This window comes from Trachypithecus francoisi, unplaced genomic scaffold, assembly GCF_009764315.1.
Source record: "Trachypithecus francoisi isolate TF-2019V2 unplaced genomic scaffold, Tfra_2.0 Lachesis_group20, whole genome shotgun sequence".
Classification (NCBI taxonomy): domain Eukaryota; kingdom Metazoa; phylum Chordata; class Mammalia; order Primates; family Cercopithecidae; genus Trachypithecus; species Trachypithecus francoisi.
Window position 1 is genome coordinate 38,595,427 of NW_022681466.1, and position 142,719 is coordinate 38,738,145.

At 42.8% G+C, this 142,719-nt stretch overlaps 2 protein-coding genes, 1 long non-coding RNA gene and 1 pseudogene across 8 annotated transcripts; 2 read left to right on the forward strand and 2 right to left on the reverse strand.

Annotated features, from left to right (window-relative positions):
- The first annotated feature begins 41,315 nt into the window (after positions 1-41,315).
- On the forward strand, positions 41,316-107,273 carry FAM20A (FAM20A golgi associated secretory pathway pseudokinase). Its single transcript, XM_033183851.1, has 11 exons — positions 41,316-41,882; positions 89,206-89,390; positions 90,113-90,163; positions 92,330-92,408; positions 100,330-100,422; positions 101,231-101,346; positions 101,877-102,057; positions 103,090-103,199; positions 104,060-104,141; positions 104,625-104,684; positions 106,281-107,273. Exons 1-11 carry the CDS (start codon positions 41,479-41,481, stop codon positions 106,543-106,545), a joined length of 1,626 nt encoding a protein of 541 aa, XP_033039742.1. The 5' UTR covers positions 41,316-41,478; the 3' UTR covers positions 106,546-107,273.
- Positions 77,965-79,756, forward strand: LOC117067371 (annotated as a pseudogene).
- On the reverse strand, positions 99,569-103,093 carry LOC117067372. The gene is made up of 2 exons (XR_004430717.1): positions 102,918-103,093; positions 99,569-100,592 (listed from the first exon to the last, which is right to left on the reverse strand). It is a non-coding gene; the product is annotated as an uncharacterized LOC117067372 (long non-coding RNA).
- A 4,028-nt stretch (positions 107,274-111,301) lies between the features above and the next one.
- On the reverse strand, positions 111,302-133,101 carry PRKAR1A (protein kinase cAMP-dependent type I regulatory subunit alpha). Of its 6 annotated transcripts, none has more exons than XM_033183876.1 (12): positions 132,159-132,313; positions 129,141-129,323; positions 123,316-123,363; positions 121,724-121,894; positions 120,836-120,927; positions 120,575-120,636; positions 119,360-119,406; positions 118,408-118,566; positions 116,112-116,172; positions 115,024-115,145; positions 114,047-114,128; positions 111,302-113,768 (listed from the first exon to the last, which is right to left on the reverse strand). In XM_033183876.1, the coding sequence occupies exons 2-12, from the start codon at positions 129,315-129,317 to the stop codon at positions 113,596-113,598; spliced, it is 1,194 nt and encodes a 397-aa protein (XP_033039767.1). In that variant the 5' UTR covers positions 129,318-129,323; positions 132,159-132,313; the 3' UTR covers positions 111,302-113,595. The 6 variants fall into 6 exon arrangements, with proteins under 6 accessions (XP_033039767.1, XP_033039770.1, XP_033039772.1 ...); XM_033183879.1 differs by lacking the exon at positions 132,159-132,313 and adding an exon at positions 131,736-131,851; XM_033183877.1 differs by lacking the exon at positions 132,159-132,313 and adding an exon at positions 132,561-132,701 and having other exon boundaries at positions 111,310-113,768.
- Positions 133,102-142,719: the final 9,618 nt, after the last annotated feature.

The window sequence follows — 142,719 nt, forward strand, 5'->3', positions numbered from 1 at the left end:
TACAACCCTTATATGTTATTTTTATTTAAGTCAATTTACAACAAATTTTGTTTTTTAAGAGACACATCCAAAACAATAAATATTATCTATGAAGTCAGTAGTTTAATGTGACTTTTTTCTAATTCACGTTAAAGTGAAACCATAAATACGAAAATTAAAATGTTCACACACACATAAAAACGTTACTTAGAAATCCAGGAAGTCTCTTCGTTTCTACATTAGCATTTTATTAGCTCTCAGCTGTAATTCCAAATGTTTTGACATCAAATCTCTCCACTCAAGTGATTTGAGCAAAACCTTTTGCTTCCAGCTCATGCAGCCCAGCTGAGGACCACAGCCACCAAGCAACTTGTCAAAGCAGCACAGCCAGTGCAGGGCAGAAAGATTAGACCACAGCTTTTCTGTAGTAGAGATGGCAAAGGCATCCTTATTCTTCCAACAGCACTGAGACAACAGCTGTGTCTGTGCCCCTATTCTTATTCTCTCTGCTTGGTGACTTTTGTCTTGTTCTTGTAATGATTGAAAGTGCCCTTCCTTTTGCATCTAATATGATCACCGGATTCATACAACAGAGCTAAAGAAATGATGTCTAAATGTCTTGCCTGTCCTTTTGCAGTCTTCCCACATTGGTGGGGGGGGGGGCAATTTATTTTGAGGTCATCAAATTTGTTCTCATATAACAAATGCATGCAGCAGCTTAGGTTTTCCTGCCACCGTACTTTTCACAGAGCATATGTCAAAGAATGAGCCTCATGGGCCAGACTCCCTGCTCCTCAATGATGCACAGTTTCTACAAAAGGAATGCATAAGCAAGCTCTCCCTAGTGACAGCCTCTGGCCCAATTATTTCTTCTCCATGGTTTTTCTCTGTGAATTATCAAGTGACCTTCTAGTGATTCTTGACAATGTTAATTAATGTAAAAGGAAGGAGAAGAAATTAACCCAGTCTATCTGCTCTGCTTTATGGCAGGTATGATAATGTTCTAAGACGTTGTGTTATCAACACTCAGTTCCATTTAGTAAATATTTTTGAAGGGCTCCAGACAAGCCACAATTACTAGACGCTGCACAGGTTGCAAGAGTTGGATCTTACAACCCTTACAACAGAGGAATGTGTCTATTCCCTAGACTCACCAAACAAAAAGTTTTCAACTTGTACTTATGCGAATCATTCTCAAAGGCGGCAATATTACAACCATACCCAACAAAATCTTATTCTTTAGTATTTAATTTCTTGTATCAGGGAGAAATTTAATGTAATTTAATTATTTAACTTAATTTACAATTAAATTAGCTTGGCATTTTACTTTAATAATTTCAATTTAATTTTTCCTGCGGGGAAGATAATAACAGAAAAAAAGGTTGAGAAACACTGCTCTAAATGCAACTATAATTCAAATATACTTCCCTTTGACCCAGCAATTCTGTTACAGGAAAGGGGTCCCGATCCAGACCCCAAGAGAGGGTTCTTGGATCTCCCCCAAGAAAGAATTCGGGGCAATCTGCAGTGCAAAATGAAAGCAAGTTTATTAAGAAAGTAAAAGAATAAAAGAATGGCTACTCTATAGACAGAGCAGCCCCAAGGGCTGCTGGTTGCCCATTTTTACAGTTATTTCTTGATGACATGCTAAACAAGGAGTGGATTATTCATGCCTTCCATTTTTAGACCATATAGGGTAACTTCCTGATGTTGTCATAGCATTTGTAAACTGTCATGGTACTGGTGGGCATGTAGCAGAGGACGACTAGAGGTCACTCTCGTCACCATTTTGGTTTTGGTGGGGTTTGGCCAGCTTCTTTACTGAAAACTGTTTTTCAGCAAGGTTTTTATGACCTGCGTTTTGTGCTGACCTCCTATCTCATGCTGTGACTTAGAATGCCTTAACTGTCTGGGAATGCAGCCCGGTAGGTTTCAGCCTCATTTTACCCAGCTCCTATTTAAGATGGAGTTGTTATGGTTCACACGCCTCTGACAATTCCACTTCCACTATTTGTCTTAGAGAAAAAGTCGAAAGAAACAAAGGAGCAACAAAGTTGCTGACTACATCATTATTTTTAATAGGGAAACAATCTAAATGTCCATCATTTGGAAACAGTTCAATAAACTATACTGCATCTATATTATGCATGCCTGTAATCCCAGCACTTTGGGAGGCTGAGGCGGGGGGATCACTTGAGGTCAGGAGTTCAAGACCAGCCTGGCCAGCATGATGAAACCTGGTCTCTACTGAAAATACAAAAATTAGCCAGGTGTGGTGGCACACACCTGTAATCCCAACTACTCGGGAGGCTGAGGCAGGAGAATCACTTGAACCCAAGAGGCAGAGGTTGCAGTGAGCCAAGATTGCGCCACTACACTCCAACCTGAGTGACAGAGCCAGACTCCATCTCAAAAATAAATAAATAAAAAGAATGAGGTAAGCCTAGGGAAACTGACATGGAGAGAGAGGCCTCCAACCCTGATATGGTTGGGCTGTGTCCCCACCCAAATCTCATCTCGAATTATAGCTCCCATAATTCCCACATGTTGTGGGAGGCACCCAGTGGGAGATAATTGAATTATGGGGACAGTTTCCCCCATACTGTTCTCATGATAGTAAATAAGTCTCACCAGATCTGTTGATTTTATAAGGGATTTCCCCTTTCACTTGGCTCTCTCATTATTTCTTGTCTGCCACCATGTAAGATGTGCCTTTCACCTTCCACCATTATTGTGAGGCCTCCTCAACCATGTGGAACTGTGAGTACATTAAACCTGTTTTTCTTTATAAATTACCCAGTCTCAGGTATGTCTTTATCAGCAGAGTGAAAATGGACTAATACAAAGTCATACCGTGGCCAGAACTGGTGGGCTCTTGGTCTCGCTGACTTCAAGAATGAAGCCGCAGACCCTCGTGGTGAGTGTTACAGTTCTTAAAGATGGTGTGTCTGGAGTCTGTTCCTTCAGATGTGTCCAGTTTCTTCCTTCTGGTGGGCTCATGGTCTCGCTGACTTCAGGAGCGAAGCTGCAGACCTTCGCGGTGAGCGTTAAAGCTCATAAAGGCGGCATCAACCCAAACAGTGAGCAGCAGCAAGATTTATTGTGTAGAGCGAAAGAACAAACATTCCACAGTTCAGCTGGGGACCCTAGCAGGTTGCCGCTGACTGGCTCTGGCAGCTGCTTTTATTCCCTTATCTGACCCCGCCCACAGCCTGCTGATTTGCCCATTTTACAGAGAGCTGATTGGTCCGTTTTGACCAAGTGCTGATTTATGCGTTTACAATCCCTGAGCTAGACACAGAGTGCTGATTGGTGCATTTACGATTCTTTAGTTAGACATAAAGGTTCTTCAAGTCCCCGCCAGATTAGCTAGATACAGAGTGCTGATTGGTGCATATACAATCCTCTGGCTAGACAAAAACTTCTCCAAGTCCCCACCGGACTCAGGAGCCCAGCTGGCTTGCCTAATGGATTCCACACCAGGACCTCGGAAGGAGCTGCCTGCCAGTCCCGCGCCATGGGCCTGCACTCCTCACCCCTTGAACGGTTGATGGGACCAGGCGCCACAGAGCAGGGGGTGGTGCCCATTGGAGGCTCGGGCAGCGCAGGAGCCCACTGCCAGGGGGCTCAGGCATGGCGGGCTGCAGGTCCCCAGCCCTGCCCTGCGGGGAGGCGTCTGAGGACTGTAGAGAATTCGAGGGCCACACGGGTGGGCCGGCAGTGCTGGGGGACCCAGCGAACTCTCCGCAGCTGCTAAGCCCCTCAACTGCCCTGGGCCAGGGGTGACAGCCGGCCACTCCGAATGCAGAGCCTGCCAAGCCTACGCCAGCCAGAATTCATGCTGGCCTGTGAGCTCCGCACTCAGCCCCGGTTCCCACCTGCACCTCTCCCTCCACACTTCCGGGCAAGCAGAAGGGAGCCCAGAGAGGGGCTCCCACAGTGCAGTGGCCGGGTGAAGGGCTCCTCAAGCACTGCCAGAGTGGACGCCGAGGCCAAGGAGGTGCCCAGAGCGAGGGGTGCTAGCACGTTGTCACTTCTTAATATTATGGGTAGGAAAAAGCACTCTGCAGAATATATGTGCATGATCACATTTAGATTAAAACATGCACACAACAGATCTATGTATTTCTGTTTGTGCATGCTCTCTGTGTAAATGCAAAAGAAAGTCAATGAAAGGCTACCCACAAAAGTGATAAACTCAGACTACCCTTGGGGATAAGGATGAATTTGACAACAGAAAGGTGGTTGAATTGGCAGATGCACTATTTTCTTTATCTTTTTCTGTGTGCTTTCTTTCACATTTTGCACAAGAATAGGTCCTGAATAACTCATAGAAATAAGAATAATAAACAAATATTTATAAAAATCAACCCTTCCTCATCTAAAGAAAGGAAGAAAAGATTTCTTCAGCCCTAAAGAAAAGATTTGTCACTTGATTTCTAATAAAATCAGGAAATCGAAAGCCTGTGTGCTTCACTTGGATTTTGGTTTCTGTCTTTTTAATCAAATTATAGAAAAATGACATAAAGGTATACTAGGTTTAAAAAAAAAAAAAAATCCTAAGGCTTGAAGTAATCGAATCAAATAGTTAAGAGAAATGGATTTTACTATCTAAAAATGAACCACTGGTGGGCAAGACCTCTAAAGGATGGTTGGCGACAGTTATCAACATGTAAATAAGCATACCTTTCAACAAGCAGTCACAATTCTAGGAATTATATAAGGATGTTCATTATTGCATGCTGTACAATAGAGAAAAACTAGAAATCACTTGAAAGTCCATTAATATGAGATTAATAAGCAAAATAAGGCAGATCTATATAGAAGAACACTTTGTATTCATTCCCAATGATGATCTATATTTATTGGAATAAAAAGAAATCTACAAGATATTAGTGTATTAAAGAGTGGGTCAGGCCAGGCATGGTGGCTCATGCCTGTAATCCCAGCACTTTGTGGAGCTGGGGCAGAAAGATCACATGAGCACAGGAGTTTATGACCAGCCTGAGCAATATAGCAAAACCCCCACCTCTACAAATGGTGGTGGTGGTCCCAGCTACTTGGGAGGCTGAGGCAGGAGGATCACTTAAGCCTCAGAAGTCCAGGCTGCAGTGAGCCAAGATTGCACCACTGCACTCCAGCCTGGGAGGCAAAACATTCTTTTACTTGAGGTTTAAATCCAGTTTTGGGGATACCAGCCCTATCTCCACTTGGCTTCAAGAACACTAGCAGCTAGACTTAGACCACAGTAAGGGTCTTACAGGATGCCTCTTTAAGGAAACTGATTAGTCTAGGAGAAAAATCCCACAGACACTGATATCTGAAAGTCTCCCAGTGAAATGCCAGGTTACTACTTGATCACTTGACAGTGAAGTTCTAAATTGACAGGGTTTTGTCAATTACCCACCAGTGTAGAGTTTGCATTTTAGTGTCTCTCTGGTCAGTATAAATGAACAGCCTAGGAGAGCTAGACATTGACGTCAGCTTTTACGTAGTTTTGCATTGCTTTGAAGTGGTATGTTACAAAGTTGGGTCCCAGCTCTCTTCCAAGCTTTGAATGTCAAAAATAAAAATTAAATTAAATTTTTTTAAAAAGTTGAGGGTCAGGGGGCAGGGTGGGAAACAAACTAAGAGAAAAAAATTCCATGGAAATAAAGACAATGCAGTTGGCAAAATGACTTTTTTAACTATAATAAATATCCTCAGAGAAATAGTGACATTATTATACAATGATGGTCTATAAAAAGAGATAAGAAGAGAATAAGAAACAGCTCTTAGAAATTAAAAGCATAATTATAGAAATTTTTAATTTGATAGAATGTTTGGAAGGAAATAGAGTTGAAAAAAAATCTACCAACAAGTAAAACTCAAAGATAAAATAAGGAAAATAAGAGAAAAAAGATAGAAAAACTAAAGGGTCCATCCAAGAAATTCTACATCCAAAAAAAGGGGAAAATAGAAAGGAAGGAAGAAAAGAAGAAATGTTGCAAGAAAAAGAGTACGTGGAAAACAGAAGGGAAGAAATTTGCAAAGAAATAATACAAGGAGTGAAGGCCATGATTTTCCAGACTGGAAGTTTTCATCAAGCGTTCAGCACAATAAATGGGCGGGGGGAAAGACTCACAAGGCACATAACGATGAAATTCAACAACCACCACCAAGTTCAGAATAAAGAGAAAAGAGCAGATCAAATGGAATGAACGAGGCTTCAGAATGCTATTGGAACTGGACAGTGAGCAGAATCTTCAAAATTCTGAGGAAAATAATGCCCAATGTAAAATTTGATATTCAGCCATGATGTTCTTTAGTAAAGACATTTGCAGACATGCAAGAATACAAAAATTTACTTCTCATGAATTCTTTCTTGGGAGGTGTATTTGTCTGTTTTCATACTGCTGTAAAGAACTGCTAGAAACTGGGTAATTTACAAAGGAAAGAGGTTTAACTGACTCACAGTTCAGCATGACTGGGGAGGCCTCAGGAAACTTACAACCATGGCAGAAGGCAAAGAGGAAGCAAGGCACCTTCTTCACAAGGTGACAGAAAGGAGACATGCCAAGCAAAGAGGGAAGAGCCCCTTATAAATCCATTAGATCTCATAAGACCTCACTCACTATCACGAGAACAGCATGGGGGAAACAGACACCACCCCCCACCTCCCCATCACCCCCTCCCCCTCCATGATTCCATTACTTCCACCTGGTCTCTCCCTTAACACGTGGGGATTATGGAGATTACAACCCAAGATGAGACTTAGGTGGGGACACAAAACCTAACCATATTAGGAGGTTCTTGGAGAATATTCTCCATCAAAATAAGAAAGTATACCCAGAAAGTGAGGGCGTGTGATTTGAGAAACAGAGATCCAACCCAGAACAGGAGTTACAGGATTTTTCAGGAATGGCAGTACAGAGACATCTTAAGACCTGTAGGTCTAGAAAGCAACCAGACCAGATAAGAAAAGCAGAACAAGGATCAGAGAGAGATGGTGTCAAGAAAAGATGATGAAATTGAGGGAGTACCTGAGCTGTCAAATGTATTCTCAGATTATCCATTCACTTAGAAAGTTAAGGATTGAATTAGTAATTGATGCAATGGAAACCTAAAGCAAAAAAATGGAGGAAGCAATTATTAAACCCAAGAATACAAAAAGTTGTGTGAGACATGCAGTTGCAGCTCAGTGGTGAATCATAGCTATATAATCATTGTAGTATAAATATACGATGTTAGTTTACCCAACAATGGGAGGTGGGAGAAATAAAAATGCGTGGATACAGCACGAGGGCAACCCAGGCATGTGAAGGCCACCCTTAACCAAGGAGGGACTGCAGCCAGTGCATCAGTATCTCCACCCTCCTGCCTTCTAGTGGGACAATTCTGAGGTGTACTCTATAGTGTCTCAAAGGGTCCACAGCATGACTGAGCTCAGATTGTCCACAGTGACAATCCACTCACTAAATATACCCTTCGTTGACTGTTCTCTGTTCATGCTTTCATTCTCCCTTCATTCTTGCTTGTGCTTCCTGGGAGTGCCTCTTGATTAAATTGTGTACTGCATTAGTCCATCTTCACACTGCTGATAAAGGCATATCCCAGACTGGGTAATCTATCAAGAAAAAGAGGTGTATAGGCACAGTGGCTCATGCCTGTAGTCCCAGCACTTTGGGAGGTCAAGACGGGCAGATCACCTGAGGTCAGGCGTTCAGACCAGCCTGGCCAACATGGTGAAACCCCGTCTTCACTAAAAATACAAAAATTCACTGGGTATGGTGGTGTGTGCCTGTAATCCCAGCTACTCGGGAAACTGGAGCAAGAGAATCACTTGAACCCAGGAGGCAGAGGTTGCAGTGAGCTGAGATCACACCATTGCACTCCAGCTTGGGTGACAAGAGTGAAACTCTGTCTCCAAAAAAAAAAAAAGGAAAAAAAGAAAAACAGTTCTTTTTCACAGTTCCACATGGCTATGGAGGCCTCATTATCGTGGTGGAAGGCAAAAGGCACTTCTTACATGGCAAAAGAGAATGAAGCCCAAGCGAAAGGAGTTTCTGCTTATAAAACCATCAGATCTCATGAGACTTACTCACTATCACGAGAACAGTATAGGGGAAACCACCCCATGATTCAATTATCTCTCACTGGGTCCCTCCCACAACACATGGGAATTATGGGAGCTATAATTCAAGACGAGATTTGGGTAGGGTCACAGCCACACCATATCATGTACTGTCTTTATCTCTGTGTCTGCTTCAGGCAAGTTTGCCAGATTTAGCAAATAAAAATACAAAACGCCCCACTAAATTTGAATTTCAGATAAATGACAAATCATGTTTTAGTGCAAGTTTGCCCATGCTATACTTGGGACATACTTGTACAAAAAATGATTTGTTGTTTAACTGAAATTCAAATTTAAATGAGCATCCTACATTTTATCTGGCAACTCGACTAGTGTGGGGAACAAAAACTAAGAGGTAGAGCCTCTTGTTTTCTAGTAAGATGTCAATAGTAATATATAAAACCAAAAATCGACAAAGAGTTCCTTAAGCATATCATTTTAAGATATGAAAGCAGGCCGGGCGTGGTGGCTCATGCCTGTAATCCCAGCACTTTGGGAGGCGGAGCGGGTGGATCACCTGAGGTCAGGAGTTCAAGATCAGCCCGGCCAATATGGTGAAACCCTGTCTCTACTAAAAATTCAAAGTTAGCTAGGCGTGGTGGCACGTGCCTGTAATCCCAGCTACTTGGGAGGCTGAGGCAGGAGAATCGCTGGAACCCAGGAGGTAGAAGTTACAGTGAGCCGAGATCGCTCCACTGCACTCCAGCCTGGGCAACAAGAGCAAAACACCTTCTCAAAAAAAAAAAAAAGAAAGAAAGAAAGAAAGCAAATAGCAGAAGTAATTGCTAAAAGAGTGGACAACAGTCGGCTCCAGGGAACAGGATGTAGTGTGAAAAGGGGTGGGGCAGGAGATTACTATCTTTTATATTATTCCTCATGGTACCATTGGACTTTTTAAAAAGCTCCACACATGTATAACTTTGATTACAAGTCTTTTGTAAAAGAAAAATTGAACCATGTATTTACATTCCCATCCACAGTCTCTCTCCTCACTTTGACACATCACCTTTCTTTTGTTTTTAACTAATCTGGTGGGTGAAAAAATGTTACAATTTATTGCTTCCAGATACTAATAATTTTGAACATTCACATCCCTATATTTCTTGAATATTCCTAATTATCCTTTTACAAATTACCTATAATGTCTTCAGCTAAATTTTCCATCGCGGTGCTATTTTTTAAAATTTCAGTGTTCACTTTTATTAGATTTTAATATGATATACATGATTGGCATGACTTTTAATTCCAAATGAAGTTTGTACTGCTGAGAGATGGTGATTTATTAGTTTGAGTCAGTGGAAAGACTCCATAATTGCCAAGTTTGAAAACACGCACACACACAATGAAACAGAACCACTGGGGTCCTACCCTTCACATGCAGAGGGACCTCCACAGCAGACTTTTGGGTATTCATCAGACCTCTTTATCTTGTTTTTCTTTCTTTCTTTTTTTTTTTTTTTGAGACGGAGTCTCACTCTGTCACCCAGGCTGGAGTGCAGTGAATCTCGGCTCACTGCAATCTCCACCTTCCGGGTTCAAGCGATTCTCCTGCCTCAGCCTCCTGAGTAGCTGGGACTTCAGGCTGCCTCAGCCTCTTGAGTAGCTGGGACTTCAGGCGCACGCCATTGCGCCTGGTTAATTTTTTTGTATTTTTAGTAGAGACAGGGTTTCACCATGTTGACCAGGCTGGTCTTGAACTCCTGATCTTGTGATCCGCCCACCTCGGCCTCCCAAAGTGCTGGGATTACAGGAGTGAGCCACAGCGCCCAGCCTATCTTGTTTTTCTTAACCTCTTTTTGCTTTAAAAAAAAAAAAAAACTCATTTGGTGAAGCATGCATTCATCCTGGAGAAGCGACCACAGTTTCATGTTAAAAATGCTTTTTTATTGATATACAATATTTTATGGATTTTTGGGGTACATGTGATATTTTGTTACATGCATAGAATGTGTGATGAGTGAGTCAGGGTTTGGTGACTCAACTAGAATGGCTTGGACTCAGTGTCTCTCACAGAATTACAACCAGGATGTCAGTGGGAGGGTGGGGAGGCAGGGGCTGGAATGCCCACTTCTGAGGTGGCTCACTCCCATGGCTGTCGGCAGGACCCCTCACATCCTCACTGGCTGTTGGCAAGAGGACTCAGTTCCCCACCATGTGTACCTCCTGCTTGGGACTGGTTGAGTGTCTTCATGACACAGTGGCCGGTTTTCCCAGAGTGAGGGATTTAAAGAGTAAGAGGGACCGGGCGCGGTGGCTCACGCCTGTAATCCCAGCAGTTTGGGAGGCTGAGGCAGGTGGATCAGCTGAGTTCGGGAGTTCAAAACCAGCCTGACTAACATAGAGAAACCTGCCTCTAATAAAAATACAAAATTAGCGGGCATGGTGGCGCGTGCATGCCTGTAATCCCAGCTACTCGGGAGGCTGAGGCAGGAGAACCACTTGAACCTGGGAGGCAGAGGTTGACATGACCCGAGATCATGCCACTGCACTCCAGCCTGGGCAACAAGAGTGAAACTCCATCTCAAAAAAAAAAAAAAAAAAAAAAAAAAAAGAGTAAAAGGGATGCAGGAATGTTTGGATGCCAGGCCTCAGAAGTCATGCTCTGTCTTCTCTGCAATATGAGACACAAATCATCCCTGTTCAGAGTGGAAGGGGATTACCCAAGGGTGTGAGAGCCAGGAGGCAGAGATCACAAGGGACCCTCTGAAGACTGGCTACTATAGGTATACATTTTTCTTAGTTTGTGTAAATCTTATTTCAGCAAAATGGGACAAAACCGGATGAAGGAGGTAACTACCGCACAGTGTGGTGTTGAAAACGTGTTACTATTTTTCATCAAAACTAACATTCTATCACCTGAAGGACAAACTGTTATTTTTTTGTACCCTTAAAAAGTAAATAAAACACTGTCAATTAAATTATAACACAGTTTATCAGTTTGAGGTTTTATTTTCTACTTATTGAGAAGACTATTTTATACTTACATTTAGTGACTGTCATAGGATTACTCGTGTCTTAATGAGAAAGAAAATATAAGAGAAAGAAAAATTCAGTCTGAATGTTCACGTTGCATGCCTATATCAAAATATCTCGTGCATCGCACAGATATATATGCCTACCATGTACCCGCAAAAATTAAAAAGAAATTAAAACAAATTTAGTTCTGCCTGGCTGACAGTAACTGCAAGATGCATTTCTAATTTCAGAGATGTTAAAATATGAAAAATAGGCATCTTTAAGGAATGATATATAGCATTTTTAAACTTCCCAACAGCCCTGTGAAACAATGATTGTTTTTACAGAAGAGGATGCCAACATTTAATTAGATAAAATTGCTTCCTTAAAGTCACACATCTAGTAAGACAGAACAGATTCTCGACTGCAGGTTCCTCCCACTCTACAACCAAAGCATATAACCCCTTCAAGCTCCTGCCTCTCAAGTCAGTATGGTCATCCTCATTGCCGGCATCACTGACACCCTTATCAACATTGTCATGGACACATTCATCACTGTTGTCACCACTATCATTCCTGTCACCACTGTAATTATCATGGTTTTCTTTATCATTGTCACTGCCACCATAATTATTGTTGTTGTCATTATCATCATCATCATCATAGCTAAGCTCTGTGCTAAGGGCCTTACATGGTGCCTCATAACTACCCTATAGGTAGGTTTATTATTACCTTGTTCTACAATTATTAATAGTGAGTCTCAATAAGATTAACTAACTGTTCTAAGTTATTCAGCTGAGATCTGAATAGCAGGGTTGAATTCAAATCCATTGACTATAGAATATAATCACACACAGTATCTGAGTATAGAAACTACTCCAAGCCATGCATGGTGGCTCATGCCTGTAATCCCAGCACTTTGGGAGGCCGAGGCAGGCGGATCATATGAGCTCAGGAGTTCGAAATCAGCCTGGGCAACATGACAAAACTCCAAAAATACAAAAAATACAAAAACTAACCAGGCATAGTGGCATGTGCCTGTGGTCTCAGCTACCCAGAGGGCTGACATAGGAGGATAGTTTAAGCCCAGGAGGTAGGGATTGTAGTGAGCAGAGATCACACCACTGCACTCTAGCCTGGGTGATAGAGCGAGACCCTGTCTCAAAAAACAAGAAAAGAAAAGGAACTACTGCTGTGTACAGTATTAAATACAGTACACAGCAAACCATAGGGGCTCAGTAAGTGATGCATATACTTGTGCCTAGCCCAGTGACTGGCATATAGGCAATAAACAATTACAAAACAACACCAATGATCGAAGCTAATGTTCATTGAGCAATTACTATGTGCCAGGCATGATGCTAAATGCTTCACACAGTTTATTACTCTTAGTCCTGATGTTACCCTTATGAGGTAGGTACAATTTTTATACTCAGTTTACAGGTTCCTCTGTCACACAGTCACATAGTTGAGGACACTGAAGGGTAGAGAAATTAAGAAAGTGCTCAAGGTTATACTATCAGTGCATGCCCCAGCCATAGATCAAACCCAAACAGTCTCATTTAAAAGCACATGTTTTTGATTACCTCACGACATTGTCTCCTACAAGAAATGTTATGAGCGAATTTGTTTTCATTGATTCACCCCACAAATATTGTCTGAGTACATACCATAGGTTAGGTGTTTGCCAAGTGCTATGGATATAATAAAGAATAAGAATAAGATAGGCCCTTCCTTCATGGAAATTACAGTGTGGAGAAAGTACCAATAAAAATGAAAGGTACGAAGACCATGTAGATACAGGGGTGTTCAATCTTTGGCTTCCCTGTGCCACACTGGAAGAAGAATTGTCTTGGACCACACATAAACTGCACTAACACTACCATTACTTGATGAACTACCAAAAAAAAAAAAAAAAAAATCCATGCACAAATCTCATAATGTTTTAAGAATGTTTATGAATTTTGTGTCGGGCTGCATATTCAAAGCCATCCTGGGCCACATGTGGCCTGTGGGCTGCAGGTTGGACAAATTGATGTAGAAAGATGGCGATATTAATAGAACACTCATATTTACATCCTACACTTCCCAAAATTCCACTAAGAAGACAATGAGATGGCAATAATGATGACTAATATTTACTGAATGTCCTCTGGGAGCCAGACATTAATCTGGGCACTTTACATGTGTTGTCACTTTTCAACCTTATAACAATCCATTTTACAATTGAAGAATCTAAGGCAAAGAGAGGTTAAATAACTTGTCCAAAGTCCCATAGTTAGTACGTGGCAAAGGAAGTGTAAGAATCTAAAGCTTGTGCTTTAATGCATCTCTTTCCACAGTAAAGGAGAAAAAAATATATAAATTCTCACAAACAGAGACATCAGGACAAGGGATGTTCTGAATGGGAAAGATCAACAGTTTTGAGAAATGAGAAGCAGGGCAGAGGGAGTAACTTATCTAGCAGGGCAGAGAAAGCTGTGAATAAAAGCAGAGGCCTGAGAATAGACCTGACTCTCCCCACCACAGGGCGTCAGAGAAACTCATAAACTGGAGACAGCTGATATCACAGAGTGTGGGAGGGGGATACAAGAGTAACCCTGAAGGCTAAGATGGAATTCAATATTTATAACAGTCAGCACCTTCACCTACTCCCACTCACAGAGTTCCAGAAACCAGGCACTGACCCTCCACCCCAAGGAGAGGTTGGCAGGGAGACTTACCAGCTTCCCATGTCTCCCTCCACATGGAGGCAGGATATGCTCTGGCTTTGCCCACCCTCCCACTAGCCTCTCCCACAGGGCAGCAAAGGTGAGTCTGGGAGAAAGAACCGGTCAGACTTAGTTCAGCCCCACCCTTTCCTCTTGGGAGTGAGTCTTTCCAAGACAGAGAATGTTTTCTTCTACCCCTCAGTAAGAACAGTCTTACTGTGGGAGGAGTCCTCTCCCAGTTCAGCATTGCCCGCAATTGGCTGCCTAAGTCTCCCAGTTCTGGGGTTGAGTTTGCAGGCCCACTGGACTCTTAGACTAAACTGCATCCTCTACCTGAGTCTTCAATTGTTTAATAACAGTGGTTTCTTGATCTCTCATCTGCCTTACCACATTATTTCTCAATATGCCAAAAGTTTGAGTTAATTTTTTTAAAAGAAGAGAGAAAAGGAGGAAGAAAGAGAAAGACAGAGACAGAAAGGAGAGGAGAGGAGAGGAAAGGGGAGGGGAGGAGAGGGGAGGGGAGGGGAGGGGGGAGGGGAGGGGAGGGGGGAGGGGAGGGGGGAGGGGAGGGGAGGGGGAGGGGAGGGGAAGGGACAGGAAGGAAGAAAGAAAGGGATTTGTGTTAAATGTCATCCTTGGAAAGATATGAGAAGATAATGTATCCATAAAACAACCTTAACATAACATCCTTGGAAAGATATGAGAAGATAATGTATCCATAAAACAATAATTTATTAATCAGTGAGGAAAGAAGAGCTCTTAAAAAATAAAACTAGAGCACGCAAAGTAAAAATATCCATGGAACTTTATCTTTCCATGAATATAAAGTTCATCCCAGTTTCCTTCCCACAAAGAGAGCAAATAGAGATCAGGAAATAAAAGTTATGGGCCAAAGCAAGACATGAGAGAAAGGATTAACCCAGAAAACCTAACAGTCAAATAATAGGAATAGAAGTTTCTGTTCCAGACAAACAGAAAACAGCAGGTAAAGAAAAATACAACACACACACAACACACACACACACACACACACACATTTATACACATACATACAGGAGTAAAAGCTAGCAGCCTGTAGATTGAAAGAATATACTAGGAAGCCAGCAGCAGAAGCAAAAATAGAGCTAAATCATCACAGAACTTTACAAATCATGAATAAATAAAAGATCTTAAAAAGATTTTAGAGGCCGAGTGCAGTGGCTCATGCCTGTAATCCCAGCACTTTGGGAGGCTAAGGTGGGTGGATCACGAGGTCAGGAATTTGAGACCAGCCTGACCAACATGGTGAAACCCCGTCTCTACTAAAAATACAAAAATTAGCTGGGTGTGGTGGCACGCGCCTGTAATCCCAGCTACTCAGGAGGTTGAGGCAGGAGAATTGCTTGAACCTGGGAGGCGGAGGTTGCAGTGAGCCGAGATTGCGCCGCGGCACTCCAGCCTGGGTGACAGAGCAAGACTCTGTCTCAAAAAAAAAAAAAAAAAAAGTTTAGAGGGAAAAAATGGTGGGGGAAATGCTGAAGTCAGACTTCTCAGCCTCAATATTGAAGAGGATCTTTACAAAGTATTATGAAACTATTACCAAGATACATTGTTAACTGAAAAGCACAAGGTGCAGAACAATGCACTTAATGTGCTACCAACTGTGTTAAAAGAGAAAAAACAAAGAGAAGAGAAAACAAGGGAAGAGGGATGCTTGAGTCCGCACAGACTATTCCTGGAAGTATACAAAAACTGGTAGAAATAATACATGGACAGGTACTATTTGAAATTTTTTGTCATATGTTTGTATTGCCTATTAAAAAAATGGATGGGATAAAGATGACATATAACCTTGGACTATGTCCATAATAAAACATCCAGAAGCCTGGCGTGGTGGCTCATGCCTGTTATCCTAGCACTTTGGAAGGCCAAGACGGGTGGATCGCTTCAGCTCAGGAGTTCAAAACTAACCTGGGCAACATGGTGAAACCCTGTCTCTGAAAAAATTAGGAAAATTAGCCAGGCGTGGTGGTGAGCACTTGTAGTCCCAGCTACTCAGAAGGCTGCAATAGGAGAATGGCTTGAGCCTGTGAGGCAGAGGTTGCACGGAACCATGATTAAGCCACTGAACACCAACCTGGTGTCTCAAAAAAAAATTGGGAAAAAATACATTATATAAAATTTACGTATGTGATGATTACAACTACCATAGTGACACTGATTCTAAGATGTACGTTTTTTTTCACACATCTCTGAAATTAGGCTATGTCTTACAATCAACAGTGTGCTATCCATCTTATGACAGATCATATTGGCAGGAGGGTTTCTTATTTAGGGAGCTTACAATAAAAGGTATCTTACCATTAATGGCATCTTACAGTTTGTGATGTGTGTGTATTCATTATCTATTGCTACATAACAAATTATCCCACGACTTAACGGATTAAAACACCATTAATTATTTTACAGTGTTTGTGGGTCAAGAATTCAGGCACAACTTAGACTCTGCCCTAGAATCACTTACACGCTGCTATGGAGGTGTTACCTGGGGCTGGGGTCATCCCAAGACTTCACTGGGGAAGAGTCTATTTCCCAGCTCGCTGGTTGTTGGCAGGATTCAGTTCTTTCTGGCTTGTTGGATTGACAGCTTCAGTTCCACACTGGCTGTTGGCCAGAAGTGGCCATCATTTCTTTGCTCCATGGCCTTCTGCGTAGGGCAGCTCACACACAGCAGGTGGCTTTATGGAAATGAGTAAGTGACGGAGCAAGAGAGGGCAAACGAGAAAAGTCACAGTTTTTTGTAACTTAATCTCTGAAGTGACACCCCATTACTTTTGCCATTATTCTCTTCATTAGATATAAGTCACTAGGTTCAGCTCACACTTTTATTACACAAGGGCATGAAAACCAGGAGGCAGAGGTCACTGAGAGCCCTTTTAGAAGCTGCTCACCATAATATGTAAAAATATATGTATATGGACAAAAAAAATAAAGAAAGCATTTGGAAGTAAGTTTTGTCAAGTTGTTGGTGCTTTAAACCAACACTGGCAAGTCAAGGAAAAGCTGATTTTTCATGCTGTTGCTTTCAGACAAATCTACTAGTGTGATCCTTTGAAGGATTGAGATAAATCCCAGGGACCTGGAAGTCTCTGTCCAGAGTGAGGCCACACTTCCCACACTGACATAAAGTCAGAAGGAGCAGTTACATCCTCGGATCTGTGGGTGACCTTGGTCAGCCATGGGGAAGACGGGCAACTGGCTGCAAGGAACCATAGTTAGACCCACAAAGGCCTCCCTGCCAATAACAGCTCCCCCAAGCCATCTTGTAAATCATGCTTGGAGGTGAAGGCAATGGGCATTCCAAATCTTCACAGCTTCAAACCTCTTGATTTTCTGCCACATCTATTTTGCCAATTCTTGACCCTGAATCAAGCCAACCATCCATTTTCTTTGTTTATGCTCCTGGATTGCCAAACATTGCTGGAGGGAATTCCAAAACCATGCTAATTCATTCTGCTACAAATCCGGGCTTCACAGCCTGGGCAAGACACCATGTGACTCATGCCCAGTGAACTCCCTTTCTTATCCCCTACAGCAGCAAGGAAATGATTGCATGTGTGTGTATTCATAGGTAGGGAGGGAGATTAGAGAGATAGATAGACAGATAGATAGAAAGATAGATAGATAACACAATGATAGGCGGATAGATTAATTTGTAATATAGACACATAGAATATATAGTACATGTTGTTTGTAATATTCATAAATGTATATATAGTACATATTGATATAGATTTCTAGATATACAGAAATATAAAATCAGATAGTGATAAGTGCTCTAGAAATACAGATACACTGCTCAAACTCACCACATTCCTTCATAAAGAAGACTTCTTCATAAATGCTATTGCCTTGTTAGGAAGGCTCTTACAGGCACTCTTTTGCCTGAACTATCTTTTCTCGTTGGTAACATCTTTATTCAAATATTCTTTCACTCCAAAGGCCTTCCTTGACCAGCCATCCCAACATATTAAGGTGCCCCAGGGCATTGTTTTAAACTCACATGGAGCATTCTGAGATATTTTAAATTTTCAAGGGAAACCCAACGATGGCTGGCATCTGTTGAACACTGGGAGAATTCCTAGTCAGAAGTACTTAACAGTTTCAACATTAAGTCACTACATTCCTTTTGATGGTGTCATATTTTGGCGAAGTTGGCTTTGGGGCGGTAGATATGATTTAAAAAGCAAGTGCCACATGAAAATCATCATGGAAAAAGAAATGGGGTGGCAATGTCCAATCTGCTTCCAAGGTTCTAGAAGCTGTACAGTGTCCAACAGGCACGCCCATGTTATTAAGAGGTAACCACAGTATTTAAGAATAAAATAAATATATGTTTTCATTCTACAGTATGCCCCGTGTATCTTTTTAAACAGCTGCTAAGTTGTTAGGACATGAAAATTTATTAAAATATCGGGACCTAACTCCTTAATAAATAGAATTCTTAGGTATTTCTTTTGCCATGGGGCACTGTAAAAGAATTGCTAAAACACTAAGGCCTCTGTGAACCCCAAAAGTTTAGGAATCTCTGCTCTAGATTCTTATCACCAATACAATGCCCTTGTAATTCTCTTTTTCTTCCCTCACTAAACAATCATTGTACTTCGTTGCAGTTGCTTAAGTAACAAAGGATTTGGAGCTGCTAATATAAATCACCTCTCTCTCTCTCTCTCTCTCTCTCTCTCTCTCTCTCTCTCTCACACACACACACACACACACCACACACACACACAGTTAGGGAATGGACCAAAAGAAGTGACGAAGGACACATGAATGGGAATGAAATAATGTTTGTGAACCGTCCACCTCACCAGGTCCCTTGGAGCTCCAGAATATGGAGTGAAGACTCTAGAGACAAGCCATGACAGCTGCTGTGAAACTCTGGACACAAGAAGGGAAACTTGATGAGTGCAGGAGACAAGGCATAACACAAAGTATAGACGAAGCCCTAACCTGAGGCACACCCTTGCATGCGACATTGATGGTCTCATGAGCACTGATTTTTCGGGCAATGGGAATAGAACAAAGGGAAGCTGGAGGCAAAGAGTATGGGTGGAACACATGCAGTACGGTGAATGCAGGAGATAGATTTGTTTCTGGGCCCATCCCCGTGGCGATTTTCCTAGGTATCTAGGACACAGCATGGATGAGAGTTGAGACCCTGTCACTCACAAATGAGAACAATTTGGATCACTTGTAAGCTGAATGAGGACCAGGATCAGGTTGGATATCTTTGCTGCTATCTCTATATCTTAGGACAGGGCTCACCCCATAGTAAATGCTCATGTATTTATTTTTGTCTATGTGGGTTTCTTTGTTTGCTTCTAACAGTCTGCAAAAAAAAAAAAAAAAAAAAAAAAAAAAAGCACAGATATTTCCAACCTACCAAACTCCATATATCCTAAAACAAACTCATTGTCTTCTCCTTTGTCTTGGAATGTCCTTTAACTCCCCCATGTCCTTTGATACCCCCTATCCAATCTTCCATGGTTTCCATCTCCAACATTTCTTTTGAATACTGTCTTATTCAGGTCTTCATTTCCTCAAGCCTTTCCTCCGTTCTCACCCATCCTACACACTGCTTTCTGATACTCAGTTTCTCACTCCCCTGCTCAGAAACCTCCCATGGTTTCCTATTGCCTGTCTAATAAAGACCAAATTCCCTGGTAAATCTTGCGAAGGTCTTCACGTTCCGGTCCCTTACAACTTCAGTTTCTTCAATTTCCCTCCCCCTTCACTGACTACCACCTGCCCTAATGTTTGCATGTCTATATCGCTATTCATGCCATTTCTTCTCTTTCATGCTAGCTTATAAGTTCCTTGGATCTTCAGGCATGTTCTTTTTTTTATTTGGCTGAGTCTCATGGGCCCAGGCTGGACGGCAGTAATGTGATCTCACTCACTGCAACCTCTGCCTCCAGGGTTCAAGCAATTCTTCTGCCTCAGCCTCCCGAGTAGCTGGGATTACAGGCGCCCTTCACCATGCCTGGCTAATTTTTGTATTTTTAGTAGAGAGAGGGTTTCAACATGTTGGCCAGGCTGGTCTCAAACTCCTGACCTCAGGTGATCCTCCTGCCTCGGCTTCCCAAAGTGCTAGGATTAGAGACATGAGCCACTGTGCCTGGCCATGTTCTTTATCTTTATATATCCTGTGTCCTTGTTCCTAATACAATTCCTTATTTGGGGGAAGAAACTTCATCTGCCTGCACGCCATGGGAAGGATGTCAGTTAGAACTAGACTGCAGGACTCTCTCTGCCTTCCTCAATGACTCTACCCAGAGAAGAAGAAGTGACTTATCTGATTCATGAGTTTCGTGAAAGGATCTGAGTTTGCTTAACTTAGCACCCCCCAATCTCTCTTTGAAAATCCAGCGACCTATAGGAAACCTGTTTTCTCAGTATATCCTCATTTGTTCTTGGCTATCCAGAAAGAACAAATGAGGATATACTGAGACGTCCCTAATTGGGACAGGATTATTCCTGCATGGAAGGCCTCCAGTTTGGGGGGTGGATATAAATTTGACTCAGGGTAGTGCATGCAAGCCTCTTGGCTAGATCTAAGCTATGCCCTATGATATAGAGCTTTATGAGTAACAAAAGGGATATTTTTATCTACCTCTGTTTGATTCTTATGTCTATTTTTCAACACGTTCCAATTGATGCAGGTTGGAAGGATGTTGTTTTTTAGGTCATCTCAAACCTAACATCTCATACATATTACGCATATGCTATAGGTGTCTCAATTTAACTGACTTGAATTCTATCCCAGAGGCATATTTTCCATTTTCTCATCCTGAGTAAGATTAAGCAAACAAAGCCTTACTTTATAAATAGTATAACAGTAACATGGCATCTTTCAACTCAGGAAATTGAAACATTCGAAGCTTGAGAAACATCATGTATTTCACAAACAGCATGAGGTTGGGAAAAGCCAAAAATGGATTTTCCATGTTAAATTTCTCTTCATCTGTAAACCTTTCCCTTCTCAAGGAAATTTATAGGTTTCTGGCTTCCTTTCTCTTTGGTCATTAAATTTAATTTCCCAGGACTTGTGTTTTTGTTTGGGATTTGTTTGCTTTTTTTAGTTCCTGTTCGAAACTTGGAGAATTTTTACCATTCTTGATTTTATAGATCTTCCCCTCTCGCTTTAATCTATCACTTCTAAACTATTATTTTCCTCTACCTCTCCTCTGCCTTTTACTTCTTAATAAATTCCATAGATGACCAGGCCTCCTGATTCTCTAAATGCTATTTTGAGCCTTTGTATTTCTTTTGTTATCCTTTCAAAATACATGCAAACCTACCTTTTTCCATCCTTCCCTCCAGCCTTGGATCATATGCCTGTCTTCCTCTCTTCTATCCCCCATAGTACCTAGTATATCCACTTTTCTCCGTTCCTCTTACGTCCTTTCTATCTCTTTTTCTACAATGATTCCTTCCCTCCTACCTTTAAATATAGCCAAATGTATTAGTCCATTATCATGCTGCTATAAGGACATACCTGAGATTGGGCATGTCCTTTATTTATAAAAGAAAAGGTTTAATTGGCTCACAATTCACTATGGCTGAGGAGCCCTCAGGAAACTTACAATCACGGTGGAAGGGGAAGCAAACACATCCTTTTTCACATGGCAGCAGCGAGGAGAAGTGCCAAGCAAAAGGTGGGAAAACCCCTTATAAAAACATCAGATCTTGTGATCAGCAAGAACAGCATGGAGGTAACTGCCCCCATGATTCAATTATCTCCACCTGGTCCTTCCCACAACGTGTGGGGATTATGGGAACTACAATTCAAGATGAAATTTGGGTAGGGACACAGCCTAATCATATCACCAGGTATCCCTGCTTTGAAAAAACCTCTCATTTCTCACTTTATTTGCAGTCCCCTCCCACCTCTAGCTATCTTACCCTTTCACTCACCCTCCCTTCACTATCAGAAAACTAAAAACATCACCTCACATGTTCTACCTGTATTTCCACACTGTTGGATTGCTCCATAGCTCCCTGACCTTCTGCTTTCAGCCTAATCACTCAACTGAAATAATTGCTGTTAGAGTTCAAGAACAATGTCTTTGTTGTCACTCCTCAGTCTTTCTTCAGTCCTCATTTGTCTTGACATCTTTGCTACATTTGACATTGTTCATCGCGTTCTGACCTTAGCCTCATGTTCTTTCTTTTAAAACTGTGGTTCAATCCTAAATCTTCGTGAACTCTATGCCAGGCACTTTCAGTTGCCATTCTCACCATCTATCAACAACTGATCAGCCCCAATCATGGCAAACTCTTCCCCTTTGGCAGTGATTGATGTAAGGGCAGGCACGTGGCCCATTTCTGATCAATGGTAAAAGGAAGACCTCCAAGAGGATCTTGGGAAATATTTGACTCCCTATAAAAGAGGCACATAATGAGAAGAAACATTTCTTCCTGCCCCTCCCTTTCTTCTTGGGACATTCCCACATTGAAAACATAAAGCATTGAGCTGTGTCATCCTGCCACCATGAGAAAAGGTCAAGAAGAATACAGAAGCCAGTGCTGTGTCCTGACATCTGGAACTGCCAAGTCAATGTTGCAACTACACACACATTAGAATGACAACAGGTATAGATACAAGCAGGGAACTATTGCTTATGTTTGTATTATTTGCAGCCAAATACATTGAGGCATTCCTCTGAAACCTTCTACCTCATCCATTTTCACAGAATATATTGTGAGGTCTATGCTGACCTTATGAAAATCTTAATTTCCAAACTTTCCCATCCCTAGACTCTCAGGGCACTAGATGTTTCCACCTGGATTTCATACCATCAGCTTAATGCAACATATGCAAATCCAACTCATCAGTTTTCGCCCAACATCAACAAACCTTGTGTCATTGTCATTAAGATGAAGAACTCCGTTGAGCTTTGTTAAAAGGACACGAGTTCCAAGAGCTCCAAAGGCAGGGGTATAGTACACATAGGTGAAACAGACAGAATTTCAGATTTGTCTTAACATGGCTTAGCTCTGCGTAGATGTTCTGGCCATTTCACAATGGCATGGATGGAGACACAGAGTACATGGTAAGACATGGTCAATGATAAAGCCAAAGTAGAAGCAGTTGTCAGACCATGAAAGATGCCTTCTGAAAGAGCTTGGTCTTCATAGTGTAGATGGTGTAAGACTCTTAGCTGTGGAACAGGATGATCAGATTTGCATTATGCAAAAATAGCTTCAGCAACAGTATGAAGGATGGATCAGAATGTTCAAGACTGAGATTAGTAAAACAAAACAAAAATCCTCTAGTCAAAAAATCCTCCTGAACAAAGACCCTGAAAGTGGCAATGGAGGGGGAAGGATATACTTGAAAAATATTTAGGAGAGAATTAATAAGACTATGAAACAAATTGAGTATGGAAATTGAGGGAAACAGAAAAGTATAAAATGAGAACTTAGGTTGACCAGGTAGTTAATGGCATACTTATATAAAAGGAAAGATTGTAATTATTGTGAGTCAGTATACTGGAGTTCAATTTCACAGATGTTCAAATTGAGTTGCCTGTGTAACATACAGGTGGAAATGTCTAGTAGCCAGGGAAATACATGTTTCCACAACTCAGAAGAAAGATTTGGAAACACAGGTTTGGGAGTGTGAAAGATACTGTGGATGTACATGCTCAGTACCCATCCCAAACCTCTTCTTGCATGTTTTCCTCTCCTGCAGAGGCTAGAATGCTTTAAAAAAAATCTACATTTCTCAGTTTCCCTAGTAACCAGATGTAGCCACGTGACTATATTCTGTTCGTTAATGTTAAGTAGGAATGCTGTGTGGGACTTTTAAGAAAACTACTTTAATTAGTGTAACTCAAATGGGAGGTAGACTCTTTGCCCTCTCACTCTTCCTTTTTTCTTCTGCTAAGGTCAAGAATGTGATAGCTGGAGCTCCAGCAGCCATTTTGGCCATGATGTGACCTTGAAAATGGAAACCATACAGCAGGAAAATAGAGCAGAAAGATAAGAGGACCCTTGGTTCTTAATTACTGTGGAGCCCCCGTGCCAGCACTGGACTGAGCACCTCCAGACTTGTTTTACATGTAAACGTTTATTTGGGTTTTATGTTTTATCCCCCAAAGTACAATCCTAAATGATACATTAAATCACTATCAGTTTATAGGTAATCCCCACAGAGAATAAGAGGTCATGTTAGAGCCATGGAAGTGGAAGAGATCTTCCAGAAAGAGTCTATACAATGGGCAGGAAAATAAGCATCGATTTCTGGAGAACCTCAATGCGAAAAGCAGAGGGAGAGAAGTCAGCCAATGAGATTTAGGAGGAAGAGACAGAAAGTGAAAAGGATGTGTCAGACCTAGAGATGGTCTGCTCAGATTCCTAGCTATAAGAAGTGTGAGTCGAGAAAGGACTCACTGCCTATTTGAAAGGAGTGGGATTCGTTGACAGCCTCCAGCTGTCATTGGTTGACAGCTCCATCATGGTCTACTTCCGTTTTAATGTCACACTCTTTTGGGGCTAGCTCCTGGCCAATCACTGAGTAACATGGTAAGCGAAGATCACTTCTCAGTGCAGTTCTGCCAGTGATTGAGCAATGCATGGTACAAAACTTCCACCCAAAACAGGACTTCTCTAACAGGCCCTCTTTATTCCAGAGCTCTCCATCAGACTGATAGAGACCATCAGACCTGCATCACAGTCAGATAGTTCCTTCTACCCAACTAATCTTTTGACGACCTAACTCTGTTTCAGCATCTCCTTGCCAGAAAATCCAGCTGGATATTAAGAGGCTGTACAAGTTAACATGTATTATTTGATTTAATTAAATATGTATAAAATCATTACTTTCAAAGTGAAGAGGTGGGTTAATGATTTCTGCAACTTACCAAAACTACCAAACACAGATGTTCTTACTCAAAGCAGTTCACTTTCCAATTCATGTGCTCAGTCCTCTCTGGTTTTTTATCTCTCTTAACCCAGAATAAAACCATATTTCATCAACAGTCCTTCCAAAATGTCCATTTCTGTTTTCTTACTTTCCATTTAAGTTTTATCTTGCAATCAAATATGTAGGAAAAATGAGTAAGAATAAATTAATAACATCACAAGTAAAGGAATGCATTCAAGGCCCTTTGTGTGCATCATTACCGAATACTGTCCAGATTCAGCTATATTATGGTATAAATCACAACCATTCAACACATAACTCCATATGGTAACAGCTCAATATAATAAGATTAATTTATAAGGCAGGTATTAAATATGTTCCCAGAACATAATGGCCAAGAGTATTGTCAATAGAATTCATTGAAAAGGTCCTTGTTTCTGATAATCCAACCATTTATTTCACAAAGACAAAGGTTCATTTTCTCTTCCTTCCTTTTATGTCCATCATCATTTAGCACAAATTAATCTCCCAAGCAAAGCACGAATACCTGCAAATATGTTGGCATTTCCTTCTTATAAGAAAAGCAACAAAGCAGATAAAAATCTGCTTTCCTCAATTTCAGAGAGCCACTATTGTTGATGTACTATTTAAAACCTCTAATGTTCTCTTTGGAGGTCGGCAAACTACCACCCGTAAGCTAAATCTGACTTCTCATCTGTTTTTTAAACAAAGTTTTATTGGCACACATTCCTGCCTGTTAGTTTAAATACTCTCTATGGCTGCTTTTGTAGTACAAGAGCAGAGCTGAGTCACTACAACAGAAACCATTTGGCCTACAAAACCTAGAATATTTACTATCTGCCCCTTAACAGAAAAGATTTGCCAACCCCTGTTCTAGTTTAAAAATTATCATATGCTTTTGTATTTCAGGTATTTATCCACTCATTTCACTGACATTTTAACAGGTTAACATCACGGTTAATAGGTGTTGATCTGAAATCAGGTAACTCTTTTTAAAGATCATAATGCATGCTCTTTTTCTTTGATTAATATGTGGTTACTATTTTTAATTAATCTATTTTTTAATCGTCTTCTACCCAGATGACATTTGTGTTTTTTCTCGGATGACATTAGAATCTTGACTCCAACACTTGATATTCGGCCATGTTTTAGGATAGAGGTTTAAACTTCAGGTTTTGGAATTAAAAAAAAAAAAAAAATCTAGTCCCCAAAAGAAACTGGAAATAAAATATCTACTGCTTTAAGAGAAATAAAAAGATGAGTATGCCCTAATTCGAATGTTTTTCTGTCTTTCCTTTGGAAAAGATTGCCTCTCTAAATAAAAGAAAGAAGATGACAGCCTTTTAAAATGCCTTTCATCCTCAGATCTTTTGACGTCACAGACCTTCCTATTTTAATGGAGCAGCACCTTCTAAGAATTCATCAATGAATCATAACACAAAAAGGAAGGGGAAGAGGAGGTCCAGAGTGTAGGAAGATTCCAAACTGCTGTCCTAAATGGCAAGTGTTATGCAGACCACAAGTTTGCTCAACTCAGAGATGCCCAGAAGGCTAAGCGTGGATTTCTGGTTATCAGCTTCCGTGTGTCAGCTTTCAGCTGGGAGGTCTGTAGCTTACCCACAGAACATAAATCAACTTAGGTCTCTGTGTGATGACTTTGCCCTCCTCCTGAAGCTCTTTATTTTCTCTTACTGTTTCCTTCTCTGTAGTGCACACAACTACTTGGGGTTTGTGAACCATGGGTTCAATCACAACTTCAAGACGATCAAATCAGCACTTTTGAATGTAGTCTCTCAGTTTTCATATGCCAAGTACATTTTTACTTTCCTTTTATTTCTAAAGTAGTGTAAATATCTTTGCATAAACATCATAAAAATACTAGTAAGTAAAAAAAGGAAAAAGAAAATTTGGATTATTCATAAATCCCACCACCCAAAGAAACCAATGCAAAATGTTGCTATATATTTATTTATGCATGCAGTGAGTTGAGTAGTACTCATCCCTCACCTCACCTTCCAAAAGATACGTCCACCCAAAACTTGTAAATGTGACCTTATTTGGGAAAAGGGTCTTTGCAAAGACAAATGTAATTATGTTAAGGATCTCAAAATGAGACAAGTCTGGATTATCTGATAGGCCCTATATCTAATGACAAGTGTTCTGATTTCAGACTCCTGGCATCGAGAATTATGGAAGAACACATATCTGTTGCTTGTAGCAATTTGTTACAGTAGCCTGAGGAAGCTAATACATTTGTTCAGTAAATATTTATTGAACAATTGTAACTCAGATATTATACCAAGGAGCTGGTGTATAAGATACCAAACAGGCCGGGCACGGTGGCTCACACCTGTAATCCCAGCACTTTGGGAGGCCAAGGTGGGCGGATCACAATGTCAGGAGATCAAGACCATCCTGGTTAACACAGTGAAATCCCATCTCTACTAAAAATTAAAAAAAAAAATTAGCCGGGCGTGGTGGCAGGTGCCACTCGGGAGGCTGAGGCAGAGGAATGGCGTGAACCCAGGAGGCGAAGCTTGCAGTGAGCCAAGATTGCGCCACTGCCCTCCAGCCTGGGTGATAGAGCAAGACTCCATCTCAAAAAAAAAAAAAAAAGACACCAAACTTTTCAAAGTTTTAATCTGTGCATACATAGAAATATATATATAAATATGTTTTTAATGGGTAATGATACGATTGTTATTAACACACTTTTCCATCTAGTGATATAAACATCTTTTTATGAAAATAAATATAGCTTCGTCTTACAGATGAACTATTATTTTGCTCAGTTTTCAATTTTCAAACATTACACTTATTTCCATTTGGTAATACTGTAATAACCATTTTTTCATCTAAATATTTACATACAACTTTAATGATTTCCTCAAATTTTTATAAATGGGATTCAGAAGTCAAAGTCTGTACCAGTTACGAATTTATTGCCTCTCAGTTCCAAATCTACCTTTCTCTGTTGTGCTTTATGAAACTGGAGCTGGACCCTCTGGACATTTCTCATTTACCAGTTGCCACAATAATAGGTTTTGTCAATAGAGGGCGCTGGAGGAACTCTGCAAGGCAGTAGTGATAAGAAGACACTTCTCGGCCGGGCGCGGTGGCTCAAGCCTGTAATCCCAGCACTTTGGGAGGCCGAGTCGGGTGGATCACGAGGTCAGGAGATCGAGACCATCCTGGCTAACACGGTGAAACCCCGTCTCTACTAAAAAATACAAAAAACTAGCCGGGCGAGGTGGTGGGCGCCTGTAGTCCCAGCTGCTCGGGAGGCTGAGGCAGGAGAATGGCGTGAACCCGGGAGGCGGAGCTTGCAGTGAGCCGAGATCCGGCCACAGCACTCCAGCCTGGGCGACAGAGCGAGACTCCGTCTCAAAAAAAAAAAAAAAAAAAAAAAAAGAAGACACTTCTCCTCTGGGTCCCAGTCCTCAATTTTTATTTCAGCATGGGAGCCCTGCAGCCTTCACCAACTAACTCCAACCACACTATCAAGTTGCACTCCCCACCACCATCACCACTCTGTGGTTGTTTCCACAGTAGCTCTGACCATGGCCCCAGGCATCGGTAGCCCCTCCCATGGGCTCTTAGACAGATCAACATGGTCTGCTATCCAGAAAGTTTCTTCACCAACAGTGGCTGGGTTTTCCAGTGGTAAACATACTCTCTACAGTGAGGTCTAAACTTCAGCCTTGGCTTAAGATCCTCCTAGTCCTTAGATCCACTTTTCCTCAGCTTAGATGTAGCAGCTTCTTTTTTGTAAAAGATCCCTTTTTTGTAAAAGATCCCTTTTACAGGTAGGTGTCTTATCACTTTTACTAGCTAATAATTCTTTTTATTAAATTTTTCCTTTTCAAATAATTGGTATGCTTTTCATCTCCTAACTGGATCCTGACTGATATAAAGTCTGTATGCATTTACATTACCAAATTAACTTCCAGAATGGTTTCTTCAATTTACAATTCCTTCCCCAAGTCCTAGTCAATTCTGGGTATTTTGTTCATATTTTTTTTTTTGCAATGAAAATGTGATAAGAAACAAATGATCTATTGTCAATTGTTTTAATTTGCATTTATCTGATTACTATTAAGGTAGAAGCAAAGCTACTTGAGTAGGTGTAGCATTGGAAGGAGTCACATCAAACCAACAACTGTTACCTGTGGGGAAGAAAATCAGATAGGGAAGAAGAAAAAGGAAGGGAGACTTTCACTTATTACTCTAAAATTTTGTCTGTTGTCCAACTATTTTACAGAGAGAATATTCATGCATTATTTGTAGAATTAAAAATAAATGCATCATGAAGATATGGTGCTACTGAGTCCTCTGTCTGCCTAGAGTCTACTGCTGCTAGTCAGAGTTGTTGCTTTCCTTAGCAAAACTGAGCACTCAGCTCTGAAACTGGTTTATCCGGACCTGATACCATGGGCTCCAGTCATGACCACTGACTTCTCCCTCTAAGGCTGCATCTAGAACATCAAAGGGAAGTGAGGGCTTAGCATATGTGCCCAATTATGGCAACAATGGTTCCTGACTCTTCTGGGATAGATAAGTCATGATTTTTAATACCCTGTTTCATGAGTTTGACCCTAAGTCCAAATTTCCAGTTCATAAAATATGGCCAGCATACATCTGTGGAAGAACAGAGGGAGAGTGTAGAAGCCATGGGGTCCATTTGCCTTTTCCTAGTTATCAAGTGAACGCAGTGGAAGGTTGTGAAATGTGGGACTTAGTGTAACCCAGAGAAAGAAGACAGCATGACTAGTTCACCACAGACTTAGGCTGTAGTCATGCATCTATTTCTAAAATGATCAATCATCTTTTACACCTTTCATCCTTGCTTCCAAATTTAAAAAACAAAAGCGGCATGAAGAGAGTTAAGATGATGTCATTGTGTCTGTCCCTACTGTGATTTATAATTTTGTGATTCTTCATTTGTCAGAACTAAAATATCATAAAAACATAAATATTTGAAATTCTCCTTCCAAGACAGAAGAGTTCTTTAATTACTCAGCCAGCTAATAGACCTCTGTCAGGCTGAACTGCATTGAGAATGGAGAGGGAGACGGAAGCCATTAAGAATGGAGCCCAGTGCCCTACGTTTGAAAGGACTGAAGTGGGATGAAATAAAGAGAAAAGAACAGGCATGGTGGGGAGGAGTTTGTGGGAACTGGGGTGAGAGGGAAAAAAGGAAAAGGATATTACAAAGCCTGAACTTTGTGAAGAGAGAGACATGTATTAAGGATATTTAGAAAGGAATACTAATAATTGTATACCTCCATAATGTAATTCTCACTTTTCCATTCCCTCAAAAATTACTGAGTGAAGACCTATGTTAATTTTCAAAGCTTTTTGGAGTCATTTCTATTTATTTTAGCTGTATTGACGTTCTGACACTGAACTTTGAGCCAGACCAAGATATTTATTTGTGTTACATTTGTTTACTGTTTGTCTCACCCACTAGCCTTGAATTCATATGATGGATTAGGAGTTGCTAGAAAACACTTATGATGCTTTAAGACATGACATTCTAAAGACCCAAGAAGTTCCAACTTCCTACCTTCTAAGAATAGCTATACTGTCAAGGTAGTAAAAACTGAAACAGGGAAAACACATCTGTTGTTGTTCAGTCTGGCATGTAAAGCTCACATAATATATGCAAGGGTTCTGTTCAGATGAATTGCACAGTCTGAAAGCAGCCACACATAAAATCTGTGAATTTCTTCCCCTTTTAAAATATAAATTCAGTTAATTTCAGTTGAAATTGCTCTTACACATAGTCCTTGCCCTCTACCATGTATCTCCTTTAAAATAAAATAGAACAAATTTCTTTGACTGCTGCTCCTTATTAACCTGCTTCACCTTAATATCAAAGCCCAATGCTTTCTTTCAATTGTCTCTTTAAAAACCTAGAATAGCCCAGGATATGAGGTCACAAAATGAATCAAGTCAGATTTTAATAATATTGTAAATATACAGAAAAGTAAACAGAATGAGTCATAGTATGATAGAGAATAATGTGATCAACATTCGTACAGCACTATCCAAGTTTGTCAAAATTTAACATGTATGCTTCAGATCTTTTTCTAAGAAATCATTTCAGATATTGCTGAAGCCCCATGTATAATCTTCAACAAGCACCTTTTTCTCACTTTAATTCCATATGTAATCACTATGCTGAATTTGGTGTTTGCTAAGAACTGAATATCTGCGTTCTCCTCAAATTCATACGTTAAATCTCCAATGTGATGGTATTAAGCGATGGGGTTTTTGGGAGGTGTCTCAGTATTTTAGTGTTGCTATAAAGAAATACTTGATGCTGGGTAGTTATATAGAAAAGAATTTATTTAGCTCATAGTTCTGCAGACTATACAAGAAGTATGGCACCAACATCTGCTTCTGGTGAGGGCTTCAGGTTGCTTCCATTCATGGCAGAAGGTGAAAAGGAGCCAATGTGTGCAGAGACTACATGGCTAGAGAGAGGAAGCAAAAGAGAGAGAGAGGGAGGTGCCAGGCTCTTTTTTAACAACCGTCTGTCACGGAAACTAATAGAATGAAAACAGTGTTCCTTACCCTCCAAGACATTAATATATTCATGAAGGATATGCTCCCATTATATGAACACCTCCCATTAGGCCTCACCTCCAACAATGGGGATGAAATTTCAACATGAGATTTGGAGGGGTCAAACATCCAAATCATACCAAGGGGTAATTAGGATGGGGCCCTCATGAATGGGATTAGTGCACTTATTAGGAGATGAAAGGACCAATGCTCACTCTTTCTTCAACATGTGAGGATACAATGAAAAAAGGGCTATCTGCAAACCAGGGAGAGTGTCCCCATCAGACACTGGATCTGCCAGCACCTTGATGTTGGAATTTTTAGTCTCCAGAACTGTGAAAAATAAATTTCTTTTATTTAGGCCACCCAATCTATGGTATATTTGTTATAGCAGCAGACTGACTAAGACAGTATTCATTATTCTCATGCATGTTTTTATAATTTTGCCAATTTTGTGTTTGTTTGTTTGTTTTTCAGAGACAGGGTCTCCAGACACTGGAGGGCAGCCGCATGATCATAACTCACTGTACCTTCAAACTCCTGTGCTCAAGAGATCCTCCTGCCTCAATCTCCCATGTAGCTCAGACTATAGGTGAACACCATAACACCCGACAAATTTTTAAAATTTTTTGTAGAGAGGGGTCCTATTATGTTGCCCAGGCTGGTCTCAAACATCTGGCCTCAAGTGATCCTCTCTCCTTGGCCTCCCATAGTGCTGGAGTAATAGGTATGAGCCACTGTGTCTGGCCTAGTTTGCCAGTTTTGAAGCTTATCTAAATAGTATCATACTGCTACACACATACACATGCACACACACCATATTCATATTCTTTTACAACTTGAAGATGTATCTTTGCTGAGAAAATATAGCTATGCTTCCTTCATTTTAACTGCTCATTATATGAACATACCACAATTTATTAACGTATTTTCCTATAGATGTACATTTACTTTCTTGTGCAATTATTAATCATAAGCCAGATTGCAGTTAAAACTCTTCTGGATGGAGGTATGTGACTTTTGTTTTTTATTTTATTTTGTTTTAACATAATTGATTAATAGGACCAATGAAGTTGCCCTTTTTTTTTTTTTTTTTTTTTTTTGAGACAGAGTCTCGCTCTGCCGCCCAGGCTGGAGTGCAGTGGCCGGATCTCAGCTCACTGCAAGCTCTGCCTCCCGGGTTCACGCCATTCTCCTGCCTCAGCCTCCCGAGTAGCTAGGACTACAGGCGCCCGCCACCTCGCCCGGCTAGTTTTTTGTATTTTTTAGTAGAGACGGGGTTTCACCGTGTTAGCCAGGATGGTCTCGATCTCCTGACCTCGTGATCCGCCCGTCTCGGCCTCCCAAAGTGCTGGGATTACAGGCTTGAACCACCGCGCCTGGCCGAAGTTGCCCTTTTTTTAATGTACAGTTCTGTTAGTTTTAACACATGGAGGTATTCCTATGACCACCATCACGATAAGGATACAGAGCAGTTCCATCACCCAAAACAACTTCCTAATGCTATACCTTTGTAGTCATACCTTCACCATGGTCCCTAATGCCTGGCAGCCAATGATCTATTCTCTGTCACCATAGCTTTTCCATTTCTAGGCTAACATATAAATGTAATCATACAATACGTAACCTTTTGAGACTGGATTCTATCACTCAGAATAAGGCCTTTGAGATGCATCAATGCTGTCATGTATACCCATATTTTGTTCTTTGTTGTTTCTAAGTAGTATTCCATTGTATGATGTACAACAGTTTATCTATTTGCCCATTGAAGGACATATGTATTATTTAATGTTGGCAATTATTAATAAAACTGCTATAAAACTTTCATAAACAGGTTTTTATGCACACATAAGTTTTCAATTCATTTGGATAAATACCTAGCAATAGATTACTGGGTCATATGGTAAGTACATGTTTATGTTTTCAGATATTTGGAGATTTACCACATATCTCTGTCATTTATTTCTAGTCTATTTCTATTATAAGCAGAGAGCATAGTTTGTATGATTTGATTCTTTTAAATTTAAATGCTGTTTCATAACGCAGGATATAGTCCATCTTGGTAAATGTCATGTACACTTAAAAATAATGTGTATTAGGCTGCTTTTGAGTGAAGTGTCCTATGAATGTTAAATTAGATTTAGTTGGCCAATAGTATTTTTCAGTTATTCTATATCCTTGCTGATATTCTGTCTACTTGCTCTATGAGTGGCAGAAAAAGAAACACTAAAGTCTCTAGCTATAATCGTTGAATTTTCCCATTTATCCTTTCAGTTTTATAGTTTTACTTATGTACTTTGAAGCTCTATTATTATGACTTCTTGGTGAATTGTCTTTTTGATTGCTACTTTGAGTAATACTAATATAATTATGCCAGATTCCTTTTAATTAGTGTTTGTCTGGTATGTCATTTTCTTTTTTTTTTTTTTTTTTTTTTGAGACAGAGTCTTGCTCTGTCGCCCAGGCTGGAGTGCAGTGGCACGATCTCCGCTCACTGCAAGCTCCGCCTCCCAGGCTCATGCCATTCTCCTGCCTTAGTATTCTGAGTAGCTGGGATTACAGGTGCCCACCACCACACCTGGCTAATTTTTTTGTATTTTTAGTAGAGATGGGGGTTCCGCATGTTAGCCAGGATGGTCTCAATCTCCTGACCTTGTAATCTGCCCACCACAGCCTCCCAAAGTGCTGGGATTACAGGCGTGAGCCACCACACCCAGTTGTCTGGTATATCATTTTCTATCCCTTTACTTTTAAGTTACCAGTGGTCATATACACACCTGGTTTCTTGTAGGCAGCATAACACTGAGTTGTTTTTAATTCATTCTGAAAATTTCTGTCTTTTAATTGGTGTGTCTAGGCCATTTTATATTATATAGTTATAAATTTATATTATATAATTATATTAAATATATGGTATTTAATATAATTATTGGTATGTTTGCATTTAGGGCTACCATTTTATAATTTTGTTTTCTGTTTATTTCCTATATTTTTGTTCTTCTTTCCCCTTTTTCTGCTTTCTTTTTATGATTTGGGTATTTTTAGTGTTTCATTTTAATATATTTATTATTTTTATTATGTCTCTCAGTATAGTTTTTAGTTTTATTATATCTCTTAGTACAGCATAGTATTATAATCTAGGAATTATAACATATATGCTTAACATTTCTCAGCTATTTGGAATTAATATTTTACCACTTCAAGTGGAATGCAGAATTCTTACCAACATATATGTCCCTTTACCCTCTTCCCTTCATGTTGTAGTGGTCATATGTAGTATGTCTCTGTGTGCTGAATCTCTATCAGACAATGCTATAATTTTTGTCTTCAATTATTATGTGTATTTTGTAAACTTAAGATGAGAAAAAAATGATCTGTTATATCTACCTGTATGTTCACCATTTCTGTTGCCCTTCCTTCATTCCTGATGTTCCAGGTTTCCCTCTGGTGGCATTTACCTTTCATCTGAAAACTTTCTTTAGCATTTTTCTTAGAGCAGGTCTGCTGGTGATTATTTCTTTTAGTTTTCTTTCATCTAATAATGTCTTTACCTCATCTTCACTCCTGAAGGAACTAAATGCTGGAAGGGAACTTTGAAATTGTGTACCACAAAATTCTTATTTACATGTGAGGCAAAAGAATCCCAGAGACATTAAATAATTTGTCCCCTGTCACCAAGCTAGTTAATGATTGAGCCAAGATTACACTGTAAGCTCCCTAACTCCCAATCCAGTGCTCTTACTCTTCCTACAAAATGCTTTGGTTTGCTTTCTCAATTATTTGGTTTATACTGGAAATAAAGTTGTGCGAAAAGATCTAGATTAGTATATACTTAGTAGAAGAAACATGTAAAATTCTCATTTTTTAGAGCTGAAAAAGACATTAAAGATCATTCACTTCAGTGTTTGATGTTTCAGATGAGGCAACTGAGACCAAGAGAAGGTAGTTCAGTTTTCCAGGGGAAATTTACTAACAAGTAGAGCCATGACTTTTTATAGCAAGATCACACTACATACCCATCATTTGTAAAGAACAGGCACTTATTTGTTTATTTGTGCTCCCCAGTAGATGGGGAAACACGTACTCTCTGTCTCTCTCTTTAGCCCCTTAGAACCTTATGACACAAGTTGGATGACCAATGTTAGACAATGGATCCTACCTAGCCTATTTGGAATCAAATCTGTGACTTTGTTCTCATTAGCACTGTCCTTTCAACCAGTGATTCCCAAACTTCAATGTGTGTCAGAATCTTATAAGCTGAGAAGAATCAGTTTATTGAAAATGTACATTCCTGGCCCCACCTCCAAAAATATACTAGATCTATGGTGTGGCCCTGGAATTTGCATTTTTATAAACACATCACGTAATTCTGATCCACAGGCTGCACTTTGAGAAATCTCTGGCTTATGTTGAGGCATTGTGTGTTGGTCATGAATAGAAAATTTTGGACTTTCTACCTCAGAATAAGGTGTTGAGTGCAATACTAAATCAGTATCAGTTCCTTAAGTTCACTCCATTCCAGGTCTTCCATTTATAGTAATTTCAATTGCATCTCTTGCTGATTACTGAGCAGCTAGCAGGTAAAGGTAACATTCCTCACATGCATCTATACTGTAATAAAAACTGTGAGGGACATAGATGTCTACATTTAGTTATTTCTTTATGTATCTCTTACCTATTGGTTTTTCAATAGGACCACTGAAATTTCCATTAATGTTCTAAGTGAACATCTACTGGAGCTGGGCACAGTGGCTCATGCCTGTAATCCCAACACTTTGGAAGGCTGAAATAGGCAGATAGCTTGAGCTCAGGAGTTGGAAACCAGCCTGAGCAACATGGTGAAATCCCATCGCTACAAAAAAAAAAATTAGCCAGGCCTGGTGGCAGGAGCCTGTAGTTCCAGCTTCTTAGGAGGCTGAGAGGTGGGAGGATCACTTGAGGCCAGGAGTTCAAGGCTGCCATGAGCCAGATCACACTCTGCCACCTGCATACCAGCCTGGGTGACAGAGAAAGACACTGTATATTTAAAAAAAAAAAAATAATGGATGTTAACTTAACACTTAGGTAGATGTTCTAACTTAACACTTATCTTGAGCTAGATTCTACACACTTATGTTTTTATTTTATTTTATTTTTCAAACCACTTCCCACCTCCATATATGAACACACATAAACCCATAAACACCATTTATTCTACAGGAATTTGTTAACTCTCATTTGTATGCCTTGCTGTGTCTAAGATCCTATGAAGGCAGGAAATTAAAAAAGAAAACATGTTACCCTTGAACTCATGGAGTTTTAGTCTACTATAGAAAACCAACCACACAAACAAAAAACAACTAGTCATGTTCTGAGAAACACGGGAACGTGGGCAAGACAAAAATAGAGTCTAACCTTCGCAGATTGAGGAACTCGGTGTTCAAATGTTGACTCTGTTGTTTTCATGATTTAACTCCTGCAAGTAGAGAGCTTGATATTTAGCTAGACTGAAAGGAAACACAACTGCCCTTTGCATTAGCTCCTCTTAATGCACGCAATGGCACAGATTGCTAATCTACTCTGTGTACTGCCTCATACTTTTTTTCCATTGGCTTGTGAGTACAGATACAGCTTAACTCTTTGATGATCACAAAAGACTCTTGAAGGCAGGAAGGAACGGTGTCATATATTTCTTTGTGTCTCCTACAGGGTCCAAAGCTATGTCATCTTATTGTAAAAAATAATTTAGCCCCTACTGTATACTAGGCCCTATGTGAGATTCTACAGTTGTAGAGATAGCCGATATCCCTGACTTGACTCAGAAAACATTTCTTGAGCATTCCCCAAATGATAGGCCCCATCCTTAGAGTTCTGTGTACATATATAAGTAGCATTCTCCCTCTACACTCAGGAGTAGTGCTCCAGTGAAGAGGGCAGACATGTGTACTGTATGAATTTGCAATGGCTGCTATAACAAAGTACCACAAACTTGGTGGCTTAAACAACAGAAATTTATTTATTGTCCCACAGTTCTAGAATTATAAATCCAAGTTCAAGGTGTCAGTACAGTTGGTCTCTTCTGAGGGCTGTGAGGGACAAATTTGTTCCATGCCTCTTACCTAGCTTCTTGTGTTTGCTGGCAGTCTTTGGTGTCCCTTGGCTCATAGAAGAATTGCCCAATCTGTCATTATCTTCATATGGCATTCTCCCTGTATGCATGTCTCTGTGTCCCGATTTCTCCTTTCTATAAGGACACCAGTCACATTGCATCAACGGTCCACTCTACGCTAGTATGATATCATCTTAACTAAGTATTTCTACAACAACCCTATTTCCAAATAAGGCAACACTCCGAAGTATTGGAGGTTAGGATTTCAACATGTGAATTTGAGAGGGGGACCCATAACACATACTAAAAAGGAAACCCAACATGGCCAATGCTGTAATATGGGAATACATGAGGAGCTATGGTGGCACATGAGAGCACATGGCACTGAGTTTAGTGGGTATGAGGACAAGCATCAGAGAAAAATTGGACAAATGGCCAAAGTTTGTATGGATCAGTGGGTGTTTTCCAGGTGGGGAACGGAGAAAGAGCTTTTGATTAAAGACACATCTGTGAGAGGTTGGAGCACCTGGGAATTGCAGAAAGTCTTGTGGGGTGAAGAAACCAAAGAGGGGGCATATAAAGAAGAAGAGAGGTAGAAGCCAGACCACCAAGAGCTATGTCACAATGAGTGACCTAATCCGGAAACAAAGAGAAGCTCAGGGGGTTTTCAGGAGGACAATATCCTGGTTGCATCAGGATACTAGAAGTCTCACTCTGGCAACAGTGTGGGTGGGCACTGAAATAGGGTACCATGGAAGCAGAGAGACCAGTTAGAAGCCTGTTTGCAAGTCTGAGCAAGAGATTATGAGGCTCTAGATACATCAAGATCAGTAGAAATGGAAAAGGAGGGAGGGGCTTCCAACGAAAGATATTAAACAGAACGATGGGTCCCAGCAAACAGAAATTTAGGATAACTTCAGCATGAATGGAGAGGATGTATGTGAGGCTGACGAGCGCGCCAGGGCCCAAGACATGGAAGATCAGAGGAGCAGGAGAAGGCTCATTTCTAGGAGGGGGAAAGATAGATTGGAGGTAAACCTGAGGATGCCAACATCCTATTGGCCAATCCTACTGGTAGGATTTCCACTCTCCTATCCCAGCTTCATTCACACTTAATATCTAACTCACACACGCAGTTCTGCACTTGCCCTTGACCTTCAAAGGGCATGGAAAATATGTTTACATAATTTCCAAGCGAGTAACACTATCATTCCCTAAATTGGGGCCAGAAAAAAAAGTCTACTGAGGGAGTATGACCCCATGGGTTGAGGAGAATTGAAGTCACAAGACCTGCAATGTCATCACATCCACGTCCTTTGCCAGCCCAGAAAAATGCTCACTAGTTTGCCACACAGTTATTGCAGATACAGCACTACCGTTCAGTGCCTGACTTCTTCATTCGCTGGCCATGACATCTAATTAAACACATTAGAAGTTGCAACTTCTCTCAGAAATTGGAAACCGGTTAAAATTTAATTCCAGATAAAAAGGAGGAGGTTCTAGAACCCCTCAAAATGCCCACCATCATACCCAGAGGAGTGGAGTAGCTGGGAATAGTATCATCTTGGGCTTCTTCACTTGGACTGGGCACTCAGGTCACAATGTTGTGCCCCTGAAAGTAGGTTCCTTCCTGCTATCTTCCTTTTCCATCCTTTTCTATTTTTGTCCTAGCGATGAGCAGTCTCTAACCTAGCCTAGTATACTACAGAAACTAGTAAGTAATCATAGTGATAGCAAACACATATTTCACATTTATTTAGGATGAGTTCGGGGCTCTTCTAAGTGCCACATAACATTTTAGTCAATGCAACGATGGTCCCATAAGATTACAATACTGTATTTTTACTGTATGTTTCCTATGTTTAGATACACAAGTACTCACCACTGTGCTCCAACTCCCTACGGCATTCAGTAGTCATATGCTGTCCAGGTTTGTACCTAGGATCAATAGGCTATGCCATACAGCCTCCGTGTGTAGCAGGCTGAACCAACTAGGTTTGTGTAACTACACCCTGATGTTCACGCGCACAGGAAAATTGCCTAAGGATGCATTTCTCAGACGTGACACATAATTGTACTTCAATTCACTTAAGTCTCATAACAACTTTAGGAGGTAGGTTCCATCATTATCTTCATTTACAGATGAGGAGACTACAAAGTCCCGAAGAAACCTTCCACTGAACCACGGAGAAAAGACTCTGGTCTGAACCCACAAGTCAAAGTATGTCTGAAGGTTCTTAATTCCAGCAAAGGAAGGGAGGGAGTTAAAGAGTAGAATTAACTTACATGGGAAGCTTTGCTGCCTAGGCAAGCAGCTTCTGGTGGATTTCCTGAACATTCAGCAGGGTGGGGCCGCCTCTCCAATCAGACTTACACTTTACTGTACTATGGGATCGTTAAATAGAGGAGCCAGGAGTTCAGGACTCCCTCCCTCTTCCTCAAAAGGAAAATTGGGCGTGGGGAGGGTACATTACCTCACAGGATATCGGAGAAAGCCTAAATGTGTCCTCCAGTGATTCATTTGGGTGGACTACTTTCACACCAAGCTAAACTCAAAAGTTCGGAGTGGGGTCATCAGGGCCCCTCCCTCCCTGAGTGCAAGAAACATTTCCTCTTTTTAAAGTACAGGCAGAGTTGGAATCAAACTCCTTCCAAACAGGAAATCAGCAAGATTCTAGGTAAAACTGATGCCTTACTTTAAAGGTCAAGCTCTTTCCTTCACCAAGAGGTGTTTCCTGAGCACCTACTATGTGCCAGGCATGTGGTATGTAGTTGTAATGAATCTTGATGTGTTCTGTGCTCTGCAGGGGAACGGAGATGGAAGGGAACACAAAGAAAGAACAGATACCCCAGCACTTTGGGAGGCCGAGACGGGCGGATCACGAGGTCAGGAGATCGAGACCATCCTGGCTAACACGGCGAAACCCCGTATCTACTAAAAAATACAAAAAACTAGCCGGGCGAGGTGGCGGCCGCCTGTAGTCCCAGCTACTCGGGAGGCTGAGGCAGGAGAATGCGTAAACCCGGGAGGCGGAGCTTGCAGTGAGCTGAGATCCGGCCACTGCACTCCAGCCTGGGCGGCAGAGCGAGACTCCGTCTCAAAAAAAAAAAAAGAACAGATACCAACACAGACACCCCCGCCTCCCCCAGCCCCCCCACACACTCATTTGGCAAAGCTTACAGGGGAAAACATGGTTTTAGGGGGCTTGTGGTTTTTTTCTAAAAAAAAATAGAAATGGTAAAAAGAGGCTTCGGACCCCTCGCGTCCCTTAAAGTGACTGGACGGAGACCTGGGCAGGGAAAGTGGGAGGCCCGAGCGAGGGGGAGGGCGCAGGCAGTGGGTGGGTGACAAGGTGCAAGGGCAGCGCCGGCCTCGGGAGTTGGCCGTCAGCTGCGCCAGAGGCAGGTGCCAGCGGAGAGTGGGCGGGGGTGCCGGCGCCAGGCCAGGCTCAGGGAGGCCCCACGCTACCTCTGCCTCTAGGAGTCCAGGCGCGCAGACAAGCTCCCGGAGCCGCTCCTGCTTCGCCAACTCCCCACTTGCGCCACCCGTGCCAGCCAGGGGCACTGGCGTCTCCGCCGCCCGCAGAAGGAGTCGCGGGAGCACTAGCAGCCGCCGCCGAGCGACAGCATCCTCAGGAGAGACGCCCGGGGCTCTGCAGGCAGCTGCCTCCAACCGCCCTCCGCGCTGCTCATCGTGGTCGCTCCCCCCCCCCCGCCCCTGCTCCGCCGCCCGTCCGCCCGCGGCGGCAGCCGGCGCCCGCGCCCCGGGGCCCTTCACCTGCTGCGGGCGCCCGGGCGGGCGGGCGCAGGGGAGAAAAGGCGCAAGAAGCGAGCACCCCGGGAACCCCATTCCCTCGGCTCTCTCGACGCGGAGAAGCGACGCCCGCTGACATCGAGAGCCCCGGTGCTCCGTGCACCTGGTCCCCAAGTTCAGGAGCGACACCCCTCCACTGGGAACTAGCCCGCGCAGGGATCATTCCAGTCCCATTGACCCCGGCCTGCCTGCGGGACTCCAGGCGCCTCTTCTGCCCGCACGCCGCGACCCCTCCTGGGTCCCCGGAGACAGCTTGCCTGCCCCCGGCATCCCCCTCGGCCGGCACGCCCCGCCGCTCTGCGCCCCAGCTGGGCCATGCCCGGGCTGCGCCGGGACCGCCTGCTGACTCTGCTGCTGCTGGGCGCGCTGCTCTCCGCGGACCTCTACTTTCACCTCTGGCCCCAAGTGCAGCGCCAGCTGCGGCCCCGGGAGCGCCTGCGGGGGTGCCCGTGCACCGGCCGCGCCTCCTCGCCGGCGCGGGACTCGGCCGCAGCCGCCTCGGACCCCGGAACTATTGTGCACAACTTTTCCCGAGCCGAGCCCGGGACTGAACCAGCCGGCAGCAGCCGCAGCGGCTCGAGCTCCAAGCTGCAGGCCCTCTTCGCCCACCCGCTGTACAACGTCCCGGAGGAGCCACCTCTCGTGGGAGCCGAGGACTCGCTCCTGGCCAGCCAGGAGGCGCTGCGGTATTACCGGAGGAAGGTGGCCCGCTGGAACAGGTGAGGACCCCGCCCGGGACACGGGAGAGCGGGCGCTCTGGCCGGGGCCTCCCCGCGCCCGCGTCTCCAGTGCCCTGCAGCCCCCGGCCCAGGGCTGCAGCGGCTCCACCCACGGCTCCCGCCTTGGCTCTGGGCTTCGGGTGTGTTCCCCACCCGAACCCCACCAGCTGTTCCAGGCCTCACAGTCCAGTCCCGGAGTCAGATAGTGCGAGGAAAAGTTTCTATGCAGTCGCGCAGCGAAGAAACGCTCTCAGCCCCTCCCCTTGAGCGCCTGGGTCGTCGTTGAGCCCCACTCCTGCTCCCTGGTCCATTCCCAATCCCCTCTCTCTGTCCTGATGTGGAGGAGAACCGCCGCTGGACTTTGGGTTTCCAGAATGAGGCCCCAAACAGGGCGTCTCCAGAGCTAGTTGGAATTCAGCATTTAACTGTGCTCTTTGGGTAAACCTGGGTGCCTTCCAGAAAGCGTGCTTCTCCCCCAAACCCAGTTATTTCCCTTTCCTTATTCCTCTGCCCAGTTTCAGAGATCACAAAGGGGTCACCTGGGGCAGGAAGTAAATGGTCAGTTCTCTGCAGCAGCCACCCCATTGTTCACATTTAAAATGCGGCTTTGGCCCCTCCAGCAAGTATTACAACTTGAAGGCAGTTTTATCTTGTACGATCCGGGTGATTTGGACTGACTTGGATCTGCGGCTTGATGCTTCCACAGAGGAGATAAAAATCTTCCAGGGAATTTTTAAAACCAAAGCAAAATACAAAGGAAAAAAATATCAAATATATTTAGGATAAAATTAAGAAGAATCTTTTTGGAAAAGGATGGAGGTGTTGGAGAAGGCAGCATGCTCATTACTGAGATCCCTTGCTAATGGCAGGAAGCCTTCGTATGAGTTAAGGACTCTGTTTTGAAGTACAGAACTTGTCTAAATACCACTCACATTCAGAGTTCACTATCGCACCACACCCATCTCTTTACTTAATACAAGAGATTTCAAAGTAAGATGTCATCGGTGGTTTTACAGTCCTTCCAGAGGATGAGCAGACCATAAATCTCTCTTGAAACTCAGAGCTGGGCCGATTTAACTGTTTGCTCATTATTCTGCAATGCTGAGATTGGAGGGAGGAAAAAAAAAAAAAACCCTCAGAAAAATTTTGCAAAGGAAGAAGTTGAGTTATTGGCTGAATCACTGTGGTGAATTTCAGTAGTAAGTCTATGGCTCATGATTTTATGTTAGAAAGAAAGTGATTCTCAATTCCACTGTTAACTGCGTGCAGTAATAAAAGGCAGTTTGAGATTGCTTCTCAGACACTGTCATTTTCAATATTATCTTTATTTCATCCATAACATGGAAGTTTGGATTAGTGAACCAGGAAACGTTGCCCTTAGAAAAAGTATCTACATGTCTACTATGGATCTGAGAATGAGAGACTGGACAAAGTCACTTGCTTTTGTAAATGTGATCAGCATTCATTTAGTAACATTTCTGTGGTCTTAAACTTCCCGGTGTTACTTTGGACCCGAAGCAAAGTCCAGGGGAATATTATGGCAGAAAAGCAAAAATCTTTCTCACGAAGCTGTTTTACAATCAGTTTTAAGCTTGATTTCTACATCATTATGTGTCAAAACAGACCAAAAAGAAAAAAAAAACTTACAAAAACACACATACTTTCTGACCAGAAATCATCTTGGTCATTTAACAGAAGATCAAGTGGGGGCTGGTGACCTTGCTATATTCAGAGTTCACAGAGTAGTTTTGTGTGGTTGGTCAAATGTGACATTTTCACAAGTAAGGTTTGTGGGCCATAACAGGAGGACCCGCTGCACTTATAAATGTTAAAACTGGACCTCAGAGGCAGAGAACACTCTCCCTTCACCCAAACTGGATAGTAAACGTTAACATGAAGATATTAATAAGCAGATGTGTTGTTACTTATATCAGGGTTAAAAAGGAAACACAAGGCTGGGCATGGTGGCTCACACCTGTAACCCCAACATTTTAGGAGGCAGAGTCAGAGGGAGGATCACTTGAGCCCAGGAGTTCAAGATGAGCTTGGGCAACATAGCAAGATGTCATCTCAAAAAAAAAAAAATAGCCAGTGGTGGCACATACCTGTAGTCCTAGTCACTTGAGGGTCTGAGACAGAAGGATTGCTTGAGCCCAGAAGGTTGAGGCTGCAGTGAGCCATGATTGTGCCACTACACTCCAGCTTAGGTGACAGAGTAAGACCTTGTCTCTGAAAAAAAAAAAAAAGAAGATTCATTAGCCAGGGTGAATTTGAGCCACACTCAGAGTTCTGTTGTGAGAGGGAGTCACTCATTACCTTAAATGAGAGTGCTCCCTGCGGAATATGAGGATGTAGCAGTGCTGATGAAGACAGGGGGCCTGCTATAATGTGCAGGGTCAAGGACACCCCCAGATCCCAGCAGCAGACAAATAAATAGAATGGACAGCAGAGGAAGAAACAACGAAGGACCTTGCTAATTGTTTTTCTCTCGCACAGACAAACTCTCCTTGTTTGTAGCCCTGCCAATATTTAAAATTTAGTGATTTATAAACATATGTGGGCCAGGCACAGTGGCTCTCACCGGTAATCCCAGCACTTTGGGAGGCTGAGATGGGCAGATCACCTGAGGTCAGGCGTTCAAGACCAGCCTGGTCAACATGGTGAAATCCCATCTCTATTAAAAATACAAAAATTAGTTGGGCATGGTGGTGGGCACCTGTAATCCCAGTTACTCAGGAGGCTGAGGCAGAAGAATCGCTTGAACCCAGGAGGTGGACATTGCAGTGAGCAGAGATCACGCCACTGTACTCCAGCCTGGGCAACAGAGCGAGACTCCATCTCAAAAAAAAAAAAAAAAAATGTGGATGCCTCCATGCCAATACCTAACATGAAGTGCTATCCAAAATAATTGTAACGGCCGGGTGCGGTGGCTCAAGCCTGTAATCCCAGCACTTTGGGAGGCCGAGACGGGTGGATCACGAGGTCAGGAGATCGAGACCATCCTGGCTTACACGGTGAAACCCCGTCTCTACTAAAAAATACAAAAAAACTAGCCAGGCGAGGTGGCGGGCGCCTGTAGTCCCAGCTACTCGGGAGGCTGAGGCAGGAGAATGGCGTAAACCCGGGAGGCGGAGCTTGCAGTGAGCCAAGATCGCGCCACTGCACTCCAGCCCGGGCGACAGAGCCAGACTCCGTCTCAAAACCAAAAAAATAATAATTGTACCAGCAAACTGTCCACCACACCAGGAGAGGTACAGAGAATAATATAAGCCAAATCAGTGTTCTTCGCCACTTGCCCAGAAGAGACCATTAGTCTGAGTGATTTTTTTTTTTGTAATTTTGACCATCATACTAATATAAGAAATGGTATGAAGTCAGAAAGTGTCCTTCCACAATTCAAGCTCATTACCAAGAAGAGGTAGGCTATGGTGTGTCTCCCCACCTCCCTACTCACCTACGCATTCCTTTTTAATTTCACACAATGGAAGATGACATTGTTACAGTTTTGAATATCTTGGGTTTTTAATTAATATCTGTTCACTGGATGTCAACATTTAGACAGTTAAGTTACAAATGGGAAGACGTGTTGATTTTTCAGGTGGGCTGTCTGTGTGCTATCTGGCCCTGAAGCTTTCTGCAAACCTCCTTCACTCACTGTTCTTCCCTCCCTTCCTTTCTTTTTCCCCCAAAAATGTAACTAAGTGTGGCACAATCCAAGTTAAAAATGTAATTAGGGAAAGTGTTTCTGTCAGGTGGTCAGCTACTGATCACGGCCAGCCAGCCAACGCCAGGCTCCATCAAGCATGATGACACATTTGGCACCTGTCTTGAATAGTGACGAGGAAAGTTCACGGGGAAGAAGGGAAACGAAGTCTTCACTATTTCAGGCCATACACTAACAAGCCAGAATTGTACTGCTATTAGTCCTTTGCTTGAATAAGTGATGACGCAGGGTGGGCAGGCTTACCTGGAGCACAGGTGATGGTTCACATTGTTGGCTCTCCTTTGCATTCTCAGACGCTGAGCTTTGGATTTCTTCCCTGACCCACAAGTTGCCCAAGTCAGACAACATCTGTCTTTTGACGTGTCAAACTGGTCAGCTTGGCCAGTTTTGCCCACATTATCACTAGCCTTTTGGCCACATATCTTTGGTCAGTTTCTCTGTAACCCTCTGGTTTTGACAGGCAAGGTCAAACAGGGTCAGATGTCCCTAGTGTAGAAACTCCAGCAGCTACAACCCAAATATGAGTTTTTGCTTTTCTTTCTTGACATCTTCCTCAGATGTCAGGAAGGTTATATTGTCTTGCAATTACAGATTCAGCATTTCTTAGGAGGTGTGTGTGTGTGTGTGTGTGTGTGTGGTTTCCCACATCAGAAACTCCTGTCTTCTTCCCCCCTCCTCCTACCTATTGCTGTCACTGAAAGAAAACCTAGTCCTGGGTCTCTCTTTGAAAATCACCGCAAAGAGACTGGGCAGCTTTTCAAAAATGACAGTTGGTCAAAGGGAGTAAGTTGGCTGAAGTTTTTCTGGGGGATGCTTTGAGAAGATCCAGAAGCCAAGGCAGATAGAGAAGGGTGGAGAAGAAGTCAGGAGAGATGAAAAGGAATTCAGCTAGAAATAAGAATTGCCTCGTCTAGGAGATTGGGGAAGATAAGTTCCTCCCTGCCCCAGCTCCACGCCCCAGCCCATGGCATCTGTGGAAGGAAAAATACAATCTCTTCATTCTTACCACCATCTTTTTATCTCTGTCCTGCCTATTTTGTGCCTGCCCTAGAACGCTCTGAACCTAGATAGATTTCTTGTGAGCAGGCAGTTCAACCCGCAGGCTGGATGAAAGTCCAGGTTCTTACTCATGGATGGTGGCCATCTGCTTCTCTCCCAGAGTCAACAGGGCCTTGGCCCCTTGTTGGATTCTCCCGCCAAGGATGCTAGGCTAAGACAGGAAGTGGCCTCCTGTGATTTAGAAATGGACCTCAACCACGGCCCGTGTGTGGTTAGCAGAGGGAATGGGGAGCCTGACTTCCATTTCCCATTTCTCCCAATTAGAGCCTTGCTGGACTAGTTTTGGAAAAGATATTATTTTAGTGGTTTCCGAATCCCTGAACTTGTAGCTAGAGGAAACCTCTCCACTCCTCTCAGAATCGAAGGCTCCAAGCAGATGGTTTCTGAGAGGGTCGGTCCAGAAGGCCATTGTCAGGTCTTTTTCTCCCTCATTCCAAAGCCTGTCCTCACTGCTGCTGCCACAGCAAAAACCTAAATCATTCATCCAAGAAAGACAGGCACTTCCTGCTTCCAAATAAATCAAAATGAAGCCCTTCAGCTAGAACCAGAGACTGTTCCACTGTTCCCAGCAACGATCTTCTTTCACCACAACCAAGTTCTCATCAATCCTGAGAACCCCAGTGGCGAACTTTTTACATGCAAATGCTCCTACCTACAACATGCTTGTTATGTGCTAGGCACATTACATACACTTATTTTAAGCCTCCTCTGTAGAAATAGGTGCATGTGGTAGATGGAATTCCAAGACAGCCTTCCAAGATTCCCAGCCCTGGCATACACACCTCACCTAGTTGTTCAGCCCACTGCTAATATGGGTACTGCTAACAAGGGATTTTACAGATGTAATTAAGGCCCCATACCAGTTACCCTTGGGATATGGAGATTATCTGGTTAGCGTGACCTAATCCATGAACCATTTAAAGCAGAGTTTTCTTGGGCTGATCAAAGGAGAGGAAGTGAGAGATTCAAAGCAGAATAAGGATTTGATGAGCCATTGCTGATTGAAGATGGAGGGACCATGTGGCAAGGGTCCTTTAGCAGCGACCTTTAGGCTAAGATTGGCCCCAGCTGACAGCCAGCAAGGAAACAGAGACTGTAGTCCTACAGCCACAAGGAAATGAATTCTGCCACCACCAAGAATGAGCTTGGAAGCACATTTTTTTCCCCAGAACTTCCAGATGAGAAATCAACCTAGACACCACCTTAAATTCAGCTAAGTCCCTGTGCAAAGGGTACAGCCACACCAAGCTGGAGATCTGACCTACAAAACTGTGAGCTAATTAATGAGTGTTGTTTTAAGTTACTAGGTTTGTGGTACTCTGTTATATAGCAGTAGAAGACAAATACAGTACTGCTATTTACTTCATTTTATAGAGGAAACTGGAAACCAGAAGGTTATATAACCTGCCCAAAGTCAGGCAGCTAGAAAACCACAGGCAGGGTTTATACCCAAAGGGTCTTAACTACCAGTTCCACCACCCTATGTCCTTTGATGCCCAGACGTCCCAGCTTTTCCTCCTTTGGGAAGGCTTTTCTGAATACCTCTCCCCACTGTGGTCCCTCCCTGACTACATACATCCTCTCCATATATACCATATTATTTTTTGATTGTCCACTATGTCCAGCTGTGACTTCATGGAAGCTGTCTGGAGCTTCATGTGAGAAGGAATGGTCACTTGCCCTTGGCATGAAAAGCCCCCAGCTTGCCCTGGTCACTCTAATATAGCTGTTTCAGAGCCAGAGTAAATATCTGTGGAACAAATCATTGGAAACAGATGACACCAGGATTTGGGGGCTGTTAGTCAATGGCCTATTATCTTCTTTGAAAACAGCCTTGAACAAAAACAATTCCAACTGTAAAATCATCCCACTTGTCTACTCCTCCCTGTAGAAGTCGAGAGCAAAACCACCCTGCCGAGACATTCTGAAATTTGGATGTGAAGTGTTCTTCTTATTGCAGTAGCCTAAATAAAATCAATGTCAAAAAAAAAGCCATGAAGGAACGTTGAGAAAGCATCATTCGCCAAGAAAAGAGGGAATTTCTTCAGCTTCCTGTGCTTTCTGAGGAAGAGCAGCCAAGAAATCTTGCATTAAAGAAAAATGGGAAACACAGAGACCTTGACTTAGCCAAAGCTATCCCTGCTCTGCCCCTTGGCAGGTGCTGACCTGTATTTTTTGTAATTATTCATTAAGCTAGAGGCTGATGAGAGCCTGCGGATTCTGCTGAAGTAGGCTTGCATATGGCCAAAAGCCAAGTAGGGATAACATTCTAAACAGCTGCAGCTGTAGCAGAACAGAAGTTACTAGGCATAAGTTCTTACCTGTTATTATAGGCAGGCACACACATATGCACTTAATGAAAACCACAGTACAGAAAAGAGGCTTAGCTCTTTTTGTGCCCTGTCACTTGGCAGAACATCCTATAGTTGAAATGTGAAACCAGGACAGAACTGAGTTTGAAGTGCTATGGAGATGGCAGCATCCCTGACTTTCAATTCCTGCAGCCTGGCTTTGGAGACCAAGCACTGGGGGCAGCCAGTAGACTCAGGCTTCAGCAAGAGGCAAAGTCAAGTCCCGGGGAAAAGCCTGTTTTATTGAATTCACTAGCAATAAGCCAGATAATAAATTTAAGAGGCCCCAGGGAACACAGCATAGTAGAGGAGTACTGTTCCTAAGAAGCCAAGAGCCTGTCATAAAATTCAGCAAAATATGGAAAGTAAAAGAAATTTAAGAAGTGTTGGCACAGGGTACATGGACTGAGAAGTTGGATCATGAAAAACAAGGTGGCGTGGAAAGAGATGAGATTTTTAAAAGCTTGGGAGAGGTTGATGGGATAGGAAAGATGTCCACTGAAAAAAAACAGGGCTGTTCAGCCCTGGCAAGTGAAATGCAGCTCTCAGAATTGCAAATGTGCCTTCAATTGTCAACACCTGGGTTGAGCTCCATAGGTTGTAGGTAAATATTTTTGATGATACCAACCAAAATGGAATATATATGGAGGGACAGATTGTCTCTCCTGGCCAATCCAAGTGTCCTTACAGGGCCTCAGTTTCACCAGTTGAAATGGAATTTTTTATAATTCTGATTGATTTTCTTCAGTGGCTGAATAGTCATAAATCCCACAGGGAAAGTATGTCTTTCTGCCTCCACAGCTAGCTCATGCACTTTTTTTTAACCCCATTCATAGTTAATTCATAGCTCAGAATTATGCACAACCAGTAGCTGCTTATTTTCACATTCCATGGAGATCTGAGCACTCAGAGATAGGAGAAAAGTTAGACTGACCAACCTCAATTCCATAATCAAATCCAGCCCCTTGTTAACCAGTTTCATTGCATACGTTTTGTAATTGGGGTCATTGGATCCCACTGAGTCCAGGTGGTGAGGTCCAGTTTTCCCTTAAGCTTCATGCAAAATCTGCATCCTGTGCGTATGTTCATTTTCCTAGTGTTACACAACTTTCTCCTTAGTTCAGCTAAAACCGGGCTCTTCTCACACGACCAGGAAAGATTAGGCTCATGGACACATAGAAGAGTGAGGAAAACGGAATTTACTGGGCAAAAAGGAAAAAGGACAGATACCTCTTAGCAGAGCGAGAGTCCTGCTAGCAAGCTTCCCGCTTCACAAATTGAATCCTAGGTCACCACACAGGAACAGGAGACACCAGACTCCTCCCCACTGCAAAGGAGGTGAACTTCCCGAGGCTCCACCCCCTATCCTCCCAGTGCGCAAGCGCAGGCCAGCGTGATTCAGAAAAAATCAGCTGGGAAGGGGAGGGCTTCCTCGCTTGGAGGTGGGGTTTCGCCTGGGATTCTTTGCTGTCTCCTGTCTCTATCACTAGCAAATAAGTCATTATATTTTTTAAGTATTCCCCATATTCATAGGCATTCTGCAGTTTCATGTGACAGAAACTCAATTCAAACTCACTGTAGGAAGAAAAGGAAGTGTAGAGACTCAATCTCCAAACCTTAGTAAGGGCAGGAGGAACTGCCCTCACAGCATTAAAAAGAGTCCTCCTGAGAGGGGAAGCCCACTGGGCTTCTGCGTCAGGTGGGGACTTGGCGAACTTTCTGTCTAAAGGATTGTAAATGCACCAATCATCGCTCTGTGTCTAGCTAATCCAGTAGGGGACTTGGAGAACTTTTCTGTCTGGCTAAAGGATTGTAAATGCACCAATCAGCACTCTGTGTCTAGCTAAAGGTTTGTAAACACACCAATCAGCACTCTGTCAAAATTGACCAATCAGCACTCTGTAAAATGGACCAATCAGCTCTCTGTAAAATGGACCAATCAGCAGGATGTGGGTGGGGCCAAATAAGTGACTAAAAGCTGGGCACCGCAGCCAGTGGGGGCAACCCACTGGGGTCCCATTCTGCATTGTGAGGTTTTGTTGTTTGGCTCTTTGCAGTAAATCTTGCTTCTGGTCACTCTTTGGGTCTGTACCGCCTTTATGGGCTGTAACAATGAGATGTAACATTCACTGTGAAGGTCTGCAGCTTCACTCTTGACGTCAGTGAGACCACGAACCCACTGGGAGGAAGGAACAACTCCAACCCACCACCTTTATGAACTGTAACACTCACCAGGAAGGTCTGCAGCTTCATTCCTGAAGTCAGCAAGACCACGAACCCATCAGAAGGAACAAACTCCGGACCCACCATCTTTAAGAACTGTAACATTCATCGCAAGGGTCTGTGGCTTCATTCTTGAATTCGGGGGAACCAAGAACCCACAAATTCCAGACACGCTTGGGGCTGGGTGCAGTGGCTCACGCCTGTAATCCTAACACTTTGGGAGGCCAAGGCAGGCGGATCACGAGGTCAGGAGATCAAGACCATCCTGGCTAACACAGTGAAACCCCGTCTCTACGAAAATGGAAAAAAACTAGCCAGGTGTAGTAGTGGGCACCTGTAGTCCCAGCTACTCAGGAGGCTGAGGCAGGAGAATGGTGTGAACCCGGGAGGCAGAGTTTGCAGTGATCCAAGATTGCGCCATTACACTCCAGGCTGGGCGACAGAGCAAGACTCCGTCTCAAAAAAAAGTCCTTGGACTCTGTGTGTTTGTCGCTACTCTCTCTTTCCATAGTTTATCTGCTTATCTTCATCCTTTCCTGTGGCGCAAGTCCCCAAAGAACTAGAGAGAGAAGGTTTCTCCAATTTCCAGAAAGAAAGATCCTGGGCGAAGATGCTCTTTGGCCAGGTCTGGGAATACAGCCAGGCTTCAGAGGGCTACAGTTGGCCCAGATGGAGGCTGATGCCCACCCTCCAAGCAATCACTGATGCCAGGGAGGCAGAGTCATGGGAAACAAGTGGCTCAGAGTAGGGAAGAGCGGTTCCCCCAAACCAAGCTGGAAATGCAGACTGACAGTGGTGGAGGGACTGTAGTGACTAACATGATACCAGAAAGTTTCACAACTTGTGTCTGTTACAGTCACTGACTCCTATGGCTGCTGCTCTAAGGTTTTAATAGGACTTTTAAAAAGCAAATTCAATCATAAATTCACATGTGCAGACTTTTTATACCAACTATTAAAATCTTCCCAAGGAAATAGGAATCTTTTATTTGGGCACTCTTTTAAAGCAACTTTAGTCTTTTTGTGAGAGCGTAAAAAAGAAATTGATGGGGATCCAGCTCCTTCACGGGTTCATGTCTCTTTCTCCTGAAAAAAGATCTCAACTGGGAGTGAAAATACCTGTGTGTAAGTCATAAGAAAAGCGTTTTCTTCCCCAGGCCTCAGTTCCTGCTTTTGAAAGGAAGAGGGGGAGTCTGTGGCCCCTGAGACCCCCTTGCAACTCTGTTTTCCAAGCTTTGCACATCTTCCGAATTTCCTCTTCAAAGTCTACCCTAATGAAATATCAGACAATTTTCCAAGTGTGCTTCATGAACTTCTGGGAGGTGCTTCACAGTTTCTGCAGATAATTGATTAAATTTTCACTTTGAAAAAAATACACTTTAAGGTAATTTTTATATAATTTAAGAAAACGTACATCCAATTGTGTTATGCATCATTATGATCCTGCCTCCAGTAACTGTGCTGACAGATGGCTTCTCCTCTCATCTCTGTTTAATTGAGGAGTATCCTGAGATTGCAAAGTGAGCTGTTAAAAGCTGTTTCCTGCTGCAACTACTTACAGATGTTTATCAGGATTTTCAATACTCTGCTACCAAAATAATATATAGAAATAGATTAGGTGCTAAAATAAGATCATTCCTGTCTCCATGGCGTGAACCCGGGAGGCGGAGCTTGCAGTGAGCCAAGATCGCGCCACTGCACTCCGGCCTGGGTGACAGAGCAAGACTCTGTCTCAAAAAAATAAATAAATAAAATATAAAAAGATTATTCCTGTCTCCCCTTACATCTAATTTTGAATGCTTGCATTAGTAATCCTATTATCCTTCTTGTTCTCATTGATTAATTTTTAAAATAATTTTATATATTTGACCACATAAGTTAGATTTATATCACACATTGTGTCTATTTTATACTTTGGGGGTTCTGTATAATATTTCTTTTGAAAAGAAGCTGCCACTTCTAGAAATGTTTTTTAAACCACTGATTTGCAGTATTTGAAAACAGAGTACACTTTCTTCCTGTCTTCAAAATTGATGTGCCCAAACCCAAGCCTCCTGCTCCCATTGCCCCTAACTCCAAACTGTTATCACTAGTAAGAACATGGTATTGGTCTTTCATAGCTCCTTTCCATGACTTTGACAATGCTTCTACCACTTGAACCTAAGAGAGTATCTTTTAGGCACTGTGTACTGTTAGCTTTTGCTGTATAACAAACCATCACAATACTTAGTGACTTAAAACAAGAACCACTTATTTAACCCCTGATTCTGCAGGTCAGCATTTCGACTGGGTTAAGCTGAATGGTTCTTCTGGTCTCTGCTGGACTTACTCAGGCATCTGTAGTCAGCTACTGCATTGGTTCTGCTGCTCCTAGCTGTACTGCCTCCCATGTCTGGGGTTCTGGGCTAGAATGGTGATCTTGGCTCCATGTGGCCTCTGCTTCTCATTCTCCAGGAGGCTAATGCAGACTTGTTCATATAGTGGCAACAGGGTTCCAAAAGAGGGTAGAAGCCTCCACAGCCTCTTGAAGTGTAGGCCAGAACCTGTTAAATGTCATTTGTGCCATACTCTGTTGGCCAACATAAATCAAAGTCTATCTGGGGAGATTCAGGAATCCTGGCCATTGAAGAGAAGGTGGTCTACACAACGTAGTTGTCTTCTACTGAGCAAAAGTTCAAGGGAAATCCCTTCTGCTGGTGAGTTGTCCAGCAGTGGGCAGACAGCTGACAGTGTTAAGACCCCTTCCCATATGTTAAAGTGAAAGAAATGGAATGCAACCCTTCAAAAACCTAATGAGGCTGATATAGACTGAATTGTGTCCCTCCAAATTCATATCTTGAAGTTCTAAACTCCAGTACACCTCAGAATGTGACTGTGTTTGATGACAGGGCCTTTTAAGAGATTATTAGGGTTAAATGGGGTCCTGTGGATGGGTCTTGATCCAATATGATTGGTGTCCTCATAAGAAGAGAGAGAGATACCAGGAATGCATGCACATAGAAGGCCATGTGAGGACACACAGAGAAGGCAGCCATCTGCTAGCCAAGGAGAGAGACGTCAGAATGAAATCAACCCTGCTGACACCATGAACTTGGAGTTCCAGCCTCCAGAACTGTGGGAAAATGCATTTCTGTTGTTTAAGTCACCTAGTCTGTGATATTTTGTTATGGCATCCCTAGAAAACTAAAACAGAGGCTAACTCACCTGGAATGGCCAAGGACAATTGGCTGGCTTAGGCCTGTCTCCATCTCAGCTCCCTGGGGCGGGGACAAAGCCATATCAGAAATACTTTTTCCTCCCATATGGTTCTTACAGCCTCAAGAGGCCTCTTGGCCTTCCCTTCCTTAAAGAAGTGACCTCAGCCTCTCTGCCTCCCAGATGAGACACCCTGGATCCTCTCCTTAAAGCGAAGTGTCTAGTTCATCATTTATTATCTTTTTAATGTATTTGTTTATGGATGGGCTTTGAGCTCCCCTTCTGGAGCCGTTTTTTTTGTTTGTTTGTTTTTTGTTTTTGTTTTTGTTTTTGGGGTTTTTTTTTTTTTAGGTCAAAAGCTGAAAACTGGCTCTTTGTCTCTTGGCATTCTTCCTATAATTGTTCTAATCCTCCCAAGGCTCCCAAGGCTGTGGTTGGATGAATCAAGCACACAGTATCATCTCACAAAAGTTGTAAAGCTTGCTTTATAAACTCATAAGCACTTCCTTTCATATTAACCAGCATAATATTTAGAAACAAAAATGAAGGTTTGTTTTTCTTTATCAGTTCTGTTGACTGCCTATATTTTATAAGTGTATTTCCAAGACCATTATCTGTTCATTTATCTGTAAGGCACTTGTGATAATAATTGTTAAGATTATTAACGCCATGAACACGTAGAGTCCTTTCTACTTCTTGAAGCTCTTTTAAATTGTGTGTCATTAGTTCGCCGCAGCAAAATATTGGTCTTTACAATTCATAAGACTCTGGCATGAAAATCTCCACGGAAAGGCATCCAGCCAATTCATGTTTCATTATGAAGCAGCTTGCCCATTGCCCCAGACTAACTGGGCTTTAGTTGTCCACAGTGGATTCCATGTAGGGCCCCTGGTGAAAACATTCGGCAGGAAACACAGGTGCTTCTCTTGCACTGAGACCTTCTAGAGGCTGAACCTCTTTGAGAGCTCTCCATTGAAATGGATAAAAATGCCCTCAGTGCAACTTGATGGTATCAAAGCAACACAGGTAAAAATTTTGTGCTCCATATTTATTATAATGATAATCATTATGTTACTAAAACGTATGGTGAGAAACTGAGACTGGATCTTCTGATATAATTTGCTGTCAGAAAATTAAAATGTATCAAGGGTGGATTTTCTGCTACACACTTTGCTGCACTAGCCTAGACCCTGTGGCAGAGAACTCTCTGGGAGCTGTATAGCCACAGGTGAATGCCCGAAGTGTAACACTCACAAAACATTGGAGGTCGGCCGGGCACAGTGGCTCATGCCTATAATCCCAGCACTTTGGGAGGCCAAGTCAGGTGTATCGCCTGAGGTGTCAAGAGTTTGAGACCATCCTGGCCAACATGGAGAAACCCCATCACTACTAAAAAAAAAAAAAAAAATTAGCTGGGCATGGTGGTGGGCACCTGTAGTCCCAGCTACTTGGGAGACTGAAGCAGGAGAATTGCTTGAACCTGGGAGGCAGAGGTTCCAGTGAATGAGATCACACCACTGCATTCCAGCCTGGATGACGGAATAAGATTCTTTCTCAAAAGGAAAAAAAGAAAGTTGGAAGTCAAGTTTTGAACCATCAGATCTCTTAGCATTGCCTGAGCAAGGTCTGAAAGGGAATTTGGTGATTATATTTGTTCCCTAGGGCTGCTGTAACAAATTGTCACTGTTTAAGCCACTGTGGGTGGCCTAAAACAACAGAAATGTATTATTTACAGTTCTAGAGGATAGAAATCTGAAATGAAGGTGCCAGAAGAGCAGCACACCATCCAGAGACTTGAGAGGAGAATCTGTTCTTTGCCTCTTCCAACCTCCAGTGGCTGCCAGCTTTCATTGGCTTCTGGCTGCATCACTCCCATCTCTGCCTCCATGATCACATTGCCTCCTCCTCTTCTGTCTTTGTCTGTCTGTGTCTTCTCCTCTTCTATGTGGGTCTTTTTCCTATAAGGACACTTGCCACTGGCTATCAGGTCCACCTAAATGATCCAAGATGATCTCAGCTCCAGATCCTTAATTTAGTTAAATCTGCAGACTCTTTTTCCAAATAAAGTCACATTCACAGGTTCCAGGGATTATCTTTTGGGGGACCATTCAGCCCACTTGAATCATATTCCATGACAAATACAAAGGCTATGCAATTACCATTTTATTTTCACTCTTGTAAAAAAAATTGATCTTTTAGATAAAAGATTACCTAGTAGATTATCTATACCTATATCTATATCCAAGAGTTAACCTTTTAGATAAATCACAAAATAATTCTGATATATCACAATATAAAATAGTTAGGAAAGGGTGTCCAAGGAAAAAGAAGGATACACAAGACCAGTGGGGCCAAGAGTGAGGAACTTCTCAGAACACTTGCCATGAGAACCTTCCCACCACAGCATCAGCTCTGCTTGGTAGTGAGGAGCCACCAACCATGTCTATAAGGTAAAAAGCAGCCAGTGACCCAAGAAGGGCACAGTAATTCCTGGTAGTGACTAGGCAGAGAAATACCTTCCTTGTCCTTCTCACCTCACCTCCTCCAAGAGAGGACACTGTGTGGTGTCAGGGCTAGCATTTTCCATCACATCCATAGTGGAATTACCCAGTGATGGCTCTTAGTAAGTCCTTCCGCTAGCACCGTGCCCCACCGCAAATTCCAAAATCATGTCCCAGGCACCACCCCACCCATTCGCGGTCATGGTGATCAAGCCTGCTTTCTTGTCTCATCTCAAAAGAGAATTTAAATTGCAGAGGCTCCAGAAGAAAGGGCAGCAGGCATGTTCTATCGGCAGCCCTCCATGAACCTGGATTTTTTTCAGCAGGGCTTTTCATTGACATTGAGTGGCAGTGCATTTAGGATAAAACTTTCAGAAACACCTGGAGTGCAGTTTTTCAGGGTTGTCATTCAGTACAGAGAAATAGACTTGCCAATTAACTGAACTTGGAGGTGGGAACAAAAGACTCTTTCTGAGATCGTGGAGTCAAACAGGATAGGCAAGTGAACTCAAAGCCACTGACCTCTGTCTACAGGAAAGCCACAGGTCTAAGGGTCAGCCTAGATTCCCCTCACACATACCTTTGAATCTGCTGTGACAGGCAAGCCAGCGGGTAATCAATACCTCAAAGCCACATGGCATGGAATGTGGCTGCAAAATGTTTGGCTGGAAAATATTCCAAGAGACTGTAACCAAACGCCTACCTTAGGTATTAAAAAACATCAATAAAGCAATCATTGTATGCTTAATTTAATCAGCATAACTTACCAGTGGCCTCTCTGGGTTTAACTCATTGCAAAATGTACACCCCAGATAACTGAATGAGATGACATCCTGTTCTGTTATTAGCTATAAAATCATTAAAAGGCAAGGGAAGTCAGCCAAATATGATGAGCTAGGATTTATAGCAGTTGGTCTGCAGCAGCTCTTTCTGGCAGTTGTGAAGACAGTGGTCTGTTAAGGTTGCTTGCAGTTTATGATATTAAAGCCATTTTATTTGCATATAAGAAAATGCTTCTTCCTCACTCTCCTGGCAGGAGATGCTATGCCCAACTCATCCAAAGGTATGATTTACTCATTAAGGTATAAATTAACAAGCTGATGAACCAGAATGGTCAGGCCCTACTGAAGATATGAAGATGATCAGCGGGCTTCTTCTTGTCCTTTGGGTCTACTTTCAAAACTGCCCACTCAGAGAGAAATTTCCTGTCCTGCTGACCCACAGGGATCCCAGATGTTGTCCTTACCAAGCCCTGTTTTATTTTCAGCTGGGCTCTTAACGCTACTTAATGCCTTTTTGTGTATTGATTTGCTTAGTGTATAGCCTCATTAGATCTTAAGCTTTTTGTTTTTTGGTTTTTTGTTTTTTTGAGATGGAGTCTCACTCTGCCTCCCAGGCTGGAGTGCAGTGGCACGATCTCAGCTCACTGCAACCTCCACCTCCTGGGTTCAAGCGATTCTCCTGCCTCAGCCTCCCAAGTAGCTGGGATTACAGGCATGTGCCACCACACCTGGCTAATTTTTCTATTTTTAGTAGAGGCAGGGTTTCACCATGTTGGTCACGCTAGTCTCAAACTCCCGGCTTAAAGTGATCCACCCGCCTTGGCCTCCCAAAGTGCTGGGAATACAGGCGTGAGCCACTGCGCCCGGCCAGATCTTAAACTCTTCAAGGGTTGGATTGGTTTGAGTGGTGGCTCTATTTTACATTCCTTAGGATGGCCCTTGAGGTAGGCCAAATAATGGCTCCCCAAATGATATTCATGTTCTAATCCCCAGAACCTGTAACTATCATCTTTTTTTTTTTTTAAGATGGGGTCTCACTCTGTTGCCCAGGCTGGTGTGCAGTGGCGCAATCTCCACCTCCCGGTTCACACCATTCTCCTGCCTCAGCCTCCCGAGTAGCTGGGACTACAGGCACTCACCACCATGCCTGGCTAATTTTTTGTATTTTTTAGTAGAGATGGGGTTTCACCATGTTAGCCAGGATGCTCTCGATCTCCTGACCTCATGATCCACCTGCTTTGGCCTCCCAAAGTGCTGGAATTACAGGTGTGAGCCACCGCACCCAGCCGACTATCATCTTATATGGTGAAAAAACAGGTCTTTACAGATATAATTAAGACTCTTGAGATGAGGAGATCATTCTGACTTACCCAGTGACTCCTAAGTTCTGTGTCAAGTGTCCTTATACAAGAAAGGCAGAAGGAGATTAGACACAGACAGAAGAGGAGGAGGCAATGTGACCACGAAGGCCAAAAGTTGAGTGAGGTGGTCACAGGCTGAGGAACACCAATAGCCACCAGAAGGCAGAAGCAGCAAAGAAGGGGCTTTCCCCTAGAGTCCCCAGAAGGAGCACAGTCCTATTGATACCTTGGTTCCAAACTCTCAGACTCCAGAACTGAGATAATAAATTTTTTGTTATTTAAGCCACTAAGTTTGTGGTAATTTGTTAGGGCCCCAACAGAAAACTAATAGAAAGATGGAGGCTTCTTTGTGTGTTCATCCTTGTAACCCAGGTATCTAAAATGCTGTTTGTATATGGTAGGCACTCAATAAATGTTTGGTAAATGAATGGCTAAAAGAAATTTGGCAGTCAGGCAACTCTGGGTTTAAATCCTGGCTCTAATCCCAGCACTTTGGGAGGCTGAGGTGGGCAGATCACGAGGTCAGGAGTTCAAGACCAGCCTGGCCAACATGGTGAAACTCTGTCTCTACTAAAAATTTTAAAAAATCAGCTGGGCCTGGTGGTGTGTGCCTGTAATCCCAGCTAGTCAGGAGGCTGAGGTAGGAGAATTGCTTGAACCGGGACCCAGGAGATGGAGGTTGCAGTGAGCCTAGATCATGCCACTACACTCCATCCAGCCTGGGCTACAGAGCGAGACTCTGTCTCCAAAAAAAAAAAAAAACAAACAAAGAAAAAAAGAAAAAAAATCCTGGCTTTTCCACATAAGTGCTATGTAGGGCCAAGGCTCATTTCCTCCAAGCCTCAGTTTCCTGGTCTATAAAGTGGGATGTAATGTGGACCCCAAGAGGTGGCTGGGAAGGTGGAGTCAGATCATGTACAGAATGCACTGAGCAGGGTGCCTGGTTCCCTACAGCACTGATCATCAAGCAGATAAAGGACCACTGCTAGTTGATTATGCTTTAATATTCCTCCTTATAGCTTATCTGATACTCATCAATACGCAGCCTTATCCATTTATGTTTGATGTTTGGGTTGATGAGGAGGAAGGAATGGCTTTTGTGGCTTCCCGTTGCCAGGGAAAGGCACCAGTGCTTCCAGCCCAGCCATCGCCCTCACTTGACTTAGCTGTCTCTCATGCTTCTAGAGAGAAAACACACATATTGATCTCTCCTCTGTCACTTCGACTTCAATTCCCTAATGCTTGCAAATGGGAAGAAAACATAGAACACAATCAATCTACTTATTTTGGAAACTCTGCCCCACTTCCCCTCCTACACACACACCCTTCTCAGTGCAAACTGCTGAGCCCATGTTTCTCAATGACTTTCCTTGAAATGACAGGAATTCGGCTGATTCTAGGAACAACCCTCTTTCTTTCACTAAAGCATTTACTAAACTAGTTAAACAGACTAATCTCTGCTCCCTGGAGACTTTCCCTTCAAACCGTGCCTCCGGTGACTCGGTGAGACTTCAATGGCAGGTGACACTTGTGCGGCACTTATTCTATGTTAAGCATGGTGCTGACCACTTCACACACCACACATTTAGTCCCTGCAACAACCCCGTAAGCAGGTACAGTCCTTATCCTCCTTTTCAGATGAAGAAAGTGGCTCAGACAGGGTAGGTTACACAAGAAATTGGGCTTTGGCTGGGCAAGGTGGCTCACGCCTGTAATCCCAGCACTTTGGGAGGCCAAGGCAGGCAGATCGCGAGGTCAGGAGATCGAGACTATCCTGGCAAGCATGGTGAAACCCAGTCTCTACTTAAAATACAAAAATTAGCCAGGCGTGGTGGTGCGTGCCTGTAGTCCCAGCTACTCAGGAGGCTGAGGCAGGAGAATCACTGTGGGGGGCGGAGGCTGCTGTGAGCCAAGATCATGCCACTGAACTCCAGCCTGGGCAACAGAGGAGATTCTGTCTCAAAAAGAGAAAGAAAGGAAGAAACTGCATTTTAGAGATACCTTTTCAACTCCAGAGCTGAAACTCAACACTGAGTTTAACTTTATTTCATGTCTGAGCCCGGGTCCCGGAAACAAATTTGAGATGAGATTTGTGTCCAGGAGGCTTAGTGGGCAGTGTTGTCACAGTACGCCCCTCTGCAACAGGGCCCAGCGATTATGGAGGCTGAATTACTCCCAGTACCCTGCTCTGGGAGCGTAGGTTGCTTTGCCTTTCTGGAGGACAAGTTGGCAATAAACATCAGACGTTTTAAAAATTATCCTACTCATCCATCCTTACGCACCATTTTTAAAAATTTTTATACCAAAGTTGTTTGGTCTTCCTAATCAGGGGGATAAAATAATTATTGGTGGAGTATCTTACTCATATTCAGATGTCATACTTGGGTCCCATTGCAACGCTGCCTCGTACTAGCAGTGCCACCTTGGAGGTGTCATTTGTGCTGCCTATATCTGGTTCCCATAAGTTTACAATGGCGGTGATAATAATCATACTGACCTTATAAGGAGTTTCTGTGGGGGTTAAATGAGTTAAAAGGGCAAAGTGCTTAAAACTGCCTGACCCCGTGTGAGTGCCACATAAGAGGTAGTTAGCTATTTTCCTCATTCACACTGCAGGCCCATTTTGGGACACTGGTTCCTCTCGAGTCTGATTTTTGCTCACCAGGGCAGAAGTCCACGTGGTTTCCACCCTGGGACAATCCATGATATGCCCCTTCTCATTCAAGTCACCTCCAGTTCAGGGCAACTCCAGCTCAGAAGCCCCAAGCCCCTTTCTGGGCAGGTTTTACTCAAGTGCTGAGCCAGGGCTGTGGTTCTATGAGGTCAGGATGAGGTTAAGGACCCAGTTAGCTGGAGTGGAAACAAGGGGTCCATTGCAACATAGCATAAAACCAGCTCCCAGAAGAGGAAGCAATTGTATTTTAACGAGAAGGGAATGAGTTTGTGTCGGGAAACCAGCCCATTTCGCAAAAATCTCAGCAAAATCTTGGTACAGTCATTGCTTTCTCAACAGCAAACAGTTAATTAGGTTCTGTGTCTCTCCCCACCCACCACCAGCATGATCTTTAAGAAGGCTCCAAGGAAATTCAAATTAAATTCTTGACAAAGCATTCGTTTCTCTGCAGCCACTATGGAAGAGCAGAAAAAGCTCAGGTCACAACCCTGGCTTTTAGTCCTCCTTTCCACTTATTATGTTGTTACTTCCACTTTGTGGACCTTAATTTCTTTAAGAGCTTGAGGAGAGGAGAATAAGATAATAAATGGAAAGAACCTAAAATGCCTTTATAATGAGATTTATGCAAATGCAGATTATTAATAGTATTAAATCAAACGGCACATCCTATATTCAATAAGTACCAAGAGGCTGCGGCAGAGGCATTTACTGCTCACCGAAGTCCACTTGGTCTCCCGTGTGTTCCAGCCCCCAGCAGTTAGATGGGGTCATGCTACTAGTCCTGGCTAATGGGTTATCAGTTGATGTGACCTGCGTCGCTTCCTGCCAAAGCATTGGAGAGCTGGCACTTCATCTTCCCATTCCTCTCTTTTCTTGCCCTGATGACTGTGAAGACCATTTGTTGGGATCTTGGTGTGTTCATCAAGCTGGGTCCTTGAGTCAGTGTGTGGAGCAGAATCCCTACTGACCTTCACGAGACAAGTAGCATGAGTGAGAGATAAGCTCTTGTTTTGATAAGCCACTCAGATTTCAGGATTAAGGTGTTACTCTAACAGAACCTACCCTACTCTCACTCAAGAGGTAAATGAATTCAGATGGATTTTGCTCTACAAACTCAAAAGTGAAAATAACGTAGCACTGTTTTATTTTTCAAAGTCCAGTCACCTTAGACTCTAGGCCCTCTTTTCTGTTTGGTTGGCTAGAAATTTAGTCTGCGTCATCACAGGAGCTCCTTACCCCAAGCCCCTCATGTTGGGTCAATGTCCTTAGGGCCTCTCGGAGCACAACATTTGAGGGGGACTCGTAGTCCATGTTCCTTCACCTGGTCTCGTGCAGGTGGGTGGCACTGTTGGTTCTGCATCAAGTTCAGGCACAGGATTACTGGCTGAGGCTGGGTTTCTGGTGTCTAAAATGACTCTTTCCCTGCACACATCTAACCGTTCCCCAGCACATTGGGTCACCTCCAAGAAACAGGCCAGACACAGGACCCCAGCCAACTTTCCTTTCCCAACCTTGGAGTCTCCTCATGCTCCCCCAAAATTCTGTGCTGCTTTAGGCACTTTCACATTCTCTGTTAAATCCCCCTGCCTAGCAGATGCCTTCACAGAGCCTAGATTTTTTTTTTTTTTTTTTAAACAGAGTCTCACTCTGTCGCCAGGCTGGAGTGCAGTGGTGCGATCTCGGCTCATTGCAACCTCCACCTCCTGGGTTCAAGCAATTCTGCTGCCTCAGCCTCCTGAGTAGCTGGGACTACAGGCGCCTGCCACTACGCCCAGCTAATTTTTTTTTTTTTTTTTTGTATTTTTAGTAGACGGGGTTTCACCATGTTCACCAGGATAGTCTCAATGTCTTGACCTCATGATCTGCCTGCCTCAGCCTCCCAAAGTGCTGGGATTACAGGCGTTAGCCGCCGCGCCCAGCCGAGCCTAGACTTTTTTTAAAAAAAAACCCAGGGAAGGAGTGAGAGAAGCCTGGCTACCTGTCTGAACTTCTGCTTGGTCCTGGATCCTAAACACCCTCTGAGGCAAGGAACACAAAAGCCCAGCTATCTTCTGAGAACAGGGGTGGGTAAAATTCTGAAAGAACAAAAAACACGTTAATATCTCAATAAATTATCCTCCCACATGGGTGGCTGATCGTGCTGAGGAGGCCAATATTTGCAATCATGCTCTCAGTTTCCAAATCAGGTGGAAAAATAATACCACACAAATTAGCACCAGCTCACAGGCCAAGGACTTGAAGGAATTTAATCTGAGTGAGCCACAAGGAAATTTGCTTATGAACCATGAAAATATGTGCCCCAGCCTAACCCCCTATTGTACCCACCTACATGCAGATTCCTCAACATTCAAATCCAGCTCCCTTTCAAATGCCCCTGCCTGTATGATAGGCAGTAAGGCAGAATTCAGACACTTTTGAAAATAAATATATTCTGGTAAACCTTTGATTATCAGAGGACCCAGGGTGGATTTTTAAAGCTCCTGTTTGTCTTGGTATTGCTCAGAGTATTGACTTTACGCCACATTTCTTCTTTTTGCGTTCAGGAAAGTGGTAGAGGAAAGAGAGGACACCTGTCTATCCAGTGTCACTTGCTAATAGTGCGTGTGTTTGTGTGTTTGTGTGTGTGTGTGGTATGTGAAACATATATTTATTTATTTTAGGATTACACAGTTGGAAGATTGAAAAGAACCACAATTATGACATTTAAATGAATCAATATTGCGTCTTTTGCAACTAACACATGTGTTAGTGTTTTATCAATATGCTTGTTAGGTTGGTAGAAGTCTGACAAATAAATGCTTGCTGACTCAAATTGGTTTTCTTTATTTAAACAATTAAATAACATTTTCAATGTTTTGCTGTGCAGAAGCTACAGAAGGAATGGAGAGGCTCTGAGGAACGCTTTTATGCTGTCTATGGAAAATATTAAATTACACAGAGTCCAAAATCCATCATAGCAATTTTCAGGCCATCATCAGAGGATTAAGTGCTTTATTTGCTCATTATTCTATGGCTCTAGCCCAGGATTTCTAACTCAGCATTACTGACATTTGGGGCCAGATAATTTTACCTTGTGCAGAGCTGTCCCTTGCATTGGAGAATGTTTAGAACAGCCCTCAGCACTCTCCCCACCAACTATGACAACGAAATATGTCTCCAAACATTGCCAAATGTCCCCTGAGGGGTAAAATCTCCCCCAGTGGTGAACCACTGGTCTACAGCAGGGAGGAAACAGTTCTGCATAAAGGGAGATTCTGCAGCTGCAAGGCCGCTGTGCTGTGTGAATCATCACATCACAATTAGGTTGAGGAGCTCCAGAGTCCAGCGTTAATATTTCATGTTTCCCAAAATGTGTCGTGTGCCATACAGAATAGAGAGGAACTGGTGTGTGCTATGTAAGGAAATGGTTTAAGAGATGCCCTCTGAGCAGGAGACTTCATGGCAGGACTTCTGCAAGCCTTGACTTTCTGCACATGGCCACTCCCGCAGAGTGGTTACAGTTTGCAGTTCTTTCTAAGTTTATTTGTGTGGAGCTAGATGTTTTGGATCTTAGCTCTACAGCCAAAACAAGAATCTGGGAAACTTGGCCCGGATAGAAGACATCTGCTAGTTCCCTGACTCGACTCTGGGGGCTCTTAGATGAGGGATCATTCTTTCATTCTTCTCCAGGGAGTCTGAAAGTTGTTGTGAGGGTAGAGAAGCAGATTTTTCACTATAGCCAGAGTCCCAGCTCCTGGAATGTCCCTCCTGGCCTGCCGTAGGCAGCTAGCTCAGTCTGGGGTCATTTTGACTCAGATCTGTTAGGCTATCCAAAAGGAACAGGGCTGAGCAAAGTCAACAGGGCAAGTCTAGCCACTTTGATAAAACCATTTGAAACAATCATATTTTGATTCCTAATTTTTTCTCAGATTTCCTCATCAGTTAAGCAGGTCACTTTGTCCCTAGGTCCCCGACTACATGTAACTAAGATTTTCTGTGATACCCCCTACCAAGTATCTGAAAGATGTCTACAGCGAAGATCTCCCTGCCCAGACTGAGCACCCTCACAGCATTTATGGACTTACAGTTCTCTCTTCCTGGGGAGGAGGCTGGGACAGTCAAAAGGGAGCCTTGGGCTCAGGGCAGCATGAGGAGCCAGGAGGTGCCAAATGGACCATGATGCGGTCAGCATCTAGGGTCATGATGAAGAGCTTGGCCTAGGAAGCCATTTGGCCAGGTCCAAATCACTGCACTGTGCCTGCCACTCACCAGGCAAGTGACCTTGAGCTAGCTAGCTCAAGTCAGTTTCCTGACTTATGTCAGTTTCCTCATCTGTAAAATGGGCTAAGAATGGACCTGTCTTACGGGGCTGCTGTGAAGAGTCATGAGCCAGCGCATGCGAAGTCCTCATAAAAGGTGCTGGCACAGAGCCAGGGCTCCAGAAATGGTGACAATTATTCGTGTGAGGGTGTGGGGGATCAAAGCAAAGAGTGCTTGAGGCAGGTATGGGGGCAGGGTCTAGAGAGCCAGAAAGGACCATGGCACCACGAATTTGGAGCTGGCTGAGCACTGGGCTTTTGTGCTCTTATGGGAGCTTGTCCCATTGGCTGGCCAGACCTATTTAAAGGGCTCAGCATGCAGCCAAGTTTCAGAATTCGGGATGAGATGAAGAAGCAAGAACCTCTCTCCAGCCTAACACCATCCACTTCCCCGGGGTTAGCTCCTGGGCAAGGGAAAGGCCATTCTTAGGGGGCGCCCTTTGGACCTGGTTCTCAGAAACAGCAGCAATGCCTAAACACCACGCCCTGCCTGGTGGTTTCCATTGATTCCATCAGCTGTAACTGCCAATGGCTGATTGTGTGTGTGTGTATATATAGACACACATAGTATAATATATATATTATATATATATGTATATATATACTATATATATAGTGTGTGTGTGTATGTGTGTATATATATGTAAAGTGAAGACAGGGTCTCTCTGTTGGCCAGGTTGGTCTTGAACTCTTGGCCTCAAGCCATCCTCCTACCTTGGCCTCTCAAAGTGCTAGGATTACAGGCATGAGCCACTGTGCCTGGCCTGCTTGTGTATATGTAAAAGCCACCAAAACACACAAACTGAGTGGCCTAAAACAACATAAATTTATTCTCTTACATTTCTGGAGGCCAGAAGTCCAAGCTCAAGATGTATGCAAGACTGTGTTCCCTCCTGAGGCTCTAGGGCAGAATCCATTTCTTATCTCTTTCAGCTTCTGATGACTCCAGAAATTTCTTTTTTAAAAACATATTGATACATAATAGTTGTACCTGTTGACTAGTGGCCACCTCATGCCAGTCTCTGCCTCTGTGGTCATATCACCTCATCCTCTTTTCTCTGTCTTCTTCTCTATATACCTGTTTTATAAGGGTTCTTGTAATTACATGTAAGGCCCAGCCAAATAAGCCAGGATCATCTCAAGATTCTTACTTTATTCATATCTGCCAGCCCATCTGGACACATAGGGTATGTACAAGTCCCAGAGATTAAGACACAGATCTCTTGGGGGCATCATTATTCAGCCTACCCCAGGGAGCATCCTAGGGAATGCCAAATAGAGCTCTTGACTTCACGTTGGTAAGCAGAATTCAGATAACTGGGAAATTAAGCAGGAGTTGGAAATAATTCTTCACAGTGCTCCTTCCCCTTTGCGAAGGATCAAGTTACCAGTACAGAGTCCCAGAAGTCATAGTAACAATAACTCACATGATGCTATGGTTTGAATGCTTGTCTTCTCCAAAATTCATGTTAAAACTTAACCTCCAATGTGGCAATATTGAGAAGTGGGGTCCTTAAGAGGTGATTGAGTTATGAGGGCTCTACTGTCACAAATGGATTAACTCATTTATAGATCCATGGATTAATAGATTAACAGGTTATTATGGGAGCGGGTCTCGTGATACTATAAGAAAAGGAAAGGAAACCAGAGCTAGTACCCTCAGCCCCCTTGCCATGTGCCATGTGATGCCCGGTACCCCTTCAGAACTCTGCAGAGGATCGCTTAAGCCTAGGAGTTTGAGAACAGCCTGGACAACATAGGGAGACTCTGTCTCTACAAAAATAAAAAAAATTAGCCGGGCATGGTGGCACACGCCTGTGGTCCCCGTTACTTGGGAGGCTGAGGTGGGAGGATCACTTGGGCCTGGAAGGTTGAGGCTGCAATGAGCCATGGTAACACCACAGCACTCCAGCCTAAGTGACAGAGTGAGACCCTGTCCCCACAAAAAAAAGAACTCTAGAGAGAGTTCCCACCAACAAGAAGGCTCTCATCAGATGTGCCCCTCAACCTTAGACTTCCCAGCCTCTAAAACTGTAAGAAATAAATGTGGCCAGGTGTGGTGGCTCATGCCTGTAATCCTAGCACTTTGGGAGGCCAATGCAGGTGGATCACCTGAGGTCAGAAGTTCAACCTTCTGGTCACCCAGCCTGGTCAACATGGTGAAACTCTGTATCTACTAAAAATACCAAAAAAATTAGCTGGGCTGGGCATGGCAGCTGGCACCTGTACTCCCAGCTACTTGGGAGGCTGAGGCAGGAGAATCACTTCAACCCGGGAAGCAGAGGTTGCAGTGAGCCAAGATCACACCATTGCACTCCAGCTTGGGTGACAAGAGCCAAACTCCCCTGAAAGGAAGAAGAGAAGAAGGGAAGAAGGGAAAAAGGGAAGGAAGGAAGGAAGAAAGGAAGGAAAGAAGGAAGGAAGGAAGGAAGGAAGGAAGGAAGGAAGGAAGGGAGGGAGGGAGGGAGGGAGGGAGAGAGGGAGGGAAGAAAGAAAGAAAAGAAAGAAAAGAAAAGAAAAGAAAGAAAGAAGGAAGGAAGGAAGGAAGGAAGGAAAGAAGGAAGGAAGGAAGGAGGGAAAGGAGAGAGAAGTGTTATTTCTTATAAATTGCCCAGTTTCAGTTTCAGGTATTTTGTTATAAGCAACAAAAAACCGACTAAGAAACATAAACTTTAACTCATTTAATTCTCACTAAAATTCTATAAGGTGGGTACATTTATTATCCTGACTTTTCACATGAGGTGAGGCACAGAGAGGTTAGATAATTTGCCCTAGGTCACACAGCTGTGAGTGGCAGAGCCAGGACTCAAGATGAGGGATCTGTCTCTCCCACCTTTTCCCCTTTCTAGATTCACAAACCCATCACTAATGGTGACTCTGATTTACAGATACAGCAGCATGGCCACCTATCACCTGCTCCTTAAAATCAAGCTCTGATTCATGAGCTAGCTGAAGCAGATATTCTTTCAGGGCTGGAAGGACAGCCTCCAAAGGGTGGGTGCAGTTCTCTTTGGGGAGGAGAAATAAGAAGCAATTGGGAGCTCACTCCGGGGTCTAGCAGATCACTGCAGCTCCAGCCCGCTCACATTGCCTCAGAGCTTTGGTTGGACTTCCCTTGGCCTCAAGGACACAGAGATAAATGAGCGAGGAGGCAGATTAACAGAAAGGGAAGCAATGAGAAATATGTTTTTTGAGCCCATGAGATGGAGCAGTGGGAAGAAGTCAGTCAACAATTCTTAAAACAAAAAATAAAATAAATTTAAAAAAGAAAAAAGAAACAATTCTTCAGCCTGCTTATGACAACCCTAGAATAGATTTCTGATAGAATTCTGATGATGAGTCAGCTCGTTCTGCTGAAGATGCATTTTGGGGAGAGTTGATGGTTCTGCATAATCCTATCATGAACACAGGCAGCCAGCACAAACGCAGTGCTGAGGTTTCAGAAATGAAGCCCATTCCAACAGTGAACACCAAAAAGCCATTTCCGAAAGCCCATGCCCTTCTTGGTCCAATCACTCCTACTCAGTGTTACTGCTCTGATGTTCTCATACTCAGAAACTGGTTAGAAGAATCAAGAAAGTCCACTGGATAAGGACCCAGACTTAATGTCTCTGAAAGTGCTCAACAAATACGTCTGGATTGTGAATTGCACAATTGCCTGTCAGAGGCAGATTTACCATGAAGCTGATGAAGCCTCAGCCCACTTCCCCTCACTTCCCCTGTGGATGCTGAGCACTGTAGAGTTGAGAAGGGAGCCAGGTTACAATCCAGAAATATTTCTACAGACAGCTGGGCACCGTGGCTCACACCTGTAATCCCAGTACTTTGGGAGGCCAAGACAAGCGAATGGCTTGAGCCCAGGAGTTCAAGACCAGCCTGGGGAACATGGAGAAACCCTGTCTCTATAAAAAGAAAAAAAAATACAAAAAATAGCCAGTTGTGGTGGAATGCACCTATAGTCCCAGCTGCATTATATATATGTATATACACACACACATACATACATACACACACACACACATATATATATATATTTCCACACAAGTTTGATAACTCAGAAAAAAGCCTTTGAGGCACCAGTAATTTGTTGATTCATTTTCATTCGAATTAACAGTTACTCTCATACCTGGTTTTGTATTCATAATTTTGTACTCTTTTTCTTAAAGATGGCCCTCCAGATCATATTAACTTCAGGTCTCACAAAACCTGAATCCTTCCATGTCACAGGAGAAATAGAACAGTATGAAGGAGGATTCTTCCAAACTCATCACAGCCATGGGGGAAAAAAAAAAACAATCTTGAGAAAATATTCTTTCTAGGACCCACGTCAAGGATAAGAACACTGAAAGAGACATATGGATCAAACAGATGCAAGTTTTAATTTAAAAGCCAAGTGCTATAGAAGTTCACTATAATGCTTTTCTAATTGTCTATGTGACAGAGTGCTCTCGAAAATGTTTTAAATGAGTGAGACCAACTTTACGAACTCCATGGATAGGATTCAAGTGCAATTCCTGTGTTCAAGGGATTTTCTTCCCCAAGTTTTGATACTAGTCTTTTGGAGTATGATGGAGCTTTGGCAGCAGGAAACGTGTTCGAGCATCTAATAATCAGTTATTTATAGAATATTTACTGTGTGCATAGCACTTCCGAGTGCTCCTTCAAATACTGAGGAGGATGCAAATGAAATCCAGGACAGATCCTTGCCCTCAGGAAACTTAGAGCTTAACTGAGAAGAAAATATGTGGCTCCAGCCCTTTTGCTGTTGTTCCATTTCTCTTTTGATGGTATAGCACAATGAGCAGTAATTCAGTTTCCAACAAAGAGATTTTTCCTGAGTGCCTGACAGCCCCATTCTCATTTTCCTCTCACTGTTTGGGATCCTAGGCCCCGATGACCAGGGCTTCATAAACCTCTGCAGGTCAACCATCCTAACCCAGGTGATGGGACTGGGGGGACCCCATCATACCTCTCCGTCTGACATGGGAATGTTGCTCAGGAATGAACAGCTCCAGGAAATGTGCAGGGGTTCAAATAATTAGAAAATACTTAATGGATTATCACCAAATTCCTCCCCAGGAGACCTCAGTATGAGCTCTCAAAACAGAAAGAGTGCCATTTCTCATAAAAGCTTAGTAACCAGTGAATTTAGCAAAATATAAATTCTGTGGCATGCAATTTAAATAGCTATACTTGAGAAGACTTGGCATCACTGCTTCTGGAGGAGAATTTGTGGCCAGATGCCAAAGGGAGACTAGTTATTTCAGCAGAAAGGACAGCAGTTATTTCTCATTATCATTTCAGTTCATCCTAACTCAGGAAAGCCCCAGGAAATTTAAGAGATGACAGAGTTGGAAAGAAGGAAGAATGGGAGGTAGGATTTCTGGAAATTTTAACATTATAGCAAACATATCATATCCAGAGAGCATGCAGATCAACTTCTCTTATACTGAGCTTGAGTAAGCTTGTGGTTCCCATTAGCTGTCTTTCCAGAAAAATACAGAAGGTAGTTCTCCTAAAACTATCATCCACTAGGTGTGAGATAAGGAGCACATTAATTCATCCAACGAATATTTATTGAGCATCTGTTGACCAGGTGTGGTGGCTGATGCCTGTAATCCCAACACTTTGGGAGGCTGAGGCGGGCAGATTACTTGAGGTCAGGAGTTCAAGACCAGCCTGACAAACGTGGTGAAACCCTGTCTCTACTAAAAATACAAAAATTAGCCAGGTGTGGTGGCAGACGCCTGTAATCCCAGCTACCTGGGAGACTGAGGCAGGAGAATCGCTTGAACCTGGGAGGTGGGGGTTGCAGTGAGCTGAAACCACGCCACTACACTCCAGCCTGGGTGACAAAGCAAGACTCAGTCTCAATATGTATATATATATATTTATTGAGCATCCGTTATGTGCTCAGGATGCTAAGGATTGAAGGGTTAAGCAGAAACAGAAATAGACTCTACCTTTGTGGTGTCTGGGGTGGATGAACACAAGCAAATGTGAAACTGTAAGGGCAGCATGAATAAAGGAGAAAGATACTGTGCAATGAAACACAGAAACAGAGACGTGGGACCTGTCTGGAGGCCAATGCAGACTTCCAAGGAATGAAGGCATGAGCTCGTAGACAAATGAGAAGGGTGTAAGGAGGCAAAGAGGAGGAAAATGTGCCCCACGCCAAGGAAATAGCTATTCCACGCACCCATGTTGGATAGATCATTGCCTTTGTAGCTGGGGTAGAAGAACATGAACCTAGACCACTGAGCCCAATAGAACTTTTCAAAATGATGAAAATGTTTTATCATCTGTGCTGTGCAAAAGGGTAGCCACTAGTTATATGTGGCTACTTAGCAATTAAAATGTGGTGGGTGTGGCTAGTGCAACTTTAATTTTTATTAGTTTAAATGTAATTAGTCATATGTGGCTCGTAGCTGTTGCATATTGGCCAGTGCAGGCCTAAGGAAGCTTGTTTTTATTTAACATCAATAAAGAGACATTGAGTGCTTGTGAGCAGGAGGCTAAAAGATTAGATTTGCATTTTGAAAAAGCAATCATTCTGGTTACAGTTAAGAGTGCTGATCAAAGAGAGTCCCAGTGGAACTTGCAGTTAGAAGACTTATTGGAAAAGTCCAGGTGACAGGCTAGAGTGATGGTGGTAGAGATGAGGGGTAGAGAGATTCAAGAGCTATTAAAGGAGATAACACTGATAAACTGTTTCTACACAGTTTGGTGATGCAGGGGACATTTTGGGAAGGGAGAGAGAAATTTCAAGGATAACTCCTGGAATTCTGACTCAGCTGCAGGTAGCTTCTGTATGCTTTGTGGCTAGTGGCTAAGACACTGAACTCACCCTTAGAAAGATCTAGAAGTGCCTGGGAGTTTTATTCTGTTAGAAACTCCTCACCCCTGCTCCCACCCCTACCCAAAAGATTTCCATGTCAAATCCCTGGAACCTTTGAATGTTACCTTATATGGAAAAAGGGCCTTTGCACATATGATTCAGTTAAGAATCTTGAGATGAAGAGATAATCCTGGATTATCTGGTTAGGTCCTTAATGCTTGCACAAGAATCCTTATAGGAGAGGAAAGAATAAACAGAAGAGGAAGAAACAAGGTCACCACAGAGGCAGAGATTAGCATGACGCAGCCACAAGCCAAGGGATGTCTGGAACCACCACAAGCTAAGAGAAACAAGGAATGGATTCTCCCCTAGAGAGTGAAACTCCCCTAGAGTCTTCAGAAAGCATAAAGTCCTGAAAATACCTTGATTGTGGACTTCTGGCCTCCAGAAGTATAACACAGTAAGTTTCTTTTATTTTATTTATTTATTTATTTATTTATTTTTAGAGATGGAGTCTCACTCTGTCACCCAGGCTGGAGTGCAGTGGCACAATCTCCGCTCACTGCAAGCTCCACCTCCCGGGTTCATGTCATTCTCCTGCCTCAGCCTTCTGAGCAGCTGGGACTACAGACACCAGTCACCACGCCCAGCTGATTTTTGTATTTTTAGTAAAGACAGGGTTTCACCGTGTTAGCCAGGATGGTCTCGATCTCCCGACATTGTGATCCACCCACCTCGGCCTCCCAAAGTGCTGGGATTACAGGCATAAGCCACCACGTCTGGCCATTTCTTTTATTTTAAATGACTGAGTTTGTGGTCATGTGTTATGGCAGCCTCCGTAAACTCAGACACTCCCCCTGTTCTCTCTTTCCCCAAGAGCAGTCACAGCCAACGACTGATTGACCAGAGTAAGAGTATGTATTAGTCCATTTTTGCACTGCTATAAAGAAATACCCAAGACTGAGTAATGTGTAAGAAAAGAGGTTTAACTGACTCACAGTTCCGCATGCCTGGGGAGCCTCAGGAAACTTACAATCATGGCAGGAGGTGAAGGAGAAGCAGGTACCTTCTTCGCAAGGTGGCAGGAGGGAGTGAGCGCAAGAACAAGGCAGTGCCACACTAAAACCATCAGCTCTCTTGAGAACTCACTCACTATCATGAGAACAACATGGGAGAAGCCACCCCCGTGATCCAGTCACCTTGACCTGGTCCCTTCGTTGACACGTGGGGATTGCAATTCGAGATGAGACTTGGGTGGGGATGCAGAGCCAAACCATATCAGAGTACAAAGGCTCAGCTCCTTTGCTTCAATGCAGGACAAACTTTCAGGTATAACAAGCCTAATAGCTCCCCAAAGGATCAGACCAAGACCAGGACTTCTTTGTCTGGCTTCTTCCTCCCCCATCCTCACTTTCTTACTAGTTTCTCCAGGGAGCACCTTCATAATAAATCACCTGCTCCTAAACCAAAAGCCCATGGCCAGCTTCAGGGAGAACCTGACCTATGACAGGTGGCCTTCACTGGGCAGAACAGAAGCCACACCTGAGGCCCAGGCTTAGAGAGATAATCAAGAGTTTAGTTTTAAACATGTTGAATGTGGATGCTTTTAAGGCAGGGGTTGGCAAACTGTGGCCTGTAGACGAAATCTGGCCCATGACCACTTGATTTTGTAAAAACAAACAAAAAAAGCAGCATTAGAACATAGCTTTGCCTGTTCATTTACAGATTGCCTAAGGCTCCTTTCATGCAATAACAGCAAGGTTTGGACAGTTGAGACAGAGACCATATGGTCCACGAAGGCTAAAATATTTGCTATCTTGTCCTTTACAGATATGAGCAGCGGAATTTATGAGTCTACAGCTGAAAGAGCTGGAAGAAAACATATATGAGTCCTTTGCACACAAGTGATCATTGAAGCTGGGGGGTGGATGCGATCACATCCAAAGCAAAGCTAGAGGGAGAAAGAAAAAGAGCCAGAACAGAAGCTTTCAGAATTGTAGTATTTAATGATGGACCAAGGTAGACTGAAAAGGAGACACAGACTAAGTGGCCAAAGATGCAGAAGTAAATCCAAGGAAGTTCCTTAAAATTTGAAACATCAGAAAAACATCTTTCATGTTGACCATTTATTATGTCTGAAGACAATGAAAGCTTTTATTTTCTCCTGGAAAGTCAGAATTTAAAACTACCCATCAAAAGAAATGTATTTTCTCCAGGGCAATCAAAATGATTTTGAATAAAATTTTTATGGAGTTAGTTTGTTCCAATGCAACTAAAAACATAGAGAGATATATTGTATACCTATGCAAACCCTTAGCTCTGAACTATCCAGTGATGTTCAAACTCATAGAGAAGTGTCTAATCCTGACTAACCCTTTTGCTATTTTCCTTCTTTGACCCTGCTGTACCATTGCCTCACTCCTGGGGAATTCCTTTATTTAGAAAGTTTTCTTTGTACACAACTTGGAGCGAAATACTCTGAAAAAGACCATACTTGTCTTGGATTATAAACCATCAAACCCCTAAAATATTTCATAACCCACTAATACCAAAAATATACTCAGGCCATAGTAGCTGCGTATGTCAGTACTAGTGGAGAGCTTCCAACTTCTTTCCATAATAAACTTTAAGTACCTTCTGTGCACAAGGTGCTGTGCTAAGTTTTGGAAGGGGCACAAAGTTGAGTAAGACATTGCCTCTGCCCGCCCTCAGTTAGAAGAAATGAGAAATGTGCCCAAATCACTATTACTCAAAATATGGTAAGAACAATAAAAGAAATTGGAGTTTTATGAAAATTTGGGGGAGTGAGAAAGAAAGCTCACATCTAGTTGGTTGTAGGACTGGAAAAGGTTCAAGGAGGAAGTTCCATGGGAGTTTGGCTGGGAGGAATTTCTGGAGATGAAAATGTAGAAGAAGGCATTCCAAGGTGATGGAACAGCATGAGGTGGGAGGAAAGTACAGGAAAACTAAACATAGAACTTAGGTAGGAGGGCAACGGGTGGGGAGGAAGATTTAAAAAACTAAAACATTTGGGGAAATGCTAAAGTAGGAATTTGGATGAGAGTTCATGGACAGCGAGGACCTATTGAAGGATTACGTAGGAGGGAAATAAGTGCTTGGAACTGGCCCTGGACAGTGAATTTGGCAGTGAAGGAGGCCTGGAGCGGAGAAGGGAAGAAGACTGAGGTCGTGAATATCAGTAAAGAGACTATTCCAGGATCCAGATAAGAGGGTTAAGGCACAGGCAACAGAAAAAAAAGGGGGGGGGGGGGGATTCAGAGGTAATGGATGGCCAGGATGGTGGCTCATGCCTGTAATCCCAGCACTTTGGGAGGCAGATCAGTTGAGGTCCGGAGTTCAAAACCAGACTGGCCAACAAGGTGAAACGCCATCTCTACTAAAAATAACAAAAGTTAGCAGTGCGTGCTGGCACGCACCTGTAATCCTAGCTACTTGGGAGGCTAATGCAGGAGAATTGCTTGAACCCAGGAAGCAGAGGTTGCAGTGAACCAAGACCGGGCCACTGCACTCCAGCCTGGGCGACAGAGCAAGACTCCATCTCAAAAAAAAAAGGGGTAACGGAGGTTAAACTCCAGGATTTAGAAATGATTGAGAAAAGGCAGGAACCAAAGATGTCTGTGCTCTGTAGCTGGGAGAACTTAGAACTTAGCTCTATAGTTTTGGAGGGGAACAAACGGGGCTCTCGACTTCCCCTTCTGCTACTGCCCCACTTCTCCACTGTAACACCCATTGGAGAGGATTGCTGTGTCTATATTTGCATGGTGAGGTATCAAAATTAGTCCGAAGGGGTTTGACGTCAACCCACAAAGAACTGTTAAATAAAACAGCCATAAATCTGTGCTCTAAAACTAAGTTGGAGGTGGGAGTCCAATCCTATTCCTTCTATTTCCTCAATACAAGGAAATTGATGCACTGGGGAAGATTTTCAAACCTGAAGCCCTGTGGTTAGTGATGAGGAGCATGCGGAGCCGCCCAGTCTTCTGAGAACCTTCCAAATCCTCCCTGAGCCCTCTGAGTCACAGCCGTCTCCCCTCCCTGCCTGGAGCACTCGCAGCACCCCAGTGACTCTGCCTTCAAGGTCCCAGAAGAAAACAGGGTACAGATTGGCAACCTCCTCATGCCTTCAGCTCCCATATCCCAGGAAGCAAATGTAACTCCAGGCTCCCACTTAAGCCACCTAAGCTCCATTTCCAGGCTTCCTGCCTTCCCCCATGCCTGCAGACACCCACCTCCTAAGGCCCAAGCCCTGACCTGCCTTGGTTTTCCCTCTAATGCCTTGATAACCTGCCTATTGCTTACTCTGCACACCAAGAGACCACAGAAAAGCTACAGCAGGATTCCAAGGTCCCTCGGATGATCTGCAGTCTCACACACATGCCAAGGCATGCAAATGGTGGTGGTGTCTAATGCAAGTATGACATAGATGCCATTCCCTTGCTTATGGGATGTTCCAAGGGATTTTGCGGTGGCTTGCAAAGCTGGTTGTTTCTGGTTACCCAGTAGAACAGTGTTTCTGAAAAAAATCATCATCCACCTGGTCTCTCATCTTTATAAGTGGTAAAAATCATAATTAAAAATAGCCACCATTCTTGGATGCCTACTCTGTGGTTGAATATTACTGCACTTAATTCCGATGGTATACAAGGAGGTAGTATCAGCATTCCCCATTTCCTACAATGGGTAAACTGAAACTCAGAGGGCTTAAACTACTTTTTAAGCCTGTACCTTATCTTCAGTCTTCTCATTTGCAAATTGTGAATAAGAATATGTATTTCACTGGGGGCTGCAGGATCACATGAGACATTGTGTTCATAGCAATGACACTAGCATTGATTTTTGATGCTCCACTGGTGAGGGGCAGAACCAGGTCCTTGTGACACAGACTCTGCATCCATTTCTGTTATTGCACTACTGATTAGTTCTTGTTCGAATCGCTGTGCATTTGGTGACCCTCTCACCTCATTACAATAGGGGTCGAACTGTGTCATTGTCATCATTGTCACCAACCAGTGACACCAAAACAGAGCCCTCTGTTTGGCCTTTGTGTTGTTTATCCTTTATTTGGGAGAGTCAAAGAAAGGTTAATGCTAGAGATGGAGACATTTGAGATGCTCCTTGAAGGACTTCTGTAGGTGAAGATTGATACTGAAATGGACTGAAATCTTGGAAGCATCCTAAGAAAAAGAGTTAGGGAGATTTAGAGAGGTTAAAAAAACAACAACGGTAACTCTAAGTTAGTCTGGTGATGAAACAAGGGTACTGCGTGATAATGAAGGTTATTGAGAAAGATGCCTATCATGTTGACTCACCTATAAGATCATCTTAGGAAAATGGTTTTGTTTGTTTAAGAAAAAAAAAAAGTCAGAGGTAAGTGCTCTCGACGCTCTGCTCCTGGAACTCCCGCAGGACTGCCTGGGGACAGGGACTGCTGTGGCGCTCGGTCCTCCACTGCGGACCTCTCCTGAGTGGGTGCGCTGAGTCATGGAGGGCACAGAGCTGGCCGGGAAGATACTCTCCGCCTGGCTGACGCTGGTTCTCGGCTTCATCCTTCTGCGTTCGGTCTGCGGAGTGTCTCTGGGCATCTCCGAGATCTACATGAAGATCCTGGTGAAAACTTTAGAGTGGGCCACAATACGAATTGAAAAAGAAACCCCAAAGGAGTCAATTCTTAAAAACTCTGCTTCTGTTGGTATTATCCAAAGAGGTAAGTCACCCATGGAAAAAGGGCTCTCTGGTCTACGAGGAAGGGACTTTGAGCTGTCTGACGTGTTTTATTTCTCCAAGAAGGGATTGGAAGCCATTGTGGAAGATGAAGTGACCCAGAGGTTTTCCTCAGAGGAGCTAGTGTCATGGAATCTCCTCACAAGAACCAATGCAAATTTCCAGTACATCAGTCTGCGGCTCACTATGGTGTGGGTGCTGGGCGTCATAGTGCGCTATTGTGTCCTACTGCCTCTGAGGGTTACCTTGGGTTTCATTGGGATCAGTTTGCTGGTTATAGGAACTACACTGGTTGGGCAGCTACCAGACAGCAGCTTCAAAAACTGACTGAGTGAACTGGTCCATCTAACTTGCTGCCGGATCTATCCGCGATCCCCCTCTGGTACCATTCATTATCATAACAAGCAGTACAGACCCCAGAAGGGAGGCATTTGTGTTGCCAACCATACTTCCCTAATTGATATTTTAATCTTGACAACAGATGGATGTTATGCTATGGTTGGCCAGGTTCTTGGTGGCTTGATGAGAATTATTCAGAGAGTTATGGTCAAGGCTTGTTCTCATGTCTGGTTTGAATGCTCAGAAATGAAGGATTGACACCTGGTTACTAAGAGACTAAAAGAACATATTGCTGATAAGAAGAAATGACCCATATTAATTTTTCCTGAAGGAACGTGTATCAACAATACTTTGGTCATGATGTTTAAAAAGGGGAGCTTTGAAATTGGAGGAACCATACATCCAGTTGCAATTAAGTATAACCCTCAGTTTGGTGATGCATTTTGGAACAGCAGTAAGTACAACATGGTGAGCTACCTGCTTTGAATGATGACCAGCTGGGCCATCGTCGGTGACATGTGGTACATGCCCCCCATAACCAGAAAGGAAGGAGAAGATACAGTCCAGTTTGCTAACAGGGTTAAGTCTGCTATTGCTATACAAGGAGGCCTGACTGAACTTCCCTGGGATGGAGGACTAAAGAGAGCAAAGGTGAAGGACACCTTCAAGGAGGGGCAGCAGAAAAATTACAGCAAGATGATTGTGGGCAATGGATCTCCCAGCTAAGAAGACACATGACAGCCTTTAGATCTAGAACTGGCCCTTAGAAATGGAATGGCTTTATTTTTTGTTTTGTTTTATTGTTTTATTTTTATCATTGTTAATTTTTTCTACAGAATGATTGTCTCTACCTCTTTATGCCAGAGGCAGAACCTACAGGTGCCCTTTTTGGCTTTTGTTGTTGTAGTAACATTAGCCCCGTGGACTGTAAGGTGGTTTACTGAGTTAAAACAGATCCTGCTTTTGTAAAATGATGGCGTCACTGTTGACTGAATGAAATATTTGTGCAGAAAAAAGTGCTTGTAAAGTGTGTTTGGAACTCATTGATAGGGTAACTCTCCAAAAATGCCCAAACTCTCTTTCTATAATTAGCCTTGCCACTTTCTTCAGTCACATAAATGGTGAGATTACACATCAGTACAAGATGACCGTCATGGTTATGGTCTACTGCAAGGTTGAAAGGAAAAATGGAGGATTGTATTTAGGAAAAGGGACAACTTTGTGGCCACCTGCTGTGAAAGTCGAAAGGAAATGTAAATTAGTGTTATTAGTGTGTTGGAAGAGAAATACTATTCAGTAAGCTTCGCCAAAGAAAAGTGAGTCAAAGTTAATGTGTGCGTGTGCATTTATATGTAGGCAGCTCATAGACCACATTTTAGCCAGCAATTGATAACAAAGAGCTTAGTTTTCCTTGTTTGAATGCTATAGATCTATACCTAGTACCCCTCCCATCTACTGATTTGTTTGTTTTTATAACCAAATACATTTTCAGATAGAAGGAGCCTTAAAATAAATCACATTGAGTAACTTCAGTATGAATGAATGAGAGTGTGTAGAGCTACCCCTCACCCTCCACCCATTTGTGGTTTATTCCCGAATTTTCTCAGTCTCTTAAACAGAAAAAATGACTGATACAATTACCTTTTGGAAACTGAGCCTTAATTTTTTTTAGAGGAGGAAATAAGTTTTCCCCAACTCACACATCATAAGCAATGTTTGACAGCAATATGATGCCGTTGTAAACTCCTGAGAGTATTGTATCTGTTCTGGTAACCATGTACAGAATGTGAAACTGTCTTATGAATTCTATATTCATACAACTGTCTTATAAATATAACTATCTTATAAATATAATTCTATATTCATATAACTGTCTTATAAATTCTATATTTCTAAAAAAAAGAAAAGTCCCTAATAACTGTGGACGTAGGGAACACATTTCAGAGTCTTGCGTGGACATCATGGGGCAGATGAGCTTCTGTCCTTCCAGGGTATGGGCTGTGAGAAGTGGAAGCTGACACCATCTCCCAGAGCCAGTGCAAGTATGTGGCACATCAGGAGGGGGTTTGCATCTTTCTTTTCTTTTTTTTTTGGAAACGGAGTCTCATTCTTGTCACCTCGGCTGGAGTGCAGTGTCACAATCTCAGCTCACTACAACCTCCGCCTTCCGAGTTCAAGCAATTCTCCTGCCTCAGCCTCCCAAGTAGCTGGGATTACAGGCACTCGCCACCACAGCCGGCTAATTTTTTATTTTTAGTAGAGACGGGATTTCACCATGTTGGCTAGGCTGGTCTTGAACTCCTGACCTCAGGTGATCTTCCCACCTCAGCCTCCCAAAGTGCTGGGATTCCAGGCATGAGCCACCATACCCCACAGTTTGCATCTTTCAAAGGGCAGCTTAAAAACTTGATCCTAACCAGCTGGAGGAAAGGGATCCATTCCGTTCAGATAACTAAGTCCAAGTATGATGGCTGCATCCAGGTACCCAGATGAGACTTTTGAGTGACCTCTTGCCCTCTGTTGCTTACTTCACTGTTCAGTTTTCCTCAGTGGTGGCAATACCAGGCAGGCTTTCTGGTCACTGGCAGCTCTTCATGTACGGTCTTCTCATAGCTGAGAATCCCAGAAAAGGAGAACAGCTCTTCTCTGCTATCCTTTGAAAAATCTTTAAGAATCCTCAGATTGATAAAGCTTGGGTCATTTGCACATGCTCGAATTAACCACAGGGACTCAAGGAGATGGGGCATTGTGATCTGAAATTGTGGGTCACAGATCACGCAAGTACAAGAGGAAATTTTTTTTTCATTTTCTTTTTTTTTTTGCCAGATCTTGGAAATGCAATTCAAATGAGAAGATGTAATGCTTTAAAAAAAAAAAAAAAAAAAGGTGGGGGGATGGAAAAGGGTGCTAGATGGGGAGACACATGAGGAGTGAGAAAGAGGTATGCAAAAACAATTTTCAGTGTCATTTGTTTAATTGCACAATTACAGAAATATATGAAGTAAAAATGAAGCTACTGATGCATACCCCCAAGGGGCACCATCATTGAGTTTGGTAGGTGTTCTTTTCATGCACACTAAATGTGTTTATGTCTATATAAGCACCTGTATATGATATTTTTAGCAAAAAGAAAAAGACCCACTCTGCAACTGTTCTGAAATTAGACATCTTTCTACGTCACTACATATAGAGATATCTCTTAAATACCCCCGTCCTAGATATTTCTCTTTTCTTCAGATTTTACATTTACAAACAATGGTGAACATCTTTGAATATATTTTCTTGCAGAGTTGTGCAAATCATTCTACAGGATAAGTTGCAGAAGTGAAATTGCTAAGTCAAAGGGTATACTCATTACACGTTTTGAAATGTACTGGGGGCCGGGTGCAGTGGCTCACGCCTGTAATCCCAACACTTTGAGAGGCCAGTGGATCATGTGAGGTCAGAGGTTCAAGACCATCCTGGCCAACATGGTGAAACCCTGTCTCTACTAAAAAAACAAAAATTAGCCAGGCATGGTGGCACGCACCTGTAATCCCAGCTACTCAGGAGGCTGAGGCAGGAGAATTGCTTGAATCCGGGAGGCAGAGGTTGCACTGAGCCAAGATCATGCCACTGAACTCCAGCCTGGGCAACAGAGGGAGACTCCATAAAAATAAAAAGAAAAAGAAAAAAGAAAAAAAGAAATGTACTGGGAAATTACCCTCTAGAATGACATGCCAACTACACTCTCGTCAATAATTCAAGAAGGCATTATAATAACGCTACTTGCTAAGCCTGTTTAAAACTTTTTAAGGTTCCCATTTTGAAAGAGTTTTTATAATTGTGAAATTCATGTGGATAAGTATACAAGTTGGATTATATAGGAAAACTCTTTAAAAAAAAAAAAAAAAAAAAAGAGCAATCAAAAAGACTAGCCCCACCAGCTGTTAAAGTGTTTTATCAAGTTAAAAAAGTTCAACAGCATTGCCTTGGAATATGGCCAGACAGAACATGAAACAGAATGGAGCTTCCAGAAATAGACCCAAATACGAATGGAAATGCTTTGTCTGATAAAAATGACGTTTCAAATCAGTGAAATTAAAAAATAAATTTGTTTAGTAAATGATTGTTAGAGAACTAGCTAGTCACCTGGGAGGGCGGAAAAAGGTGAACCCATACCTAACACGTTTTATCTAAATAAATTCTAGACCTCTCGGATATTTAAATGGAAAAAAATGATTATGTTTTTAAAATAAAAGTAAATGTTAGTAAAGTAAGGGAAAGCCGGCTGGAGACATACAGACCTGGTCAACAATTTGCCCCTGCCCTTGATTTTCATCAAATGCTAGATCTAAAGCAGCTTTGACATTTGTCACTTTGGATAATTATACCAACAGTACAGATTGCTCCTTTGTCTTGGAGGGGGCGGAATGGACTGATGGCGGCTGGACTCCTGAGCCTGCTGCTGACCTTTAGGGGAGGAATAAGTTTCAGTCCCCTTCCCCCACCCCAAGCTGGAAGGCTGGCTGAGGGCTTGCTGTCTTGGGAGAGAAGTCCCAGCCATCTTTCTACTGCTCTTGGAGACCAAAGCCTTAAAATAATAAGGTATTCTAGCTGGGTGCAGCGGCTCATGCCTACAATCCCAGCACTCTGGGGGGCCAAAACAGGAGCATCACTTGAGCCTAGGAGATCAAGATCAGCCTGGGCAACATATGGAGACCTGTCTCTACAAAAAATAAAAAAAATTAGCCAGGCATAATGGCACATACCTGTAGTCCCAGCTACTCGGGAGACTGAGGTGGGAGGATTGCTTAAGCCCAGGAAGTTAAGGCTACAGTGAACTGTGGCAGTGCCACTATACTCCAGCCTGGGCAACAGAGCAAGACCTTGTCTCAAATAATAATAATAACAATAATAATAATAACAATAATGTGTTCCTTTGCTTTGCCTTGTCTCCTCCATTCATATACATCCCCAGAGTAATATGTGTGCAGGGGGATTTAATATTGCCTCACATTGACCAGCTCACTTCTTCATTTGCATTAACAGCACAGGGCAGAGAACACAAACTGGATGTCAATTGTTGTTGTCGTTGTTGTTGTTGTTGTTGTTGTTGTTTGGCCCACACAGGAAATTTTTTAATTTGAGTCAACCCTTTTTTTTTTTTTTTGGACTTGTATTTTAGAATCAGGGGTTCACGTGCAGGCCTGCTGCAAAGGTATGCCATGGGATGCCAAGGTGTACGAATGAATCTGTCACCAAGGTAGCGAGCTTAGCACCCGATAGGCAGTTTTTTTCAATCCAACCCCCTTTCCCTTCCCCCTCTAATAATCCCCAGTGTCTGATGCTCCCGTTTATGTCCATGTGTACCCAGTAGTTAGCTCCCACTTGTGAGAACATGCAACATTTGGTTTTCTGTTTCTGCATTAGTTCACTTAGGAGAATGGTTTCCAGCTGCATCCGTGTTGCTGCAAAGGACATGGTTTCATGCTTTTTTTATGGTTGCATAAAATGGTGTATATGTCCCACATTTTCTTTATCCAATCCATCATGGATGGGCACCTAGGTTGATTCCACGCCTTTGCTATTGTGAATAGCGCTGTGATGAAAATACAGGTGCGTGTGTCTTTTTGGTAGAACGGTTTATTTTCCGTCGGGTATATGCCAGTAGTGGGATTGCTGGCTCAAATGGTAGCTCAACTCTTCATTCTTGAGTCAACACTTGGAAGGAGAATCCAAATCCTGATCAAAGTCTGGATTCTAGCTTCTCTTGAACACTAGAATAAATGATTTCCCTGGAAATTATAAGTTTCATATGAACAGAAACATTGTAGATGTGTACACAGCCCTAGCTCCAATATATAAATCAGTATCTAGTATCTCAACAAATAGTTGATGAATGAGTGAATGGATGAATAAACAATGTCAGAACAACTCTACAATCAGCTGAAACTTAGTAGCGGCTGTTCCCCTTTACATGGAGAGTGTGCTCTCTAGTTTGCCACACTCCCTACCCCTCCTGCCTGCATTCTTCACTCATGCTGTCTGCCTGTTTCTGCAGGTATTCTATAGGTATTTAAGTCTGTGGACCCTCTTGCCATGATAGTTCTGCAGCCTGTACCTGTTTTGTTAAGTGACCCTGGGGAACTCAGAAATATAAGTCCCATCTGAAAGCTGATTAACCACTTTAATGACAAAATAAAAATCTAAAACTTACATGAGGGGCAGTGGCTCACATGTATAATCTCAAGAATTTAGGAGACTGATGTGGGAGAACTGCTTGAGGCCAGGGATTCAAGACCAGCCTGGGCAACAAAACAAGACTCTATCTCTGGGAAAAAAAAAAAAAAAAAGTAATTAGCTGGGATTTGTAGGGCATGCCTGTAGTCCTAACTGCTTGGGAGGCTGAGGCAGGAGGATTGTTCAAGGCCGGGAATTCGAGATTGCAGTGAGATGTGACTGTGCCACTGCACTTCAGCCTGGATGACAGAGCAAGACCCTCATCTCTAAAAACAAACAAACAAACAAGAACACTTATATGAATAGTTTCCTAGAGCTAATAAAAAATATTACTTAGGGTTATTTTTAAAAGAAATAAAAGCATATGCTTAAAATAAGAGCATTTAGCTTTTGAGCCTCTCTGTGAACAAAATATGCATTTGTTTTTTAGTTCTGAGTACAAATTATCACAAACTTAGACACTTAGAGCAACACCCCATTTGCCCTATAGGTCAGAAGTCTGGGATAATGTTTCAGGCCATTTTTGTGTTGCTATAAAGAAATATCTGGCCAGGCATGGTGGCTCACGCCTGTAATCCCAGCACTTTGGGTGGCCAAGGCAGGCAGATCACCTGAGGTCAGGAGTTTGAGACAACCCTGGTCAAGATGGTAAAACCCCATCTCTACCAAAAATAAAAAATTAGCCAGGCATGGTGGCATGCACCTGTAATCCCAGCTACTCAGGAGGCTGAGGCAGGAGAATCGCTTGAACCCGGGAGGTGGAGGTAGCAGTGAGCCAGTGAGCCAGGATCGTGTCATTGCACTCCAGCCTCGGCAACAAGAGCAAAACTTCGAAGAAAGATGAAAGAAGGAAGGAAGGAGGAAGGAAGGAAGGAAGAAGGAAGGAAGGAAGGAAGGAAGGGGAAGAAAGAGAGAAAGAAAGAGAGAGAGAGAGAGAAAGAAAGAAAGAAAGAGAAAGAGAAGGAAAGAAAGAAAGAGAAAGAAAGAAAGAAAAAGAGAGAGAGAGAAAGAAAGAAAGAAAGAAAGAAAAAGAAAGAAAGAAGAAAAAGAAAGAAAGAAAGAGAAAGAGAGAGAGAGAGACCTGAAACTGGGTAATTTATTTTAAAAAAAAAGAGATTTAATTAGATCATGGTTCTACAGGCTGTACAGGAAGCATGCTGCTTCTGGTGAGGTCCTCAGAAAACTTACTCATGGCAGAAGGTGATACAGAACATGCACACCACATGACAAGAGCAGGAGCACAAGAGAGTGAGCGGGGAGGCGCTATATGCCTTTAAACACCCAGATCTCACATGAACTCTGGGCAAGACTTCACTCATCACCAAGGAGATGGTGCTAAGCCATTCATGAGGGACCCACTTCTATGTTACAGTTAGCTCCCACCAGGCTCTGCCTTCAACACTGGTGACTACATTTCAACATGAGATTTGGAGGGGACAAACATCCACAACATATCAGATGGTATGACTCATTTTCTGCTAGGATCTCACAAGACTAAAATCAAGGCATTGGTTGGCTACATTCTCATCAGCAGCTCAGGGGTCCTCCTTCAAGCTCATTCTCGTTGTTGGTAGAATTCAGTTCCTTGCCCCCATCTCCTTGCTGGTTTCAGTCGGGAAGCATTCTCAGCTCTTCATGGCAGCTCTCTGGTCCTTCCACTTGACCTTCTCCATCTTCAAAGCCAACAATAGTGTGTCAAATCTTTCTGATGCTCTGGATCTTTTGGACTTCTGATAACAGCCAGAAAAAAAATTTTACTTTCAAGGGCTCATGCGATTCAATCAGGCCCACCTTGACAACCTCCCTAAATTCAACTCTGCTGTGAACACGGCATAATCATGGAGTGAGAGCTCTTCATAGTCACAGGTTCTGGAAATGAGGGCATGGAATCTTAGAAGCCAATTTTAGAATCCTGCTTACCATAAAATCATATTTTCTTAGAGATATGTGACATGATTTCCCAAAGATTTTCAGTGTTGGGTTACATTGATACAAGGAAAACGCCATGAATGGGGGTGGTAATTACCATATTCTCCTCTGCACTGGGCAGTCATGTCTGGGTTATATTACACTTCATTCTGGGTGTCAGAAATAGGAGAGAAATGGTGAAGCAAAACCGCCTTAGTTTGTTTGGGGTGTCATAACCAATACTATAAACTAGGTGACTTGTAAACAACAGAAATGTGTTTCTCACAGTTCTGGAGGCTGAGAAGTCCAACACCAGGGTGCTGGCAGATTCCATTTCTTCTAGTGAGGCCTCTCTTGCTGGTACACAGATACGGTCTTCTTGCTATAACCTGACATGGCAGAAGGGGTGAGGGATTTCTCTGGGGTCTCTCTTATGAGGACATTAATCCCATTCATGAGGGTTACCCCCTCCCCAGAGGCCCCACCTCCAATACTATCACCTTGGAGGTTAAAATTTCAACATATGAATCTGAAGGAAACATAAACATTCAGTCCATTACAATCACTAAGATCACAAATGGATTCAAATCCCTATGGTATATTTTATTTCCTTCCCCATAATACATCTATTTTTATTTTGATAGAAAAGTAACTTTTTCTATTTTTAAGTCAGAGTCTCGCTCTGTCATCCAGGCTGGAGTGCAGTGGCGCGATCACAGCTCGCTGCAACCTCTGCCTCCCGGGTTCAAGTGATTCTCCTGCCTCAGCCTCTCAAGTAGCTGGGATTACAGGTACGCACCACCACGCCTGGCTAATTTTTGTATTTTTAGTAGAGACGGGGCTTTATCATTGTTGTCCAGGCTGGTCTCAAACTCCTGGCCTCAGGTGATCTGCCTCAGCCTCCCAATGTGGTAATTTTTACAACTCTCCACCAATGAGAAAATTGAACACTCCCAGATCTGCCATGTTTGTTTTGTTTTTCACCCCACCCCAGACCTGAGTGGTATACTATCACAGTTTGAGAAACAGGGATATATAGGAACTGCAAAACCCTGCCCCTATAATCCCACCTACCTCTCCCAGTCAGCTTTTCCCAGCCAGATGACCTCGTACTGATTTGCCTTCCCTTCCAATCCGGAGGCCTCCATCTTCTCATTCAACAGTGCATTTATTCAACCTGCCTCTCTCATCCCCAGATACACCTGTTTCTTGCCTACCTCTCATAGTGCTCATGTTGTCCTTAATGCAGGAGTACCCTCCCTGTCCCCTTCAAGCCAAACACCCCCTGGACTTTAGGATCCAGCTGAAGTCTGCCTTCTTCACTGTGGTTGTCCTCAGGCTACTTCATCATAGATTCATCTTTTCCCTTCTCCAAAATGTTAAGGCGTTTCCATCTGAGCCACGTTTAGCAGTTGACTTATAACAGCCTTGTATTTTGCTCTGATTATTTCATAGACTTACAACTTGTCTCCCAAATTACAGTCTACATCTCTAAATGGTAGCACCATCATTTTTTATTTTTCTCTTTTTTTCCTGGCAGAAAAGGCTACCCAAGCAGAACAAACAGTAAATGGCTCATTAATGCTTCTTTTCTTTTATAATCTAACTCAGCTTCCAGCCCCACTAAAAGATCTGCACCCTCTCTTCTTGTTATTCTCACCAATTGCCTTCTCTCCTCTATCTTCTGATTCCCTGGAACACAAAATACTGGGAAATGTAAGATAGAGAGTTTTAATGGGAAAGTGCACAAAGAGACCCACAGTCTCACCCTGAGATCCCGGATTATATGAGGCCCCTAGTTTTATTCTTAGCAGTCTGCCTTTTTTCCTTCCCAGGATTTGTCCTGGTTTGTAATTAAGTATTTGTGTATGATACTGTATAACTGTGTGTTTTACTCACTAGAGTGTAAGCTCTCTGAGGGTAAGAAAGGACCCCACAGGTGTTTTGCTTCCCATGATATCCTAAGCACAGCTTAAAGCCTAGCCCTCATTAGATGCTTAATACACTTGTGGAATAAACGAAAGGATGCATGAAAACTGCAGACAAGGTATCTTGGTGTGTCTTTGCATTCTTGTTCCTCTAATGAACAACTATCTGGCTCTTTCAGGCGACACAAGATGTACAGAGAGCAGATGAACCTCACCTCCCTGGACCCCCCACTGCAGCTCCGACTCGAGGCCAGTTGGGTCCAGTTCCACCTGGGTATTAACCGCCATGGGCTCTACTCCCGGTCCAGTCCTGTTGTCAGCAAACTTCTGCAAGATATGAGGCACTTTCCCACCATCAGTGCTGGTAAGGTTCATGGGATCAGGCAAGGGGGACTGACTTTCTCCCAGAGAGTCTGGGTAAACGCATCCCAGGCCAGGCTCCAGAGTGGAACATTAAAGGCTTGACATTGACACCTGAGAGACAGAAAAGGAACATACACATCGATCTTTTTCCCTCTGAAAGAGAATTTCGTCCTGATCCCATGAGGAGGTATGTTGTTGTTTGGTACACCTAAAGGAAGGTGATCACTACCATTTATTGAGTGCTGCTTTTGAAGCAGGCGACGCATTCTCTTTCACCCAAAGACCTTGTGGCATGGATATTACCACTGCCATTTTACAGATAGGGAAACTGAGACTCAGAAAGGTTGAGTAACTTGGCCAAGGACCTAGGGGGTGGAGCTGGGATTCAAACACAGGTCTGCTGATACCAAGTCTGTGCTGCAAGCACTGAGACAATCAAAATGACACAGCGAATTATTAGCAAATTAAAAGCAGACTCAGTCTCCCAGCCAGGTATTGCTGGAGTGTCCACTGAAGGGCTAGAAAGCAGGGGTCTGGGACAGAGCAGGGAAGGAGGCTGCAGCCTCCTGGGCTCCAAGAGATCTCCCACAGAGTGGTCAAGGGCCACAGGCTACATCACAGTCTCCCCTCTGGTGCTCTGAACCAGAGTCAAGGGACCCCCATATTGTAGGCTCTCCCAGGAATAAGACTGGAAGTTCTCATCGCCCTTCTCCTCCTTTGCAGATTACAGTCAGGATGAGAAAGCCTTGCTGGGGGCGTGTGACTGCACCCAGAGTAAGTGACCTGGCCCCGCCCCCACCCAGCCTCTTCACCTTCACATCTGTGCAAACCCCAAAATCCACTCCAGTGGCAACCTTGGGCAAGAGTGGAAGGAGTATGGCTCTCTGTGTAACCTCTGAGAACTCAACATTTCTCCCCATCCACCCACAACAAGAAAAGGCACTTAAGAGGAAGGGTTGTGTAGGCCCCGCTGGGCAATGCGTGGCCCAGGAAAAGCATCATCAGCATCACTGAGGAGCTCATCAGAAATGCAGGGTCTCACTCTCTTTCCGAATCCGAATCTGAGTTTTCACAAAATCCTCAAGTGATCGGAGTTGCTTTCAAATTCAAGAAGCAATGGTTCCCACTACTGACAAAATATTAGAATCAGCTGGGCGCAGTGGTGCACGCCTGTAATCCCAGCACTTTGGGAGTCCGAGGCAGGTGGATCCCTTGATGTCAGGAGTTTGAGACCAGCCTGGCCAACACAGTGAAAACCCATCTCTACCAAAAATATAAAAAGTTAGACAGGCATGGTGGTGCCCACCTGTAATCCCAGCTACTCGGGAGGCTGAGTCAAGAGAATCGCTTGAACCGAGGAGGTGGAGGTTGCAGTGAACTGAGATCATGCCACTGCACTCCAGCCTAGGCAACAGAGTGAGACTCCAGCTAAAATATATAGAGATAGATAGATATAGATATATATGTACACACACACACACACGTATGTATTAGAATCACTGGGAGAGCTTTAAAAAGTGCTCATGCCCGGCCTCCACCCCCAGGGGTTTTGATTCGAGTTCAGACGATGAGGCCCAGGTGATTCTAATATAGCCAGAGTTGAAACTCACAAGATAAGTGATTAATGGAATCAAAAAGCTAGGACTGAGAGTGGCAGAGCTCCCCTCCAGGAGTGCTGTGACCTGGTTATAGGTGGGTCTGGACCCTAAAACCCTCAGGCCAGTCATCACCAGCCGTGAGTGGCCCTGTCCCTTTACTTCCGTGTGTGGAACACACATCAGAAATGTCTACATGTGACTACATCTGATGAGGCATGACGAAATGTATTAGTTCATTTGTACACTGCTGTTAAGAAATGCCTGAGACTGGGTAATTTATAAAGGAAGAGGTGTAATTGACTCACAGTTCTGCAGGCTTAACAGGAAGCATGGCTAGGAGGTCTCTGGAAATTGACAATCATGGCAGAAGGGGAAGGGGAAGCAAGGCACATCTCACATGGTGGCAGGAGAGAGAAGATGCAAACGGGGAAGAGCCCCTTATAAAACCGTGAGAGCTCATGAGAACTCACTCTCATAAGAACGGCAGAGGGGAAACTGCCCCATGATCCGGTCACCTCTCACCACATCCCTCCCTCAACAATTTGAGATGAGATTTGAGACAAGGGGATTACAATTTGAGATGAGATTTGGGTAGGGACACAAAGCCTAACCATATCACTAAGGTTTGAAAATCAAGGTGTACAGGGCCCCAGGCTTCCTTTTTCTTCAGTTAAGCACCTGCCATTGATCATTTTATAGAACACAGGGTGAGTGAGATATTGTCCTGACCCTCCAGGACCAGGGAGAGGGTAAGGCAAGTGAGGTGCCCAGGATGCAACATTTAAGGAAGTAGCACTCCCTGCACCTAAGAAGCACTCACTTGCCAAGCTCTGGTCCCAGCCCAGGTGTACAGTCTTAAGTAGAAAGGCATAAACCAAGTAGTCTAATATAACAGTAGGCATAAGTCAAATCTACGAAGATGTAGTTCAAACACAAAGAGGAAAGGGTTCATTCTTAGGAAAACATTCTTTGGGGTTTTCAGTAAATGTCTTCACTGTATTGGTTGCTCTTTTCCCATGGTCAGCAGAAAATGTACCTTTTTTTTTTTTTTCAAAATAGGGGTCTCGCTATGTTGCCCAGGCTGGTCTCAAACTCCTGGGCTCAAGCCATCCTCCTGCCTTCACCTCCCAAAGTAAAAAGTACTGTCTTGAGCCCCTGGACACCGTCACTATGGCCTGACACCATGGCGTTTACCCTGCAGGTTATGGAGAGCACATCCTAGTCTTTAGGGTCTCATTACATAAGAGGAAAGAGAAGTCAGCTGGGCTTATTGAAGGAACAGAGTCACAAGCCTGGGCTGAGGCCCGGAAGCATGGTTAACTCACTCTTCTGCCTTTCACAGTTGTGAAACCCAGTGGGGTCCACCTCAAGCTGGTGCTGAGGTTCTCAGATTTTGGGAAGGCCATGTTCAAACCCATGAGGTAAGTGACTGCCTTCCTCCTTTCCACACCCGGTTGGGGTGGCCCTGGGAAGATCTGGACCAAAAACTAATAAAAGTGACCTCAAGTCTTTCTGCCAGTTATTCAGAGATTCTCTAATCTGCACAAGCACAGAACTGTTTGGGGTGATCATAATAATAATAATTGAAAATACTAAGAGCTTCTCTTTATCAGGCCCTTACTAGCATCTATGCCACACAATGACCTAAGTTGTGTCCTTGGATCATGGGCAAGTTTATGAGCCAGATACTCTTATAGTGTCCACTTTACAGATAAAGATACTGAGGCTGAAAGAGACCATCTCATCCCAATCTTGCAGCTGCAAACAGTGGACCCGGGATTCAAACCCAGGCATCTGGATTGCTAAGTTCACACTCCACCACTTTAATTGATCCCCACTTTTTTGCAGGGATAGCACTCTCTTTTTGACATCAAAAAGTTTACAGACCTGTATACAACAACACTCGTTTCGACTGAAAACCTAGACAATCAAGAAAGACTACTAGGAAGTCAATTCCATATTTACATTAATTTATATTTTATTCATAACAACAGTAACTACATGCCTTGAAAATTTTGTAAAACATATAGATGGGTGACATAATATGTATTTTAGTCCTTAAACAGAGCTTGGTGTGAGTTTGGATTTCTGGCCCCCAAAGGATCTGCAACCCCCAGGTTGGGGTCTCCTAGAGTTGGGCCCCAGTGCCTTAGCCCAGGGGAATGTTCCTTCTTGAAATGATGAGATGACCTGCAGAAAAGAAAATCACCCCAAGAGGGACCCCGTTACCCAAGTCATCCTCTCCTCCAGAATGTGCTTCTTCCAGTGGAATGCAATCAGACTGGCAGATTCCAAACCCTCAGCCATTCAAGGGGAGGCCCATTGAATGCCCCAGTAGATGGTTCTTAGGGCAGGGCCTACTTGAATAAGCACTGAATAAAGAGTTTTAGTCCCAACTGCTTTGGCAAAAGCACCTCCTTAAAGAAGGGGTTGGAGTGGATCAGCTGCATGTTAGATTCATGCAGGAGCCTTTAAAAATCTTTATCCCTCATTCCCATCCTCAGGGAGTCCAGTGGACACCCCTGCCCAAGGCCCAGGCAATCTTGAGAACCACCGCTGTATAAAGAGTTCCTCTGCTGGGCACGATGGCTCACACCTGTAATCCCAGCACTTTGGGAGGCCAAGGCAAGTGGATCACCTGAGGTCAGGAGTTTGAGACCAGCCTGGCCAACATGGCGAAACCCCATCTCTACCAAAAATACAAAAATTATCCAGGCGCGGTGGTGCATGCATGTAGTCCCAGCTACTCGAGAGGCTGAGGCAGAAGAATGTCTTAGCCCAGGAGGAGGAGGTTGAGGTGAGCTAAGATCGCACCACTGTACTCCAGCCTGGGCAACAGAGGGAGACTCTATCTCAAAAACAAACAAAAAAAAAACAAGAAAGAGTTCCCCCATTTTTCCTATGTGAAAGATCCAAAATCCTAGTTGTTAGATCAACTTAAAACTTTCCAGAAATGTACATGAAACCATTGAATGTCTGCTTATATTTATATTCATTTAAAAATCCCGTCATATAAAACAGTATATAGATTTAGAAATATCGCTTTTTTTCTCCCACTATAGATTTTACTTGTCAAAAATTCTGGGCATTGGTTTCATCATCACTTAGAGTCAAGTTTGGGGTGAATGTTAAATCAATATTAAATTATTTCCCCGCTCCCCTCCCCCATCACTACCAACAACCTGTTGTAACCAGTTGCACCAGGCAGTAAAACCAGCACAAAGTCAAGCCATTCCAGGTTAATGTATCTGTCCCAAACAAAATTAAGTGATTAACTATGACAGGATTTGAATATAGAGACTCCTTTCCAAAGGACAGTTTCAGGAGAGACCTCAGCTTGTATTCAGGCATATAGAGTACTAAAATACGTAAATAAATACATTGCGTTCCTTTGAAATGAGAGCTATAAACGCAAATACACATGGCAATTAGCAGAGGTTCCACAAGTAGACATGTGATTCTTTGGCACAATGCTCAGCTGAACACAAGAGCCACCAGTGAGGTTCTGGTTGTTACAGAGTTTAAATTATTGTTACAGTTAGTCAAGCACATATAATATATACTCAAAAGACAGCGCCAGTTAGAGAGAGGCAACCTAAGGAACACTGATAAACAGGAGGTGTTAATGAGAAGCATAAAAGTAATGATAAATCTTCAAATGCACCACAAATCACCAGGGACATAGATTCTGTTCTCCGAGCAAAATTTTTATGTGGCACAATAGGATGTCCCTAATTTCTTCTTTTTTCCTTTTTTTGTTCTGAGATGGAGTTTCACTCTTGTCGCCCAGCCTGGAGTGCAGTGGTGCCATCTCAGCTCACTGCAACCTCGGCCTCCTGGGTTCAAGCAATTCTCCTGCCTCAGCCTCCGGAGTAGCTGGGATTATAGGTGTGTACCACCACACCCGGCTAATTTTGTACTTTTAGTAGAGGTGGGGTTTCACCATGTTGGCCAGACTGGTCTTGAACTGTAGTGTTTCTTTTGCAGGAAAATAAAGTAACATAACTCACAGCCTAAAACTTCTTCTCTGCCTGGTCAGTTAAAACAAATACAGGCATATGCAGTCAGGAGTTCGAGACCAGCCTGGCTAACATGGTGAAACCCTGTTTCTACTAAAAATACAAAATAATTAGCCAGGCATGGTGACAGGTGCCTGTAATCCCAGCTACTCGAGAGGCTGAGGCAGAAAAATGGCTTGAACCTGGGAGGCGGAGGTTGCAGTGAGCCAAGATCGCACCACTACCCTCCAACCTGGGCAACAAGAGCGAAACTCCATCTCAAAAAACAACAACAACAACAGAATACAAGCATAGCTCGCTGTATCTGCATTTTACTTTATTGCACTTTGCAGATATTGTTTTTTACAAATTGAAGGCTTGCGGCAACCCTGCATCAAGCAAGTCTATCAGTGCCATTTTCCCAACAGCATGTGCCCACGTCGTGTCTCTGTGTCACATTTGGTAATTCTCACAATATTTCAAACTGTTTTTTTTTTTTTTTTTTGAGACAGAGTCTCACTCTGTTGCCCAGGTTGGAGTGCAACGGTTCAATCTCAGCTCACTGCAACCTCTGTCTCCTGAGTTCAAGCGATTCTCTTGCCTCAGTCTTCCAAATAACTGGGACTATGGGCGCCGGCCACCACACCTGGCTAATTTTTGCATTTTTAGTAGAGATGGGGTTTCACCATGTTGGCCAGGCTGGTCTTGAACTCCTGACCTCAGGTGATCTGCCCGCCTCAGCCTCCCAAAGTGCTGGGATTATAGGCATGTGCCACCTAGCTAATTTTTTCTATTTTTGGTAGAGATGGGGTTTCACTGTGTTGGCCAGGCTGTTCTCAAACTCCTGGCCTCAAGTAATTGCCTACCTTGGCCTTCCAAAGTGCTAGAATTACAGGTGTGAGCCACTGCGCCTGGCCTAAATGGGTGTTCTGACTGCTCCAACAACTGGCTATCCTCCCAATCTCTCTCCCTGTCCTCGGGCCTCCCTATTCCCTAAGACACACAATATTGAAATTAGGCCAGTTAGTAACCCAACATGGGCCTCTAAGTGTTCACATGAAAGGAGTGTCACATCTCTCACTTTAAATGGAAAGCAAGAAATGATTCAGGAGGCTAGTGAGGAAGCCAATAAGCTGAAAGCTAAGCTTTTTGTGCCAGTTAGGCAAGTTGTGAATGCAAAGGAAACGTTATCGAAGGAAACTGAAAGCGCTGCTCCACTGAACACACGAATGATAAGAAAGCAGAACAACCTCATTGCTGATATGGAGCAAGTTTAAGTTATCTGGGTAGAAGATTAAACCAGCCACAGCATTCCCTTAAACCAAAGCTTAATCCAGTGCAGGGTTCTAACTCTCTTCAATGAAGGCTGAGACAGGTGAGAAAGCTGCAAAAGAAAAGTTGGAAGATAGCAGAGGTTGGTTCATGAGGCTTAAGGAAAAAAAGGCCATCTCCATAACATAAAAGTGCTAGGTGAAGCAGTAAGTGGTGATGGAGAAGCTGCAGCAAGTTATCCAGAAGATCTATCTAAGATCATTGATGAACGTAGCTACACTAACAATAGATTTTCAGTGTAGATGAAACAGCCTTCTATTGCAGGAAAATACCATCTAGGACTTTCCCCATAGCTAGAGAAGAAATGTCAATGCCTGGCTTCAAAGATTCAAAGGACAGGCTGACTCTCTTGTTAGGTGATAATGTTGCTGGGGACTTATGTTGAAGCCAATACTCAATTACCATTCAAAAAATCCTCAGACCCTCAAGAATGATGCTAAATTTACTCTGCCTGTGCTCTATAAATGGAGCAAGAAAGCCTGGATGACCACACATCTGTTCACAGTATGGTTTACTGAATATTTTAAGCCCACTGTTGAGACCTTACTGCTCAAGGAGGAAAAAAAAGATTCCTTTCAAAATATTACTGCTCAATGGTAATGCACCTAGTCACTCAAGAGCTCTGCTGGACATGTCCAAGGAGATTAATGTTGTTTTCATGCCTGCTAACACAACATCCATTCTGCAGCCCCCAAATCAAGCAGTCATTCTAACTTTCAAGTCTTACAATTTAAGAAATATATTTCATAAGGCTATAGCTGCCACAGTTAGTGATTCCTCTGATGAACCTGGACAAGGTCATTCGAAAACCTTCTGGAAAGGATTCACCATTCTAGATGCCATTAAGAAAATTCATGATGATACGTGGAAAGAGGTAGAAATATCAACATTAACAGGAGTTTAAAAGAAGATTGATCTCAATCCTCATGGATGACTTTGAGGGGTTCAAGACTTCAGTGGAGAAGGTAACTGCAGATGTGGAAATAAAAGAGAACTAGAATTAGAAGTGGAGCCTGAAAATGGGACTGAATTGTTGCAATTGCATGATCAAACTTGAACAGATAAGAAGTTGCTTCTTGTTTTGGTTTTGTTTTGTTTTTGAGACAGAGTCTCACTCTGTTTCTCAGGCTGTAATGCAGTGGCATGATCTTGGCTCACTGCAACCTCTGCCTCCTGGGTTCAAACCATTTTCCTGCCTCAACCTCCCGAGTACAGGCATTCGCCACCATGCCTAATTTTTTTGTATTTTTAGTAGAGACGGGATTTCACATTAGCCAGGATGGTCTTGATCTCCTGACCTTGTGATCCGTCCACCTCAGCCTCCCAAAGTGCTTGGATTACAAGCGTTTAAGCCACTATGCCCTACCGATAAGGAGTGGCTTCTTATGGATAAGCAAAGAAAGTGGTTTCTTGAGATAGAATCTACTTCGGGTGAAGACGCTGTGAACATTGTTGAAATGGCCACGGCTGCAACCACCTCGGTTGGGGAGACCCTAACCCAGTGGTGCTAGAGGAATTAAAGACACACACACACAGAAATACAGAGGTGTGAAGTGGGAAATCAGGGGTCTCACAGCCTTTCAGAGCTGAAAGCCCCAAACAGAGATTTACCCACATATTTATTAACAGCAAGCCAGTCATTAGCATTGTTTCTATAGATATTAGATTACCTAAAAGTATCCCTTATGGGAAACGAAGGAATGGGCTGAAATAAAGGGATGGGTTGGGCTGGTTATCTGCAGTAGGAGCATGTCCTTAAGGCACAGATTGCTCATGCTATTGTTTGTGGTTTAAGAATGCCTTTAAGCGGTTTTCCGCACTGGGTGGGCCAGGTGTTCCTTGCCCTACTTCCAGTAAACCCACAACCTTCCAGTGTGGGTGTTACGGCCACAGTGCTGCAGAGATTTTGTTTATGGCCACTTTTGGGGCCAGTTTATGGCCAGATTTTGGGGGGCCTGTTCCCAACAGGCCGCAGAGGATTTAAAATATTAGGCAAACTTAGTTGATAAAGGAGCCGCAGGGTTTGAGAGGATTGACTTCAATTTTGACGGAAGTTCTACTGTGGGTAAAATGCTATCAAACAGCATTGCGTGCTACAGATAAATCTTTCGTGAATCGATGCAGCAAACTTCATTGTTGTCTTATTTTTAAAAGTCGTCACAGCCTCACCAACCTTCAGCAACCACCACCCCAGTCAGCAAAAAGATTTTGACTTGCTGAAGGCTCAGATAAGCCTTAACATTTTTTAGCAATAAAGTGTTTTTCCATTAAGATGTATACATTTTTCAGACATAATGCTATTGCATATTTAAGACTCCAGTATAATAAAAACATAACTTTTATATGCATTGGGTGGGAAATCAAAAAATGTGCGTGAATGACTTTATTACCATAGTTGCCTCACTGCGGTGGTCTAGAAGCAAACCTGCAATAACTCTGAGGTGTGTCTATACAAAAATTGTTCAAATTAACCAGCTTTTTTCCCAAATGTAACGCAAAACCCCCCAACATTCAGTGATAGGACCAACTTTACCTATTTTTATACCACAACTGCTCGTAATCTACATTTTTATAAAATTCAGTCCAAAATCTAAAATAATATCATTTTAAAATGTATTTCTTGAAAAATTATGTGGTTTTTATTTTTCTGTAAGTAATTTAAGGTGAACACCATGTTTTTCCTGATTAAAGAGAGAGTGTAGAACGTTATCTTTGGAAAATACACATTAGGAACATAAAGATTTATATTTTTAAAATGCAACGTATACAATATAATGTGCAATGAGACGTGCATTTGTGCTTCTCAAAGTAGGAGAAGCATTGATATAAAGTAAAAACCACCTTCAAATGTAAAATCACTTCTATCTCATGTCATACGAAAATGAGAAAATGTTTTAGAAGACCCTAAAGGGTGTCTAAGAGATGATACGTTCCTATAGGTGGGACTCAGAAATTAAAACAAGACTGGGAAGACGGATTGTCCTTGCTAGCCTGGACATCCAGTGACAATGATGAGAAGCTGATCAGGCCTGAGCACGGAGGGCTGTGCTGAACTGTGGCTGCACCTTTTAAGATAGAGTCTGTACTTTAGGCAGCACCTCACTGTGGTTTCCAGGACTCACTTGTGTTTTTTGGCAAAATGCACATCACGGTTTGAATTGCCAGTGTTTCTTATTTATAGCTTTCTGCAACGTTACGTTTATTTACATTTGAATTGCTTTGCAGTCATTTTAACAGCCCCACACAGTGGATTATAAAATTATTCGAAGATCATCATTCTTCCATGTTTATTAGCATCAAGGCAAAGTCAGCCTACAGGCCAGAACTCACACCACGACGCCCTTAATGATTAGAAAGCACTTTCCTGAATGTACACACCCAGCAGGCCCCACCACTCTCAGGCAGCCTGGCGCTTTTCAGGAATTCATTAGAGATTTAATGTATATAAATCAATATCCTCTGCACCAGCCGCCCTCAGCCCTCATGATCCAGCCGTGTTTCTCTGAGGGGATGATGGCCCACGTATTTCCCCCACATCCCCCTAAGACCCAGAACGTTTCTGTTCTTCAACCCCAGCATACTAAATTGCATTTCTGGGCCACTTTTCCATTACCAATTCCTGGCTCATACCCCACCTTTCTTCATCCTTGGACATCTGGGTCTATACCACCTCTGGTTCTGCTAACCATTCCTCTCTCTTCTGCTTATACCTGCAGAAGAATGTCTATTTCTTCCCTCTCAACTGCTGGGTTTTGGAAATAATCAGCCACTGTCACCAAAGCTTCTTAAGTAGGAAACTTGGTATTGCTGGTGCCTGCAAGACAACGTCTTGCAAGAAGCCCGTCTCCTCCCACTTTGCATGTCTTCTCCTGGCCAAGCCGTGCCATCGTCTGTGTGTACATGAAAAGCATAAAAGCCTGTTTTCCTTTCTCACTGGTCATGCTCATCAGCTCTCTTCTCAGGCTCCAAGCTGAAGTCTGAGTCCAGGGCGTGATTCCTTCCTTCCTTCCAGACAGCAGCGAGATGAGGAGACGCCCGTGGACTTCTTCTACTTCATTGACTTTCAGAGACACAATGCTGAGATCGCAGCTTTCCATCTGGACAGGTAGGGTCTGGCCCCATGGAGATGGTATTGCCTATGAGGACCAATCCTCTGGGAGGGGTGACTAGACAGACCCTCAGGTGAGAACTCCCTGGCATTTCTTCCTTCTGGCCTTTTATCTTCTTCGTGCCTCATCGTGGTGTCTTTGAACCCAAAATGTCCCATGTAACCCCCTAGATTGAAAAACACAAGGCCGTTTAATGAATGTAATGAACATTCATTAAAGAATGATTTACAATGAAAAGAACAATTTATAAAGAACACGTTTCCCGCCATGCTGCTTGGGCCAGTTGCTCTAGTTTCCTGATCTGAGAGCGAGGAGAATGCACCCACCCCTATTTATCCAAAGAGTCTCACTGTTATATTAGGTGAAAGCACATTCCTAAACATTCCAGTTCCTCTATTTGCTCAGTCATTGCTACCCAAAGTGTGGTCTGTAGCGTCATGGGCACTTCCAAGAAGCTTTGTAGAAATAAGGAACGTCAGCCCCACCGTAGAGCCACTCAGTCAGAGCCTGTATTTGAACAAGATTGCCAGGTGACTCACAGGAACACTGAAATATGAGAAGCACTGACCAAGAACACAGATGGGATGGTGGGAAGATTTTCCCAGGAGGCTTGATAGACTAAGGATTCATTTTCTACTCCATCTCCACTCCTTTAGACCTAGGTTTAAAGGCCAGAGACCCACCTCACTGGCCACCCTCTTAGGTACACCAACCAATTCCTAATGTGCACTGGCCGGGGAACAAAACCCCTCCTCCTCACTCCCTGATCATCGCTCAGATGGAACACAGCTTCCTCTCTTGCAGGATTCTGGACTTCCGACGGGTGCCGCCAACAGTGGGGAGGCTAGTGAATGTCACCAAGGAAATCCTAGAGGTCACCAAGAATGAAATCCTGCAGAGTGTTTTCTTTGTCTCTCCAGGTAGAGTACTGGCCCGAGTGATATTCCGGGTCTGAGTACATGGTAAGCCAGAGTGTCTACCCCTCCATTCATCAGTGGCCTGACACCCTGCCGCTAGCACTATCCATTACTGGGATGGGCATATGAAATTGTAAGACACTCCCACTGTCGTCTGCCTGACCATAACACAAGATGAACTGTGGATGGGAAAGGCTGTGTGTGAGATGCTCCCTAGTCTGTGTGGGCATTGACCCTACAATGCCGGCCTCCCCGGAACCAGAGGTTATCTACCCAGGGTGATAAAGAGTGTTCTACTCATAAAGATAGAATGCAGTGAGGTTGGGACATTTGAAAGCAGGTACCCAGGAGGTTCAGCTTAGTAGCATTCACACCCTCACTTCTGGAAAAGTCAGTGTTTCCTTCTTCTGTCTCTTCCCAACCTCTGAGTTCAGGATTTCCCTTCCCTCCCAGTGGATTTCCTAGGGCAGGAAGATGTCATGCCTCCAGAGCCTTCCTCTTACTCCTCCTCCTCTCTCCTCCCCATCCTCCAGCCAGCAACGTGTGCTTCTTTGCCAAGTGTCCATACATGTGCAAGACGGAGTATGCTGTCTGTGGCAACCCACACCTGCTGGAGGGTTCCCTCTCTGCCTTCCTGCCGTCCCTCAACCTGGCCCCCAGGCTGTCTGTGCCCAACCCCTGGATCCGCTCCTACACACTGGCAGGAAAAGAGGAGTGAGTTGGTCCCCAAGCCATACAGCCCAGTCCTTGAGAGTAGCCACAGATCCTGTACCAGGGACTTGTCGCTAGCTTGGCTTTGGAATCTGAAAAGCTGCCTCAATACTCCTTTGCCCCATTTCATATTGATCCTGGGATCAGCAGGCCTGGGTCTGTTATCTCCCTTTAGTTCATTTATTCAGTTCTAAAGAACCTTCCATGTACCCAACACTAGGTGCTATGGATACAGAAATGGACGACTCAGACTCTCCCCTTAGGAAGCTCCTTGGTCTAGTGGGGAGGCCAGACACGTAGCCAGATCATGAAAACACAGCACAGCACTTGCTATAACCAGAGTGCACACAAGAATCCCATGGGAGGGATACCTGGTTCCCCTGAGCAAGCCCTGGGAGGTCAAGGACCTCATGCTGTATCCCCAGGACCTAGCACCCTCCCTGGCACGCAGCATGTACTCCACACTAGCTGAGTGAATCGATCCATCAATCAAGCCATCATGATTGTGGTGGGGAGAGAAGTAACCGGGCAGAATTTCTGGAGGACATGACAGATCCTGAGGGACTCTGTGAAGGCTGAGAAGAGCCCTCGGATGAAAATGGGCATTGGAGCATTGTAGGCAGAAAACCGTGTGAGAGAGAAAGGGCAGGAACAGCCCATGGAGGTGCCAAGTGGTGCAGGAGCCCTGGAGGGCCAGGGTCCAAGAGGCTTGGTGAGAGGGACTGTGGAGGAAGGAACGAAGAAGCGGGTGAGGGTCACTGCCCCCTCCTTTCCTGCCTGCCCCGACATCTCCCCTCTGGCATGCAGTGTCCCAACCATGGGCTTAGTGTCCACCAGAGTGAAAGGACCCAGAACCTTCTCACCATATGGAATATGCATGTCCTTGCCCAGGGTCTTTCTGAGTATGAGAAGCTGCCACCGGCCCAGCGCAGGATCAGGGAGGCAAGGGTTGGAGGGCGGGGGGAGGTGTGGGGAGACCCCCCGACACCCTGCCATCTTGGCTTTTCCAGCCCCAGGACTTCTTCTCCCCCTCAGGTGGGAGGTCAATGCCCTTTACTGTGACACAGTGAAACAGATCTACCCGTACAACAGCAGCCAGCGGCTCCTCAATGTCATCGACATGGCCATCTTCGACTTCCTGATAGGTAGGTCCCCACACGCAGGCCCCCAGCAGAAGTGGGCTCTGCTGTGTGGCAGGGGTCCCCTGTGACCTTGTGCACAAACTTACAACCTGGCTCATGAGGACTGAGTAACTCTGCACCTCCCACAGCCTCAGAAGTGGCGGAGGTCCCAGAGCACAGAAGGTTAACAGGCTCGCCTCTCTTCAAAGAACTGGAAGAAGCTGAAGGGGTAGTCACTCATAAGGCAGGGCCTGAGTGGGCATCAGATTGGAAGTTGTATGTTCACTTCACCAAGTGACGGGACACCAGGTAGGAAAGGAAGAAAGTACACAACAAATATGTAGCAGGGAGGGCCTCAGGCGAGGCCACGGACACACAAGACTAGTCATTCCACCTTCCAGGCCCACAGGGACTTCTAGGGAGAGGAGACACATGAAGGTGGCCACCACACAGGAGCTTAGGTCCAAAGCAAGTCAGCCGGCTCATCATCGTGCCTTTCAGAAGTTTAGCTGTGTCTGTTTACCATAACCAGGCGCAGCTGAGGCTCTCTGGGCTGAGGAAAGCCAGTATCAATACGTACACAAGGTGCAAAGGTGACTTTCTGCACATTCAAATCCCTGGCCAAAGGCGAGGGTAGGGGCAGGGGCAGGGATGAAAGCCTTCGACTTGAAACCAGTCCATTTAGGGTTTGCTCATTTCGCTTCCTTCTCTCTCCTGCGGCTGCTTCACCGATGGCCCTGGGGAAATGAGTGTGAGGCCCAGCTTGTTCAGACCCCTGCCTCTCAAGTGACGACAGGCCTCCACTCCCTGGAGAGAACTCAGGTCAGGAGCACCTGATTCCCTGGCTTGCTGGACCCGGTTCTGAGTCCTCCCCTCCTTCACAGGAAATATGGACCGGCACCATTATGAGATGTTCACCAAGTTTGGGGATGATGGGTTCCTTATTCACCTTGACAACGCCAGAGGGTGAGTGTCCCCACGTGTGTTCAACACTTCCCCTCTCCCAGAAGTACTGCTCTGTGCAGCCAGCTGCTCCGGGGAAACAGATGCCCTGCAAATGAGGGCCTCCACCACCACGTGCCTTGTCTCCTTCTAGCCCTGCTTCTTCCATTTCCTTCTTTCTCTACCTTTGCAAGTACCACTTGATTCTCCTCCAGCCGGAGAGCACTCGTGTGCCCTCTAGTGAAATAGGGTGAGGTTTTCGAGAGCAAGGTGCATCCTCAGTGGCTGGCCCTCTGCAGGCAGTGAATGAAGGATTGTTTAGCTCTAATATCTCTGTACAGAGGCTTTTGTGATCTGACTGCGGAGAGGGACTGGAAAGGCAGCTGCCATGATCCCTGGCATTTTACCCCAATCTCTGATTCACAAAATACTGAGAGGGGAGAGGAAGCCTCAGGGGAATGCGAAGGATGCTGCCAGCCACCCATAAAAGCCTGTTTCTCCTCCTAGGTTCGGACGACACTCCCATGATGAAATCTCCATCCTCTCGCCTCTCTCCCAGTGCTGCATGTAAGTTTTCCTGCAGCAGATAATATGGGCAAGGAATAGCTGTGACCCTTCATGCTGCTTGCAGCCGAGGTCTGAAGGGCTTCATCAGTTTTCACTGGTCTCGGACATAAGTGGGTAGAACGACATGAACTGCCTTATTTCTTACACATTTGTACACTGCATGACATCTCAGCCAATGACAGACTGCATATATGATGGTGGTCTCATAAGATTGTATTAATAATATGGTATTTTTACTGCATTTTACAGTTTTACTATCTTTTCTGTTTATATACACAGCTATTCACCACTGTGTTGTAAAGGTTTGTAGCCTACAAGCAATATCCTATAGCCTAAGAGTGCAGGAGGCTACACCATCTAGGTCTGTGTGAGTGAGTACACTCTATGATGTTCACACCGTGACAAAACCTTCGCTTAAGGAAACATGTCTCAGAACATATCCCCATCACTAAGCGATTCATGACTGTACTACAACTATCAAAATTTCCCCCACATTTGTCTTTTTCATCCTTCCACATAGGATGAATTAGGATTTAATCCTTTAAACCTTTCAAGTGCCAACTTTAATCGGCGACCCACTCAGATCATCACCTATTTTTGCAGTCTGCTGGGTTTTGATATTACTAATCAGACCTCTGCTTTGCCCAGCATTCATATCAGCTCATAAATATTACTACTTGATTACCATCTAAGCAAAACCCGATTCAAGTCCTGTAAACCTGTGCAGACTGGAAGAAGGCACGAAGGCCCTTGCTTGGCCACCATTTCTCTAGAGAATGTCTAACTTACTCCCATACTTCTCCGGTGTTTCAGCCAGGCTTGTAAAATAGACCACCTGCTCAGCTGCAGTATCCAGAGCTAATTATAAATATGATATTCACACCTAGCAAAAACATCTCATTTGTATCCAGCTGGAAAATCTGGAGCAGAGCATGCGTATTCTTCATATTCTTCATCTACGTCTTAGGTTAAACATGCTTCCCTCTGGCCTCCCTTCCCTGCCTCCTGAGCAGGACTGGATAAGCAGTACCTGTTTATGACAGAAGTCAATGAAGCTGCTTACGCAGCAGAGTCCAAGTCAGATTCCCACATAAAAAGAAACGGAAATCCTAAAGATGGGTCCCACCACATTTTCATCTGTGATTTTAAAATCTGACACGCACAAATAAAGTTAGCAAGAAACAACTTACAGGCTGGCAGTACTGAGGGCTTTTGAGATGGCAAATAGCTCATCATTTCACCCACTAGAGACTTCTCCCATTAGCTTTAAATCTCCCTGAAAAATCTAAGTGTCACTTTGGTTTTGACTCCCTTAGCGTTGTCACAGAAAATGCATATAGCCTGGCATCACCGTTATCAGAGCACAGATGGCTATGCAGGCTCTTGAGCAAATGGCAATTGGGCAAAAGGACTGCAAGATACTGGATTTTGCCTTCCATTTATTCCCTTTTTTACCTGGTTTCTATTAAAATGTGCCTGAGAAGACACGGGGAGAGGCACCAAGAGTATCAGCTACAACAGCTATTTGTGGGGAAAGAAGTGAAGTTCAGGCAAGTTATTTTCTTTACAGTTGCTTATCTGGTTCCTATTTTTCAGGATAAAAAAGAAAACACTTTTGCACCTGCAGCTGCTGGCCCAAGCCGACTACAGACTCAGCGATGTGATGCGAGAATCACTGCTAGAAGACCAGCTCAGCCCTGTCCTCACTGAACCCCACCTCCTTGCCTTAGATCGAAGGCTCCAAACCATCCTAAGGACAGTGGAGGGGTGCATAGTGGCCCATGGAGAGCAGAGTGTCATAGCCGATGGCCCAGTGGAACAATCGGCCCCAGACTCTGGGCAGGCTCACTTGACACGCTAAGGGCTGGAAGAGTCCAGTTTCAGAAAATACACCTGGAGCCAGAGCAGCAGACTTGAGTGCAGACCCTGCTTCTTCACCTCCACCTGTTAATGCTGGAGGTCAAGTCAGCTAGGAAGGAAGCAGGATATTTTCTCAAACAGCAAGTGGGGTCCACAGAACTTGATCTTGACTCCGGTGCACTGCTTCTGTCGTGCATTGCCTTGCTCCGTTTTTCCCAAAAAGCACTGGCTTCATCAAGGCCACAGACGATCTCCTGAGTGCACTGGGAAATCTGGGTATGGGTCAGGCTTGGCAGCTTTGATCCCAGGAGAGTACTAATGGTAACAAGTCAAATAAAAAGACATCAAGTGGAGACCTGACTGTTCTCAGGATCCTTATTCTATCTACAACTCAAAGATAACTCCCGGTCCAGACAAAACACCTGGCCTATCACAAGCTGACTAAAAATCTGCACTTTGGGCCAAGGCAGGCAATAGTAACTCTCAGACAGGTTCAAATTAGACCTCACACTTTTGACTCACATTCTAGTCACTGGCCCCATCTGAATAAGTAATCCCTACAGCCGAGTAATAGAGTAACTTCTTAGAAGATTATTACAAGTGACAAAAATAAAATAGGGATTTGCTCACAATATCAGAAAAGGAATGTTCCAATCTGAAGAGTATTACAATTGAAATAACATCAAATATGTCAAACTTACCAGCCAGTAACAACATAAATAATTACAATGAAGGGGAAAAAAAAGGAAAGTCCTCCAAGGTCAGGATGGCATGGTAACAGGCCTAGCAGGGACAAAAGCCTGGAATAAGACAGGAAACAGCCAAGGCTGACCACAGCCCACCAACCACAATCTTCTTCCCTAAGACCCCAGGACTGTCCCTGGCCCATCCCCAAAAGGAGAAAGGGACTATGTGGAAAGGTGAGGCCCTCTAGATGCCCCTCCCTGTGGCGGCTGGCTCAAAAAAGACTAAGTCAGGTTTTTTATTGAAGCCTCCCTTAAAAGTAAGTGTAGTAGGGATTCCTTGTCTCCTCTACCTTCTCCCTACTGACTTGTTGATATCTGAAACTCCTTTTAACAGGAGGCTTTGTTGCTTATTCCATAATTAATGACCAAAAACACAAAGGACAGGAAGGTCTTCATTCCAGGGAGTCACTAGTCAGTCAACAAGTAAAAATGCCCGATTTCACCAAATCAACTTTTCCAGTAAAGGCCAGAGGTTCAAACACTGTAAGCATGAGAGGGGTAGAATGGAGCTGTCACTAAAGAGAGTACAAGGTCAAGAACCAGAAATGCCTCCAAGCTTTCTGCAGTGTGAGCAAACATAGCCTCGACAAGAAAAATAACATTTCTGACTCCTTGGTACCCCCACATTACTAGTATGCTGCCCCTGAACTTTGTGTCTCTATAAAATCACTACCATTCACTGAGATCTGACCATGTGAGGCGCTTCACCAACGTTAGAGAGGCAACACACAGGTTTCCAATCCTCTCAAACATAGATATAACCCCCTAACCTCCAATGTGCATGGAAGAACTTTAAGGCTCAGAGAGACTAAGCAAAATCACACAATTTAGTGGTTTAGACCTATTCCAAAGTGTTCTTTTCACTGTAACAAAAAACCCAACAGTATCCCACCCAATTTATGAAGTTATGTATTTTTTTGTTGTTAAAAAAACAAAAAATCAGCTAGACATGGGCTCACACCTGTAATCCTAGCATTTTGGGCCTAGGTAGGCAGATCGCTTGGGCTCAGGAACTCGAGACCAGCCTGGGTAACAGGGCAAAACCCTGTCTCTACAAAAAATACAAAAAAAAAAAAAAATTTTTTTTTTTTTAAATCAACTCTTTAACAGAGAAACCTTAATCCCAAAGATTTCCTTAACTGTTGTGGCCCTACTGCAGCACAGGGCTCCCCACTTCATCCACTGTCTCTCCTGCTTCAAGTTCTTTCTTCCCTTTGGATGAAGAACCAGGAGATCACACACAGGAATGGGAAAATATCTGGGTAAAAACGTTCAAAAAATAGCACAAAATGGTTTGGGACTTCCAAATAACAGACTCTCAGGAAAGTAGGCTACAGCTCCATCTCAAAACCCGCCACCTCCTATAACGAAGGACTGGTTTTCCAATGGCCTATATACAAATTTTGCTGCACTCTACAAACTCAAAGCAATAGGCTTGCATTTCACCATGTTATGTGGTATACCTGTATACTTACCTTATTATTCACTTATCCTTCAACCTTCCATTACTTTTTGATTAAACAAAATTAAGACTCATTTCTCAAAAATATCAGAAAACCAACTTCATTCAGAAAGCCAATTTCATTCTTACTCAAGTTCTTCCAACATGTTCATTTTGAACTATTAATGTCCCATGAAATAAAAATTCTCTTGACTCTAAATTTTCAAGTTACTACTGACAGCAAACTAAAAAATGAAAAAAAGGGAACTGTACAGCATGTAAACTGATGGAAAGAGGCATTTGGAAGAATTCATATTAGCCTTCTCAAAAGTCAGGAAGACAATTTGAGTTTGAAGATTACAAAAAATATAGTCATTCTCTTACGAGTTAGTGTTATGTTCCATAAGTCACCACAAACATTGCATTGGCAAATACTGAACATTGCTCCTATGGGAAATACAGGGTTAAGTTGCTGGGAGTCTCTAGTTACATTTTCATCAACCAATCAATACATAATCTTGCTGTGTGTGTTTTATGTTAAGGCATGTTAAAGATACTTAATATTTAATATATACTGATTCATTAACATTGCACTCAAGGCCAACAGCACTGTAACCCAGGCCTAAAAGAAAACATCCAATATACATATTTTCTACATATGGCACAACACAGCCTTCTTGCACTTAGGAACACTACTCAGCACTTCATCACTACACTGAGTGGCTTTTTAAATAGTGAAATCACCAACAAAAAAATACAAAAATGCAACAAAAAAGGGGGGGCATAAAAAGACCCAAGAAAAGGATACTTATTCACAGTATGAGAGATGAAACAAGGCTGAGCATCCCTTTGTTCCACTTCAGTTGGGAACATGCGTGTTGGGAGGCTCAAACTCTCCACTGCTCTGCTCTTGTCTGCAAAAGCCCTGTGACTATTGATTTTGGGGGTTACAAATAAAGTTTAGCAAGTAGGCAAATTACAAATACAGAATCCATGAATGATGAGGATCAACGGTTAACTCATTTAAGATTAACAAAGATTTTAAAAAGCTCTCCATCTAGTGGCAACCTTTAAAATCACACAGCTACTTAAGCAAAACTGGCAGAACTTTCACAAAATGAAAAAACCTTACTCAGTGGTTTTGGTTTTAAGTGTAGTCAGGATGAAGTCACAGCTCTGAACTTATGTGAAGAAACAAATTGTAGTGGTACATGTGCATAACAATGCTGCTTTCTATGTAAAAATCTCACAGCATAAGAAGGAAGAGATTTAAATTCACACAGCTACAGCCTTTACTGATAGCTATTATAGTAAATATCTTTGGGGGACAGGCACAGTGGCTCATACCTGTAATGCTAGCACTTTGGAAGACCAAGGTGGGCAGATTGCACTTAGGAATTCGAGACCAACGTGGACTACATGGCGAAACCCACCTCTATCTACTAAAAATACAAAAAACTAGCTGGGAGTGATGGCGCTCATCTCTAGTCCCAGCTATTCCAGAGGCTGAGGTACAAGAATCACTTGAACCTGAGAGGTGGAGAGGCTGCAGTGATCATGCCACTTCACTCCAGCCTGGGTGACAGAGTGACACTGTCTTAGATAGATAGATAGATAGATAGATAGATAGACAGACAGACAAAAACATACCTTTGGGGACAAATTAAATGGTTATCTAGCCATTGCTTCTTGATGTTGTCTTAGCCCATCTAAACATACACTGCCAGGGCCTAACATAAGTACAAAAGGTTCAGCTATTATTTGTGGTTGGAGATAAAGTAGTATTAAGAAAACTGACATGCTACTTCAATTTTTAAATGTCAATATTTAAATCATTAAAAATAAAACAAAAAAAGAGTCTACTTGGGCTACTGCTTAGAGAGACTTCAACTATAACCATGACTACTGTCAACCCAGAGAAATTTTCTTTATTTATATTCTATTGTGACTCTAAAGGTTTCAAAATCCAGAGGATGGGGGGGAAGGGATTACTGAATCTAGAAAAGATGCACATGTTCAAAGCAGCACAAATTAAAGAATGCTCTTCTAACATACAACATACCTCCAGCTTCACTGGATGTGAAAACACACCAACACACTACTAATGAATACAACTTAATCATCTCACTCCTCAGAAACCTAAGGAAACAGCATCAGAAATAAGGTTTTTTATGCAAAATATAAAAGTATCCCAAGTAGCATTAATGTATGTATTAAATTTAAACCAAAGAGTAGGCTAATCCAGAGATGATGTTTCTCCATTAAGTCTGGGAAAGTTCCAAGGCCACAGAACCAATCTATCTTCAATCAAAAGGAAATCTTTAGCTTCTGACTGAATTTTTTCCTTCCATGACTAAGTAAATAAATCTGCTACATCTCAATTACCCTTTAAGCAAGATTTTGAGATCCACTCTTTGACAAACTGAAAAGCACTGAAAATAAACATTGCTCTTTCAAAACACTGATCCCATAATTCACTTTCCCTTTTCATTTTTGTCCATCAGAGTAGACTTTAAGGGAAGGACAGAGAGAGAAAGACGGAAAGGAGAAAGGGACGAAAAACTGATCCATTTAAGAATTTAAATTATTTCATCTCTTTTTATTACTTGACCTACCATTAAGACAATCTATAACAAAAAAAGTATATTAGCACACATGGTATAATCAGACTGGTAATCAGGAAGCAATATAAAACGGTCCTTTGGCCATCTATACTTTCTAGAGCAGTAAATCTCATAAATTCACTTACCAAGCCCAGGAATAATGACTTTTAAAAGACTTGAATATCAACTAAGACAAATTATGCCAATTCTGATTTCTCACATATACTTAGATTACACAAAGATAAAGCTTTAGATGTGATCATTGTTTAATGTAGACTTATCTTTTCAAAAACTACAGAAGGGAGTAAACAGCAAGCCAAATGATTTAAGAGTAAAACTCACTTAGAAAGCATTATATGTATCTAAATATACATGAGCATGATTATATACATACATGAAACTGCAATTTTATGGCATTCTAAGTAACTCATTGAAGTACATTTTGGCATTTAAACAAAGATCAAATCAAGCTTTAAGCTTGTAAGAACATAATTTTCATTTTTAATTTTTTAAATATAAAAAGGTAGCTAAACACAAAGTACAGATCAGAAAACTCTCATTTAATATAGATTATTTTGGAAATTAAAAAATTTGTAACGAGGTGGCTTTCTTACCCACCCTAAAATGTACATAAAGCCTCTTCCCCAGATTTATACTTCATACTTGGTAACAACCTAGAAGTTTTTCAAATGTATGAAAAAAATCTACCATGACCAATTTAAATTACCTAGGAAAGGGCAGGAGAGGGGATCAATAATCAGAGTCAGTTAGTTGCACACAGATGGAAAAATGCTTGCAGTCACTCCCAAATATAACCCTACATTACCTTATATATAAATCACAACGAAAATAAAAGTGCCTACATTACAGAACTGTGAAAGTTTGTTTAAAAAAATAATAAAAATAAACTGTTGGGTATCATTGGAATAAGGTAACAGGTAAGGCTGGAAAATACTGAAATACAGTTGAGACTCAATACACAAGTTTACTTTAAAAACGAAAGGAAAGAAAGAAAAGTTTGCCAGAGAAATAAATGCTAGATAGGAAAGCAGAACTTTCAGCAGGACAGCCTTTTAGACCAATTTGAAACAACACAGACACATTATACCCTACCATCAACCCACCTGAAATTCTGAAATAAAAAGGAAAAAAAGACTAAACCAAAGTAAAAAACTTCTTCCAAAATCTCATGCCCCAGTGAATCTCACGGGGAAAATTCCCGACACTGAACTTTGTCTGCCTGCCATTTCTCCCTTTAGCAGCATCACTTCTTTTCTCGGTTAGGACATTTGCTCCATCTGTATCTAGTCATAGCAAATCCAATCTCCTGGAATCAGTTTAATAAGCAGAGGAGATTATACTGGAGTCAGCTGAAGGACATACTTTAACCAAAAGCTCTAAATTAACAACCAAGATTGCAGACCTCAAATTCTTATTCTCAATTCAGCATCTGATCAATTATTTGGCACTAGCTGGATAAAGGTATAATCGGAATTTGTGAGCCGAGGCAGATGTAGTTAAATACTAACCAATATTTGTAGTCTATGAGTTAGTTTCAAACTTAAAAGGCAGGTATAGATAGCCACACTTAAAAGTATTTCAGAATTGGAGAAGAAACATTAATAACAAGATATAAATAAAACCAGGCAGATTAGCTTGGCAAACAAAAATTCTGGAAAAAAAAAATTGAACCAATCATATCCCATTGATAATTAGCAAAAATGGGCATTTTTCCACCCTTAAACTAGTTTAATCACAGGCAGATGTCTTTCTACTATACTAAGATTTTCTATATCCATTTTCCCTAATCTTTAGAGCTGGATGAGAAACCATTTATTCTACAAAGAAATACAGCATATATGGCCACAGTCTAAATGTGCTTAGAACTGGAAAATAATGTCACTTAAAAAAAAAATCTTGCACTGTTACATCATTACTCTACGGTAATTCAATAGGTGCTGGGATCTGCCCTCACCAAAAAGCATGGCACTCACTGCCCAGGGTGAATACTAACACTGCACAAGAGAAGCAGTAACAGCAAAGTCTCCATAGAACTCTTTCTATTTATTTAACTGTGTATGAGCATCCAGTTAATGCTCCAAATTGAAAATAGTGCAATAAAAGCAACTTTCAATATATAAACAGACAGGAAGCTGCGATGCCAGTGGCCACTTGGCGCTGCAAATAGGGAAAATAAAGCAGTCTGCATGAGTGAAGCATGGATTGGGGAGAGGAGAAAAGGGAGGCACAGGAGGCAGATTTCAGACAGACAGTGACACAAAACTGTTGTACTGCTGGATGTTTCGTTTGAGGATGTCTGAGCATGGGCCAAGAACACGTTCAAATCTAGGTCGGTCCAGCTTAACGCACTTCAAGGGGCCACGAGCAACGACTGTGGCAGCACGAGGACGATTCATCAGTAGTGCAATTTCACCTGGAGAAAGGAAAAGAAGAAGGGCAAGAACAGGCTAACTTCTATGAAAAACATTTCCTTAAAGCAGTGCACTTCTGAGAAAGAAGACAATAGATATAAGACAATCAGTAATTTCATTAAATGAGTAAAGATCAAAATCTCACACCGTCTCTCTGAGCCAAAAAAAGACTGCAATTAGAAAATAAAATTCAGAAGACAAAATTATGGAAGACTACAATATCTCACTGAGAGGTGACTTAAAGAAACCATGTATTTATTGTGAGGGAATTCATACATACCAAAATAATCAGAAGGCCCCAATCTTCCCACTTCAACAAACTCTTCATTTTCTGACCGACGTTGTAGCACAGCAGCTGACCCCTATAATAAAATCACCAAAAAACTCAACAAACAAACACTCTCAAACCCAGGGTGGCATCTTAAACATCCTATGCAATTTTAGCTACCTTGCAAATATGTGCATATGATAAAAAATGACTTTAAAATTAGTCACCACATGATCTTCAATTTCTATTTTTACCAGCATCTCCTGCTGGCGGGGTTCTTCTTACCAAGCTAAGGTGCTTAAAGGGTGCAGACCTGGGTTAGCAAACTGTGGATGAAGAGCTAAATCCAAGCTCACCATCTCTTTCGCAAATAAAACTTTACTGGAATACCACACACATTCATTGGCACATTATTTGTGGCTGCTTTTGCACTATGACAAGAGGTGAGTCTTTGCGAATGAAACCTTATGGTCCACAAAGCTTCACTTACTTACCACCTGGCCCTTTACAGTCTCCTGACTCCTGATTTAAATAAAATCAATTAGCAACTATGGAGCCACATTCATAAAAATCTGCCATTTGGATCTGCTTGACAAGCAAGAGTATCTGCTATACATTCCCATGGAATGTGGAGATATACAAACACAGTAATTTTTCATATTTAAATAATTACCTTTCATCCTTATTTGCCAGATAGCCCAAACACTTGCATTTTAACAAGGATAGTGCAGAATCATCAGTTTGTTATGTTAAATGGTTTTTAGAATTTGGCTATTCATGTCTATGGCCCTTCAAGAATTCTGACTCAAACTCATTTAAAAATGTAGTGACCTGGCAGAAAACCAAACAGCAGCATTTCAAAGTAAGAGATAATTTTAAAATACAATTGTCAGATATTCTTAAAAACTAAAGCTATAGTTCAGAATTAGCCCACTCTTTCCCTCTTAGAGTGTACAACTTTTTAAAGTATCAAACTCTGAGTTCTTTACCTCTAAAATAATGAAGAACTCATCCCCTGGTTCTCCCTGCACCACAATCTTCTGCCCATCTTCAAACTGCACTGGTTCCAATGCATCAGCTACCGTAAGACGTTCCCACTTGTCCAGAGACTCTGAAAGACAAGAATCAACATAATTGCTCTGTATTACTTGGTGCTGTTATAAAGGTAAAAAGAAAGTATAAAGAGATTCAACCAAATAGCCATGCCCATTCAACATTCTAGTAGCGTCTCAGATTAAACACAGTACCTGTCTTCAATTACCTCTAGTCTGAGCAGGATTCTCATACTGCCTGCAGATAGCCCTTAGATCCTTACCTTCAGTAGCCCAGTGGCTAGGTTAATTTATACCAACTGTACCCAATGGCAAGGGAATAAGAAAATGTAATCCTTAAGTATTCCTGAAGATTGCCATCAATGCATATCAAACCTACAACTACAATACTCAAAAGTCATAGTATCCCCACCCATATCATTCCAAAGTTTCGTAGAAATAATTTAATCTACTTAAATCTTTGGTTTACTCTATGAAACAAGAACTAGAAAATAACTTTTATTCCCAAAGGCCAAACTACAATCCAAAACACAAAGCAAATGTGACCAATTCAAAGAAAAGACAAATAAGGGGCGAAAAATTCACTGCAATAAACAATGGCCGAAGCCTGTTACCTTATAAAAATCCCCATTCCCCCTTCGTGAAGAACAGGTTCTAACATCTCCAAGTCCACATAACAAAATGCACAAAAGAATATCTTCCATTAATCTGCTTTACTCGAAATTTCAACAAACTTTTGGCATGTTTGCAGAGGATGCCAGCAAATGATACCTAATCTTTCCACAGAGGAAATGTATTCTTAGAAGTACTCGCTTTTCTGAACCCATCAACTCAATGATGGAACGAGAGAGACAGAAGTCACAGAGGAATGACTGTGAATGTCCAGTCAGAGGGACTTTCAGCCCTTCTGTCTTTTCAGGGGAATGAGAAGCAATTATACTTTCAGAAGGCTCTTCCCAAGTCCGACCAATTCTAAGTCAGGGGTATCTCATATACTAGCAAAGTCAACACACTTCACAACTCACCTAGAATAGAGACTTTACTGAGGAATTCCTCATACATCTTCCGCTTTCTCAGTGTGCTTCCCTAAAAATAAAAATAACAAAAGTGATATCCCCAAGACGTGTAATTATCACCACATAATGCTATGGAATAATAAATATTAAGTTTCAAGTAAATTTTATTTTTTATTTATTTATTTATTTTTTTGAGACGGAGTCTCGCTCTGTCACCCGGGCTGGAGTGCAGTGGCCGGATCTCAGCTCACTACAAGCTCCGCCTCCCGGGTTTACGCCATTCTCCTGCCTCAGCCTCCCGAGTAGCTGGGACTCCAGGTGCCCGCCACCTCGCCCGGCTAGTTTTTTTGTATTTTCTTTAGTAGAGACGGGGTTTCACCGTGTTAGCCAGGATGGTCTCGATCTCCTGACCTCGTGATCCGCCCGTCTCGGCCTCCCAAAGTGCTGGGATTACAGGCTTGAGCCACCGCGCCCGGCCAAGTTTCAAGTAAATTTTAAAACCAGAAAGTCAAAGCTTGTGGCTGCTACTTTTTTTAATGAAGAAAGTTTAATTTTAACTAATTTGTTTTTATTTTACAGGTAATGAATGACATTTCTTGTGATTTTTATTTTCTGCCAATATTAATGCCCAATTCCTAGCATTTGTAACCAGTATGTTGACATATTTCACAAAGCATTTCCCAACTTCCAAATACAGTCGAAATACCAGTTTATACCTGAGCCTGTCACTCAAGATATTTTTCCACACACTTTATACCAGGCCCAATTTCCATGTTTACTCTCAAAGTGATTTTGCGCCACTGCCAACCCAATTTATCTCTGAAAATATTTTCTCACAAAAGTGATCTAGGTCTTCATTTACATCCCAATAATCCTAGTGTTCTTCCTGTTCAATGCTGATATTTAAATGCGGATTCCTCCATTAGTTTTGGCTTCTCACCTATACAACTGACATGTCTTTATTCCATAAAAAAGGACCATACCCTCCCCAATCAGCTACATAGATATTTCACCCCATAGCTACAGTTCCTAATTCCCGTCCACAAAGCCAATGCACTGTGAGGCCCTAATTTCCTTTCAGGCCCACTCTGAGAAAGTAAAATATTTTATTTCAAACCAATAGTTCCAGGTCCTAACTCTTCCTTCTTTGGCAATGAGATAAAGCTGTAAACATTCTACGTTTCCTTTCACTAATAGTATTCCTGTAGAGGAAATGCAGAACTGACTGTATGGTCAATTTCTTCCCCAGTAGACTGTCATATCACTTCAAAACCAATCTTTCTAAAATTTAGACTTATCTTTGCCATAAGCGTTTGTGTTTTTTTAAGGTTCAGGGGTACATGTGCAGGTTATATAGGTAAACTGGGTGTCACAGGGGTGTGGTGTTCATGTAATTTTGTGGCCCAGGTAATAAGCAAAGTACACAACAGTTATTTTTCCTGATCCTCTCCCTCTTCCCACCCTCCACCCTCAAGTAGGCCCCAGTGTTTGTTGTTCCCCTTCTAGTATCCATGTGTTCTCATTGTTTAGTGCCCAATTATAAGTGAGAACATGCGGTTTGGTTTTCTGTTCCCGTGTTATTTTGCTTAGAAAAATGGCCTCCGGCTCTATCTATGTTGCTACAAAGGACAAGACAATCTAATCTCACCTATCCATATATCCCAAATGCAGAAAAAGTTCAAAGTACATCAGATTGCACATTTTCAAATGGTCAGATGGACACTGCACAAATTTAAGAAAACCACTGAAAATGACCAATGCACTGCCTTGGACTTAAACATCCAAAGCTATCCTATAAATTTATCACAAGGTTCTCAAAAAATCTGACTGTATCACCAGAACGTTCTAGTGCTTTTAGTATTTTGTTTATTCCTTTAACTAGAGGGGACGTGTCATACATATGCATTACTGATAATCCACTTTCACAGGTTAGGGAAGCTGATTATTTCTGAATGGCCCCAAATAACTTTAAGCACTTAAAAGCAGCACCTATCATACTGTGATGGGTATAATCAGGTAAATTAAGATGTGCCTACTAGTAAATGGATAGATTTCCCAACATGAGATGACCAGCACAAATATACCAGATCTTGTTTCCCAAGGTTTTGTTCTAAAATATCACTGCCTAAAATGGCATAATGAACAATGCTAAGCTGGGCTTAACGCAAAGTATTTGCTCATTAAAAGAAAGAAATATTTGCTCATTAAAAGAAAGAAAGATTCTCTTTTTAATTTGGTAATATTCAAACATTAGTTACATAGATGAGAATTCTAAATCACACTCTCAAACAGCATGGTCTCTTACCATGAGGATTCTTCTATAGCTGTCTCGGTCGATGCCCCACAATTTCACATTTGTCTTTGCTTTGACAGTGGCTGCTCTAGGTGTTCCATAAATCAAAGCAAGTTCTCCAAAGCTCCCTCCTTCCCCAACACTGGTTGCCCATTCATTGTTGACATAGACCTAAAGTGCAAGTGACATCAAAAAAGTTTTTTTCTAGATACAAACACATAAATGTTAGAAACCCTCAACCTTTTAAAAAGGTCACAATCCTAAACTTTGTTTTAAAAAATAGAATATATTATGTTTGCAGTACACAACAGAGAAGATTGGCTGATTTCTGATGAGTTAAATTGAGTGTCTAAAATTTACCTGATTTAATTATCTGATAAGAAAAAAGCACTCCGTAAGGATGTAAGGGAAAAAGGTTGGCTAAGCACTAATACCAGTCATGGATACTTAGAGAACCATGCTGAGCACTATGCTAATCATTTTACTTGCATTAGGTCACTGAATTTTCTAATAATCCTAAAACATCAATGCTATTATTGTCCCCATTTCATCTGTGAATAAGAAAGCTGTATTAAGTTTGCTAGCTAATGCCTGGGTCTAGAATCGTCTGCGGTTTTGTTTTTTTTTTTAAGACAAGAGGTTTCACTTTGTTGCCCAGGCTGGTCTTGAACTCCTGGGCTCAAGCAATCCTCTTGCCTCCATCTCCCAAAGTGCTGGGATTATAGGCACGGGTCACTGCACTCGGCTACACACACTTCTTAACCACCACTCCAGCTAAAGTTCTGAACAGAAAATTACCTTTAAAAAGTTTCTCTGTGTCATGAAAATATCTGGCAAAAGGCATTAATAAAATCTGACATACAAGGGATGTAATGATCCTTCAAAATCACTATTCTTATTGCTCAGAAGCAATTAATACATTGGCTTTTAAGATCAACATATTTTTTGTATGAGTAAATCTTACATCCGTCTCTCCTTGATCAATCACATAGAAGTTATCCCCTTCATCACCTAAAAGAGGGTAAAAATGTTAGAAGCATATTCCAAACGAAAGAAACAAACTATCAAAATTAATACAAAATAATAAACTTATTTTATAGTGGTACTGTGAGAGAAGACTGTGTTACAAAGTAACACAATCTTTCAGGGAAAAAAAATCAAGCAATATATTTTAAAAGTCACAGAATTAATCAAAAATTTTTTTAGTCATCTCATGGTGAATACCATCTCTGAAAAAAACTGTTAAAAGCTACATATGGGCCGGGCGCGGTGGCTCAAGCCTGTAATCCCAGCACTTTGGGAGGCCGAGACGGGCGGATCACGAGGTCAGGAGATCGAGACCATCCTGGCTAACACGGTGAAACCCCGTCTCTACTAAAAAATATAAAAAATTAGCCGGGCGAGGTGGCGGGCGCCTGTAGTCCCAGCTACTCGGGAGGCTGAGGCAGGAGAATGGCGTGAACCCAGGAGGCGGAGCTTGCAGTGAGCTGAGATCCGGCCACAGCACTCTAGCCTGGGCGACAGAGCAAGACTCCGTCTCAAAAAAAAAAAAAAAAAAAAAAAAGCTACATATGTGTACAAAGTTATTAACTACTGTGGTATCTATAACAAGGACATTAGAAACAACTCAAATAGTTAATAGCAAATTATCAGGTTGCTACAAAATGGAAATATATAACAATTCATAAAATGTCACGAATAAATAAGAAAATAAAAAGAGGAAGATAGTCAAAAAGTTAGATCCATGTTAATCTATGTAGGCAAAGTAAGAAATCTATATAAGTCCTAGAACCTTCTTAATAGAGCTATACAATGAAGAATGTAGGTGTTTCATTTATTTCTTACTTTAAAAGTGATTAATAATCAATATAAAGGATATGAGAGATATATATGATTCTGAAATTTTATATGACATTCAAGATAAGACAATGTAGGCATTTCCTTTAAATTATAAACAAAACTGTATCGAAAATATTAGTTCCCAATAAAAAGTGTTCTGTCCATCTCAGAAAATTTTAATTTAAAAGAAACAGAAAAATCCAATAGTATAACAAAAAAAAAAAAAAAGAACAGTGGTAGGATCAAAGAGGAAAACAAACTTCAATAAAACAAAACCAAAAAAATCCTCCAGTCTCACCTCCTCTCCCATAACAATACTGCATGCTCCAGAAGCCCTTACCTTGCTGAATCACAGTCTCTCCTGCGATAAAGGAGACCGAAAACATGGCATCAAAAATATCACTGCAAGAGAGAGAAGGCCTCGTGTTACATTTCACATGTCTCTTCCATGAGTTTCAAACATTAAGCTTAGAATTAAAGACCCCTGATTGTCATCTGGTGAACAATCATTAAGAGTTCTAAAACTTGCAACAAGTGTTGAAAATAATTTGGGATCACACCCTTACTTGAAAAATAGTGTTAAGAAAGAGCCTGTTCCTACCTTCTCTCATTATCATCAAGATGTGAAAACAGCACATTCTTCTCAATGGCTTTGGCTAAAGCAGCCATCGTCTTGTAATCTTTTGGTATAACCTAGAAAAGAATTGAAGGTCAAATGACAATTCCATAAACCAAAAACATTTCATGTTTGCAACCTGCATTTCAATTAAATGTCAAGCCACATTATGGTATTTAAACAAGACTGCTTCGAGTTAAATATTTTCACTACAACACACTTGTACTATCTTTGATCCATAAACTACTCAACAAATATTGACTAATTAATCCCCTTGCCTACAGCCAGGCCTAAATATAAAGTCTGGTACCTGGTTCCCAGTTAACAACTAAAGAAACAAACCAAAACACCTTGACCAAGGTCATTATTCTGAGGCAAAACTAAGCATTTTATAATAATTAGTCATTTTAAAGTCTGTGATCTGTTAGTTTCACAAGCCTCAAGTGCGACTATTCTGTTCCCATTTAAGGTTAACAGCATAACTAAAATAGCAGCCTGGCTCTGAGGAAGAGGAGAATATAGGACAAATGAGGCTCGTAGAATAAAAGGTTAAAAGTCACAACATTTAACAGGATAGCAAAAAACGGACATCATAATTCAAGAAAAAAAGCCCACCTCCTTCTACTGCAAAACAACAACAGCAAGGAAATAACAAACCCCAAAACGCAATTATTCACTGGTTTATAATCACTATTAGTTATTTCCTCTGACAGCATGCTATTACAGAAACCTGTTTTCCAGTACCCAAGAACTGTACAGGATGGATGAAGTTCCACCCCGTTTTGTATTTTACAATTCACTCATCAAAGGAGACTAGATGACCACCAAATGGGTCCCAAAAGCATCTCCCTGATGTTCAAATATCAAAACTACCTTTCTAACATATGATGTGGCATCTTCCTCCGTGTAGACCTCAGCGCTGATAGCACCTCGTCGCCTCCGACCTTTAACCACTGGGTTGGGTGGAGGAGGAGAGATCTCATCCTCCCTTGAGTCTGTACGAGTGCCTGCTTTCTGCAGATTCTGAATCTGTTTTGCCTCCTCCTGAAAGAAATTACAAGTTTGCAAAATGAGATCCTTCAGCATGTAAAGCTGGCATTCTCGCGTTCCAATGTTAGTCTATTGCAATAGTCAATAGACTATTGCAAGATATGGAAGATAGTCACTTCCAATCTCTTCTTCCATTAACAATGTAAGTTAAGAAGAAAAGACCGATTCCAAAAGGGAAAAACAATAGTAGCACTTGAAAAGAAACACTCTCAAGAGAATGTACCTCAGATGATAATAGATGCTATCCTTTATTAATGGGCAAAAGCCATTGGTACAAGCCATTAGTACTCACATGTGAGAAACAAATCAGATATTCATTAATGTCTTGACAACAATGATCTGTGATGCACACAACAGTAACACACTGCAAGACAAAATCCTGAAAATTGGGTTTTTTTAGATGCTACTGCAGATAGCAAGAGACCCTCCTGCCAAACGAAATGTTATCAGGAAAAACAATTCAAGCTCAACATAGTGATCCAAGAATGTCTAGATTACCGAGTTACTTCATCAACTCAATAAGCCATTTTCTGCATCTGCCATGCCAAGACCTATGCTAGGCAACAGGAATACAAAAACAAATAGGAGAGGGTCCTGAGCCTGTGGAATTCACATTCTAGTTTGATCCCAGACAAAAACAAATAATGAAATGATGTGATGGTAATCATGAATTTAAATAAGATCATTATCAATAATACTTCTCCCAACAGAGCTAGGATCATTCTCTGTAATCAAGGTTTAAACTTGAAGTTAAAAGACAAAAAGAGTTTACTAGGTTTTAAAAACAATTTATTGGACCAATTCAAATAAAACTTAAGATAAACTATTAAGCATTCTTTTTTCATATCTAGAGCCTTAAAAACAAATTCCTCTCAGATCTAAAGAATTAGTTGTTATGACTGAAGTAAAAGGGAAAAAATAAAAATGTGTTACCTTCTACTTTCTCATTCATTTGACCCATTACTTCTCTTTTATATATAAATGTGTCTGTAAGTGTCCATATATTAATCTCCAGAACATTGGCAGCATTCAAGAAAAGCAATGGCGTGGGAGGGAGACCTTTCATTATTATGTCCTTTTGTACTTGCACAACTTTTGAAACGTGAATATGTAAACTACTTTTTAAAATACGGTTTTTAGAAAACTTATTTCATGTTAATTCTGCTTCTTCCAATAACCAGTAAGGGTTTCTCATTTCATATTAACACAGGGCTATAAAACTCAAGTCACCCCCAAGTTTAAAGTTTAAGAGTACATGACTGGGTACAGTGTTTCAGGCCTATAATCCCAACACTTTGGGAGGCCAAAGAGGGCAGATCACTTGAGTCCAGGAGTTTGAGACCCGCCTGGGCAACATTATAAAACCTCATCTCTACAAAAAAACATAAAAATTAGTTGGGTGTGGTGGCACGCACCTGTAGTCCCAGCCACTTGGCATGCTGAGGCAGGAGGATCACCTGAGCCTGGAAAGTAGAGACTGCAGTGAGCCATGATCCCACCACTGTACTCAGGGCTGGGCAATAGAGTGAGATCCTGTCTCAAAAAATAGGCCACGCATGGTGGCTCACGCCTGTAATCTCAGCACTTTGGGAGGCCAAGGCAGGCAGATCACAAGGTCAGGAGTTCAAGACCAGACTGGCCATCATGGCGAAACCCCATCTCTACTAAAAATACAAAAGTTAGCTGGACATAGTGGCAGGCACCTGTAGTCCCAGCTACTCAGAAGGCTGAGGCAGGAGAATCGCTTGAATCCAGGAGGCAGACGTTGCAGTGAGCCAAGACTGCGCCACTACAGTCCAGCCTGGGTGACAGAGCAAGACTCCATCTCAAAATAATAATACTAAACACACACACACACACACACACACACGGTTTAAGAGTATAAATGAAAACACAAATTCGTCCCCCCAAATTTGTCAGTGACATTTCACAAAAATTTCAGGAAAAATTTCATAAACATCATTTCATTTGGGACTATATTCTACTTCACTGAATTTTTAGATTAATTGTGAAGTAACAAAAGTATTTTGATTTCAGCATTGTCTCATGGAGTCTAGTGAGTCTTTTAAAAACAGCAATCTGAACATAACCTAATCTGACGACTCAGAGCCATTACTCAGATCATGAGTTTTCTAGTATATACTATGATATATTTTTATATCTTTTCTCTTGCTGTTGTCATCCTGCTGTCAGTCTCCTTCCTCCTCAGCTCTTTAAGTGAGGTGATGAATAACCTAAATACCTTGACTTGATCATTACACATTTTATGCATGTAAAATATCACATGTACTCCATAAAAACATACAAATGTAATATATCAATACAAAATTAAAAATTAGAAAAAACCTCCCAGTCTACTCAGTGGTTAACTATGTTCTTAACTCTGAGGTTCAAATTCTGCATTCGGTTTTGCATTAAATTCTGCACTATCTTCTTGACTCTTAGGTTCAAATTCTGTCCCCACTACTAACTTACTATGTTTTCACGATTATTTGTTCCCTCCCTGCTTCTGTCACTCTTCCCTGTGGGTAAAGTATACTTCTCACCCCACTGACTTAAGGCTTGGCTACAGGACTTGCTCTGGCCGTGGAATGTAAGTGGACATGCCATACCATGCTTGCCTGTGTGGTTTGGCTCTGTCCACCTTGAGCTTCTGCCCTCCCTCTGCTTTGAGAACAGCATGCCCTATATAGGGCTGCTCCTTCTGCTCAGCCCCAGAACAAGATATGTGGTGTCAGAACACAAGACAGGCTGATACCAGAAGAACTGCACATAACTGGTCTGTTGTAGTAACCACTGAAATTTGGGGGTTGTATGTTGCTCCAACAAAAGCAGACTACAGTCTATGACCACAGCCACATTACTTAATTTCTCTGTTTTACTGCTATGTCTGTAAAATGCTGATAGTCACCTACCTCACACATTTGAAATAACAAGTATGTATGTATATAAAGTGCTTCACACAGTACCTGACACACCAGACACAAGGTCACAGTTATTTTAGTTCCTCTTATTTAAGGTTCTAATAAATACAAGAGTAAAAGAAGACTCAAATTCCAGATGACTGAATTAAAATGCAGAAGCTTTCAAAAGACCAACTGTCAGAATTTTTGGTACATTTCTTACGGAATAGTTGAAGGAAACAGAAACACAACCCCCCAGTAGTGAGGAAGAAGGTGATGAGTATATGACAGTATTTTCAGACTGATATGGTTTGGCTGTGTCCCCACCCGAATCTCATCTTGTAGTTCCCATAATCCCCACGTGTTGTGGGAGGGACCCAGTGGGAGGTAATTTAATCACAGGGGTGGTTACCTCCCTGCTGTTCTTGTGATAGTGAGCTCTCATGAGATCTGATGCTTTTGAGGGGCTTTTCCCCCTTTTGCTTGACCCTTCTCCTTGCTGCTGCCATGTGAAGAAGAATGTTTGCTTCCCCTTCTGCCACGATTGTAGTTTCCTGAGGCCTACGCAGCCATGCGCAACTGTGAGTCAAACCACTTTCCTTTATAAATTACCCAGTCTTGGGTATGTCTTTATTAGCAGCATGAGAACAGACTAATACAGTAAACTGGTACCACAGAGGGTGGTGTGCTGCTACAAGGATACCCAAAAATATAGAAGCAACTTTGGAACTGGGTAACAGGAAGAGGGTGGAACAGTCTGGAGGGCTAAGAAGACAGGAAAATGTGGGAAAGTTTGGAAATTCCTAGAGACTTGGAGGGCTCAGAAGACAGGAAGATGTGGGAAAGGTTGGAACTTCCTAGAGACTTGTTGTACGGCTTTGACCAAAATGTTGACAGTGATATGGACAATGAAGTCCAGACTGAGGTGGTCTCAGATAGAGATGAGGAACTTGTTGAGAACTGGAGTAAAGGTGACTCTTGCTATGCAAAGAGACTGGCAGCATTTTGGCCCTGCCCTAGAAATCTGTAGAACTTTGAACCTGAGAGAGATGATCTAGGGTATCTAGTGGAAGAAATTTCTAAGCGGCAAAGCATTCAAGAGGAAGCAGAGTTTGAAAAACTTGCAGCCTGACAAAGCAATAGAAAAGAAAACCCCATTTTTTGGGGAGAAATTCAAGCCTGTTGCAGAAATTCACATAACAAGGAGCCAAATGTTAATCACCAAGACATTGGGGAAAATGTCTCCAGGGCATGTCACAGACCTTCAGGACAGCCCCTCCCATCATAGGCCCAGAGGCCTAGGAGGGGAAAAAGGTTTCCTGGGCCATGCCCTGGGGCTCCTGTACTATGAAGCCTCAGGACATGGTACCCTGCATTCCAGCTGCTTCAGCTCCAGTCTTGGCTAAAACAGGCCAAGGTACAGCTCTGGTCATCACTTCAGAGAGTGCAAGCCCCAAGCCTTGGTGGCTTACATGTGGTGCTGGGCCTGTGGGTGCACAGAAGTCAAGAATTGAGGTTTGGGATCCTCCCCCTAGATTTCAGAAGATGTACAGAATTGCCTGGATGCCCAGACAGAAGTTTGCTGCAGGGGCATGGCCCTCCTGGAGAACCTCTGCTAGAGCAGTGCAGAAGGGAAATGTGGGATCGTTTGGAGCCCCCAGACCGAGTCCCCACTGGGGTACCACCTAGTGGAGCTATGAGAAGAGGGCCACCATCCTCCAGACTCCAGAATGGTAGATCCACCAACAGATTGCACCATGCACCTGGAAAAGCAGCGGACACTCAACGCCTGCCCATGGAAGCAGCCAGGAGAGGGGCTATACCCTGCAAAGCCACAGAGGCGGAGCTGCCCAAGGCCACAGGAGCCCACCTCTTGCATCGGTGTGCCCTGAAGGTGACACATGGAGTCAAAGGAGATCATTTTGGAACTTCAGGATTTAATTACTGCCTCACTGGATTTTGGATTTGCACGGGGTCTACAGTCCCTTTGTTTTGACCAAGTTCTCCCATTTGGAAAGGTTGTATCTACCCAATGCCCCTAGGAAGTAACTAACTTGCTTCTGATTTTACAGGCTCATAGGTGGAAGGGACTTGCCTTGCCTCAGATGAGACTTTGGGCTTGAACTTTTGAGTTAATGCTGGAATGAATGAAGACTTTGAGGGACTGTTGGAAAGGCATGACTGTTTCAAAATGTGAAAACATGAGATTTGGGAGGGGCCAGGGGTGGAATGATATTGTCTGGCTGTGTCCACACCCAAATCTCTCTTGTAGTTCCCATAATCCCTATGGGTCCTGAGAGGAACCCGGTGGGAGGTAATTTAATCATGGCGGGGGGGGGGTCACCCTCATGCTGTTATCGTTATACTGAGTCCTCACAATAGCTGATGGTTTTATAAGGGACTTTTCCCATTTTGCTCTGTACTTCTCCTTGCTGCTGCCATGTGAAGAGGACGGGTTTGCTTCCCCTTCTGCCATGATTGTAAGTTTCCTGAGGCCTCCCCAGCCATGCCGAATTGTGAGTCAATTAAACCTCTTTCCTTTATGAATTACCCAGTCTCAGTATGTCTTTTTAGCAGCATGAGAACGGACTAATAGACTAACATACAAATTAACACCTAACACACAGAACACTGACCCACTAAAAAGTTGAAAATCTAGTTACTTAAAGATCCAGGTATCTATATTCAACCCTGGAAAGAATGTATACATGTGAACAAAGACCCTTGAATTATAGTAAAAACCACACTGAACTGTGACTTTACTTATTAAAAGGTAAAGAAGCTGAAACACATTAAATCTAAAATCCCATTTGCAAAGAAACCATTTTAATAATTATTCACTGCTTTCCACCTTTGTTAGTCCTTAAACAGTACTGTGGCAACTACAAGCTTTGAAATTAGCATCACACATTCAACACTCCCTATAAAAAGATACACACTTAATGTCTCACCAAGTTAATCCCCTCATTTGATGGTTTCTATTGATGTCCAAAGAAGAGGGATCACCTTACAGTGACCCATTTCAAAACCGGATCTCCAGGAACGCGCTTGACTTCAAAACAAGGTACATCTATGGCCTGGCTCTATAATAATTCCACGATTTGGAAATTGCATAAATAAGAGAAAGCCAGAATATCCACTATAATTTCAAGACGGCAAAGCAATATTCACAGTAACTAGGTTTTTTTTTGTTTTTTTTTTTAATTATTCTGATCATGGTACTAAATACAAATTTTAACAATCAGTTTTTAAAGAAAATAGAAAATACCTGATCATTGAGCTACCCAAATATTTTTTAAAGCTTAGTATAGATTCTTTTACTAATAACTTACACTGATTATAAGAAACTAATAACCTACGCTGATGAATAAAAACCAATGGAAAATAATGCAAATTATTTCTATTATACAATTAGATAATCATACACCAAAGAAATGTCCCTCAATTGATTCATAATCATTATGAACCACCTCTTAACTTCCACATGCAAGAGAAAATCTGTAAGTTTATCTCACTGATTTACAGAAGCAAATCACATACACTATTGAAAATATTTGGTGATCTAGACTTTTTCATTCATCATTTCTTGAGGGAGATGAATTGAAGCCTTCAATTGAAGCATTCATTTGCTTCAATTATCCCTGATGTAAAATTATCACTGTTTAGAAAAACATATGCCATATATGTAGGTCACAATGACCTACATGCAAGGAGGAAGAACAAAAAAGAAAAACTGGATTAATTTTTTTCAAGGGGCAACAAGTCCTGACAATAATATGGAGTAAAATGTTTGAGGACCATCAATCTCAGTATCTCTACTCTACAGTAATTCATCAGATATACTCTACACTAAAATAGACTGAATCTAATTGAAAATTTCTGATATATCAATCACAAACTAGATTTATGTTTCATTACACTAGTTTTAAAAGTGGGATGAGATTTATTATACTTACTTGCTTTGTTCAAAAAGGGAGAAGCATTAACTGCCTTCAAGTACTATAGAATTTCTTATTCATAGAACTGCTATACTACTTCTGATCAGTTTTATCTGTTATAGTTTTATGCACTAATTTAAAAAGTCACAAAGAATTGTGTGGAAACCCTTTGTTAGCCAAGTACAGTTAGCATACAGGTTCATTTTCTGATAAATTCTACTAATTAAGAATTTTTAAATTATTACAAATGCCTTACTTGTATTTCTTATTTGAAATTGTTTTAGACTTTTTATTTAGTCAGATTCCTTTTCTTCCAAAAAATACAAATTAGTAACATTCCAGTTATTAAATTTAACAACTGTCACAATCACCTCATCATCTCCCTACATTTATTTTTACCTTCTCCAACCTCTCAAAGTATTCCCTGAGGAATGCCATGGGTCTCTCAGGTCGAGCAGTGCACAACTGCACAATAGAATCTTTGAGCAGTGCTTGAATGTTATGCTTCTGGACGTAGAGTTCACATTCTCGAAGGCTGCGTGCCTCCTCGCTGGCGGCAGTACTGCCAGACTCCATGGTTCTCTGCGAGAAAAAAACACACATATGCTTGTATAAACTATAAAGCAAAATGCCAACCTGGCATTTAACTTGCTAAATTCATTAGGCAACTGATTCACAGGGATTTTTTTCTGAGTAGATTTTGTTTTTAAACAGGGAAGTGGGGACTAGGGAATAAAATATGTACAGAAATAGCATTATTCCAAGTAAATGTTTCATTTAGTTCCTGCTGCAGGATCTTTGCTCTGTAGGCAACAGCAAGAGTCCATAACCTCAGCTCCTGGGAGGAAGTATGAGCCACTATCCTCCGCAAAGGCGGGTGCTGAAGTTAGGCCCTTAAGGGAATTTCATTCAGTTCTCCTTGGCAAAAGAAATCATGATGATGTGGGAAGTAGGTAAACGGCAAACAGGACAGAAAATTACCAGGGCACACAAGTCAACTCTAAGTGAAAGCAAGTCAGCACAATGAAGAACATCTGACATTCCCTATACGTAACTTCTATCCCATGGGAGTGTCCTAATGTCACAGAGCAAACCACTGGAGTGAGGATCTGATTAGCCAACTACTAGCGTAATCAAAATTTTTAAAAACACGCAAGAAAATTCAGGTGAGTTTTAAAAGCAACCTTTTATTCCAGAATCGTTTGCCAGATTCCACCCCTAAATGATAATACACTATTGGTAAAAGAAGGAAAATCCTAAGCTGGGGGACGGAAGAATCCTTACCACGTAAACTGTAAAACATTTGGACAGAAAATTGTCAAAATATTTTCTTCATCTGGACGGGTGAATGTTAAAACACTTAAGTTTCAAACTTGCATGAAGAATCAATAGATAAATTGCATTTAATGGATTACATTTAACAGATAAATTGCATTTAATGGATTTTAGAGGATTCAAATTATGGTACCTTTAAGTAAAGTAAAGCAAACAGAGATACTAACGTGCAGCTAACCCTACCCTGGAATTAAAAATTTAGTAACTTAACAACAGGGTCATATACTGTTTTTCTTCCAACTCCTAATTACTAAGCACTTAAGAGTAGAAGACAAGAGTGTGGTTCCCTCCACTCAGCAACTGAATTAAATACTAATCAGACTTTTCCAATTATAATGCATTGTAAACTACTGAGATGAAACTGTACATTTAAAAGAATTTATAGAAAGAAATACCAGAGTAAAGAGCTATTCTAAAGTGCTACACTGTCACTCATTTTGTTTTGACAACTTTCACCATAAAGGTCAATAACAAGTAGACTAATTAACAAACTATTAGAAAGTTTGTGGCTCCAAGACAAGCACATAAATTAGGAGCCATGGAAAAAGAATCATGCTGCTACTTTAGAAATAAACAGGCAACAACAAAAAAATTGGGATAGATTTATACATGCCACTTCTCCAGGTCAGGCAATCCTATGAACTGAAAATCCACTTCAGTAGAATTGTCTGCATTTCAAGTAATACTTGAAGACCACCAAGAACAATCATAAATCAGATCTTTCATGCTTCAAAACACAGTCATATTTCAAGAATATTCAACTGATCAATCATTCTAAGATCAGGTCTTTGGCTGATAGAGATGAGAGAACTGGGCCTAAGGAGTGAAACTGTTTTTGTTTGAAACAACTAATGTATTACAAAAACCAAAAAGACAGCCAGTATACGAACAGAAATGTCCCAAGATTAATGCAGTCACCATGTAAATCCCTGAATAACCAGCTTTCACAGTCTCAATTTTTTAATTGAGTTACCTGGATTCTCTATGTGTACTTATTTGTAAAAGCCCAACAACCTAGCCTTCCCTCCCCACACACAATTATTTAACTGCTTTAAAACTCTCGCTGCATGTCTCTATGCAAAACAAAACATCCAGATTCATTCTTCTGAAAATTCAGTTGTGACAAAATTGCTTCGAAAGGATTACATTCTAGGAAATAAATAAAAACACTTTTGAGAAACTGTTCCTGATTCAGACCGCACCCCCTTAGACCTGCCAAGTTACGGCTTCCCTGGGGTCATCTTGAGGAAGTGTTTGCTTTCCTTGCTCTACCGAAAAGACGGATCTCTTGGGACTCTCTCAAGGAGTAAGACGGTCGTCACCACAAGCTCTGCCCTGAAGGGGTTAATAGGTACCGTGTATTTTCTAGAGGAAGGGCAGGAAAATGCCCTTCACTTCACGTAGGCCACGGTCATGACCACAAAATGAAGAAGGGAAGCCGAGACTTCAAACTACGCCAGTCGGAAGGCCACAGTGGTGGCGAGGAGGCCTTAAGTGGAAAAATCGGGAAAGCGAGGGAGGTGAAACGGGACAAAAGGAAATTCAGGAGCCCGACTAAGACCGTCGTGCTGGGGGAAGATCACCTCGCTATGGAGAGGAAAGGCTACTGCTAGCAATGACTAGCAGTCTTTAGAGTGGAGAGAAAAACTGCCGGCTTACAATAAGAGCCAGGACCGGCGGACGAAACGATGGCGGACCCCAGCAAAATAGAGCCGTTGTCCTTCAGGAAATGGGGGAGGGTGAGCGAGGAGGCCGCGGCGCGCGGGGGCGAAAGCGGCCGGGGAGGGCCGAGGAGGGCCCAGGGCTCCAGGCGCCGTGGGGTGGGGGCAGCGCGCGGGAGCTAGGCGGCTGGGAAGCCCCGTACCAAAGCGGACGCCCAGATGGCCTTGGGGATGCAGACTCGGAGCTGGGGGCGTGAAGCCTGAAGGGAGGCGCCCGCCGGGTCGGGGAGGGGCAGGGGGGTGCGGCCGTCCCCCCGCAGGTCGCTCCCCGTGACGCCATCTTGGATCGGTCCAGCTCCCCCAAACGGGCGGCGAAGCAACGAAGCTCACCTAGCCTGAGCCCCCGACTGACCCCACTCACCTGGGGACGGGCGGCGGCGGGCGCGAGGCTGCGGGTGCGAGGTGGCGGCGTACCGAGCTCCCTCAGCGCTTTGCTCCCAGCCCCGCTCCACTCTGCGATAGCGGCTAGGCGACAGCTCCACCGGAAACGGCCTGGCCGCAGCCAATCAGCGTTCGGCTGCTGACGTCAATGCGCCTCGCTCTGGCCAGAGCCGTCGCCTTAGCAACCTTAAGGGCGCAACAGCCCCAGTTCCTCCCCCGTCGTTCTTGGAAGGACCCTCACTCTGCAGTGTTTCGCCTTCCGCCATTCTTTCCATCTTACTCGTCGCTTATCCACAGCAGTTTCTCACGCCCGCCACTTCTCCTTTCCGCACTCTCCCTAGCCCGGTTTTCTCCTCCTTCCTGCTTACCTGCCCCTCCTTACCTGTCCCTCTCTGGGTGTCTTGGGCCGCCTCTGTTCCTCCTTCTGCTCTTCGCTCCCTCTCCGCGCAGCTACTGTGAGCTTCCCTCTAGTCCCTCCGCTCCTCTGTCCACCCCACTTTCCCTCCTGCCTCCCTCGACGCCTCTGCCTTTTCTCCCTCCTTTCCGCCCCCTCCCCGGCCGAGCCACGTGGGGCGTCTCGGATGACAGGTGGGCGACTCCGCCCCGCGGCCCCTGCAGGGGAGGGCTCCGGGCCGGGGCGGGGAGAGTCCTGCGGTTGCCAGCCCCCGGAGGAGGTGGCTGCCCCCGCGGATCTGCAGCAGCTGCGCCGCGGGGCCGAGCGCGGGCGGATGCCCGGGATGCGCTCTCCGAGCTGGGCATCCTGTGCCGGGCCAGCGCCGTCCGTGCCCCGGGCTCAGGTCCGTCATCCGGTCCAGGAAACCTGAGCCCTGCCGAGTCCCCGCTGGGCCGACAAGGCCTCTCTCCCCGCCGGGGGTGCTGTCGTCTGTGCAGGCCACACCGTCCCTGTGGAAACCAGGCTCGGGAAAGGACTTTGCCTGGGTCCTTCTAGAACCTGAAGTGCCCCCCCTCGCCCATCACTCCTGACCTCACAGGGGGAGAAATGCAGAGCGTGCAGATTGTCACAAACGCCCTGTGACCCAACAAGAAATCGCAGCTGTCCGTACAGGCTGCACTAATGGGGGAAATTCGGAGGAAAAGCGACTTTACTCTTTCAGCCATTTTTTTTCTCCCATCAGAGGATCTGTCTCGGGAGGAAGAAAAGGGAGACAGGGTACAGTTTTAGACACATGAAGTCTCTAACTGAATAAAGAAAGCCCATCAAGGACACATATCCAAGTGTTTGGCTGGGGGCTGCTTTCGTAGCATTGTATATATTTCTAGGGCTGTGTGCTTAGAATTCATAATGAATTCAACACAATACAAAAAAGCAAAATACACATGCAAGTGTCTAGGAGCTGTTGTAGTAACATGGTGTATACTTCAAGGGCTGTATGATATGTTTAAAGTAAATTATGAACAACACAATACAAAAAAGTATCTCAATAATGTTTATATTGATTCCAGATTGGAATGATAATATTTTGATATATTAAGTAAAATATTATTAAAGTTAATGTAACCTTTGTTTTTTAATTCTTAATGTAGCTATTAAAATTTTTTAAGTTACACAGATGGCTCCCATTATATTCCTATTGGACAGCGCTGCCCTCGGAGGCCGACTGCTCCCCCAAATGCACCAGGACTCTAAGGGTACTGTCTGTCAGATGATTTATTTAGTGATGTTACTCACTGCCTTCTGATAGTCAGGGACACATAGGCGACATCAAAAGGGGCAATCAGGTCTACAGGGGGAATGGAGGATTGAAGTTACTCCTTTCACTGACTCCCCAAATGTTGACCATTGGCCCTTCTCCAGGGATGATCGGAATTGGGGATTAAAGACAGAGCCACAGTCGTATAGGATTTCACTCTTGACAGTACAAAGAAGAGTTGATAAACTGAACCCTACGCTGGCAAGCAGTAGAGGAAATTTGATACCATTGAGCAGGCCCGGTCATGTTATGGGAAGAAAATATTGCAGTCAGGTAAATCTGAGTTTGGTTTCAGGCTCTGCCATGTCCGGTAATTGACTTAATCTCCATGAGTGTCAGTTCCTGGGTCATAAAAGGATGAACAGGACTGTGTTAAAGTTCACTAATAAGGGTAATAACAGCAAACACATATAGCACTTACTGTGTTCCAAGCACTGAACTAATGGCTTTACACTTAAATAATTTTATCTTCATAATAACTCTTAACATAGGTAATATTGTTATTGTTACAGAAAAAAACATGAGACATGGAGAAGTTAAGTGACTTGCACAAGGCCACACAGCTAGCGTGGCTTAAACTCAGGCACTGACCTTAATCACTCTCCATTGCAGGATAGATATCTCTCTCTCTCTCTCTCTCTCTCTCTCTCCAGATATATAGTGTTCAGTACAGTGTGGGATATATTAAATGAATGTTAATTTATTTCCCATTTCTCCTTCTTCCTGCAGAGCTACCCAAACTACAAGGTTAAGTCAGAGTGACACTATATCCCACCATTAGTGTTACCTTCTAAGTGCAGTTAAGACGCTAAGAATAAGGAAACAAGCAAGCTGGTGACATTGAGCTGAGCGTTTTGAGTGACAGCTGCTTCCTTGCTGAGGCCTGGCTGTGTGTCCCCATTCAGCTGCATGCAGGCGCCAGTCCAGCCACGGGCCGTTTCCTGTGTCAGTCACACTCAACCTTGTTCTAGGTGCCAAATCCTCATATGCTGGGGCTTTAGGAGACATAAAGGGAAATGAGCAGTAGACAGTTGAGCCCAGGGAGAGTTCAGTGAGACAGCTGTTCCGAAAAACTAAATAGCCTCAGTGCTTTCCAAATGGTGCAAATGTTCTTTCAGTGCCACTGTGCCGCTGTGAGAATACCAACTTGTTGGTATTCATAAATTACCTTTCAGAAATGACATTGTCCCACTGTAGTTTCTGTATGGTTTCCCTTCTCCAGAGGCCTTCTGCCCTTGATTCAAAGGTCTGTTAGCCTTTCCTTTGGCCTGTGTCCTTGAGAAACTCAGTTTAAAAATATGTTTCTAGAGTAGTGGGATTATAAGTAAATTTTCCTCTTTAAGTGGTGGCTAACATCTATAATCCCAGCACTTTAGGAGGCCCAGGCTGGAGGCTTGCTTGGGCCCAGGAGTTCAAGACCAGCCTGGGCAACACAGTGAGACTGCTGTCTCTACAAAAAACAAAAAAATTTAAAAATTAGCCAGATGTGGTGACCCATGCATGTACTGGGAGGATTGCTTTAGCCCAGGAGGTCAAGGCTGCAGTGAGCCATGATCGCACCACTGCACTACAGCCCTGGCCACACAGCAAGACCTTCCCACTCAAAAAAAGAGAAAGGAATGTCACAGTTGCTGTTACAATGTTTGTGAAACAATACCAAAAACCATAAAAGCAAAATAAATACGAGTGATAAGTAGAAATAGAACTAAGAAAGCTAAAACATGAAAGGAAGGAATACTTTGGTGGTCCATTTCTTGGTGGTTCTCGTACCTAAAGTTTCCAATGGCTAAGCACAGATCCACATATTTTCAATTTCAAGTCCATCACCACCTACTTATGGTGGACAATGGTACTGAGTATTTATACTTCCTAGGAGACCCAAAGTTGTGGGTTCAGATGTAACTAATTCCAGCAAACACCCAAATGCCAAAATGTCTTCCTACTTTTCTCACTGGCAAATGCTCATTTAAACTAACAAGGGGTGTTTATCTTGAGCATTAATTGAAAATATTAACCAAGAAACCAGAAAGGTGGCAAACTTCGGTCTAACACTAAAGTGTTCCAAGTAAAAATATCTTAATCTAAAACATATCTTCATCAAAAATAGCATATTTACTTATTTACTCAAATTGTATTTTAGATTCAGGGGATACATGTGCAGGTTTGTTACCAGGGTATATTGTGTGATGCTAAGGTTTTGGGTACAAGTGATCCTATCACCCAGGTAGTGAGCATAGTACCCAATAATTGTTAAACCCTTGCTCCCTGACTCCCCCTTCTAGTAGTCCCAAGTGTCTACTGCTTCCATCTTTATGTCCTTGAGTAACCAATGTTTGGCTCCCACTTAGAAGTGAGAACATGTGGTCGTTTCCTGTTCCTGTGTTAATTCATGTAGGATAATGGCCTCCAGCTGCATCTATGTTGCTGCAAAAGACATGATTTTATTCTTTTTATCTCTGCATAGTATTCCATGGTGTATATGTACCACATTTTCTTTATCCGGACTGTCATTGATGGGCATTTAGGTTGATTCCATGTCTTTGCTATTGTGAATAGTGCGACAATGAACATAAGCATGCATGTGTCTTTATGATACAATGATTTGTATTTCTTTGGGTATATACAGTGCAAAGTCTGCAGGGCAGATCAGCAGCCTAGACCCAAGGAAGAGTTGATGCTGCAGTCTCAAGTCCAAGGCAGAACTCCTTCTTCCTCAGGGAACCTCAGTCTTTTCTCTTAAGACCTTCAACTGAGTGAGGCCCACAGACATTAAAGAGGGTAATCTGCTTTACTCAATGTCTATTGACTTCAATGATAATCACATGTACAAAAAAAAAAAAATACCTTCACAGCAACATCTAGACTTGTATTTGACCAATAACTGGGTAGCATGGCCTACCCAAGTTGACACAAAATTAACTATCACAAGCATGTATTCAGTGAAGTCCAGATATTTGTATGAATCTCTTCTAAAATGTTCTTCCTTTGAATACTCATTTCCTAGGTCTAAGGTGTTTTTAAACAAAGCTGACCTTTTGTTATGGATTTGAGGCTTTAAAAAATAAGGATGAGTCAGTCACCCACACAGATCTCTTTTTTTAACATGAAAAGATAGTGGTTTCTTTTTTTCAGATGTATGTATGTTTGTTCGTTTGTTAATTTAAGTTCTGGGATACATGTGCAGAAGAATGTGCAGGTTTGTTAGATAGATAAATGTGTGCCATGGTGGTTTGCTGTACCTCTCAGCTCATCACCTAGGTATTAAGCCCCACATGCATTAGCTGATGCTCCCCCTCCCCGCCACCCCAACAGGCCCCAATGTGTGATGTTCTGCTCCCTGTGTCCGTGTGTTCTCATTGTTCAGCTCCTACTTATAAGTGGTTTGGTTTTCTGTTCCTGGCTTCCAGCTCCATCCACATCCCTGCAAAGGACATGATCTCATTCCTTTTTACGACTGCATAGTATTCCATGGTGTATATGTACCACATTTTCTTTATCCAGTCTATCATTGATGGACATTTGGGTTGATTCCATGTCTTTGCTATTGTCACACAGATCTTTGTGTCATGGATAGTATGATTGTTGACTAGGATTAGTAACTTTCTTTTTTTTGTCCATCTGACAAAGTCAGCAAATCTTGTTAATTTATCCAGGTTGGCACTATACTGACCGTGTACCTATACTCTTCCGGGAATTCTTCATTTTGTTCTTTGTTGGAGGCTGGTCATGGTTCCCTTTGAGAAGCTCATGAAAACAATGGGCTTTCTCCCCAGGAAATAAGCCCAAGCAAACTTACACACACAGGCTTTTTCATCCCATTTCAAGGGGGTCACAGACCCTGAAGCCCACTCATCTATGGACTCCAAGTTTAGAACACCTTATCAAACGATTCCTGATCATCCATGCTAGTGGGTACTAACGGGTACTAGGTAACAGGGATGCAGACACAAATAAGCCATGACCTCAAACTTAAAAGTTCACAGTCTGGGCCTGGCACAGTGGCTCACACCTGTAATCCCAGCACTTTGGGAGGCCGAAGCAGGCAGATCACGAGGTCAGGAGTTTGAGACCAGCCTGGCCAATATGGTGAAACCCCCTCTCTACGAAAAATACAAAAATTAGCCGGATGTGGTGGTGCACGCCTGTAGTCCCAGCTACTCTGGAGGCTGAGGCAGAAGAATCACTTGAACCAGGGAGGCGAAAGTTGCTGTGAGCTGACATCGGGCCACTGCACTCCAGCCTGGGTGATAGAACAAGACTCAATCTCAAAAAAAAAAAAGTTCACAGTCTGAAGGGACCAGCAATAACATGAGTTCTTTCAATAGAAAGGCCAAATTATGGGGATGGGGTTGGGGGGTACATTGAAAGGCCATCTAACTCAGGCATAGGTGATCAGAAAAAGCCAGCCAAAAAAGGTGTCTGGGACATGATGGTACCCAGTTAGTCCTGCCTGGTATTTCAGGTAGAGGAACTGATGGGTAAGAGAGCATGGATTTCTAAGGAAAATATTTTTCGAGATGGCCTAAGGATAAGATGGGAGATGGTGTGAGGCTGGAGGAATAATCAATGGTCTGTGGTAGCGGGGAGGGGCAGATAGTAAATGCTTTAGATGTTGTAAGCCATCTGGTCAATGTGGCAACTTCTCAGTTTGGTTATTGTAGCACAAAAGTGGCCATAGGCAATATGTAAATGAATGGGCATGGGTGTCTTCCAATAAAAATTTATGAACACTGAATGTGAAATTGATATAATTATCCTAATTAATAGACTTTTTGTTTTAGCAATTTTAGGTTTGCAAAATAATTGCAGAAAGTACAGAGAGTTCCCAGATACCACCTCATCATCCCTCCATACGTGGTTTTCCCTTGTATTGACATCTTGCATTCGTGTGGTACATTTGTTATACTTGAAGAGCCAATATTGATACTTGTGTGTGTGTGAAACAGGATCTGGCTCTGTTACCTAGGCTGGAGTGCAGTGGCACAATCTCAATCTCAGCTCACTGCAACCTCCCATCTCCCAGGCTCAAGCCAGTCTCCTATCCCAGCTTCCCAAGTAGCTGAGACTACAGGCACACGCCACCACACGCAGCCAATTTTTGTATTTTTTGTAGAGACCAGGTCTCACTATGTTGCCCAGGCTGGTCTCAAACTCCTGAGCTCAAGCAATCCATCCACCTGGGCCTCCCAAAGTGCTAGGATGACAAGCGTGAGCCACCTCACCTGGCCTGATACATTATTATTAACTGAAGTCCATAGTTTACATTAGAGTTCACTCTTTCTGTTGTATATTCTATGAATTTTGATAAATGTGTAATTACATTTACATCTACCATTATAGCATCCTGTAGAAGAGATTCACTGCCATGAATATCCCCTGTGGTCCACTGTTTATCCCTCTCTCCTTCCCTTAAGGCCCTGGTAACCACTGATTTTCATTTTATTTTATTATCTACATATATATTTTTTGAGACAGAGTCTGGCTTTGCCACCCAAGCCGGAGTGCAGTGGCACAATCTTGCCTCACTGCAACCTTCAAGCTCAAGCCATCCTCCCACCTCAGCCTCCCAAGTAGCTGGGACTACAGGTGCACACCACCATGCCCAGCTAGTTTTTGTATTTTGAGCGGTAGAAACAGGGTTTTGTCATGTCGCCCAGGCTAGTCTCAAACTTCTGGGCTCAAGAAAGCCTGCCTTGGCCTCCCAAATTACTGGGATTACAGGTGAGAGCCACCATGCCTGTCCAACCACTGATTTTCTATACTGTCTCCCTATGCTTTTCTCTCTATTTTTTATGTTTGTGGGTACATAGTAGGTGTATATATTTATGGGGTATATGGGATATTTTGATGCAGACATACAATGGGTAATAATCACATTAGGGTAACTAGAGTATCCATCACCTCAAAGCATTTATCCTTTACATTACAAACAATCCAATTATACTCTTTTAATTATTTTTAAATGTACAATTAAATTATTTTTTACTATTGTGCTATCAAATACTAGGTCTTACTCATCCTTTCTAACTACTTTTTACCCATTAACCATCCTTACATCCCCTCCACCACTACCCTTCCCAGCCTCTGGTAACCATCCTTCTGCTGTCTATCTCCATCAATCCGATTGTTCTAATGTTTAGCTCCCACAAGTAAGTGAGAACATGTGAAGTTCGTCTTTCTGTGCTTGGCCTACTTCACTTAACAAAATGACCTCCAGTTGTTTCCATGTTGTTGCAGACGACAGCATCTCATTCTTTTTTATGGCTAAAGAGTACTCCATTGTGTATTTGTACCACATGTCTTTTTTTGAGGCAGAACCTCACTGTGTCACCCAGGCTGGAGTGCAGTGGCGCAATCTCAGCTCACTGCAACCTCCACCTCCTGGGTTCAAGTGATTCTCATGTCTCAGCCTCCCGAGTAGCTGAGATTACAGGTGTACACCACCATGCCCAGCTAAATGTGTGTGTGTGTGTGTGTGTGTGTGTGTGTGTATTTTTAGTAGAGACGGGGTTTCATCATGTTGGTCTGGCTGGTCTCAAACTCCTGACCTCAAATGATCTGCCTGCCTTGGCCTCCCAAAGTGCTGGGATTACAGGTGTGAGCCACCATGCCCAGTCTTATACCACATTTCTGTATCCATTCAACTATTGGCAGACATTTGGGTTGCTTCCAAATCGTGGCTATTGTGAATAGTGCTACAATAAATATGGGAGTGCAGATATCTCTTCGATACACTGATTTCCTTTCTTTGGGGTATATACCTAGCAGTGGAATTGCTGGATAATATGGTAGCTTTATTATTAGGTTTTTGAGGAACCTCCAAACTGTTCTTCATAACGGTTGTACTAATTTACATTCCCAACAACAGAGTACAAAAGTTCCCTTTTCTCCACATGCTTGCCAGCATTTGTTATTGCCTGTCTTTTGGATAAAAGTCATTTTAACTGGGGTGAGATGCTACCTCATTGGAGTTTTGATTTGCATTTCTCTGATGATCAGTGATGTTGAACATCTTGTCATATGCCTGTTTGCCATTTGTATGTCTTCTTTTGAGAAATGTCTATTCAGATCTTTTGCCCATATTTAAATTGGATTATTAGATTTTTTTCTGTATAGTTGTTCGAGCTCCTTATATATTCTGTCTCCATATGTTTGCTTTTTGCAGAATGCCATATAGTTGGAAGCATACACTATGTAGCCTTTGTAGACTGGCTGCTTCACTTAGTAACATGCAATTAAGATTCCTCCATGTCTTTTTGTGATTGGATAGCTCATTTCTTTTTATTACTGAATAATATTCCACTGTATAGATGTACCACAGTTTGGTTATTCATATTTACTAAAGGACATCTTGTTTGCTTCCAAGTGTTGGCAACTATGAATAAAGCTGCCATAAATATCCATGTGCAACTTCTCTGAGTAAATAGCAAGAAGTTCAATTTCTGGATCACATGGTAAAAGAACCTTTTGCTTTGTAAAAAAAAAAAAAAAAAAATGGTCAAACTAGATTCTAAAGTAGCTGTACCATCTTTCATTCCCACCAGTAATGAATGAGGGCTCCTGTAGCTCTTCATCCTTACCATCATTTGTCAGTGCTTTGGATTGTAGGCATCCTGTTGAATGTGTAGTGGTTCCTCCTTGTTTTAATTTACAATCCCCTAATGGCATATGCTGGTAAGCATCTTTTTATGTGCTTATTTGCCATCTGTGAGTCTTCTCTGAGATGGTGTCTGTTTAGGTCTTTGGGCCATTTCTTTTTTAATCCAAAATGATTTTATGTTTCCCTTTCCCAAAGCTTGTGAGCATGAACGCTTCTGACTCTACCCAATAAAGTATACATTTTGGTACAATACATTATTAGACTAACTTGTATGATCAAGTCCAGCTCAATTATCGTAAATCATAGAAGTTAAGAATTTACTCTGAGAATCTGTTGCTAATATAGATGATGGATTTCCAATTTTTTCTTAGCTAAGAATTTACTTAACTTTAGCTCAGAACCAGATTCAAAATTTTTTTTCCCACTGAGACGAAGTTTCGCTCTTGTTGCCCAGGCAGGAGTGCAATGGTGCAATCTCAGCTCACTGCAACCTCTACCTCCCAGATTCAAGCGATTCTCCTGCCTCAGCCTCCAGAGCAACTGCAATTTCAGACGTCTGCCACCACACTCGGCTAATCTTTGTATTTTTAGTAGAGACGGGGTTTCACTATGTTGGTCAGGCTGGTCTTGAACTCCTGACCACAGGTGATCCACTCACCTCAACCTCCCAAAGTGCTGGGATTACAGACGTGAGCCACTGCACCCGGCCCCATTTTAGCCATTTTTTAATTGAGTTGTTTGTTTTCTTGCTGAGCTTAAGAGTTCTTTGTATATTTTGGATAAGGTCCATATAATTTTCATGTGACACATTCTTTGATTTTTTTTCAATAATTTAAAAATGTAAAAACTATTATTAGCTTTCATGCTGCATGAAAACAGGTGACTCAACCCATGAGCCATAGTTTACCAACCCCTGCCTTAGAAGTTTAAATTTTCTTATAGCCATGGTGGTTCACTGAATGGTCTCATGCAGGGAGGAGATGTGACCAAATATACATTTTATCATTTGGATTCTAATGAAGCAAGGACAGGAGTAGGGACTGCGAGGGCTCTCTGGAGCCTGGAGCCTGAACACTTCTCAGGAGTCTGTTGCAATGATCCAAGTAAGGGATGGCGATAGCTAAAAGTAAAAGATTTTGATGCAGGTGAATGAAGCTGGGCAGATTTGAGAGATATTAAGAAAATAAGAGTGAGAGAACCTAGGAATTAATGTGAAGGATAAGGAGGAG

What these genes read in the sequence shown, in the direction of transcription:
- FAM20A (XM_033183851.1), top strand. Translation starts at nt 41,479, where the DNA reads ATGCCCGGGCTGCGCCGGGACCGCCTGCTGACTCTGCTGCTGCTGGGC. An exon ending in AAGGTGGCCCGCTGGAACAG is followed by an intron (nt 41,883 to 89,205) that starts GTGAGGACCCCG and finishes TGGCTCTTTCAG; the next exon opens with GCGACACAAGATGTACAGAG. An exon ending in CCTCTCTCCCAGTGCTGCAT is followed by an intron (nt 104,685 to 106,280) that starts GTAAGTTTTCCT and finishes CCTATTTTTCAG; the next exon opens with GATAAAAAAGAAAACACTTT.
- PRKAR1A (XM_033183876.1), bottom strand. Translation starts at nt 129,317, where the DNA reads ATGGAGTCTGGCAGTACTGCCGCCAGCGAGGAGGCACGCAGCCTTCGA. An exon ending in CCACATCATATGTTAGAAAG is followed by an intron (nt 120,928 to 121,723) that starts GTAGTTTTGATA and finishes ATTCTTTTCTAG; the next exon opens with GTTATACCAAAAGATTACAA. An exon ending in CAGTAAAGTCTCTATTCTAG is followed by an intron (nt 115,146 to 116,111) that starts GTGAGTTGTGAA and finishes CTTGTCTTTCAG; the next exon opens with AGTCTCTGGACAAGTGGGAA.